The 112,751-nt window shown below is 51.0% G+C and overlaps 3 protein-coding genes across 4 annotated transcripts; 2 read left to right on the top strand and 1 right to left on the bottom strand.

Annotated features, from left to right (window-relative positions):
* Nucleotides 1-3,666: 3,666 nt before the first annotated feature.
* LOC308525499 (cleavage and polyadenylation specificity factor subunit 6-like) lies at nt 3,667-4,905 on the bottom strand (the record flags this gene model as incomplete). Its single annotated transcript, XM_081100309.1, has 1 exon — nt 3,667-4,905. The coding sequence occupies one exon, from the start codon at nt 4,903-4,905 to the stop codon at nt 3,667-3,669; it is 1,239 nt and encodes a 412-aa protein (XP_080956435.1).
* A 3,365-nt stretch (nt 4,906-8,270) lies between these two features.
* Nucleotides 8,271-9,509, top strand: LOC308525498 (cleavage and polyadenylation specificity factor subunit 6-like; the record flags this gene model as incomplete). The annotated part of the gene is made up of 1 exon (XM_081100308.1): nt 8,271-9,509. One exon carries the CDS (start codon nt 8,271-8,273, stop codon nt 9,507-9,509), a length of 1,239 nt encoding a protein of 412 aa, XP_080956434.1.
* Nucleotides 9,510-41,220: 31,711 nt separating this feature from the next.
* On the top strand, nt 41,221-108,989 carry ARRB1 (arrestin beta 1). 2 transcript variants are annotated; one of them, XM_081099157.1, is made up of 16 exons: nt 41,221-41,352; nt 88,246-88,276; nt 90,071-90,131; nt 92,952-92,996; nt 93,648-93,844; nt 94,544-94,603; nt 95,154-95,221; nt 97,253-97,388; nt 98,264-98,348; nt 98,740-98,812; nt 99,841-99,978; nt 100,651-100,734; nt 102,182-102,205; nt 104,177-104,247; nt 105,100-105,151; nt 106,431-108,989. In XM_081099157.1, exons 1-16 carry the CDS (start codon nt 41,333-41,335, stop codon nt 106,540-106,542), a joined length of 1,257 nt encoding a protein of 418 aa, XP_080955283.1. In that variant the 5' UTR covers nt 41,221-41,332; the 3' UTR covers nt 106,543-108,989. The 2 variants fall into 2 exon arrangements, with proteins under 2 accessions (XP_080955283.1, XP_080955284.1); XM_081099158.1 differs by lacking the exon at nt 102,182-102,205 and having other exon boundaries at nt 41,223-41,352; nt 106,431-108,589.
* The last annotated feature ends 3,762 nt before the right edge of the window (nt 108,990-112,751 follow it).

Below are 112,751 nucleotides of genomic sequence, written 5' to 3'. Positions count from 1 at the left end.
ACCCGCCAATGCACCTTTTGATACATTTCAAAGTAAGTTGCAGACATCGGTACACTTCACCCCTAAACATTTCAACAGTTTTACGTTAAATTTGGATAGTTTGCCTGAATTTAAAATCAGGAGATACTAAACTATTTTAGGTTACTCTTTAAAATACAGAAAGATCTAGCAACATATCAGGTCTACATTTCCTTATAACTACGCTCTCCTTCCCTGTTAGATGGCAAAGGGCTTTCCCCTGTGCCACAGTCCCTGGCAGCTTCATTCACTTCTTATCTGATCCTTGAAGGCATTTGTGCTTTTCTCCAGCACTAATACAATTTTTAGGCAAAGACCTGTCTTATAATCATGGAATTAATGGTGTTCTAGGGTGGGGAGAACTGAGCAGAGCGACAAGAGAAGATGAAAAGAAGTGGATGAACCAAAAGGATAGATAGGTTGTGGACCTGATGTGTCTTGATGATGGACTGAGGTTGAAGGCGGAGAACTGAGAATGAGGCCCAGGTTTCTGACTCCAGTGGTGGATGCTTGGTGACAATCCTCACTGAGATGAGGAACCCAGAGACAGGTATTTTTCTTCATGTGTCATCTTCCTCTGCTCTTTACTCTCTTCTTCATCAAGCTCCATGGTCTGTTAACACACTGGTGCCAGGCTGCTAAAATCTCAACCCTGATGACTCTGACTACCTGACTTTGCTATGCCCTCACTTGGGGTATGGGAGAGAGTCTGGCTTTGTGCAGCAACCTTTTGCAGCAAGGATTCAGAATCTGGAGAAGGGATCCACGTGCAAATGGATATACTAGATAAGAAATATAAATTTAGGAAGTATTGGGGGGAGCCAGGCAGAGACCTACTCTCTAGTGGAGTGGCTCCCTGAATCTCTGGACCCATAGCTTTTTATTTACTAGAATACACATTTGCCCTTTAGCAAAGCAAACAGACATTTCAATGGTAAGGTTTGGTAAACAATAAAGGATTATCAGGTTAGGGCCATGGTCAGCAAATTGCAACTCGTGAGCCACATGTGGCTCTTTGGCCCCTTGAGTATGGCTCTTTCTAAGCCTTAGGAGTACCCTAATTAAGTTAATAACAATGTACCTACCTATATAGTTTAAGTTTAAAAAATTTGGCTCTCAAAAGAAATTTCAATCGTTGTACTGTTGATATTTGGTTCTGTTGACTAATGAGTTTGCCGACCACTGGGTTAGGGAATTGCCTTCAGCCGTTCAGCCAGCAGCAAGTAATATAATGCTGATTCTCAGCCCTTGCTGAATATCAAAGTCCATTAGCCTTCTGATGGACCTCTCAAATTTACATGTCAACTACTTTTTGGTCTTTGCCTCCAGCAGCTTTGCATACTGTAGTCAGAATATTTCCTCATTCAGTTATGCCCCTCGTTCTCCCACAGTGCTTACTATAATCTTTGTCAAATCAGAACCTCCTCCTCATTCTCAGCAGTCAACCTCCCTCCTAACTTATTACCCCCCGAATAGGTTGTACAGTCAAGAACTGCTTCTCACCTATCCTGTAGCTGTATGTTTCCTTGGCCAGCCTTCTCTTTTTCCCTCCCTGCTCAAGGAAGAGACCCTCTTCTTGCCCAAGGTAAGTCTCCCCTGTGTGTTTTAGTTTAAGTTTAGTTCTGTTCCTTTGAGACCTTGTTTTAGCAATCAAGCTCTACCTTTCAGGTGATATCCTCCTTCACTGGCTCTTCCTTCCCCATCCCTTGTGTTAAATATGTCCAGGGTTGTGACTCTCCCCGTTGCCCCTAGTTGTAGGACAAATGTTAAAAGATTTCTTTTTACTGCTTTTGTATTATTGCTTTAGGACTCACACTTCCAATATCCCTAATTACAATAAAAATAAGACCCAGAGTATGAAGGATGTGAGAAAACGAGCATCCTCACACTGTAGGTGGAATGCGAACTGGGCTTCCTTTTTGAGGGCAGCTTGATGGTAACCACCATAATTTAAGATATAGATTCCCTTTGGCCCAGCAAATGCATTCCTTTTTATCTACTCCAGAAAAACACCTGCACAAATATACATAGAGTTAGTTGAATGCAAGAATGCGTGTTATAGCACTATTAGGAATAGTGAAAAAATAAATTAAGAATAGCTCCACAGCCCCTCAGTAGAGAAGTGGTTATGGAATATTATGTAGTGATTAAAAAGAATGATGTGACTGTATGTACACACATGAAAAGAGCATCAAGAAATATCACTATGGCCCAACTGGCATGGCTCAGTGGTTGAGCATTGACCTATGACCCAGGAGTCATGGTTCAATTTCTGGTCAGGGTACATGCCTGGCTTGCAGGCTTGATTCCCCAGTGGAGGGCATGCAAGAGGCAGCCAATCAATGATTCTCTCTCATCACTGATGTTTCTATCTCTCTCTCCTCCCTTTCTCTTTGAAATCAATAAAAATATATTTTAAAAAATAAAGAAAGAAATATCACTATGTGACAAAACCTAGTTGCAGAACAATATAAACTGTATAATATTGATGTACAATAAATAAAACATTATGCATGTAAATGCACATAAGGATAAATAGCCAATGGACAGATAACCAATCTTACTTCTGGGAATGGAGTAGTTTGGTGGAGAGGTTAAGGGGCAATCGATTTTATTGCTCAAGTGTTTAAAAAATATATTTTTATTGATTTTTAACAGAGAAGAAGGGAAAGGGATAGAGAGTTAGAAACACCGATGAGGGAGAAACACCAATCAGCTGCCTCCTGCACGCCCCCTACTGGGCATCGAGCCGCAACTAAGATACATGCCCTTGACCAGAACTCTTGGCCGGGGCTGGGGGGTCCAACATTCTATCCACTGAGCCAAACCCATCATCAGGGCTCAACTTTTTTTTTTTTTTTTTAGAATAAAAATATATTCATACATTCCTTGTAAAATTGAAAATGAATAAAAAAAAAATGCAAGGACCTCATTTCTGATTATGTGGCCACTTGTGAAACAATGTGAATTGGCTCAGCCTCTAACACCAAATCCCATAATCCTTGCTTTTGAAAGCTCAGGATAAAGAAAAGCTTATTCTCTTAATCAGACTATAAATCTCTGTCTGATATAGTAGCCACTGGCCTCACAGGGCTACAAAGTACCTGAAAGGTTGCTGCTCTAAGGGGAAAATTGTTCTATGTGTAAACAAACCAGATTCCAATGTGTGAAAAAGGAATATCTCAATAATTTTTGTATTGATTACATGTTAAAACAATAGCATGTTATTTATTTTTTAAAAAATATTTTTATTTATATTTTTACAGAGAGGAAGGGAGAGGGATAGAGAGTTTGAAATATCAATGAGTGAGAAACATCGATCAGCTGCCTCCTGCACACCCCCCACTGGGGATGTGCCTGCAACCAAGGTACAAGCCCTTGACCAGATCGAACCTGGGACCCTTCAGGGTTGGGGTCCAGCCCCAGCAGGTCCAGGGGTTCCCATAGGTGTGGATGGAGTCAGTGAAGAAGGAATTTTTTTTTTTTACCATTTATGCAGATTTGCTTTATTCAGATCTATTCCTGTTCATTTTATCCATGAATCCTTACAGGTTCAGTTCAACCGCAAGAAGCAAACTGCTGGACAAGCGTCATGTTTCCCTCATGAAGACTGTTTTGTCTTGGAAGGTGTTCCTCTTCCTTCAGCTTCTAGCGATGACGATACTCGCGCTCTCGGTCTCGGTCCAAATCTCGGTCACGGTGTCTCTCTCTTCCTCTGCTTCTCTCTCTATAATAATCATCATGACGATCTCTACTGCGGGATTTATGGCGCCGACGCTTTTCTCGTGATCTACTACGGTCCCTCTCTCTTGACTGTTCACGTCTTGATCCAGAACCATAAGACTTAGATTCAATTCCATGAAGGCAACATTGCAAAGAGCTAATAAGAACTTTGCAACGATCATCAGCAGATACTTTGGATTGTTTAATTAAAGAAATTGCAGTTACCAATGCCTCAATTGCACTCCCATAATCACCAGCGCTGGCATCAGACACGGCTCTTGAAATAGCACTGCTTGAGATTGCCCTATTTCTAGTCATGATTTCTTCAAACTCAGCTTCACTCAGTGGAGTTCTTGCTGTATCCATTTCCCTTCCAGGGGGCCCATAGTCACCCCTATCATATGGCAGAACCTGAGCAGGTGGAGGTGGACCTGGTGGACCTGAAGGACCGAAGGGTGGACGTGGTGGAGTCTGTCCAGCTGGGAAAGGTGGGGGTAGCCCTCCTGGCCAAGGAAATCTGTCCCCACCGCGAACAGCCCCTGGAAAACGGCCCCGTCCTCTACCACCTTGTGGAAATGCTGCACGTGAACTGCCTCCTGGAGGACCAGCTTTACCCTCCCCAGACATTTGTCCTGATTGTGTAGCTTTCCTGGTCCGCATGCCAAATTGACTCAGGAACTGTTTATTGCTTGGAGTTACAACAGGATTCTGACCATGAAGTTCTCTTTTAGGCAACAGATCCATTAACTTTTTTGAGGATGCTTCAGATCCAACACCAACAAGGGCAAACCCCTTTGATTGGCCATTTGCTCGGTTTTCCAAAAACTTTATCTCCAAAATATCATTTACTCCCAAAGAATGCACTGCTTCAGTTAAGTCTTCATCTGTTGTCCACCATGTTAGATTTCCAATATATAATGCAATTCTCTTTCCCGTATATGTATAGACAACATTTGGTGCTGCTCCTTTACCCACATCATCACCCACAGCTGGTGGGAGAGTATCCATGTAATCCTGGTCTTCTGGGGCATCTCCATTATTTGCGGATGGAGAGATGACATCATCATACAAATCTATGTGATCATGCCCACCATATTCAGCTTCCTGGTTGAACTCTTCATCTACATCCGCGCAAATGTCTATGTGGTCCACACCGTCTGCCATCTTCCCTCGGCCTTGGCCACTGCCGCTGCGGCCGCCTCCTGCAGGTCTAGAGGTTCCCAAGGGTGTGGAAGGAGTCTGTGAAGAAGGGAGGACACTGCAATAGCATTCAGTTGATCAGCAGCCTAGCCAGGTTCTCTAGCCAGGATCTCCAGCCAAGTTCTGTGGTGATGTTCTCTCGCTAGGTTCTCCAGCCAGATTCTGTTCTTATGTCTCCTGTTACATCTGTATTTATACCAGTTGATTTTAATCCTATCCATTCTATTACAAAGTTTAGGGTGTTTCTTATCTCCATTCCAGGGAGTAAAGATTATGTAGCTTAAGCGTGATTGTTCGTAGTTAAAGTGATTAACTACCCACCTGGCACTTAGTTAAGGGGTTTTACTGATAAAAATCCCCACCTGGGGAAACAACCTTTCTTGGAGAGGTGCCCTTGGTTAAAACACATAGCACTAAGGCAGCCATGGGCAAACTACGGCCCGCGGGCCGGATCCGGCCCGTTTGAAATGAATAAAACTTAAAAAAAAAAAAAAGACCGTACCCTTTCATGTAATGATGTTTACTTTGAATTTATATTAGTTCACACAAACACTCCACCCATCCTTTTGTTCCGGCCCTCCGGTCCGGTTTAAGAACCCATTGTGGCCCTCGAGTCAAAAAGTTTGCCCACCCCTGCACTAAGGGGAGCAAACATATTAAGAACAGTATGCCTTGCCCTAACCAGTTTGGCTCAGTGGATAGAGCGTCAGCCTGCGGACTGAAAGGTCCCAGGTTTGATTCCAGTCAAGGGCATATACCTTGGTTAAGAGCACATCCCCAACAGGGGGTGTGCAGGAGGCAGCTGATTGATGTTTCTCTCTCATCTATGTTTCTAACTCTCTATCCCTCACCCTTCTTCTCTGTAAAAATTTAATAAAATATATATTTTAAAAAAAAGAACAGTATGCCAGATATGCCAGGTCCCTTGAAACATAAGCTGTGCAGAAGTTTCTTCCCTGCAGCGACTGTGTCAAGCAGCAAGGTTGGACTGGCTTCCGGCACATAAGAAATGTCCAAACCTGGAGAGAATTTTTATAAGAGTTTATTTAAGCCAAAATTGACAATTGCCAAGGAGCTGGATCTAAAATGCCCCAGAAAATAAGTTTGCAGTTCCTTTTATGCATTTGGAATGAAGGAGGAAATTTAAGGAAGATCACATGAAGGTGGGGAAAGCAAGACAGGATTGGATAACAGGGCAGTTAACAAGTTAACGTGCTCCGCTGTAGGTGGTGCCTTCCAGGGGTATTATTTCTGGCATTTCAATGGTGTGTTAACCTTGATGCACTAGAACAGTGATGGCAAACCTATGACATGCGTGTCAGAGGTGACACGCGAACTCATTTTTTTGGTTGATTTTTCTTTGTTAAATGGCATTTAAATATATAAAATAAATATCAAAAATATAAATCTTTGTTTTACTATGGTTGCAAATATCAAACAATTTCTATATGTGACACAGCACCAGAGCTGAGTTAGGGTTTTTCAAAATGCTGACACGTCGAGCTCAAAAGGTTCTCCATCACTGCACTAGAACAAGATCAGGGCTGACGTAAAACCTTTCCCTGAAGAAGTTATAGGCCTGGGTGTGCCAACCCGCCATGACTTGCCCAGTTAGGAATTTATGATTTATTCTAACACTTCTTTTTGGTTAATAATTTCTCCACTTCCCAGATGAAGAACCTGAGGCTCAGAAGGCTAAGTGACTTGCTTGAGATCACAAAACTTGTCAGTGGCAGCACTAGGATGTGAGACAGACTGAGCTGGCTCCACATTCCCGCACTGCCCCACCTCTGGCCAAGCTGTCCGCTCCGTCGGCACCCTCCTGGTGCGGCACCAGCACCCTCCATGGCACTCCTTTTGTGGTGACCTCCTTTGTGTGACATTGCAGGTGCACATGTATTCATCACAGGATTTCTTGCTGCCTAAGGAGAGAATTGGGAACATGTGGCCCAATAAATTTACTTGCTTCTTTATCCTTTTCAATATTTCTTATTCATGTATTTTATTTTTTGAATCATTTGAATATATTTTATATTTTTTAATTTTAGATTATGGGGAGGGGTCTTCTTCCTAAAGTGTCCAGCCCATTCAGTCTTTCCCTCTCTCTTCCACTCTCCATAGAAATCAATGGAAAAATATACTCGGGTGAGGATTAACAAAAGGAAAAACAATACAAGAAAAAGAATCAGGTGAACTTAATAGCATATTTTAACTCATTGTATATCTAAAATGCTATTGTTTTGCCCTAACTGGTTTGGCTCAGTAGATAGAGCATCGGCTTGCGGACTGAAGTGCTGAAAGCCGGTCCACCCTTCCTGCTTGACACAGTCGCTGCAGGGAAGAAACATCTGCACAGCTTATGTTTCAAGGGACCTGGATATCTGGCATACTGTTCTTTCTTTTTTTAATATATATTTTATTGATTTTTTACAGAGAAGAAGGGTGAGGGATAGAGAGTTAGAAACATAGATGAGAGAGAAACATCAATCAGCTGCCTCCTGCACACCCCCTGTTGGGGATGTGCTCTTAACCAAGGTATATGCCCTTGACTGGAATCAAACCTGGGACCTTTCAGTCCGCAGGCTGACGCTCTATCCACTGAGCCAAACTGGTTAGGGCAAGGCATACTGTTCTTAATATGTTTGCTCCCCTTAGTGCAGGGGTGGGCAAACTTTTTGACTCGAGGGCCACAATGGGTTCTTAAACCGGACCGGAGGGCCGGAACAAAAGGATGGGTGGAGTGTTTGTGTGAACTAATATAAATTCAAAGTAAACATCATTACATGAAAGGGTACGGTCTTTTTTTTTTTTTTAAGTTTTATTCATTTCAAACGGGCCGGATCCGGCCCGCGGGCCGTAGTTTGCCCATGGCTGCCTTAGTGCTATGTGTTTTAACCAAGGGCACCTCTCCAAGAAAGGTTGTTTCCCCAGGTGGGGATTTTTATCAGTAAAACCCCTTAACTAAGTGCCAGGTGGGTAGTTAATCACTTTAACTACGAACAATCACGCTTAAGCTACATAATCTTTACTCCCTGGAATGGAGATAAGAAACACCCTAAACTTTGTAATAGAATGGATAGGATTAAAATCAACTGGTATAAATACAGATGTAACAGGAGACATAAGAACAGAATCTGGCTGGAGAACCTAGCGAGAGAACATCACCACAGAACTTGGCTGGAGATCCTGGCTAGAGAACCTGGCTAGGCTGCTGATCAACTGAATGCTATTGCAGTGTCCTCCCTTCTTCACAGACTCCTTCCACACCCTTGGGAACCTCTAGACCTGCAGGAGGCGGCCGCAGCGGCAGTGGCCAAGGCCGAGGGAAGATGGCAGACGGTGTGGACCACATAGACATTTGCGCGGATGTAGATGAAGAGTTCAACCAGGAAGCTGAATATGGTGGGCATGATCACATAGATTTGTATGATGATGTCATCTCTCCATCCGCAAATAATGGAGATGCCCCAGAAGACCAGGATTACATGGATACTCTCCCACCAGCTGTGGGTGATGATGTGGGTAAAGGAGCAGCACCAAATGTTGTCTATACATATACGGGAAAGAGAATTGCATTATATATTGGAAATCTAACATGGTGGACAACAGATGAAGACTTAACTGAAGCAGTGCATTCTTTGGGAGTAAATGATATTTTGGAGATAAAGTTTTTGGAAAACCGAGCAAATGGCCAATCAAAGGGGTTTGCCCTTGTTGGTGTTGGATCTGAAGCATCCTCAAAAAAGTTAATGGATCTGTTGCCTAAAAGAGAACTTCATGGTCAGAATCCTGTTGTAACTCCAAGCAATAAACAGTTCCTGAGTCAATTTGGCATGCGGACCAGGAAAGCTACACAATCAGGACAAATGTCTGGGGAGGGTAAAGCTGGTCCTCCAGGAGGCAGTTCACGTGCAGCATTTCCACAAGGTGGTAGAGGACGGGGCCGTTTTCCAGGGGCTGTTCGCGGTGGGGACAGATTTCCTTGGCCAGGAGGGCTACCCCCACCTTTCCCAGCTGGACAGACTCCACCACGTCCACCCTTCGGTCCTTCAGGTCCACCAGGTCCACCTCCACCTGCTCAGGTTCTGCCATATGATAGGGGTGACTATGGGCCCCCTGGAAGGGAAATGGATACAGCAAGAACTCCACTGAGTGAAGCTGAGTTTGAAGAAATCATGACTAGAAATAGGGCAATCTCAAGCAGTGCTATTTCAAGAGCCGTGTCTGATGCCAGCGCTGGTGATTATGGGAGTGCAATTGAGGCATTGGTAACTGCAATTTCTTTAATTAAACAATCCAAAGTATCTGCTGATGATCGTTGCAAAGTTCTTATTAGCTCTTTGCAATGTTGCCTTCATGGAATTGAATCTAAGTCTTATGGTTCTGGATCAAGACGTGAACAGTCAAGAGAGAGGGACCGTAGTAGATCAGGAGAAAAGCGTCAGCGCCATAAATCCCGCAGTAGAGATCGTCATGATGATTATTATAGAGAGAGAAGCAGGGGAAGAGAGAGACACCGTGACCGAGATTGGGACCGAGACCGAGAGCGCGAGTGTCGTCATCGCTAGAAGCTGAAGGAAGAGGAACACCTTCCAAGACAAAACAGTCTTCATGAGGGAAACGTGACGCTTGTCCAGCAGTTTGCTTCTTGCGGTTGAACTGAACCTGTAAGGATTCATGGATAAAATGAACAGGAATAGATCTGAATAAAGCAAATCTGCATAAATGGTTAAAAAAAAAATTCCTTTTTCACCGACTCCGTCCACACCTATGGGAACTGCTGGGGCTGGACCCCAACACTTATGTTGACAACCTCATAGGATTTCTATGATTGAATTAAATGTTATCTTTAAAGCACCCAGCTCAGGGAAAGTATTAGTAAAATGGGACAGATTATCATCACTCTTAGTGCAAATTAACAACTTGGCATTTAGGTTTACATTAATCTTCAGTGTTTTTGGTTAGGGTGAGTTACCTCACCAAGTACTACCCAACACTAACACCTGGGCTCTTACCTCTGCTCTTTACAATGGACACACGCACACATACACAGCACAATTTGACTACAAGCAAAAGAACCATCCTATATAATACAAACCTAATATGCTAAGTGTTTGACCATTCAACTGTTTGACCAGTTGCTATGATGCACACTGACCACCAGGGGGCAGACGCTCCGACCAGTAGGTTAGCTTGCTGCTGGGGTCCCGCCAATCTGGACTGGGCAAGACTGGCCAGACTCACCCTGGAGCCTCCCTGCTCCCTGATCGTGCACCCGGTGGGGTCCCTTGGTCTGGCCTGTGCCCTCTTGCAACCCGGGACTCCTCAGGATGTTGGAGAGCCTGTCCCTCCCGCCCCCATCCCTGCAGGCCAGGCCGAGGGACCCCTCTGGTGCACGAATCCATGCACTGGGCCTCTAGTACTACTATAAAGTATTGGGCAGAGAAAGCTTCCTTAAAGGAATGATGTGGGAATAATTGTGCCAGAGATCCAGCCGCTGAAGCAGAAAGACGTGGCCAAGGGAGAGAAAAAGGCCCAGGGAGTCCCCAAACATCAGGCAGCCCCCGGGAGTGTGGGGTGAGGGTCCGGTTTGGAGAGGTGGGGCCCTGGCACTGAAACAAGGCCCTGCCCAGGGCCAGTGAGGATTAGGTAGGGAGAGCTGAGTCTGTGTGGGACGGTGCAGGTAAGAAACGCCAGCTGGATCTTTCTGGGGAGTCGCTGAGCCCATCTGGAGAGAGGGTGGAAACAGCACAGTACCCAGCCAGTAAGTTTGTCTAGTTTAATTTTAGAACGCGGAAATTCCACCTTTCCTAAACTGGCTCTCCCAAAACGCGGCATGCTTTGCCCTCTGGCGAGCGCCCGCAACTACAGTGCCTTGTTCCTCCTCTTTCCCAGAAAGGGGTGGGACTGCTGCTTTCCCCAGCCAGCACCCCTCAGTGGGTCAGCTAGCCATGTGGGCATCTTTGGTGACTCCATTCAAGAGGCTGCGAACGTGGGACAGACATGGTTGGGGAGGTGGGCGTCTTCCATAGAAACAAGAGGCAGGAGGCGGGAGGCTGGCTTCCCAGGATTTGACAGTGAAACCCACACATGAAGGACAGAATTTACTGTGATTCCACTGAGGTGGCCTCCGGACAGGACAAGCCAGTGCTACCAACTGTCCGGCTTCCTGCCCAGAGCAAGGCCATGTGAACAGGCAGCTGGTTAGCTTGGAGACAAAGGGAATAGGTAAGAGCCAGGCTGGCATGCAGCCAAAGCTGCCCAAGGGGCAGGATCCAGGCCTGGGGTCCTGAGCCGGGAGGACTCTTTCTTAGAGATGAATGCTTCGGGCTTTTGTAGAGAGAAGCCATTAGAACCATCTAACTCAGCGGTTCTCAACCTGTGGGTCACGACCCCTTTGGGGGTCGAATGACCCTTTCACAGGGGTAGCCTAAGACCATCGGGAAACACATATATAAAAACACATATTGTTTTTGTGATTAATCACTATGCTTTAATTATGTTCAATTTGTAACAATAAAATTGGGGGTCACCACAACATGAGGAACTGTATTAAAGGGTCGCAGCATTAGGAAGGTTGAGAACCACTGATCTAACTAGTTCTCCAGACCCTGATCTCACAGGCTCCAGGAACCTCTGCGTATAGCCGTGTGCTTCTGCAGAGAGACATGGCCATGTCTGCCTCATGGAAGGTGTGGGTCCCCACAGCCACTGAGCTTTGGGGGAGGATTCAGAGCAATGGAACTCGCCTCCACTGCTGGGGGGAATGTAAGTTAGCAGAGCGGCTTTGGAAGGTTTGTTATCCTTGAGGGATGTTGATGGTGCGTTCCCCAAACCCAGCGATTCCACTCTTGGGTATACAACCCAGGGCCTGGTCCTCAAAATGTTGTGCTCACATTCTCCCTTCCAAGAACCTGAAGGGTGTGGTCTCCCTTTGTACAGCGTAAGTTATATAGAACTTTAACATCGGTAGGCACTTTTCACCATGTTTAACTAAACTTGCAAAGACTGTATTTTCCAGCATTATCACAATGTCAACACGGTAAAATAAAGCAGTTAGTCACTCTTATAAATGTCTCCGTAAGAATATAAAAGCCACAGTGATTTGATACCCACAATTATCCATTTAAAAAAATACAAAAACGAGTTTTTCTTGAACAGTTGCACATTTTACATTGTTTCATTTTCTCCTTGAGCTTACATTTCCATTCCGCACAAGTCTGGGAATGTCCTCATGCTTCCTGGATAATCCTGAGAACCCCATGGAGTGGATCTGCGGCCTCCTCCCTGTCCACTCTCCTTGCCCCGGCTGGAGTAGCTGGGTGGTTTTCCAGGAAGACCCTGAACCAGCTGGGTGTTTTCCCAGGTCAGTGACCCCTTGAGATTTAATTCTTCCCATTACCCCCTGTTCACTCATCAACAGGGGTCTGAACCACAACACAGTTAAACCCATTTATTTACTATACTATTAACTCGTTTTACCAACAAAAAGAAACTGTCTTATAAGACCAAAAGTCTGACCCCCTAAGTAAAATGACTTATTAACACCCATGAATGTAAAGGATTAGACAATATTGTTTTCCAGATGTTACTGATAATTTTCTACCAACAAGAAGCCACAGTTGGAGAAGTTAAGACAATTGTAAGATGCCTCCTTCTTACTTGTATTGAGACCTGGTGAGACGGCAGTAACCAGGGACCAGGACATTTCTTAAATTCTCTCTGTAAAGGGAATTTGAATGAACTAAAATCAAAGCAAGATGGTGAGTGGGATAAATGGCTGGGGACCACAAAGTGTTCCAGGATACCAAGTCCGGTCCAGTCCGGTATCATCAGGAAGATGGGATGTCGCTGAAGAGCAGGGCAGCTTGGAAGAGCGGCCGCTAGAGGGCGGCAGAGCACAGCGGACCCGGCCGATCATGGGAAACCCAGCCGTGGTCAGATTGTCCATTGGACCCAAATGAAAAAGCCCGGCGGAGAGCACAGCTAACTCACCAGCCTTCACCAGGGCCTGCAGCTCCTCACCGCGGGGAAGGGCGGCAGGTGCCCGGAGGAACGTTATGGATCAGAGTTGTCTACCAGAAATATAAAATGTGAGCCACATACATAAGTTTAAGTTCTCCAGTAGCCACTTATGAAACAAAACACACACACACACACACACACACACACACACACACGCACGCACACACAACAGGTGGCATTCATTTTAATGATTTTTTATTTACCCCATAGATCTGAAATACCTTTTTAACATGTCATTAATACAACAATTATTGAGATGTCTTATTTTTCTGGCATTAAGTCTTTGAAGTCCAATGTGCATTTTCTCCTTACAGCACTTCTCAATGTGGACTAGCCACATTTCAAGGGCTCAGTAGCTGCTTGTGGCTACGGACATTTACTTTCCAGCAGGTAAGTACCTCCTGCAGGAGAAGGGCTTCAGGAAGATTCCACTGTCGTCTCAGGGAGAAAAGTTGGGCCAAGGACTTACGTACAGCACTCCTCCATCAAACTCCGGCAAATGTTTCTGCCAGGGCGCTGCTATCTCTCTCTCCATCTCGCAGCCCCCCTCTTTGCTACACCAGAGCTGCTGTCTAAAATTCCCGGGTTAGGAAGCTGTCATGATTCCTCCTGTTCCCTCTGGTCTGCGGCCAGAACTGTGCAGGCTTGAGGTGGTTCCGGCGTTTTGATACCTTCACTTCGAAAGAGCACAGTGATTGACAAGACGACAACAACTTGAGCATAGATCCAGTTTCCCATGGAGAGAGGCTGAGAGCACCCTTTGATCTCACCAAGCCTGGTTTGGATCCCCTGTGGTGGCCTTGGGCAAATGGTTCAAAGCTCTCTTGGTGCCTCGGTTTCCTGGCCTGTAAAATTTGGATAATATTAGCAGTTATCCAGTAGGCCTGTTGTGAAGACTAAATGATATACTTAAAGTTGTGCTTTGCACATAGTAAGAGCTAAATAAATGTTAACTCATAAAAAAATCTAGATTTGCATAACTGCATTTCAACACTTTTAAAGAATGATAATTTGATAAAATATATAAACTACCAAGAACTGCCAGTTACTATGCTGGGCCTAGCGTTGCTCTGATAAAACTCTTGTCTGTGGTGCTTGGATTGGTCTGTTAGGATATAACCTCCTGTCACCTTCAGCCAAATAATTAATCCCATTATTACAGTCTGCCAACTAAAAATTTTAAACAACATAAAGAAAAAGATTACTGCCTGGCCGGTGTAGCTCAGTGGTTGAGCACCGACCTATGAGCCAGGAGGTCACAGTGCGATTCCGGGTTAGGGCACATGCCCAGGTTGCGGGCTCAATGCCCACTGTAGGGCATGCAGGAGGCAGCCGATTGATGATTCTCTCTCATCCTTGATGTTTCTATCTCTCTCTCCCTCTCCTTTCCTCTATGAAATTATATATATATATATATATATATATATATATATATATATTTTAAAAAATATTACCAATTACAATCAATTTAGTTATTCTCTAATAAATGGCTAAGGCTATTGAATGCTTGCAGTGTCAGGTGCTTTTTTCTTTTTAAAATATGCTTTAACACATTTAATTTCCATAACAGCTTTATGAATTAGATTCTATAATTTTAGATGAGACAGATCACACATCTACGAAGTGGCAGAAGTAAGATTCAATTCCAGACAGTCTGGCTCCTGTGTGAGCGTGGGCCACCCTTTTCTATTTTTCACCAGCAAAATCTATTCGTTCAACCCTAGGCCTCACCCTGAAAGCTCTCACCTTTGTAGTAAAGCCCTTGCCTCCACCCAACCCCACTCCTGCCCATCTTCTGCTTTGGGCCTGTGTTCCCAGGCACTTGGTTCAGGCCTCCTGTCACTTGTCATGTGACATCACCCTGAGATATGCTGGAATCTAGTTCCTCATACCAGGATGTCAGCTTCCTGCCTGGTGACAAGTCCCAGACCCAGGCCTAGGGGAGGGAGCCTGGCAGGCCAAGGTTTGGTTTCTAGCTCTGCCGCCTACTTGGTGGGTGCCTTAAACAAAAGGCTTAATTCACTGTGCCTCAAAGATGCCATGTGTGTTTTTGGCAATATATGTAAAGTTCCTGACACAAACTAGGTGCTTTAAAAGTCATGGTTTCTCTGATTTAAAAATAATTTCTTTATAATCATGAAATTAGTTAATCAGTGAATAATATGGAAGGCAATTTGGGTACAATCTAAAACTCCTTAAGTATACTTGCCTTTTGACCCAGCAGTTCTACTTCTAGGTAATTACCCACAAACATATTCCCATATGTAAGAAATGATCTATGTGTAAGATATTCATTGTAGCATGAGAACCACCAAAATGTCCAACACCACAGAACTATTTAAACAAATTTAAATATACTCATCAGATGGGATGCTATGACATCATGAACAAGAATAGCATGGCTCTATGTACTGTGAGATGAACCACTTTCCATATTTAAAAAAAAAAAAAAGAGCAAAATGCAGAATAGTGTAGAAATATTATGATTTGTGTAAACGCTAAAGAGAAAGGCTATATATGTAAATACTTATGTGTGTACTGAATATCTCTGAAAGGAGACGCCAGCAACTGCTTTCAGAGGCGGATTCTGGCGGGGGGGTGGGGGGGGTGCTGCTGAGCTGTGCTTCAGACATGGGAAAACGGCTGACTTTTCACTGACTACCCTTCCTGAATGCTGCAGGGTGTGCATGTATATTGGTTATTGTTTTAATTAATTTAAAATTAAAAAGAACATCTGAATTTATTCAATCTTAGTCATAACATTTTTTCCAAAGATGGTGTCCAAATGGCCAACAGATACATGAAAAGATGCTCGACATCCCTAATCATCAGGGAAATCCAAATCCAACTGCAATGAGATGGCATTTCACACCGGTTAGGATGACTATCATCCAAGAGACAAGAGATAGTAAGTGTTGTCAGGATGTAGAGAAAATGGAACTCTCTTGCACTGTTGGTGGGAATGCAGATTGGTGTGGCTACAATGGAAAATAATATGGAGGTTCCTCAAAAAATTAAAAATAGAACTATCATACTATCCAGCAATTCCACTTCTGGGTATATATCCAAAGGAAATTAAAACAAAATATAGCTAAGAGATATCTGCACCCCCATGCAGGAATCTAAGACCAGCAAACAAGCCTGGCTGGTGGGGCTCGGTGGTTGAGCATCAGCCTATGAACCAGGAAGTCATGGTTTGATTCTTGGTCAGGGCACATGCCCGGGTTGCAGGCTCGATCCCTAGTGTGGGGCATGCAGAGGCAGCCGATCCGTGCTTCTCTGTCATCACTGATGTTTTTAACCCCTCTCTCCCTCTCCCTTCCTCTCTGAAATCAACACAAAAAACATTTTTAGAAAATATACTTGCCTTATGACAGTGTGATCCCACTTTCCAGTGTCAGTTCAAAGCTAGGGGTAGAGCCAGCTCCCTGCCTTCGCCCAACATCAGCCCCGCAGCAGCAGTGTCTGTGGGAGGCTGGGGCCAGATGGTCAAAGGAGACTGGCCTTGTTGCACTGTTTCTAATTTTTTTAATATAATGAGAACGTATTCATGCATTACTGACATAATTACAAGTTTAAACATTTAAAAATATTTTACAAACATGGTTCTCAGGAAATGTGTGGGACAAGGAAAAAATGAGAGAGGGGAAAACCATTTTCATTGCCTTGACATTTTAGTCATTTTTCCTCCACTGGATTTTTTTATGCATTGTTTACACCCGTGCAGTGTTGAGAAGGCACACAATTTCATATTCTATTTCCCCATTAGCTTCATAACAGCCTTGGTTAACCTCTGGGACAGGCCCATGAATCTCTCTCAATGGCCTGAGGGAAAGCAGGCAGGGGGGTAGGGGGTACGTGGTGGGGGTGGAGTGGGGAGTTCTGCGTGCTCTGGATCACATAGGGCGAGTTTCTCAACCCTGGCACTTTTGACATTTTGGTCTGGGTAATTCTTGGGTGTGGAGCCGTCCTGTGCACTGTAGGATGTTCAGCAGCATCCCTGGCCTTTACCCACTAAATGCCGGCAGCACCTCCCTTCACCTCCACATCATGACAACCAAAAGTATCTGCAGACATTGCTAAAGGTCACTTGGGGGTAGGGTTGCCAGATTTAGCTAAAAAAATAAAAATAAAAAAGAGAGGAAATCCAGTTAAATTTGAATTGGGATTTCAGATAAACAACACATAACTTTTTAGGCAAGTATGCCTCAAAGAAAATACTGGGTAGGGGGACACACTTATACTGAAAATTTACTTGTTTATCTGAAACTCAAACTTACCTGGGTGGCCTGAACTGTATCTAGCAATCTAGAGATGGGGTGGAGAGATAGCCCCGGCCACAGGGCATCAAATACACTGGAAGAGACAGACGGCACCCTCCCTCCATGGGGCTGACCATCTGGGGCTTGCAGTCTTGTCCAGGGAAGCAAGCATAGCAGGGTGTTGTGTGGGCGCTGCTACTGAGGTTCTTCAGGTGCCTGGCTGGTGGGGCCCTTCAACTCCCGGTTCTGCTTCAGCCCCTCCTCCTACTCCAACTGCTCTCCCCCAGGGTTTCCACGATCTATTCACAGTCTGTCCCCTACAGGCAGGAGTCACTGAAACCTCCCTCCAGGGGCCAGGGGTAAAGGGCTGGCAGCCTTCTGGGCCCCAATCTCCCAGGAAGCACACCTCAGCGTCTGGGAGGGTTTCGAAGGGCAGGCTCCTGGGGCTTCTCCACTCAGGTTTGGAGGAGGCAGGGGCTCTGGGGGTGGACCCGTTGGGCCTGGCAGGGGTCCCTGGGAGATGGGGTCAGATTCAGAAGCTGGAGGCAGTGGATGAGACAGCCCAGCCATTTGATCAAGCTTATTGAGAGAGAAACCAAGATGGCGGCATAGGTGAACACGGGAAATTGCTGCCTCGCACAGCCACTTCAAAAATACAACTAAGACAAAGGTTGTGCACCTATGGATGAGGACAGTGGGTGGGGAGTGAGGGCGGAGGGCGGGGCGGGAACTGGGGGGAGGGGAGTTATGGGGGGAAAAAGGGAGGAACAAATGTAATAGTCTGAACAATAAAGATTTAATTAAAAAAAAAAAAAAACAACTAAAAGACAAAACAGACACCATCCAGAACCACAGGAAGCCTGGCTGAGTGGAAATTCTACAACTAGAAGGAAAGAGAAAAGCACACAGATTCAGAGGAGGTGCGGAAGTAAAGTGCAGAGGTACGGAGGCGCATGCGGAAAGGGCTGGCAACTGAGGACATGGTTATCTTTTTCAATCGGGAGGGAGACACAAGCTCCCAGCCCTGAACTACAGTTCCGGGGGAGTCTCTGGGGACCCAGACTCATACAGGGAGAAACTGGACTGTCTGGCAGCGGGTGGAACTTGAGGGCAGCTTTCTCTCAGAGGTGCTGGCAGCGAATACCGAGGAACACTGAGACCCGGGGCCTCTTAAGGCAGAACTGAGGATCAGCCATAGCTGTTTACTCCGCCCTGTTGATTCCCCGAGACCCCGCCCCACCCAAGCTGTGCACAGAGCCTTTTGCATATGAATGACCTGGCCCTCTGCAATCTGAAAATTACCTAACAAACTGCAGCTGGGCCAGACAGACCCAGAACACCCAAGAGAAGGCCCAAGGCCCCACAGCAGCTTGCATTGTTTCACAGCTGGGCCTCATCTGGGACCTCCAAACCCCAAACAAAGAAGATGAATCTGCAGATCTCTCCATAGCTCCTGCTGGGTAGCCTCAGGCAGAGGCTAAATTACCACCTCCTTAGAGATCCAAGAGCCAGTGTACCCAGTGGTCAGAGTGGGACCATCCAGATTGCAATTCCACAGATCCGTAAGGGACACACTCAAGAGGCAGACTCAGTGAGCACCAAAGCCCCACTGAAGCAAGTCTTGCCCCAGAAGGGTGTCTCTAGCACAGAAGTTCTACCACCATAGACACAGCTGATTCTCACAGCCAATTGGCCTGGAGGTCAATTCCTCCCAGTGATACCTACAACAATCAAGGTTTAACTACAACAAGACTGTGCACACAGCCCACATAGGGGTGCACCAAGAGTGTCCACCTCAGGTAATTGGGGAGGCTGAGCTACTGGGCCCTATAGGACACCTAGCACAGAAAGCCACTCTATCAACACAGGGAAGCAGCCCAAATGAGAAGACAAAAAAATGGGTCACAAATGACAGAAATGGAGGAAAGCAAACTACTGGATATAGAGTTCAAAACCATGGTTATAAGGTTACTCAAGAATCTTCTAGAAACCGCCGATAAATTTAGTGAGACCCTCCATAAATCTAGTGAGACTCTCGAGGATATGAAAAAGGACCAACTAGAAATTAAGCATACACTGACTGAAATAAAGGATATTATACAGAGATCCAACAGCAGACTAGAAGATCCCAAGAATCAAGTCAAAGATTTGAAATATGAAGAAGCAAAAAACAACCAACTGGAAAAACAAAAAGAAAAAAGAATAAAAAATATGAAGATAGCGTAAGGAGCCTCTGGGACAACTTGAAGCATACCAACATCCGAATTATGGGGGTGCCAGAAGAAGAGAGAGAGCAAGATATTGAAAACCAATTTGAAGAAATAATGACAGAAATCTTCCCCTACTTGGTGAAAGAAATAGGCTTACAAGTCCAGGAAGCGCAGAGACCCCAAACAAAAGGAATCCAAAGAGGACCACACCAAGACACATCATAATTAAAATGCCAAGAGCAAAAGACAAAGAGAGAATCTTACAAGCAGCAAGAGAAAAACAGTCAGTTACCTACAAGGGAGTACCCATACGACTGTCAGCTGATTTCTCAATAGAAACTATGAAGGCCAGAAGGGAGTGGCAAGAAATATTCAAAGTGATGAATAACAAGAACCTACAACCAAGATTACTTTACCCAGCAAAGCTATCATTCAGAATTGAAAGTCAGATAAAGAGCTTCACAGATAAGAAAAAGCTAAAGGAGTTAATCCCCACCAAACCAGCATTATATGAAATGCTGAAAGGTATCCTTTAAGAAGAGGAAGAAGAAGAAAAAGGTAAAGATATAAGTTATGAACAACAAATACACATCTATCAACAAGTGAATCTAAAAATCAAGTGAATAAATAATCTGATGAACAGAATAAACTGGTGAATATAATAGAATCAGGGGCATAGAAAGGGAGTGGACTGACAGTTCTCAGGGGGAAAGGGTGTGGGGGGTGCGGGAAGAAACTGGACAAAAATCGTACACCAATGGATGAGGACAGTGTGTGTGTGTGTGTGGGGGGGGGGGGGGGGGTAAGGGCAGAGGGTGGGGTGGGAACCGGGTGGAGGGGAGCTATGGGGGGAAAAAATAGGAACAACTGTAATAATCTGAACAATAAATATTTAATTTAAAAAAATTTTAAAAGAAGAAAAAAAAAGTTTATTGAGTGCTCACTGTGCCAGGCCCGCTGCTAGGTGTTGGGGAGGCCTCGGCCACCAGGGGGCGCTGATCCTTGTTCAGGTGGGCAGGTTGGAAGGTGCAGGCCTGGAGCAACAGTGCCATCCAGGAGAGGGCGTCCAGAGGGCCCACATGTCCCGTCTGCAGGGCAGAAGGGCGATCAACAGGCTCTGGACATATGCGGAGTCCAAGGTGCCAGAGACATCTGGGCAGATGTCCAGGGGGCAGAAGAACTTGGGGTCTGGGCTAGGGAGAGACGTGTGGGTAGAGGTCCTGGGGAGGATGGGGCAAGAGCAGGTAAGAGAGGAGAAGAGGGTGAGGACAGAGCCTGAGAGCCTGGTGTGTAGGGCAGCGAGGGAGACTCAGAGGAAATGGTCGGAGGATGGATGTCGGGAGGTCAGTGGAGAAGAGTTCCCTGGAGGGAGCAGTCAACAGCAGCCAGCATCGCTGAGAGGCAGCCCAGCTGGGGACGGCCATGGCAGTGAGGACACCAGCTGGCACAGTTCTGAGCATCGCACTTTAAGATGAACATGCAGAGAAGATTTAGGAGGAGCACCTGGTGTCCTTGGGGGAAATATTTGAAGGCACTGGGGAGGCCATCATGAGAAGGAGGCCTTCCAGGGCCATGAGCCTCTCAAAGGCTGCAGCCCTGTAGACTCCGAGTGCCTGGGGTGGCCACGCTAGCACACCCCCTGCCCCTGGATCACTCTGCTCCCACCCAGCTGGTCCTTGGACATGCCAGGCAGCTCCTACCTCAGGGCCTTTACACCTGCTGTCACCACTGCCTGGGACATTTCCCTAATACATCCTCATCTCCTTCAGGTCGTTACTCAAATGTTATCTTCTCCATTAGGCCTTCCCTGACAAACACTTTAAAACAGGGGTCCTCAAACTACGGCCCGCAGGCCACATGCAGCCCACCGAAAACATTTATCCGGCCCACTGGGTGTTTTTGTCGTCGCTGCCTGTTGCTTAGCAGCCGACTCGTCCCGGCCCGCAGTGCTCATGTGTGGAATGTGCGCCGCACTCTCTGACTCCCCTCCTTCTCTCTGTCTCTTCACTCCTCCTCTCAGTCTCGGGTATGATCCGACGAGTCACGAGCTTGCCTGTGCAGAGCCTGCTGCTGCCTGAGGACCGAGGTAAGAACAAGTTAGGATTTATTTTTTTTTTTTGAAGTTAGGAGAGCCTCTTTTTTTGAAGTTAGGAGAGCCTTTTTCCAGAATGAAACATCTGAAATCTCCAACCAGATCTAGACTAACTGATGCACACTTGCATCACTTGTTATGACTAGCACTGACAAATATGGAACCGGACATTGACCATCTCATTAGCCAAAAGCAGGCCCATAGTTCCCATTGAAATACTGGTAAGTTTGTTGATTTAACTTTACTTGTTATTCATTTTAAATATTGTATTTGTTCCCGTTTTGGTTTTTTACTTCAAAATAAGATATGTGCAGTGTGCATAGGAATTTGTTCATAGTTGTTTTTTTAAACTATAGTCCGGCCCTCCAACGGTCTGAGGGACAGTGAACTGGCCCCCTGTTTAAAAAGTTTGAGGACCCCTGCTTTAAAATAGCAGCAACCGAAGCCTCTGGGCCAAATGGGATACTCATCATTGCATCTCAGAAGTGTGATGCTACTTATTTTGACTCGTACCAATACAATTCATTCTGACTCTTAAAAAAAAAAAAGCAAACCCCCCTCCCAGCATTACCTAGTTCCCTTCCTTGTTTTTCTCCAAAATACATTTATCATTATCTAATAAAATTTATATTAAATATTTTTGTTTTGACTTGAATGGATATGTTCACAGAGTCGACACTGAAAGTTGTGCCCAGTCTTTTGTTATTACAAACAGTACTGCAATCAGTAACCTTACGCCTACATTATTTTACTGTGCAGATGAAGCTCTTGCCTAAAGTCCCAGAAGTGGCATTGCTGGGTCAAGGGTAAATGCATTTGTAATTTTATCTGATTAATTTTTTTCCCTGCTTTGTAAGCTCCTGGAAACGGCAGGACTTTTTTTTTTTAATATATTTTTTAGGATCCTCCATGCTATTTTTAGGTTCTTTTTTTTTTTTTAATATATTTTATTGTTTTTTTACAGAGAGGAAGGGAGAGGGATAGAGAGCCAGAAACATCAATGAGAGAGAAACATCGATCAGCTGCCTCCTGCACACTCCCCACTGGGGACGTGCCCACAACAAAGGTACGTGCCCCTGACTGAAATCGAACCTGGGACCCTTGAGTCCACAGGCCAACGCTCTATCCATTGAGCCAAACTGGTTAGGGCTGGGCAGGACTTTTTAAAAATGTTATTCATTGCTGTATCCCCAGTGCTTCGAACATGGCTTAGCACACAGTAGGCGCTCAATAAATACCTTGTTGAATGAATGAACCCACCCCTGGAAGCCTGAAGGTATGCCCCTGAGGCACTGCAGTCTGCCTCCTTTCCAACCGCAGGGCTCGGGATCCTCAGAGACTCCCGGACACAACGAGTAGTCCCTGCCGGCCCCACAGCCCCTCCAGAAGCCGAAAGCCTCTGTCTACGGGGGTGCTGTTCCAAGGCGGCTGTTCTCTCCCTCCGCTTCCCTGCTTTGCCCAGGAAGGTGTTTAAGAAATGTGTCTACTGGGTGGCATGCCTCATTTCACCTCTCAATTCCCTTCCCTCACCACAGTTTTCTCTTTTTTAAAAATTTACAAAAATCACTAAATGCTTGAAGAACGATCAGGTGGCAGAGAGACTGAGCTAATGTTCAAGACTGAAATTCCTTCACGGAGTGAGGCTTTGTTTTGTGGCTGGCCCTGTGCTGGCGACGAGAACAGACGATGAGAACATGATGAAAATTGCCCCTGCGTCAGGGGTTCACCATTCACAGGAACAGAGCACTCAGGACGTTTCCTTGAGGCAGGGACTCAGTACTCACCTCATCCTGTACCCCCCACAAAAATGAGCTGGTTGAGCCTGGCTGATGTGGCTTAGTGGTTGAGCATCGACCTGTGAACCAGATCACGATTTGATTCCCGGTCCGGGCACATGTCCCGGTTGCAGGCTCCATCCCCAGTGGGGGGTGTGCAGGAGGCAGCCAGTCAATGATTCTCTCTCACCATTGATGTTTCTATCTCTCTCTTCCTCTCTGAAATCAATAAAAATATATTAAGTAAGTAAATAGATATTTTTAAAAAACGAGCCGGTTGATGTTTGAGTCCTCTAGGCCTCTATAGCAACAGCGAAGAGGATGACGCGAGTAATTCTCTGGTTTTTTTCCTCACCTGTCAAAGGACTGTTTTGTTGGTTGCCCTCTTGACTTTTGGCTTCATGTTGCTGGGAGTGTCTGTTGATACTTGTCTGCGTCAATTGTTTAACTGTAGGAAACGTGGTCATTCTGATTCCAGGTGTCCCCCTTGGGGCCCCTCAGGGAGCACCAGGTTGAATGAGGCCTTCTGCCATTGGCTCCCAGTTTTCACCAGGGTGGGGAGGAAGGAGAGGGCTGGCGGGGGGATTGGAGCCAGACTGACCTGGGTTCAAATCCTGGCTTGACAACTTAGTAACTGAGGTCTTGAGCAACTAAGGTCAAAATTCCGTTCATCCTGTGTTCCAGGCACCATCTGTCCTTTCGGCCCCTCCTACAACCGGCCACCACGATAAAGAGGAGTGAAGGGGTAAAGTCCAGAACCTGTGCGTCAGGGATTAGCAAAAGATTCCACGATGGCAATCTGTGTGCCTCGGGCCAGGCCCTCCCCTTCATCCTCAGGGAGCTGCAGATCACCCCTGAGGGTCTATTCTAGCCGCAACTCCAAACATGTTTTGCTCCTAACCTACATTTCTTTTGGATCTGAGCATTGTTTAGATCTCTCTCATCACATCTGGCAGTCAAGCAGTCATAGCCTCGGTAGCCAGGGGCGCTCTTACTAAACTTCATAAACAGAAAGGTCCAGAAGATTCCTAGATGTCAGACACCTGCCTCCATGTTTATACTGGAATGGGGGATCCCAAATTTCCATGTGGACGGGGCTGTAAAGGAAAGGTCGTTCAAGACCGAAAGAAACTGGAGATTCTTTTGACACTAAAGAAACTGAAGATTTGAAAGAGCTCGAAGCAGCCTGAACTTGAAGACTACCCAATGGTTATTTCAGGAGATGATAGTGATTAAGACCGAGGGTTTGGCTTTAAAACAGGAACAAAACTACCCTTGCAGATTTGAGATGGGGACTGGATCAGGAGAGAAAGAAATGCCATTTCAAGTCCTTGACCTGGTGCTGTCGAAAGCGGAATGATCCACTGTAGCCTGGGGGAGATGTAGGAGACCTAGCAACTACATGAAAACAAGCCAACTGTAGCCGAAACCGGTTTGGCTCAGTGGATAGAGCGTCGGCCTGTGGACTGAAAGGTCCCAGGTTCGATTCCGGTCAAGGGCATGTACCTGGGTTGAGGGCATATCCCCAGTAGGAGGTGTGCAGGAGGCAGCTGATCGATGTTTCTAACTCTCTATCTCTCTCCCTTCCTCTCTGTAAAAAATCAATAAAATGTATTTAAAAAATATATATTAAAAAAAAAAAAAAAGAAAACAAGCCAACTGTAAAAAAATGTGAGCTATTCAGGGGAATTTGGAAACTGACTAGATATTCGAGATGGAGATCTTGATCACCACGGAAGCTGAGTGATGGGCACATGAGATTCACTTTGCTATTCTTCTTACCTTTATTACTTTCCCATAATAAAAGTAAAATAAAATAAGCCCCCCCCCGCCAAAGGAATACTTTAAATGTTAAGATCAAATACTTCTCTTTCCTTACATATCATCAATTGCTTAGCTTCATGCCACAATTTTGTTTACCTCATATCTGAATCACAATTTTTTGGTACAGTTTTGTGTTTTTCCTGGAGTTTCTTGGCACCTTTCTCATTAGTTTCTGACTAAGAGCTTCTAGTGTCTTAATCACACTATCTATTGACTAGAATTCACTTTATTCTTTTTTTTTTTTTTTTTTTTTTACTGATGAGAGAAACATTGATTTGTTGTTCCATTTATTTATTTTTTTAAGATTTTAAAAAATTGACCTTTAGAGAGAGGAAGAGGAAGAGAGAGAAACATCGATGTGAGAGTGAAACATTGATTGTCTGCCTCCTGTACATCCCCTACCAGGGATTGAACCTGCAACCTGGGCATATGCCTGGACTGGGAATTGAACCAACAACCTTTCGGTGCATGGGATGATGCCCAACCAACTGAGCCACACCGGTCAGGGCATTGTTCCACTTATTTATGCATTTATTGGTTGCTCCTTTATGCACCCTGATTGAAGATCGAACCTGCAACCTTGTCTTATTGGGATGACGCTCTAACCAAGAGCTACCCAGCCTGGGCCATTTTATTCCTGAAGACATTTTTAAGACACTGTTAATGAGAGCCTTCTGTTTTCCTGTTCGCATTTAAATCAAATACTTGCAGGAAAACAATTACCAACCTGGGCGTTCTGTCCAGTGTGGGGTCTGGATCCGTTCTAGGTTTCTTGTATATTATGTGTCTTAGGCCAGGCTCCCCAGAAGCAGAGCCTGAGACGAGGATTCTGATGAAAGTGAGATCACTCTCAGTTAACCACTGTCCCCTGAATAGAGCGGGGGAGAAAGCTAAGCAAGGACGTATTCTTCGCAGGAGACTAGGTTCAGCCTGGTCCTATGGAGACTCTGGAGTTTGACCCTCTTGAAACGGAGGGCATTTTTGTGTAGCAACTCACAGCAGCTGGGCAATGGGTGCACCAGACTGGTGAAGGGGATTAGAGCACCAATCCATGACTCCAGGGGTTCTCAAACTTGTTAGAACATCCCGCTGGGCCTCACCCCAGAGTTTCTGATTCAATAGATCAAGAGTGAGGCCTGAGACTGTGCATTCTAACATGTTGCCAGATTCAGCTCCTGGAACTATACTTTGAGAATCAAAGCACTGCATTATACCTTCCTTGTTTGTTTTCCTATAGCACAAGTTCAAGTAATTTTTTTGTTCAGCAAGAGTGCATGGGAGGCCCAGTTGGTGTGGCTCCGTGGTTAAGCATCGACCTATGAACCAGGAGGTCACTGTTTGATTCCCAGTCAGGGCACATGCCCAGCTTGATCCCCAGTAGGGGTTGTGCAGGAGGCAGCCAATCAATGATTCTCTCACATCATTGATGTTTCTATCTCTCTCTCCCTCTCCCTTCCTCTCTGAAATCAATAAAAAAATATATATATTAAAAAAAAAAGAGTGCATGGGAAGTAAACTTCATTTGTTCTCACAAGTCTATTTTGTCTCTTCTTTTTCTTTTTTTAAAAAATATATCTTAAATATATCCTGGTTCCTAGGTTGACGCTCAACCACTGAGCCACTGCGTCTGGGCATCTATTAGTGTTTTTCTTTTTAAATTAAAAAAAAAAATTTTTTTTGGCTCTTTCAAAAACATTTCTCCTCAGAACTTTGCAGGTCATTGTTTATAGGCGTCTAGTTTCAGAGAAGCCCGATGCTCATTTGATCTTTATTGCTTTACAGATACCTGCTCGCTTGCTTTCAACTTCCTGAGCCGTTAGGCTTTCTGAAACCTCATGAGATCCTAGGGTGCATGGTTTTTCTTTGATTCTGATTACCATTCAATGAGCACTTTAAATCTGAAGCATATTTTTTCATTGCTCTGGGGAGATTTTTTCTCTGATTTCTCTGATTCTCCTCTTACCTCTTTTTCCTTTCCTCTCTGGAATTATCATTACACAGATACCAGGCTCTTGAATTGATCTTTTACAACTAAATATTTTCCCCTTAATAACATTTTTTGTCTCTATATTCTTGGAGAACTCCATGACTTTTGCTCCTAGACATTATTAAATATATTTTTTTAAATTTTGGAATGCAGAGATAATACAGAGCGTTCCCATGTGCCCTTCACTCAGTTTCCTCTCTTAGCATCTTCCATAACCACAGTACATCAAAACCAAGAAATGAAAATTCACACGTTACTATGACCAAAACTCCAGATTTTATTCGATTTCAACAGTTTTCTCATTAACGTCCATTTTCTGTTCCATGACGCAATCCAGTATTTAGTCATCATGACTCCTGAGTCTACAATGGGACAGTTTCTCATCTTTCCTTATTTTGTGTCTTTTTTTTTTTTTTTTAATGACGTAGACACTTTTGAAGAGTACTAGTCAGGTATTTGGTAGAACATCCCTCAATTTGGATTTTCCCCTCCTGATTAGACGGGGGTGAGGTGTTTTGTGGGAGAATACCCAAACAGTGAAAGGCCCTGCTCATCACAGGACATCAGCTGGTAACCATACCCTTGACTACTTGACTAAAGCAGTTTGTCAGGTTTATCCACGTAAAGTTACTATTTTTCCCCTTTCCCTACTCTATTCTTTGTAAGTGAGTCACTAAATGTAGCACAGATTCCTGTCGGGACAGCCAATTAAGCCCCATCTGGAGAGGAGAGGAGCTACATATGTTACTTGGAATCTGCTGTAAGGAAGAGTTGCCCTTCTCCCATGTATTTATTTATTCAGTCATCTATTTAGATCGGCACGGACTCAGATATTTATTTTGGCCTTTGGGTTATACTCCAATACTACACTATTTATTTTGTTTCTCAAATTGTCCCAGCGTGGCTATGAGAGCTCTTTCAGGTTGGTTTCTGTGTCCCTTCGACACATCCCATCCGGATTTATTTAAGCACTTCCTGACTTTCTGGCACTAGCTTCCAGCTTCTAGTCAAATGATATATACCTTTTATTTTGGCAATCATATGTTTCATTTCCCAGAACATTTTCATGTTTTCTGATGGGTCCTTTTTATTAGCAGTCCTTTCTTGTTTTATGGAGTCAATATCATCCCGAAACTAGAATTTACTTCTGATCATAACGTTGTAAGTGCCGTTTATTGGATTTAAATGATAAGAGTTACTCTCTAGATAAAGCACAAAAGACTTAATTATAGTTATAATATATGTAAATAGGATTATTCTTGGCCACGGAAAAGTAATAGTATGATTGTCAGGGTCTGAAGGTTGGGGTGAAGGACAGGTGACAAAAGAGTATGGGTTCTGATTTTCATTTTACATAGAAATCACGAGATACAGCTAAAGCAGATGGGACTGAAGATAAAGATTTTAAACAATTTTTGAGATTGAAGAAATAATCACTAGAAGAATAACTAACACAACGTGGAAGGAATTGGAAGATGAGCAGTAGTGTGAGTAGACGTCTTCATTTTTCATGAGTGCATAATAAATATTAATTCAGTTAATAAAGAAATAGAGGTATGTACATATTAATTAGATTTGTGGTGAAAGCCACCACCTCTCAAAGCCAGAAAAGATGATGGGTTTCCTTAAGAGAGGCAACCGAGAGCAGGGTAAGACAAGATGGAGCAAGACTGAGTTTTTCCTTAGTAATAATCTGTATTGAAGCATTTTTTAAAAAACCAACAAGTATTAGTTTGATAAAAGTAATATTTCATAAAGATAATTTCAATGTGTGTAACTGTTGAAGGCAGCAACATGCCGGTGCTTGACAGAATGTGCGGGTGGGAAGGGAAATGCCGGGCCGGACGAGGTACAGTGCTCACAGGGTTGTGGCTGCAGAAAACAGTCCACCTTGGGTAGGAGGTCCCCAGAGGCAGGCCCTTCTCCTCTGCTCCTCCAGCATGTCCATTCATCCAGCAGTGTACCTAGTTCTGGCTGAGTTTCAGACCTTGTTTTGGGCAGAGGCTGTGCAGTTACCTTTGCTCTTGACATTTAAACAGATTGCTATAGCCCTAACCGGTTTGGCTCAGTAGATAGAGTGTCCGCCTGGGGACTGGAGGGTCCCAGGTTCGATTCCGGACAAGGGCATGTACCTTGGTTTCGGGCACATCCCCAGTAGGAGGTGTGCAGGAGGCAGCTGACAGATGTTTCTCTCTCATCGATGTTTCTAACTCTCTTTCTCTCCCTTCCTCTCTGTAAAAAAAAAAATCAATAAAATATATTTAAAAATAAAATAAAGAGTACAATATCAACACTGATAAATCATGTTGATATTAAAAAATAAAATAAAATAAAATAAACCAATTGTTACAAAAGACTGCTCACCCACTGCTCACCCTGGAACTGGGCCCCCACCTTGGGAATGGTACAGAGTCCACGTGCACTTTCCTTCCAGGATGAAGGAGGTTGGGGGAGGATTCTGGGAGTTATGGTGACCACCCCTCCCGGATTGCCCACCACTGTCCTGGTTTTAAACTCAAAGTCCTTCCTCTCAGGAAACCTCCTGTCGTGGGCAAACATGGGCACTTGATCACCCTTGCCCAGGGGGCAGGGCTAGCCCTACCTCTCACTTCTTCTTGGTCTTTGTTCTGCTGGAGGAGACCAGGGAATCCACGGCTTGTATCATCTCGAGCTGATGACATAATCTGCTTTCTGGATTTAGTGTGTGTGTGTTGGGGGGCGGCCAGGGAGGGCGGTTCCGGAGTCCTAGGATAGGCAGGTAGCAGATCAGGGAGCTGATGATGCTGATTTCTGGGTGGCCAAGGTGAAGGGAAGAGAGGACTCTAAGGGAACTGGGAGAGATGGGGTGGGATCCCTTAAGGTAGGGTGGTTTTGTTAGGGGTAGAAATAGAATATTGGGGACTAGCTACAATTATAAGAAATATTAATCATGCTCTGTTAACCAGGATTGTTTTATTCAGATTAAAGAAAGCACATTCTAACCTGCCTGGGAGTTGTACAGCCTGGGACGTGGGAGCTAACAGGGGAATGCAGTCCATCCTCCAGTTCTGAGAACTGCCTATTGTTATGGAAAGATTTACAACCTGGTGGCTGAGGCAACCTCTCCTGCTCTTTACAACCCCCAGACCCCGTAGCCTGTAATCTGGCCCCGGGGCTCTGGGAGGCACCAGCCCTCTGTGACCCTCCCCACCAAGCCCACATGACTTGTAATCTGTAAAGTCTACGTGCGTACTTTCCCATGCCTGTAATTCCTAATTTCTCATGTAATCTTTGTCCTTCTACTCAATATAAGCAGCTGGCTTATGGGGAAGGGAGAGCAGATTTTTGTGGATGACCTGCTGCTCTCCCATCCTGCCAAATGCTCATATATGATTCAGCCCTTTCTCTGCTTAGTTGGCTCAAATAGTTACAGTTTCTTTGCCTTCAAAATTGCATGTCTGGGAGCATCCAGTTTGACCTTGGGAGGAGACCAGATTGCTATACTCACCTCATTCCTTAAAATGCAAGTATTTAATAAATATTGAGTTTCTACTATGTACTATGATCTGATTACTAAGTTGCATTAATAATTTGTTAATTGAACCATGTTTTAGACTCTGGAAATGCTGCAAGGAACCAAACTCAGAAACAGAGAAGAGAGTTTAGAGACCGAAAGGGGATGTTCACCGGGAATTGACCAGTGAGTCTATCTATTTTTTAAATCTATTTGTCTGTCCTTACACCAGTGCCATTCTGTCTTCATTATTGTAGCTTGATATTAAGTTTTAAAATTATGTAGTATCGGGGGCTGGGAGCGGGGTGGAGGGGGACACTGGCAAGGAAAAAGGGGCATCTGAAATAATTTCAACAAAAAAGATAAAATTTTTAAAAATCTTGTAGTATGGGTCTTCCAATTTTGTCCTTCTCTACCCACCCAAAATTGACTTAGCTATTTCTATATAAATTTTTACTAAAAAAAGTTTATTGGGGTTTTGATTGGGATTGTGTTGAATTTATAGATTAATTTGTGAAAAATAACAACCTAATATTGTCTTCCAAGCCATGAAATTGGCATACTTCTTTATTTATTTAGATCTCTTTTGATTTCTCTCAACAATGTTTTATAATATTCACTGTGAAAATATAAATTATAAATTGCATATCTTTGGTTAAATTTATTCCTAAGTATTTTATGTTTTCAATGCTCTTGTAAATAGAATTTTAAATTTTATTTTCAATTCCTTCCTGCTGGTATATAGAAACACAGTTAATTTTTATATACTGACTTAATTTATTAATTCTAGTAGTTGTTTGTACATTTCCTTAGTATTTTCTATGTTAACAAAGCATGTCACCTGCAAATAGCTTTACTTTCTTTCCGATCTTTGTGCCTCTGATTTCTTTTTATTCTTTATTACAATGGCTAGGCTTTCTCATATCAAGAAGTGCAGTGAGAACTGAGATCTTTGCCTTGTTCTTTATCTTAAAGGGGAAGCATTCAGAAAGGTGTAGAGATGTCCCATATACCCCCTACCTCCACACAAGTACAGCCTCCTCCACTATTAACGTCCTCCACAGAGCAGTACATTTGTGACAACTGATGAACATACATTGATCCATCATAATCACCTGAAGTCCACAGTTTACATTAGTGTTCACTCTGGATGTTGTACATTCTATGGGTTTGGCCAAACCTATATAATAAAAGGCTAATATGCAAATCGACCGAACGGTGGAATGACCGGTCGCTATGACGTACACTGACCACCAGGGGGCAGACACTCAATGCAGGAGCTGCCCCCTGGTGGTCAATGCACTCCCACAGGGGGAATACCGCTCAGCCAGAAGCCCTGAGCTGGGCTCAAGGCTGAGGAGCACAGTGGCAGTCGACATCCCCTAAGGGCTTCTGGACTGCGAGAGGGCACAGGCCGGGCTGAGGGACCCCCCTGAGTGCACGAATTTCGTGCACTGGGCCTCTAGTTTATAATATGTACCCACCATTATAGTATCATACAGAGTATTTTCACTGTCCTTAAAATCATCTGTGATCACCTCTTCTTCCCTTCCCTTCCTTTCCCTTCCCTTCAATGACTGGCAACCACTGATCTTTTTACTGTCTTCATAGCTTTGCCTTTTCCAGGATGCCATGTACTGTAGTTAGAATCACACAGTATGTAGCCTTCCAGATCAGCCTTTTCCACACAGTTAAGAAACATTTAAGATTCCTCCATATCTGCCTGGCTGGTGTGACTCAGTGGTTGAGCATTGACCCCGGCACCAAGAGGTCACTGGTTTAATTCCTGGTCAGGGCACTTAAAAAAAAAAAAGATTCCTGACTTGATAGCTCATGTGTTTTCAGTACTGAATAATAAACATCCCATTGTTACATGCATCTCAATTTACTCATTCACCTACTGAAAGACATTTTGGTTGCTTCCAAGTTTTGACAATTATGAATAAAGTTGCTATAAACATCTACATGTCGATTCTTGTATGAGCGTAAGTTTTCCATTTATCTGGGTAAATACCACGAAGCATGATTGCTAGGTTATATGTAAGAATATGTTTAATTTTGTAAGAAACCATAAAACTGTCTTCCAAAGTGGCTGTACCATTTTGTATTCCTACCAGCCTTGAATGAAAGTTCCTTTTTGTCCACATCCTTGCCAGCATTTGGTGTAGTCAGTGTTTTAGATTTTATCCATGCTAATAGGTGAATAGTAGTATTTCATTGTTTTAATTTGTATTTCCCTGATGACATATGATGTGGAGTGTCTTCCTAAGCTTATTTGCCATCTGAATATCTTCTTTGGTGAGGTGTCACTTCTTTTTCTGGGACCGAAATTACACGATTTTGTCTACAAGCCAGCGAGGCAATTATTTTTCTTTATTCTTCAAGTTAGGTAATTTAGATCTATCTTCAAGGTCACTCATTCTTCTGCTGCCACCAATTGATAGTAAGCCCAACTAGGGAGTTTTTTCATTTTAAATACTGTATTTTGAACTCTAAAATTTCCATTTGATTTTTTAAAAAAGTTTTTCCATTTCTGTGCTGAAACTTACCCATCTGTTTACTCATTATGAACCTGTTTTCCTTTAAATTCTTGAACATACGTATAATAGCTTGCCGGGGCTGACCAGCAGCCCCTGAATGACGGATGAACAGATTACTCCAACAGTTTCACTGTGAGGGAGAAGGCTAAGGGACGGCCTGGCCTTGATTGCCTGCCTTGTTAGGCTTTTACTGGAATTTTTTTTTTTTTTAAATATATTTTATTGATTTTTCACAGAGAGGAAAGGAGAGAGACAGAGAGTCAGAAACATCGATGAGAGAGAAACACCGACCAGCTGCCTCCTGCACATCTCCCACTGGGGATGTGCCCGCAACCCAGGTACATGCCCTTGACCGGAATCGAACCTGGGACCCTTCAGTCCGCAGGCCGACGCTCTATCCACTGAGCCAAACCGGTTTCGGCTTTACTGGAATTTTTATCTTTATCTTTAGATACAATCAGTAGGGGTAGTAACTTTGGGAGGACACATGTGTTTACATTGTCCTCTAGGTAAGGGCACCCAGGAATTAGGCATAAGGATTCCAGTAAACACCCAGGGGTTTGAACATGCACAGACTTGTTTGGAAAGGTCAAGGAAATTAGGGGCACCACCTTCGACAGCCCCTAAGTCTCCCCTAAGTCGGAATTCTGATAAACAGGGCAGGCAGCCTCCCACACACTTCCCTTTTATCAGAATGTCCTCTTTACAAACCTTCCAACCAAGTCTCGCTTGCTCCTCAACAACAGCTGACTTAAAATTCTTGTCTGGTCATTCCAACAGGCTGTTTCTATTGACTGCTTTTTTTGCTTGACTATGGGTTTCATTTTCCAAGATTTTTGTTAGTTTATTTTTCACATGTCTGGTAATTTTTATCTTTGTACTGAACATTTTAGGTGATATGCTGTGGAGACTCTAGATTTTGTCATCTTCCTATGGAGTGTGTTGACTTTTGTTCTAGTTAAATTACTGGCTGATCATCCTGAACTGTGGAAGCTCAATTATATGCTTTATTAAGGCAGATCCATTTCATTAATATTATTTTTTTATGATTTAGAAAAGTTTATTGTAGCTTAACTATTATTAGTAATGTCACAAAATTTTAAGGTTGTTTTCAAATTTGGTACAAAACTAATGTGTTTTTTTCACGTATGAGCTTTAAGGCCTTTTTATCATTATTTTTGGTATACGGTAACTAATCTTAAATATGTTTTTATTCTTTAACTAGTTTGTCATTGAGGACCTCCCGATAGTGCCCTGGTATCAGTTTTGTGTTATCTTTTTCTTTTATTCTTTTTTTAATTTTTATTTTATTGATTTCAGAGAGGAAGGAAAAGGTAGAGAAAGATAGAAACATCAGTGATGAGAGAGAATCATTGATCGGCTGCCACCTGCATGCCCCCTACTGGGGACTGAGCCCACAACCCAGGCATGTGCCCTTGACCAGAATCAAACCTGGGACCCTTCAGTCCACAGGCTGACACTTTATCCACTGAGCCAAACAGGCCAGGGCTATGTTCTTTTTCAATGTCAATATTTTATGTCAAATCTGGAAAACATTAAACAATTTTTTCAATGTGTTAGTTTGATTATTAAAACTATTCATTAGTTGAATCCCTCCTATTTATTAGTAGGAATTGAATAACTCCTATTCATTAATTAAATTGTCAGTAAACTAAGAAAACATTCATCATTTCTATTTGGAATTTATCTCTTCCTCTTAATTAACTGACCTTTTGGGGATGATCTGAGAAAAAATCGTTACAGTTCATAGCTTAATGTTTAAATAATTTCTGTTAATTTTATCACTTATTTTTTAAAAATATAATCTTATTGAGGCATTTTTTATATAAGCATGCCACATAATTAATAATTTCAAGTTTACAATTTAATGATTCTTTTTAGTAAATGTATCAATTTTTATAGCATTTCCTTCACCCTAGTAAGGTCCCTCTGCCATTTACTGTCAATCCCCATTGCCCCAGGCAGCTATTAATCTACTTTCTATCTCTATATATTTGCCCTTTCTGGGCATTTCATATCAATGAAATTATACAACAATGGTCTTTTGTATCTAACTTTTTTCACAAAACATAATGTTATCCATGTCATAGCACATATTCATATTTTATTTATTTTAATTGCTGAGTAGTATCCCTTTGTATGAATATACTGCATTTGGTCTACCCATTTCATCTATATTGATAGACATTTAGATTGTTTCCAATTGTTGGCTATTGAATCTATTTTTTTATTAATATCAGAGAGAAAGGGAGAGGGAGAGATAGATAAAAACATCAATGAGAGAGAAACATCGATTGGCTGCCTCCTACATGCCCCTCACTGGAGACCGAGCCCACAACCTGGGCATGTGCCCTGACTGGGTCCGACGCTCAACCACTGAACCACTGGGGCCGGGCTATTGGATCTATTTTATTTTGCCTTTAATCTTGGGCCCAAACCCTAGTTTTGGGACTTTTAAAATTTATTAACGCATAGTACTTCTGAGAGTTCAGGGGAAAGCCTGAGGTGTTTACCAAATTGCAATAACTTGGGAAGACTCGAACTTATCTCCCCCATGGTGGGAAACATTAAAATCTTTGCTCAGTTTTTTCAGCTTCCTAAGCTACTACTTTCCACTGAGAGCCATCCCCATGTACGTACAGTTAGGAGTCAACCAAGGACTTGAGATCAGTCTACATGCAGATTTAGAGTCTTAACCCTGCTGTGGCTCCCCCATGTCCAGGATCCTCCCCTTAAATTTCTAGCCATTCTAGCAACCCCACATTCCTTCCTCTAATAGAGTGGTTCTCAACCTTCCTAATGCCGCGACCCTTTAATACAGTTCCTCATGTTGTGGTGACCCCCCAATTTCATTGTTACAAATTGAACATAATTAAAGCATAGTGATTAATCACAAAACAATATGTAATTATATATGTGTTTTCCGATGGTCTTAGGCGGCCCCTGTGAAAGGGTCATTTGACCCCAAAGGGGTCGCGACCCACAGGTTGAGAATCGCTACTCTAATACCTCAAGCAGCCTTCTGCTCCCTTAAGGTTTCTGCTTAAATTCTAGTTTCCCTACACTGCCCAGAATGAGGAGGTCCCCCCGGGGAAATGCATATAAAATTAGATTTCACCCAGTGTGATCCCAATCTTTCAGGAGTGAAATTCCACCCAGTTTTGGCTCTTTTTTGCTTGCTCTCCAGTGCCTTCAAATCTTTGTTGTTATATTTTGTATTGTTAAAGTTTGAATTGTTATCTGCAGGAGGGTTTCTGATACAAGATTCTTTACCATGACTAGAATCAGAACCATTGCCTGTTTTTTTGTTTTGTTTTGTTTTGTTTTAGAAAGCTAGCAATACTAAGGCAACCTGACAAAGGCTTTTCTGTTAACAAGGGTATCTGTCCTTTCCTGTCATCTCCTGGCTCTGAGTTCTTACTGTAGCTCACTTGGCTGCATTTCACAGTAAAATGGATATTTATATTTTTTTGGCTCCTCAGCCTCTAAACTCTCTTCTTATGTTTGGGGAATCCTTCACTCTATGGTTCTTGGAGTAAGTTAAAGCCTGCCTCCCAGTATGGAAATCACAAATGCCAACAACACAATTTCTGGGTCCTTGCAACAAGGACAGGGTCACATGACCTAGGGCAAGGGCACATGACTAGGCACTGCCAATCAAATGCATGGCTTTTGACTTTGACTCAGAGATGAGACCCAGCAAAGAATTCTTTCTGGTGCAGTGGCCACAGGCAGTTTTTAGGGGTAGGCTTAGTGCCGGCAACAGTAGGGGTCTGAGTTGCGGTGTTCTTGATTCATCAGTAGCAGCTACCTGGATATCCTGCCGAGTTCTTCTTATATTAAAGCCAGCCAGAATTGGTTTTGTTGATTACAAATGAGAACCTTGAATTGTCCACTTAGTGATAGTTAAACACCAGTAATCCCATCCTGAAAAAATCTTGATAAATAGATGTAAAACATATTGGAAGCTGACCCATCTGTGAGCTGCTTCCTCAGGATATAGCCCCTCCTTCTTTTCAGCTCCTCCCTTTCCCTCTCTGTCCTCTGGCCACAGATCCATCTGAATTCCTCCAAAATATCTTGCCCTTTCCTTCCTCCCTGGCTTTGCAGCTGTTGAATGTCCTCTCCCTGGAATGCAGTTACCATGCCTGCCCTAAACTGCACACACTGCCTCCTAATTGGTCTCCCCTCTGCATCCCCTCTGGCTCATGCCCAATTCATTCTTCACACGACAGCCAGAGCCATCTTTGCAAAACACATGTCTGAGTGTGTCACTGCTCTGCTTAAAATCTTTTAAAGTTTCACCCTAGCTGGTTTGGCTCAGTGGACAGAGCGTTGGCCTATGGACTGGAGGGTCCCAGGTTCAATTCCAGTCAAGGGCACACACCCGGGTTGTGGGCTCGATCCCTAGTAGGGGCCGTGCAGGAGGCAGCCGATCAATGATTCTCATCATTGATGTTTCTATCTCTCTCTTCTCCCTTCCTCTCTTTGAAATCAATAAAAATATAAAAAACCAATCTTTTAAAGCTTCTTTACTGATCTGTAGATAAAGATCAAATCCTTAAGATGATCCCTAGGTAGGGGGACACGTAGGAGATAGATGTCCAGGACTGGCTAGATAAGGACTGAGGGGATTAAAGGAAGAGTCAATGATCACACCCAGATTTCTGGTTTGGGTGTGGAAGGAGGTAGGGAAGCTCCTTAGTTTATTAACCTTTCACATCTCCAAGGTATGCACCAGTCAGCCTCACATCCTTTGTTGAGCAGGGAGCTGAAAACTCATCCACCCACCTACCCACTCACACTTCAATCTGACATTTAACTACCTGACCAGCTAAGCAGAGGCTTTGGGTTTGAGCTTCAGCTCTACCTTTTATTTGCTATGCCCTTGGCTTAGGCACTTTCCCTCACAGAGCCTTTCTTTTCTCATCTATAAAGCAGGGATAATACTTTATTTCTCTCTCTCTCTTTCAGTTAGGAATTATTATTGTGAGTGGTAAATAGTCAAGCATGTGACTGTCTCAAATTGGGACTTACTTGAAGATAACCATCTCCTACGAGATGTAGCATCTCCTCAGTAGTAGAATCTACTTGCCTTTTAGAAAAATTACTCTAGTTTTCGGGTGGAAGTGTATTACAAATGGGTTGAGACAGGAAAGTAAGAGCCTCTGGGCCTCTCAACCATCAGTGGCCTTGGAGAAATGCATGGGGAGGCGGCCTGCATTGAGGGTGGAACAAACAGACCTGCCCAGCACCTTAGAGTAAGCCTGGATCCTCCCCTGTCTACAGTTGGTCCCTCGGCAGGTGCCGTTGGCTTTACCTCCAAATATAAATGAATCTCTTTATTTCTCTTCATTTCTGCTGCCACCACCCTAGTCCAAACCATTATCCACTCTCTCTTGCCTGCTGCAATAATAGAGTGCACTGCTTCTGTTCTTGTCTTGCTCCAAGAGATCTCTTTCCAACAGCTAGAGTGACCTTTAAAAATGTAAAGTAGTCACTGCTACTCATCTCCCAAGTCCTCCACTGGCTCCGCAAACTCCTTAGTTCCAGCCACAGGCCCTGCATGATCTTCACTATTTCTTCCCGTCACCCAAACCCAGGCACCCTGGTCCTGGGCTTCAGAGGGCCCAGCTTCTGTACCTGCTGCTCCCTCTGCCCCTGGCTCTCCCCACACACCACACAGCACTGGCTTCTCATCTGCAGGTCTCAGCCCACAGGTCATCTCCTTGAAGAGCTTTCTCCTAAGAACACTTGCCGCCCGTATGCTTTGATCATCATTTTATTTCCTTTATAACACTTATCGCTGCCTGAAATTAGATTGTTTATATTTATAGAGGTCTCCTCAAGGTTACTACTTTTACATTTTTATTGATTTTAATTACACTAGGAATACATAACAGATTGTATTCCTGACAGGTAAAGTAAAAATACCCCCTTCCCTCCTCTTCCCCCCTCCTACATCTCTCTCTGGAATGACAGCTCCATCTGTCCTGTTGATCACTGTTTGTAAGTACCTAGAACCACGTATGGCACGTTGAACAGTTACTGAATGAGGAGTAAATCCAGGGCCAAGTTCTGGCTCTACTACATGTTAGCTTCCCTTTGGGAGGGCCTTCGAGGGAAAGTCAGAGACCAAGGTCCACATGAACCTATGGCCTTCGGCAAACTACTTAAGCTTCTCTGAGTGCCAGTTTGCTCTTTTATAAAAAAGGGAAAAGAACATTTATCTCATAGAAGTGTGAGCATCAAGCAGTGTAGGGCACACCTGTACACCCCCTTGGGAAGTTTATGGGCTAGCGGGATGTACTTGAAATCCTGCATGTTGACTCCACAGGCTACCAGTGTGTTGAGCATCCCTAGAAGGTTAGGGCCATGCTTGCCAAACTGGGCTGGGAAAAGCTGTGTGCAGGCAGAGAGTGTCTGAATGGAGATCATGTGGTTTGGTTGAACTTCTGTTTTCTAGGTGGGGAAACTGGCCTCTCCATCTTAGTAAGGATCCTCTCTGGCTCACACAGTGAGCCTCCTCTCATTAGACAAGGCTCTGGTCGATTCCTCTCAAGATCTCTGCCCTTAGTGGAAACAGCAGGTGGCTTCCTCTCCTTCCTCTGTGGGAGTGAGGGTGATGCCCAGAGACCAAGGGCAGGAGGAGAGTTCTAAATCATAACCCACACTCTCCTAGCTCCCAACATTGTCCAGACGCTGGACCACCCTGCCTGCCTATCCGTCCCTCAAACCCCCAATCACTTGCCATCTGGACATAATTATGGTAATTCCACTGGGATATCCTTACCCGACTATATAGTCAGCATAGGTATCTGTTTCTGAGCATAATTACAGGAGATGTTTACAGACCCACAGTCACATCAGAGTAACTGATAGCTTCATTTCCTCCCATTAATATGCCAATATTAGGGACCGATGGGGCCAATGAGCCAAATCCCAGCAGCGAAAGACCTCACACTCAGACAAAGCAGGGTTTCAGCCAGGATTTCAGAGGACACCATGAGGCATGCAGGGGGATGGGTTAACATCTCCTTGGCACCTACTGTGTGTCAGACACTCAGGGGAGACCAGCAAACACCTATGACCAATTCTGCAGGCTGCTACTAGTTTCCCACTTTACATGTTTGGTTCTGAGAGGTCTGATGTGCTGGGTCACCCACAGCAGCCTGTGGAGCTGGGCTAGGGTACTTTACATCCTGCTACCCCACCAGGCCAGACTCCCAGGCAGAGCAGGCCGGCTCTATGCCCGCTTCCTTATCTCCGCTTCTCATGGCTTCCTCTTTTCAGGCAGCCACTACCGCTGCCCTGGCTCCCTCCGGCCCCCCTCCCACCCTCATCAGTGCCCCAGCTTTGTCGCTATCTTCTCCTGCCCCCTCCACCCCTGCTTCCTGTCTCTGTTGGGTTGTTGGGTGTTATCTATCCAGAAGGGTGGGGAGTTGGGTTGAGGGGAGGGTGGAGCAGAGGTCGACTGCCTTGCCAGGCACCCAGAGTCTCCCTCCAACCCCCACACCTACCCCACCAGGGGCGCCGCCAGGAACTCGACCTAGGGGTGGACAGACCCTCAGCTTTCCCCTTCCCGCACACACAAAGGCTGCCCTCGGTGTGCGCGGGGGAGCGCGCCTGCACACATGCACAGCTGCACAAAGGCGTGCACACCGCTCCATCCGCACACATACACTCCTAATCGGCCCGCGCACCAGCACACTCTCGCGTGCACACACGCGCACGATATCTCTACCAGCGTGCGCCCTCACGTACACACCAAATACACCACACACACGCGCGAGCATCTGGACACGCACCCGTGTGGACCCCCAAAGGCCCGGCGGGCCCTGACGCCTCCAGCTGCCCTACCCTGGCGGCTGGCTGGGCGGCGCGCGCACACACAGACACGCGCGCACACACAGACCCACACGCGCACTCCCCGCACCGCTCCACGCCCCTGGCCGCGGCCTGGGTGCTGTGCAGCCCCGCGGGCGGTTCGGCGGGCGGCGGTCCGGGCGGGGGCGGGGGCGGCGGCGGCGGCGGCGGAGGCCGGAGGGCGGAGGAGGCGGAGCAGGGAACCGGGAGCCGGCTGGCCCGCGCTCTTCCTGCCGGCCGGGGATTTTCCAGCCCGGGCGCTTACGCCGTGGACCTGCCTGCAGCTGCCGCGGACCATGGGTGACAAAGGGACACGGTGAGTGCGGGAGGCGGCCGGGCCGGTGCGCGCGGGGCTGACCTGGGCCTGAACGCGGGCAGGGGTTCCAGTCCGCGCCCTGGCTCTGCGATCGCGGTCATGCCAGGACCGCCAACCTCTGGCTCAGCCGCACTCAGTTCTCTATCCCTGAGGGCTCCCGTGTAGTCGCTGGCAGGGCCGTGGGCGGGGGCACCGAGAGGCGAGGACCCGGCTGCCCCATCTGGCTCATGGCTCCTCAGACACACTCACTCGCTGACACCCAGCACTGGCCAGCAGACACAGAGACCCACGGGGCAGGCTGACACACAATGGCACACACGCTCATGTGGACACAGGGACACACTCATCCATGGGCATGCTCATGCTGTCACACACACACACACACACTCGCTGCCACACACTGATCACACACAGTGACACTGTCACACACTCAGTGGTACCACTTGTCAACACATTCTTGCTGACAGTCATGTTGGCATACACAGTCACACTCCAGCACACATCAACTCTCACATACCTCTGTGCTGGCATACATATTGGCCTACACTGTACACACCTACACTGTACACACCTACACTGTACACACCTACACTGTACACACCTACAGTGTCACTCTCGGTCACTGGAACAGACACTCTTCCTGGCATGCACAGGTTGTCACCCTTACTGACATGACTGCTTATGCGGGCACCTGTCTCACTAACATGGTGTTCGCAAGACCACACCAACACTGACCCCAACAGACACAAACCAGACTAATGCCCACACCGACCGGCACCCCATGGTCACAGCTAGAGACCCGGGGCTGCTGACACACTCACTCCAGAGTCCCCACATGGAGAGAAGTGGAAACACACACATCACACAGTGGGAGGCCCCCGGAGCCCGGGAAAACGCATCCTATCCACTTATTTCCTTTCCCCCTGACCTCCCTGAGGCCTGGCTGGCTGGCCAGGATCTGTTTGGAGCTGGAGGTGGGACAGGGGCTCCTATCTGAGGAGCCTGCCCTGACTCAGAAAGGGAGGGGCTATGCCTCTGAAGTGGAAAACTGGGACACAAAGGGGAAGGGGCTGGCGCTGGGGCAGGGTGGCCCTGGGGATAGCCCTGGCCAGGTGCTCAGCTTTGCACCCTAGTTCTGCCCCCTCAGTCTGCCCACTCCCCTAAGTTCTGAAGAAGCTTCTTCCTTACCTCCTCCTCTCACCTCTTCTGCCACCCTTCTTGCATTTTTTTCTTTCTTTCCTCTCTCCTGTCCTTGTGTGCCCCACTCCTTCCTCTTCTCTTCCCTCTCTCCACCCTCCCTCTCTTCTTGCTTCCAATAATTATTTGAGCCCCTGCTGTGTACCAGGCATGGTGCGGGGATCAAAGATGTGTGCTGCAGGAGCTAATGGCCTAGGGAGCAATGACCCGCAGCGGTCATCCTGTTGTGGGGCCACTGACAGGGCAGTTTCACACCCACAGCCACCTGACACACGCTCTCAGCAGCCTGAGAGAGGTCTTGCAGAGATCATGGACATTTTCCAGAAGAAGAAATTGAGGCTCAGAGGTAACTGGTGCTCCTAAGATTTAGAAACTGCTTCCTAGCCATCCTCCTGACAGCTCTTCAAGGGGGTTAATTTTCCTCTTCCTGTTTTCTTGAAGAGGAACCAGAGCAAGAGAGGTTACCTGACTTGCTTAAGCAGGGGCCAGAGGCAGGGTCTAGCCTGGAGCCCACTTGGTCCCGTTTCTCTGTGGCTTGCTCTTGGGCACTGCCAGGCCCCCGGGGGGTCCTGGGTGTGAGGCCAGGTGGGGGTGCCCTGCTCTGTGTGTGGAGGCCCAGGCTGGTGCTGGAGGCTTCAGAGGACTGTGAGGTGTCTGCACGCACCTTAACGGCTAATCCCCTGTGACCCAGGTCTCTGTCCTCAGCGGGAGGATGTGCCTCTTTTCCACATCCATGTCCCCCTGACCATTGAGGTGAGACTTTTCTCCCGGCAGGAAGTCAGGAGCCTCCTCTCCTTCATTCTTCCTGTGCTGCTTCGCCATCAGGGTGACTCAGCCCCTCAGCTCGCCTATCTGTGACTTGGTCCCCTGCGGCCATGGGTTGTCAGCAGGGTGAGGACACCCTGAGCAGCCAGGCATCTATTGGAGACCCTGTTCTTGGAGGCAGGACCTTTTCCGCGACTCCCCCTGCTCTGCATCTAACTCACTGGGGGACCTTGGAGACGTTGGGCAATTGTCTTCACCTTTCAGGACCTTAGTTTCCCCATCTGTAAACTGGAGCTATTAATTCTTAACATTTTCAGGACTCTTCTTGTGTTTACTGAGTTCACTGGGCAGGGTGGGAGGTGTTGCCTGGCTACACTCCACCCAACCATAGCCCTGCTCCCCTGTCAGTTTTTCCTGTAGCCCCAGTTGGCCTGCCTCTCCCTCCCAGGCAGGTTTCCCAAGTAATTTGGAAGAGAAGGGTAAAAATCAGTAATGGGCTGTACCTTGCCTTGTTCCATGAGCAGTGGGACTCTGCTTTATCTCGGACTTGGACGTAGAAATGGCAAATATCCAATACTCTAAGGATTAGGAGTCATCACATCCATCCCTGTGCCTGGATTTGCATCCCCACATGAAAGTGACAATGGGAATTACTCAGAAACTGCCACTCCCCTTTAGGAACTTTGGGGCCAAGGGGGAAAAACAAATACCCGGATAGGACTCATTATAGGCAGGTAGTATGCTGACTGCTCCAACAGGGTGCTCTGGGAGCAAACATAGATCCATTCAACAAATGTTGACTGAATGCCAGGGCTGGGGGTTCAAGATGAATGGCTCCACTCTGTCCCCAAAAGATTTAGAGCAGAGTAGGTGATTATAATGCAGGGTGACATGTGCTGTGAGAGGCTAAGGAGTCCCAACCAGTCCGGGCAGGCGACATGGTGAGGAAACCTTTCCTGGGAAGGAGGTGGCATTGGGGCCAGTGAGTTTCATCTGGAAGGATGAGGAGGCCAAGTGGGTGGGATTGGAGACGTCATTCCTGGCCGAGGGTGCAGAATGTGCAAAGGCTGGGAGGCGTGAAGCAACATGCGGCCTGCGGGTTGGGCAGGGGATGCTGGGTGAGCCTTAAGAGGTAAACACAGGCCAGTCATCAACAGCCTGGAATGTCAAGCTAAGGAGCGAGGCTTTTCTCCTCAGTGGAAAGTGACTCAGGGAGGAGTGTGAGGAGGGGTGAGATGGGAGCATATTTTCATTTCAGAGGGGGGCCTTTGGCCGTGGCAAGGAGAGTGGATGGGAAGAGCAGGCCTGGAAGCAGGGAGACCTGTGAGGAGGTGGAGGAGGAGGAGCCTGAGAGAAGGTGAGCTCTGAAGGAAGTCTGTGGAGAGGATGGAACTGAGAAACATGAATCAGGAGGTGGAGCCATTTAGCTGAGTGGTTGGGTGTCTGGCATGTGTCAGGAGTTACATGTATGATCTCATTTGGTTCTCCCAGTGATCCGATCCTATTAATGTAGGGACTGCTGTTCCCATGTCACAGATGAGAAAACAGACTAGGAAAGATTAAATAATTTGTCCACTGCCATTTAGCCAACAAGCTTCGGAACCCAGGCCTGTCTGCCCACGAAGTCCCTCTGCTGTTCTATGCTCTCACGCAGAGGGAGGGGGCTTGTCTGGCTCACAGTTGGCCTCCCCCAGCTCCCTGGTGACCCCATCCTCAAGTTGTGCCTCCCTTCTGGTTCTTGCTGTTCCTACTAACTCAGTTGGCAACACGGAGGATCAGAGTTAGATAATAGGAGGGACTTCCCGAGAAGCAGTGGGATGGGATGGATTTTCCTTTCCTACAGATGTTTATGAACATTTCTTTTTTGGTGGGGGAGGAGGGTGGGTATGATGGGGACGCATAACCACCAGCTGTCTGTGAGCCTTGGCCCTTGTCTGCCTTGGCTGTTGTCTCTCTTGGCGGTTAAGCTCTGTGGGACCCATCTTGGCTAGAACATGGGGAAATCCTGTGGCTTTGGCCGGGGTCACTTGTGGGGCTGCTGGGAACAGAAGTGTTGAGCCTGACACACCGTCTATGATCCCCGGTTCTAGGCCGGCCTCTGGGCTTCAGACTTCTCTCCTTCCAAGTGGGGGCCTCCTTGCCCAAGATTGAAGCATGGGTTCAGTGGTCCTGAGTTGTGGGCTGGCCACACCTCAGCGCTGCGGCAGTGGAAGAGCACAGGCTGGGGTCAGCGTGCCCTGGGTGGCTTCCTGGAACTGCTGCCAGCAAGACCATATTGACCATCTAATGAGGCCTGCAGGGGGAGGGGGGAGGAAAGGGGGCAGCAGCTTGGCAAGGATCCAGGCTTCAAGTTGAGGAAGACGGTAGACATACTTCTTCTACATGGAAGGGGTGGGGGGAGGGGAGGGATGGAAGTGGGAGGTGGGAATTTGAAAGTCTTCTGTTTAGAGCCGGTAGTTGACTTGGGGAGGGTGGTCTCATGGCACAGGGAGAAGGTGCGGCTTATGAAGAGAGGATGGTTAGGGACAGCTGGGGCCTTGGAGAGCACCGATGGCCATGGCTGAAGGTGGAGAGAGGAGGGAGGACGCAGGGCAGGCTGTGGAGCCAAAGAAACAGGGAAGGACCAGCAGAGGAGCAGGAGGTGGGGAAAAACCCCTTGGATTTAGCTGGCGAGGACAAAGCCAGGGGCAGAGGAGAGGGGGAAGACCCTGTTGTTCCTCGTGCCCGGAGCTGGGCTGAGCCTCTTGGAGGAAGGGTGAGGCCCTGGGTGGTGGGGAGAGCCCAGAAGGGTTTGGGGACCTGGGGCGTGAGGCTCTGCTGAGGGCTGGGAGGGACATTTTGGGAGTGTGAGCTGGTCACAGGGGAGGCATGTCTGTGCTGACTCCTGAAAGAAAGTCTTGGGGAAGGCTTCTTGGAGGAGGTGCCCTCTGAGCTGGGTCCTGGGCGTGAGGAAGGCTTAGGTGTTTTAGACAGAAGGAAGAGCCCATGCCAAGGTGCAGATGGTGGGTGCAGGCACTCGAGTGTGAGGGTCGAGGCTGCCGATGGAGATGGTAGCCCTGGCGCGAGGGCCTTGGGGGCTGGGGTGGTGGGTTTCCAGGCACGTTCTCACTCATTTATTTATACCCAGGTGGCTCTGTTCTCCACTGGGGGAGCTCCTTGTGGTTCGGTGTGATTTCCGTTTCCTGTTTGCTGGTCATTATTCACCTCTGGGTCTGGGCCATAGGAGAAGTCTAACAGGGATTTATTGACTGGACTGCACTCCTTCCTTCCTTCTTGCCTCCGCTATCAGCCTAGGGACTCCCTAATTGCTGAAATTAGGTCTTTCCCATTGGGGAATCCTAAGGATGGAAGCCATGCTTTCCACATTAGCCTGGATGCTGGGGGTCTCCTCCAGCAGATTGGGCAGTCTGGGAGGGGAGGGGATGTACCACTCCTATTAGAATTGGGTTCCTGCGAGTGCAGCCTGTTTCTCCCCCATGAGGCAGACTTCTGCAGGTGGGAGCCCTGTTTCCTCATCAGAATGGGGGCTCCTGAGGGTGCGGCATGTCTCCAGCACCATCCCTGGGGTTAGACCAGGCATTGTCCCTGATGGTTCCTAGGCATCCTCCCTCCTGCCCTCCTATGTGCCGGAGAGATCCTGCCCCAGGGGTGGCTTGTGTCCTAGTAGGGTATGTAGAACAGGGGGTGGGGCAGGACAGGATGGCTGCCTTTGAGAGGGGAACAAAGGACTCTGTTGTCTCAACCCCCCCCCCTCCCCCTCCCCCAAGGAGCTCTGGCAGGGTCATCTCTCTGGAGACAGGCCTCCTCCTTCCTGGGGCTGGCCTTTAGTCCCACTTTAGAGGAACTGCTTGTTCCATCCCAGGAGACCTGGTGCCAAACAAGGCCCCCAGGAGGCCAAGGCCCAGGGACTGGACCAGCTAGGTCCCTGGAGTTCTATATGACTGAAGTCATCACAGCTACCGAGCAGCTTTCCCCCGGCCTATGTCTGGGCTGGGCCTGGCTGAGAACACAGCCAGTCTAGCGGGGTCCACTGTACCTGGAGAGGGCTCTGTCTGCCTGGAGAGGGATCTGTCTGTCGGTCTAAAGAGTGTGGAGCAAGGCGGGTGCTGTGGCTGATGTCAGGCCAGCAGGAGGCAGGACTCTGCACTCAAGGTCTGAGCTGCTCAGTGGCCGTAGTGGCCGTGCAGGGTGTAGCTTCTCTCTCTGGGTGCACCCGGAGGCCCAGAAACTGGATGAGGCAGGAGGCCCCTCCCCTCCTGGCCCTTAGCCTCTAGGTGTGCTCAGAGAGGGAAGGGGCATACATACTGCTTCCTTTTGCAGCTCCCCCCCACCCCCCCGCCGCCCCCCGCCCCTTTTCCTAGCCTGTGCAATCAATGGCCATCCATGTGTTTTGGAAAAGGACGATGGGAGAGGGTAGGGAGGGGACAGCTGGGATGCACATCTCAGGAAGGTCCCAGAGTTATGCCCTAATGCTTACTCATTGCTGTGTGACATTGGGCATGGCATTCATCTTCTCTGGGTCTTGGTATCCCTATGGAAATCATATCAGCCAGCATGCATAAGGCCCCTTTCCTGTGTTCTGTTAGTGTGTTTGGGGGTGACCTTTCTTCTGGAGGACCAGAAGTGGGGGAGTGGGCAGCTCAGGCCTCTGTCACAGACCTGGGGGCTGAGACTGCCAGGTTGCTGGGCCTGGGTGATAAGACCTCACCTCAGCAGCCTCCCACCTCTCTAAGCACCTGCATTCTCTCTGCCCAGGCTGTTCGCTCCTCAGGGACACCCTCCCATGGGTGTCCGCAGGCTCCTCTGTGATCTGATTAGCATAGATTAGAGGCTGATTAGAATACGGGGTAGGCTCTAGCAAAAACCAGATTTCCTGGTTTCAAATGCCAGCCCTGCCACTTACCAACTGGCTGACCTGCCCTGATGACTTAACTCTTTCTCTGCTGCAGCTCCCTGGTCTGCAAAATGGGGTAGTAATAGTGCCTGTACAGTTGCTGAGAGGAATAAATGAGTTAAATAACATTTTGTGCCGCCCCCCCCCCCCACACACACACACACCTTTCTGGCACTGGCCCACCTCTCTGTGTGGGTCTGGGTTATTTGCACACGTGTGGATGTCCTCTCTGTGAGGCCAAGGGCACCTCGCCTGGGTCTGTTGTCCCTAGCACCTGTGCGGACCTGGCAGGGCACTGAGCTCCATAAATATTTGTTTAGTGAACGAAGGAGGCTGAATGTAGGTATTTCACTGGGAAAAGATATACTTGGCGGGCGGGCCGAGGGGGTAGGCAATATTGTTGGTGAAAACAATGGGACATCATTGATGACGCTGAAATGTCTAAAGGTGGCCCTGAGCCACAGGCATTAGGTTATTCTTTGTGACCCAAAAGGTAAAGGTCAGTAGATGAAGGGCTTTCCCTTGCTGGGAGAAGGTGTTTTCTGAAAGCCAGAGCTACCTGGAAAGGGGATTGCTGGCTCAGCCTCAGTGCCTTTGTTCCTGCTGCTCCCCCCTCCCACCTAGAGTGCCATCCTCACTTCTCTCTGCTTGTCCAAATCCTATTTCCTAAATAAGTGCCCTATCCATGGAGCGTCCTTTCCTGGCTCTCAGAGGGTGGGCTAAATTCACCACACCGTCCCCATCCTCAGACATTACTGAGCCTTTTCTGGGTCTGGGCAGTGGTACGGGAGAATGGGTAGTTCCTGGTTAGGATGGACATCTGGATCTGGCTACAGTCTATCCAGTGTGGTTTGACCTGGCATGAGGAGGGGACCATGGCTTCCGATGACCCACTGTTGATCAAGGAGCTCTTTATGCAGCTGGAGAGCACAGAATTCCCATTGGCTTCCACTGGGCAAGTACCCAGACCCACCTAATTACTGGGGGCAGAGTTCTGGGCATTGCATCCAGCAGGCTGAGGTCATAATCAGCTAATTAAACCACCCAAGAATTGCTCCTTGGCCAGAGGAGTGGAGGGAAAGGGGGTGGGGGACGGTGAGGCTCAGAACAGATGTGAGAATGAGAGGGAAGCTATGCAAGGGGGGTTCAGACCCTGGGCCTGCTGTGCACAGCTGGAAGGGAAGCAGGAAGGGGAGCAAGGAGAGAGATAAATGGGCAGATGAGAGAAGGTCCCATATAGAGACATCACCAAAGTGACATGACTCAGCGGTAGGGGTTCTGACCTGGGAGACAGGACCCCATTTCTCCACTGTCCCTGTGATACCATGGAAGAGCTGCTTTTCTCCTTTGGGCCTCAGTTTCTCCATGTATCAATCTGGAGAAGGGGAGACACTGGCCCAGAAGGTGTCTAGGAACTTTCCTTTTTTTTTTTCCTTTTTAACACAATATATTTTTATTGATTTCAGAGAGGGAGGGAAGGAGAGAGAGAGAGAGAGAGAGAGAGAGAGAGAGAGAGAGAGAGAGAGAAACATCAATGATGAGAGAGAGAGTCATTGGTTGGCTGCCTTCTGCATACCCCACACTGGGGATCGAGCCCACAACTCAGTCATGTGCCCTGACAGGGAATCAAACCATAACCTTCTGGTTCATAGGTCGACGCTCAACCACTGAGGTATGCTGGCCGGGAAGAACTTTCCTTCTTGATTCTAGAGCTAGAAGGGGAGAGGGCGTTAATAGCAGCTGTGCTCTAGCATGGCCTCTAGCATCCCTGTCCTCTGGAAGGAGCAGACTGTATACCGGTCTGATCCAGCCTGAAATTGAGTTGCTGTAGGTTCATCAGAAGGCAAGACTGTGGTGGCAGCAGGCAAGCCCTCGGCCTCTGTCATACCCTTTTCCCTGCCCTGTCCTCATGATTGTCCTAGCAAATTAGTGTTCTCAGTGAGCGACTATTTGAGCCTGCACAGTGTCTTTTCCAACAGTCCAGTAATTTCCCAAGTAGCACCCCCAGGTGTGTGGAGATGGGGCTCCCTGAAGTTAGAGCCACGAGGTTTGGAGTATGGATTTTAGTCAGACAGACTTGGCTTTGCTGTCCAGCAGTATTGCTCGCTATCTCCAGGACCTTGGGTGAAGGTATTAAAGTGTCTGGGCGTCAGTTCAGTGGTGGCTGGGGGCAGAGAGGGTAAGGACTTGATCAAAAGTCATTGTTATTATTCAAGACTGGGAGTGGATCTCAGCTTTTCTGTCTCTGCCCCCCTCTCTCCAGCCCGTCCTGGACTGTGCGCACAGCTGGGTGTGTGGGGGCGGGGAGGGGGTTGATCTGGGCCAGAGGAGCCGCTCACGTGACAGCAGGAAAGGGAAGTGAGATTGCCCAGGGTGGGAGGGGTGGAGCAGAGTGGTGCTGGGGCAGCCCGGGTCGCCGCCCTTTCGGCCCCTCACCCATGGCTGATTCTCTAGGAGGAAGTGGGGAGAACTTAGGGTGCAGGAAGCTAGGAGCATGGGTGGGCGTTGTGGAGGGCCTGAGGCCTCTCTCCCTTAGCTCCTGCCCCCAGGTGCCAGTGAGGAGCCCAGATCCTGGTTTTCTTCCAGGGAAACTAGCACACACTCAGACAACAAGCCTTCCTGCTTCCCAGCCCCTAGCGGGAAGTGCCTCTTGGACCTGGGGCATTTGGGAAGCATCGCGCCTGCCTGCCCAGGTCTGAGGTCTGCCCAGGTCTGCCCAGGTCTGCGGAGGTCAGGAGGAGAGGCAGCAAAGGCAGGGACGAAAGCCACCTTCCCTCCCCCAACTTCTCCCCAAAGCTCTGGGCTGTGACAGCCAGGGCCTCTGACTCTGAGGAAGCTGGTTACATAACTCAGCATGACTCCCAGCTTCCCTCTTTCATTTCTCCCCAGAGGGGCCACGGAGGAGGTGCAGCTCTGCTGGGAATTCCTGGGCCTGAGAAGTCCCTGTGACCATCCCCCTGCTTGGGGTGGTGGTAGGTGCTGCCCGTACCGTTTCGGGAGGAAAGCTGTGTGTGCTACCTTGGTGCAGGCCACTGGCATTGTCTCCTCGCACTGCCCCGGTTCCCACACTCCTGGGAGCAGGGCCGCAAAGGGGAGAAGCCTCAGCGGAGGAAACAGGCAGAGTCCTGAGATAATTTGCCTGCAAAGTACCCCCAGAGGGGCGCTTCTCTGAAGCTAGAGGAAGAAATAGCCAGCATTTTTCAGTTTGTTCCATTCAAGTGCACAAGTATTTCTCAGTGTTTGTTGGGTGCCAGGCCTGTCCCTGAAGCCGCCTGTGGCATCCAGTGAGTGTTTGGGCCCGGACAGAGGAACTGGGGGCAGGTTCACGAGGAGACACTGGGCTCAGCAAACTCACCATTGGAAACCTGGGTCCGTCCCCAGCAGCATGCCTCTCTTAGTGGGAAGCTGATTGAAGGAGCAGTCTGCTCCTGTCCCCACCTAAGACCATGCCCTTTCTCGTAGGGTGGGGTTTGGCCCTCCTGGGTCCTGGGGTTGGCAGGGAACATCTAACAAAGAACACCCGCACCCCACCCTACAGGCCAGGGGTTTCAGGGTTGGCTTATACCAGGGGTGGGCAAACTTTTTGACTCGAGGGCCACAATGGGTTCTTAAACTGGACCGCAGGGCCGGAACAAAGGTATGGATGGAGTGTTTGTGTGAACTAATATAAATTCAAAGTAAACATCATTACATAAACGGGTACGGTCTTTTTTTTTTTCAATAGTTTTATTCATTTCAAATGGGCTGGATCCGGCCCGCAGGCCGTAGTTTGCCCACAGCTGGCTTATACCCTTTCTGTTCAGCCACCGCTGCCCTCCCAGGGAGGTGCCCGTGAACAAATACTCCTGTGAGTGTCTGCCACACTACAGGCCCTGGGTTGGGCACCTGAGGTACGAAGAGGAAATTGACAAGTCTTGGCCCCCGGCTGCTCATGTCTTTTGGGGGAGAAGAACTGGATCATCACCGCACACTCTACGAAGTGGGGCAATGGGAATCAGTGTATACCAGACAGAGCAAGCCCAGTGGGTAAGGGTCAGAGGCAGTCCCACAGGAGGGAGCCCGCTTTGGAGGTGAGCCAGAGCAGACACTTGTCTTGGTGGGGTTTGTGGCGATGCTTTCAGCCAGGACTGACTTGCTTCATCAGATACCTGAGCACCTACTAAGTGCCAGGCAGCGTCAGGCACTTGCTTCACCTGCTGTTAGTAAGCGGCGTCCTGGATCTGCAGACTTCTTGAGGCCACAACGTGTAGGGCAGCGGTTCTCAACCTGTGGGTCGCGACCCCTTTGGGGGTCGAACGACCCTTTCACAGGGGTCGCCTAAGACCATCGGAAAACACATATATAATTACATATTGTTTTTGTGATTAATCACTATGCTTTAATTATGTTCAATTTGTAACAATGAAATTGGGGGTCACCACAACATGAGGAACTGTATTAAAGGGTCGCGGCGTTAGGAAGGTTGAGAACCACTGGTCTAGGGTGAAAGTGAAAGTTCTTCCATTGGGCATCCAGTGCGTGTTTGGACGCGGACGGAGGAACTGGGGGCAGGTTTATGAGGAGACACTGGGCTCAGCAAACTCACCGTTGGAAACCTGGGTCCGTCCAGGTCCCCTCTGGTTGGTGGAGGGCAGGGCAGCAAAGGCTTCTCACTGGCCCCAGAGACCCTGCGGAGGTCTGATGACTACTCCCAGGTGAGAAGTGACGTGAAATAGCCGGGAAACCATGAGTATGAGAGACAGCTCCAGGCTTTGGGGCTGTGGGGACATGTGTGCTGTCTCTGCACCTTGGAGGGCCCAGGGCGGTGCAGATAAGCATAGATGGCCTTCTCTCCATCCCCCCCTCCCCCCCATTAGTAGCTTTGTGTCTGTGGTGAGTTTCAGCCTCTGGGCATACATTTCCATGCTTTCTCTGTTCTGTCTGTGCTAATAAAAGCGCCCAGCACATTAGTAGGCTGATTTTATTATGGGTCTATTTAGCCCCAGGGCAGTGGAAGAAATCTGGAAGCGTTTTAAAATTCAGTAAGAATAATTTTTTGCAATCATTTTTTTTAATATCCCAAAAATGACAAAGATGATCACATGGCATAACCAAGTGGTTAATATGCACATACTCATTTCTCATATTATTTAGAGTGCTGACTTCAGCAACAGCCACTCAGCACGGGTACTTGAAACAAACCAGCCATCTCTGGTGGTCACCATTTTGCAGAGTCGATTTTGCAAAAGGAAAAAAAAAAAAGTAAACGATTTTAATAGGAAGAACTTTCAAACACAGAACCATGACCCAGTCCCAGACTGAGCCCTGACCCTGAAGGCGGACTGACCTGGCTCCCTCCAGCCTCAGCTTCCTGTGGAGTGTAGAGCTGGGGGAGGGGAGTATGTGCAGGGAGCTCTGTGCAGAAGAGAAATCCCCACCCTCACCCTTGGGGTACCCACCCTGATGTGATGGATACATGTCCCCATCACCGAAGTGTGTTTCTTCTCTCCATCCCATGGCTACCAGCGCAGTCCAACCCCCGCTTCCGGCCTGGACTATCGCAGTCATGCATTCTGGCTGCTGTCCTTCTGCTCAGTCTAAACCAGTGATGGCGAACCTTTTGAGCTCGGCGTGTCAGCATTTTGAAAAACCCTAACTTAACTCTGGTGCCGTGTCACATATAGACATTTTTTGATCTTTGCAACCATAGTAAAACAAAGACTTATATTTTTGATACTTATTTTATATATTTAAATGCCATTTATCAAAGAAAAATCAACCAAAAAAATGAGTTCGCGTGTCACCTCTGACACGCGTGTCATAGGTTCGCCATCACTGGTCTAAACCCTTCAAACCCTCCTCTTGTTCTGAAATTCACATCTGACCCTGTTCTTCCCCAGCTTAAAACCCGATTAACTGCTCCCCATTTCCTATAGGACAGTCCACATTCTTCAGGTGGCCCTGGGGGCCCTTCATGGTCTGTGCCAAACTCCTTCCCACACTCCTTTCCCAGCTCTTCCAACCACACGGCCAACCCTCTGGCTACACGGGCTTTTTGGATGTTCCTCCACAGTCTCTGCACTTTCCACACTTCTGTGCCTTTGTGTGAGCCAGTCTCTTTGTCTGGCATGCCTTCCTCTCCGACTGATGAAATCTCCCTTATATTTTAAGGTTCAACTTTATGTCAACACCGTTCAATTGGACATGGTGTACTGGGCACCTGCTGTGTGCTTGGGCATGGCGCCTTCCCTTGGCTCCTCCCTCCCTGTCCGGGCACCCCTCCTCCATGCTCCTTCGCCGCCTTGCAGGCTTCCATGATGGTCCCTTGTATTGTAGCTGGCTGTTAACATCCCAGTTTCCTGTGCCAGAGGGCAGATGTGTGTTTGATGCCTCCTGGACCCCAGCAACTGATAGGGGCCTCAGATCAGCGGGGGCCAGAATTGGGTGGGGACGTGAGTCAGAGAAGATTCCCTGGAGGAAGTAGCCCTGAGCTGCTGACCCAAAGGAGAAGCGCCCTATCTCTCTTTTCACTTCCTTCCTGGCCTTGGTGCTGAAAGAGAACAGGCTGAAACTTGGAAAGGGAAATGCATACATTTTCAATTAGGGGTTGGGAATGCCTAGCCTGGAGATGATTCCATGAGGTGTATCCCCCCTCCCCGCCTCCCTCCCTCTTTCCTTCCACACACATTTTCTGGATGCTAGGAAGAGAAGAAGGAATGTCCTCGGGAGCCTCGTCTGTCTGTTGGGCTGGAGGCAGGGCCTTTGTGAAGGCGGGTTGTGCTCAGATCGCCTCTGGGCCCTTCCTCCAGCCCAGAGGCGGGTTCGCCATGAGGCTGGTGCAGCTGCAGCTTCAGGCCCTTCACGGTCCAGGGCCCTTTCCAAGGCCCAGCAATGCGTCTGCATGCCCAGGGGTTTTGTGAAATGTGCAAAAGGGAGATTTTTTTTTAAAGCCTTTTTAAAAAAGGGGGCTTCCAAACTCTATGAGCTTCAGGCCCATTCAAGCCTGGACCTGTGCCTGCTCTGGCTGGGTGGAGCTTTGTGCCAGGATGTTGGTGCCATGTTGTTGCATGAGAGGTCTCATCCCACCGAGTGGACCTGGTCATCCGTTGGCGCCCTCCCTGCTGAGCCAGTTCGGGGTCAGGCCCAGCTCAGAGCTCCTGCTTGCTGTGCAAATAAGAGCCCGACCGGAAAAGGCCTCTCTGCCCTCAATCTTACTCATCTGCTAAGTGGACATAATACCTACCCAAAAGGGCTGTGGGAAGGTTTAGATAACCGATCAGAGATAAAGCTGCCTGGGACAGCCCCAGGCTTGTTGTGGGAGCTCAGTAAATGGTGGGAGCTCGATGGAGATGGCTCAGGGGAGCCCACCCCTTCCACTGGTACGGAGCCGGTTCGCCTGTGGATTCACTTGTGCTGTGCCTGATGCTGGCGGCTGGGGATCCAGCTGGGGGTGGGTGGTGGTGGTAAGATGTGCTAAGAGGGTAAAAGTGTTTATAAGCTGTGAAGTTCAGCTCCCTGGGAAGGCACAGGCCCTCTCGTGGGAGAAGGGCAGGATGGAAGTCCGGACTGACCTTCCTGCTCCTGGGTTGGGGTTGGGTGTTGGGGGTGAGTGAGGAGCCTGACCTGTTAGTGAAGTCCAGGGGTGGCTGGAGTGGGGGATGGGGTGGGGAGGATGGGTGGTAGACTGAGCTGACCTTTTCTGCTTCCCCCACCAGTGTTGGGGAAGGTTACTGAGTGGTGGTTGCCTCCTGTCCCTCCCAACCTAAGTGCCCCCTTCATGGTGGGGAGGGAGGAGACTGGAGTGGGGGGCTACGAGGAAAGAACTTGGGCTTTGGGGTCAGGCCAAATTTCAGATCCCACGCCCATTACTTGTTATGCCTGTGAACACGAGACAGCTATGCAATCTCCCTGAAACTCAGCTTTCTCATCTGTAGAATGGGGATGATAGCATTCTCTCTCTACCCCAGGGTTGTAATAAGGCTCAAAGGAGATAATGTAGGGCTTAGCACAGTGCCTGGCACAAAAAGTTGCTCAATAAATGTTGATTGTCCTTTTTTTTTTTTCTGTCCCAGGACCCTCATCAACCTGTCTTGCACTTCACCCTTTACCCACATTTGGACTGTGGGCTCCCTGGGGGCAGGGGTTATGTCTTGTTCTTCCATCATTATGCCCCCAGCTCTGGCGCAGTACCTTTGAAACACTTTGAATTGGTTGGTGAGAAATTGCACTGGCCCAAAGAAAAGACAGAAACTCACTGTGCACCTACTGTGTGCTCCTGCTGAGGCCTACTGTGTGGTCTCTGCACTGCAGAACTCAGATGGCCCTTGTGACCTCCTGCAGAAGGGACTTTGTTTTCTTTTTTCTTACCACCCCTGAATGAATCATTATTTAGTCAGCATCGTCCCCACTGGAATGCACGTGGCTCTGGAGCTGTGTTTCCCGGTCTCGGTGCCTGGTACAGGAGGCCTGTATACATTTTTGTTGAACGAATGGCTGTCCTTTCCTTTCCTTTCCCTTCTCTGAAGTCAGGCCTGGTGTCCCGTCCAGCCCAGCCATTTTCTAGTTGAGGCAAATCATCCGGCCCCTTTCAGCTTCAGTGTCTCCTTCTTTAAAATGAGGAAAATAATGGTCCCAGACAATCAAGTGCTCAGCTGTGCCTGGAACAAGGTAGGCGCCCAGTCACGTCAGCTGCTATTTTCCCAAAGATCTCGGAAGTGTCCTTCCAGTTCTGACCTTCAGTGACCTCACCGCCTCTGGCTAGGAGGAGACTGGGAAGAACATTCCTTTCCTCGGACCCTATCTGCCGGCCTCACAATGGATTTGGAGCTCTGTGCAAACTGTTTATGTTTCCCCAGCAGAGTTTATTACCCAGCCCTGCCTTCTGCAATTAATTACAAGCAGAGCAAATAACTTGTCCCTGGGAGGCTGGGCTTGGCATAAACAGTTACATCTAGCCAGGGGCCAGCCCAGGGGCGAGGCTCTTCCCTCCAGCTCTTGGAACAGACTGGGATTGGAGGGTTAAGGCAGGGAGGGTTGGATGGGGTGGAGGGCCAAAGAGAAGTGCTTTTCCTGGACTCCTCCTTAGCCCTTGAGGGGCTGGTACACGAGTTCTCTTTGAATCTTCCTAATTGCCCTATAAGTAGTCCCTGTTTGCAGATGAGGAAATCAAGGATCAGCTAAAGGAAACAATTTGCTCCAAGCCACAGAGCTTGCAGGGGATGCAGGAGGGAAGGTTCACATGGTGGCTGTGCCGAAAAACAGACTAAAGAAGATAGCTAGAAATTGGGAAATCAGTTCGTTCATTCATTCCTTTTGCTGTGGGCCGTGGGCAGGGCACCAGGTGTTCCGCTGGTGGGGTCAGACTGGACCTGGGTTCAGCAACCTCAGTACGTATTTGGGTTCTGGCTAGGAAAAAATTCAGAGCCAAGATTCAAACTATAAGAGAACATTTATTTGGAAAATCACAGAGGTAGAAGGAACAATTTATAGGGGGAAAAATGGGCTTAGAAAACAAGTTATAGAGGTAAAGGAAGAGCTCAAGTAGCTTGGGAGGAAGCTAATGTAACTCGCCTGGGGGAAGGAGAGGAGGAAGGCAAAAGGCCTGTGCTCCCAGAAGGACAGTGCGGGGCAGTGTGCTGGGTCCTCTGTCCTAAGAATTTTAGGGGTGGAGGTTTTAGGGGAGCTCCCCGGGGAAGATCTCAATAGAACATGCAGCAGCTTTCCAGGTGTGTCCTTTCAGGGTCAGGTCTCCACTGATTGATTGGCCAGCACCAAGGCAGGGGGTCATTATCCAATGCAGCTGGTCCTGAGGTCAGCCGTGGCCTCGCTGGTCTGGTTTCCTGCTTTTCTGGGCCCGGAGCTGAAATATAACTGAGGCCTAAATGTTATCTCTAGGGAGGAAAGGTGAGGGGTTCCCAACTGTGACCATGCCCTGGCTGGTTTTGCTCAGTGGGTAGAACATTGGCCTGTAGACTGAAGGGTCCCAGGTTCGATTCCAGTCAAGGCCACATGCCCGGGTTGCGGACTTGATCCCCATTGGGGGGCATGCAGGAGGCAGCCGATCAATGATGCTCTCTCATCGTTGATGTTTCTATCTCTCTCTCCCTCCCTCGCCCTCTCCCTCTCCCTTCCTCTCTGAAATCAATCCTCTAAAATAAAAGGCTAATATGCAAATTGACTGAACAGCAGAACAACCGGTTGCTATGATACACACTGATCATCAGGGGGCAGATGCTCAATGCAGGAGCTGCCCCCTGGTGGTCAGTGCGCTCCCACAGGGGGAGTGCTGGCGAGCGCAGCGGCGGTGGCGGGAGCCTCTCCCACCTCCGCAGCAGCACTAAGGTTGTCTGACTGCCAGCTTAGGCCTGCTCTCTGTGGGGAGTGGGCCTAAACCACCAGTCAGACATCTCCCAGGGGCTCCTGGACTGCAAGAGGCCATAGGCTGGGCTGAGGGACACCCCCCTCTGAATGCAAATATTTTGTGCACAGGGCCTCTAATAAAAATATATTTTAAAAAACAAAACAAAAACAAAGAAGACTGTGTTACCAGTGATATGCTAGCGAGGAAAGGTCACCCTGGGGGCAAGATCCCACCCTGCAATTGTCCTTTGCTAGGCCCTGGGCTTTCCACCCTGATGACCTTCTGTACCTGGCCCATTGTCCTCACTCTGTTCATGTCTGTCTAACTGCACACCGTAGTCTGTTCATGCATTTATTTATTCATCACATATTTGCTGGGCGCTGTCATGTGTGAAGGGGGCTGAGGAGGCAGTGGTGGCTGAGATTCTTTGCCAGATACTCCCTTAGGATGGTCCCAGAAACAGGCTAATGTGTAGCAGAAGGCAGGTTCTTGGAGGCCTAGGAAGGGGTGGCCTCTGTGGGTCGCTAGTGTCATCGTCACACCATCCCACGCAAAGGGATGGCTGGGGAGTAGTCTTCAACGGGAAGGGCCCCTCCTCTAAGGCCAGCCCATTCCTTCCAACCTAGAACCTGGGATTCTCAATCCTTGAGCCCCTGCCTTTGGGCAGAGAAGGCTCAGAGAAGGTTTGGCTCCAGATTACACAGCAGGAAGGCTTAGCGGGGCTTTCTGGCAAGGGGCTTTTCCCAGTGCCTCTGTGTCTGAGAGGGGAAACGACTGGCAGGGGGAACCCTCACTGCCTGTCCTGATCCCATGTGCCCTCTCCCCTCCAGGGTTGAGAGTTCTGTGTTTCCTGAAGGCCCTTCGATTCTAGCAATTCCTGCTCCACTGTACAGTCTGTGTAGACCTCTGGAGCCTTCTGCTGGGGCCATCTTCCCTCTTTGCAGGGAAGAAAGCTGAGCCCAGAGAGGAAAAGGAGCAGGGAACTCCTGCCTCTGCACTCATTTTGGATATGACGTGCTTGGAGCCTGGAGCCCATCCCTGTGGCTTCAGGCCATGGTGGAGATTGTGGCTCAGCCCGAGCCATTCACTCCGTGTCACCAGCCCCTGGCCCAGAGCCTGGCATGTAACAGTCACTGATGCCCAGGAAAGGTGTGACTCAGGGGATGAGTGACTGGCTGGTTGGAGACCAGGACACAGGGAAGGACTCTCTAGTCCAGGAGGCGGTGGGCTCCAGTCCAAGTCACCATCTCTACCACAAACGAACCTCAGTGCTGCCTTCTGGGAAACAAGACAGAGTAACAGTCCTCACTCACAGGGTCATGGTGATGATGAAAAGGCAGCAGTGTAGCTGCCTGGCTAGGGTGGCTCATTGGTTGAGCATCGACCTATGAACTAGGACAGTGATGGTGAACCTATGACAAGCGTGTCAGAGGTGACACGCGAACTCATTTTTTTGGTTTATTTTTCTTTGTTAAATGGCATTTAAATATATAAAATAAATATCAAAAAATATAAGTCTTTGTTTTACTATGGTTGCGAATATCAAAAAATTTCTATATGTGACATAGTACCAGAGTTAAGTTAGGGCTTTTCAAAATACTGACATGCCGAGCTCGAAAGGTTTGCCATCACTGAACTAGGAGGTCGCGGTTGGATTCCTGCCCTGGGTTACAGGCTCAATCCCCAGTGTGGGGCATGCAGGAGGCAGCCAATCAATGATTCTCTCTCGTCATTGATGTTTCTATCTCTCTCTCCCTCTCCCTTCCTCTCTAAATCAATACAAAAATATTTTTTTAAAAAAGCAACAGTGACTCTTCACAGTTGCCAAAAAGTGGAAACAGATGGCCCAAAAATCCATCAGTGGTTGGACCCATGCCATGGAATAGTATTCAGTCATCACAAAGAATGAAATACTGATCCATGCTACACCAATGAACCTTGAAAACCTTGTGCTAAGTGAAAGAAGCCAGCCACAAAGGCCACATATTGTATGATTCCATTTGTATAAAATGTCCAGGATAGATACGTCCATTGACACAGAAAACCAACATTGGTGGTCGCCAGGAACTGGGGGAAAGGCAGGATGAGGAAAGAAGCTACTCAAGGGGGAGGGATTTTACTGTAGATGATAGAAATGTTTTGGAACTAGATAGAGGTGGTGGCTTTGCACAGCACTGTGAATGTACTAAGTGCCACTAATTATTCACTTTAAAATGGTAAATTTTATGTCATGTGGATTTCACCCCAATAAATTATTTTTAAAATTTTGCTAATTAAAAAAAGGCAACATCTGTGAGAAAGGGATATTGGAGATGAGATATGGGTGTTGGCATGAGGCTACTGGGGAAAGGATGGCATGGGAGTGACCAGCTGTGACAGGGTCAAGGTGTTGAGTGGGTGGCAGCTTGGCAGGCTTGTGAACTCCAAGGGCTTTAGAATAAGACTGCCAGGGCTCATCGCTGCATGGTCTTGGACAGGTTATTTAACCCTTCTTTGTTTCAGTTTCCCGGTCTCTAAGAAGGCAATAATGAAGTTTTTATTATGGGAATCTTTATCTTTTATTATGGAAACCTGAAAGTTTTTCTGAGGATTAAATGGGTTAATCTCTGTAAAGTGCACTATTAAGCCTTAGCTACTGTTATTAACACCCATTCACATTTTTATTTATTTGTCCATTTACGGAGCGCCCTGCGGAGGCAGGCCCTGGGCTGCGTTCTGGGGACACAGCTGTGAGCATGACTCAGGGCCTGCTCTCTGAAGCTCCCTCACATCCTGGTACTGGAGTCACACCCGCAGCACCGCCTGCTGGAGCTGCAGTCTGCAGCTTCAGCTGTTAATGACAATTGTTCCTCACCTCCTGCTTCTCCAGAGAGCTGCCTGAACAGGCACTGACGCCCCCAGGACTGGGCAGGCCTCTGGCATGGTGTTTGAAAGTGCCTTGGGCTTGTGGGGACCTTGGCAAGTCCCTGGGCCTTTGTTCCCTGTGTGTCACTGGAGAGGTCAGTCGGCGCTTTCAGACCTCCAGGCCTCTGAACCATGTAGTTCACTAGCCCATGCATGGGAGAGACCTTAGTTGTGTCATGTCTGCTGAGATTTAATTTGTAAAAAAGCTGGACAATCTTTGGGGGCTGGCCAGCCAGGATAGGGGTGGGGGCGGTAATCGGGGCATCCTGCCTGAGCTTCAGCCTTCAGGGACTGGGCTTCTGCCTCCCTTTGGGGTAGCCACCCCCACTGGCATATTCATACACACTTGTGCTTAATCCACGTGACACTTGATTACTGCTTCTCTTCCTTCAGCATTTCCCGTGCCATTAACTCATCTAATTTCCGTATTTGTTAATGACACGCAAGAGTCCCTCGTGTGAACACTCCACAGTGTATTGAACCATCCCCTTATTTGGCATTTACATGATTTCCAGTTTTTGGCTCTTGTAATTGTGCTTAAATGATTAGCTTTGAAGTTACCCAATCACTTCCTGAGGACGGGATCCTGGAAGTTGCAGAGATCCCAGGTTTGGCTGCCACCCTCCTCCTCATCCCTGCATGCCTTTCTTGCTCCTTAGGTGAGCTTGCTTGTGGGGGCGAGGAGGCTCCCTCCGGCTGACTCTCACTATGAGTTGTTCCCTTTATCTTTTGCCTCAGAATCAATCACTCAGCAGTGCAGTAGCCCAAAACTACCACAGTCATCTTCTCGTCTCTGGCTTCTGCTCAGCTGGGCAGCTCTGGCTCAGGGGCTGGAGCCGCTGGGCGCTACAGCAGGACCTGGTGGTATTATCCCTGGACCCTGGCCTCCGTTCTCGCTCTTGTCTCTCTCAGTGCTGCCTCTCTAATCTGGGCTCCCTTCATTTCTGACCTGGATGAATTATATCAGCTAAACCCTCAGCACTCTCTGTGTGTTCCGAGTTCTTTACATATGTGAAGTTGTTCATGGAATCCTCACAACAGCCCAAGGAAGCCGGTGCTGTGGGGAACTCTATTCCAGCTAACGAATGGCAGACGGGGAATTTGAACCCAGAGCAGTCTTGTTATTGATCCTGCTCCTTCACTGGTGTCCCTGTGTCCACTCTAGCCTCTCGGCCCTTCCATTCTCCATTCAGCGGCCAAAGTGAGCATGTGAACGTGTAACTACATCATGTCTTTTCCCTGCTGCAGCCCCCTGAACATCTTCACACAAGTGATAGTAAAATCCCGACTCCTGACTGAGGCTGCCTGGCGACCAGGCCCTGCTGCCCTGCCCTGCTGGCTCCCGCTACCCACCTCCCTCGGGGCCTTCAGTGAGTCTTATCCCCCAGAGCCTTCCCATGGCAGGTTTTGTTCCACTCGCCATAATGTAACATCCCCGCCTTTTTCCCCTTTCAGAGTTCACGCTGCTGCTTCTTTAGCTTCTAGTTCGGATGGCACTTCTTTGGGAAGCCTTCCCGACTCCCATCCCCATCCCCACCCTGGCCTCTCGCAGCACGAACTCAACAACACTGATCAAACCACCTTGGACTGTTTGTTTGATGCCTGTCTTGCAGGCTGTTGCATTGCACACTTGCAGGGGATACTATTGGCATTGTGATCTGTGCCACGGCAACCGCTCTCGAGTTGCACGGGGCCCTCTCGTCTTCCTGGCCAGAAGGGAAACTTCACGTAGACAGGTTCCATTGCACGAATCTGCCCTAGTCACTCTATGTCTCTGGTGGCCCGCAGTATCTGGCACACACAGTAGGTGCTCAATAAATATTTGTTGAATATTATTAGCAATAATAGAGCTAATATGTATTACTAGCTGCCAGGCACTCTGCTCCTTTAATCCTCAGAACAACCCTTTGGGCTGTCCCTTCTACAGAAAGTCAGAAACAGGCTGAGGGCGGGGGAGTCACCTGACTGGCAGCCTCTAGAGAGCAAGGGTTTCAGCCAAGGCAGACTGGTTCGCTGTGATAAGAAAGTGAGTGAAAGAAGGGCCCCTGCGTTCTAGCAGCTGAGAGCCAGTCAGATGAGGGTTGTGAGGGAAAGCCCAGACACAACGCATCACAATGAAGCCTCTGATCGGCAGTAAGGACACATGTGGGGAGGGAGAGCGGAAGGAGAGAGAAGGCCCTGGACAGGAAGTGGATTTGCTTTGGGGCCACCCCCCCCCCCCCGTGTGTGTGTGTGTGTGTGTGTGTGTGTGTGTGTGTGTGTGGTCCTGCAGCTGCTCCTGAGTCCTCACCCTCGCAGTGTGTTCTGCCGGAGAAAAGGCCCCTATTAAGGCTCCGGGGACTGGTCTGAAGGGACCGTCAGTCCCTGGTTGTCTGGGAGTCCAGAGTGGCTTCAGTGCCCACACTCCCTCCTCTGAATTCCAGGGTTTCCCACTGGACTGTGGGCTCTCTGAGGGCTGGGCCCAGACTCCCCCATCAGGCCAATTTTGTTTTATTTTTCTTCAGACCCTTGTGGCTCTGACTTTCAATAGATTGCAGCGAGGGAGCTGCTCTGCTACGTACGAAAATTTTGCTCCCCAATATTTTCTGAGTTTGCACCATCTCCTGTGTGGAGTCCAGCCCAGCCCAGAGGCCGGGTCCGGGGCTTTGGGAAGAGTTGGTACCTGAGCAGGTCTTGAAGGAGCAGCAGGAGTGACCAGGTGGAGCCCACATCCCCTTCCCCCTGAGCCTTTGCACCTGTGGGTACAGAGCTGGGCAGGCCCTGGTGACTGATGAGGCCTCCCCACCTCTGTCACTCCCCCCAGGTCGCCCTAAGGCTTCCAGAGCCTCCAGTCCCAGCACCTTCCCAGCCTGCCCCCCGCCCCCCACCCCCTCCGCCACAGTTCTCCCTCCCCCCAATGTCTCTGTTTCTATCCCCGTCTCCTTCCTCACAAGTTCAGGCTGCTGGGGATTCTGTTTTGGTTGGAGAGAGGAGGCGGAGGTGTTTGCGTGTCTGGCTCTTTCCTCCTTTCTCATTCCTCCTCCCTTCCTCACGCTTGCCTCTCAGGATGTTTCCTCTGTCAGCCTGGCTCTGCTCCAGCCTCTCCCCTCCTGGGCAGGCAGCAGCCGTCCTCTCCCACACGGGCTCCTGTGGGCTGTGGCTTTCCAGAGTGTCCGTTAATACCTCTGCCCCAGAGGAGGGGTCTGCAGGGCACAGCCCTCAGGGTGGGGGCACATCGCCTCCTCCTTCCTCCATTGTTTAAACCCACATCTCCTGGGAAATGAGGCCCACTCACAGCTGCCTCCTGTTCTGCATGGGACCGTGGGACCTCCCCACTCTGGGCCTCGGTTTCTGGGGGGCGGGGAGCCCACGGCCAATGCGGCCCCTTGGCACAGTGTCCATTTGGTAGTACTTCTGTGCTTCTTTGCCAAGGATCTCTACCTCTGGCACGAGGGCATTGGGGAGCTGCCCCCACAACTTGGCAGTGGCTTAGAATGTAGAATTGGCATTGCTTTCCCCCTACCCCTGCCCCCACTTCTCCACATCACCCGTTGGGGACCCTCACTGACCCCCTCTCTTTCTGCCCTCCTTGGCAGAGGTTCCCAGGGTGAAGCAGACCCATACCCTGTGGGCTTGACAGATTTCAGCCTGGGCCTTAGATCCCCAGCACCATGCACTGTGCCTGGAGCGGGGTCGCGGGAACAGCCAGGGCAGTGGAGAGGGGTGTGAGAGCGGTGAGGACGGATAAGGTGTTGAGGGAGTGCTTCTCAGAGGAGGTAGAGCTGACCCGGGGTTTTGAAAGGTGGGTAAGAGTTGCACAAATAGGCAGGTGGGAAGGGCATTCCAGGCAAAAGGAACTGCTGGTAGAAACTCTGAAACAGGGGTGTGTGATCAGGGGCGTGGGGTATGTTGGGGAAGTGTCTAGAGGGGAGGCTGGAGAGAAGGATGTGGAAGGCACCTCTGATCAGGGGCGGGCACCTTGGCCTGCTGCAGTGATGCCAGCTGTTAGTCCCTTCAGCTGGGTCCCAGGCCTCTGTGCTGCAGGCCTGGGCTAGGAGGGCAGGCAGGCAGTGCAGGGGTGGGCGCTGGGGCCTGGCCAGGCCTTGGGACTGTGTAACTGGGCTGCTCCCCTGGGCCGAGCAGGTGGTGGGATTAGAACCTGTCAAGGCCAGCTGGTTACAGCAGGCTTTATCACAACATGTAAAATAGAACCAGGTTCAATGGTGGTCTCCATCATTTCCTGGCTGTGACCCTGGGCAAATTATTGACTTCTTTATACTGCAGTTTCTTCTACAATAAAGGTAATAGAAGGTACCTCTCAAGATTGTTACATAAATTAAATAAGGTGACTTGTGTAACGTTTTCCTTTTTCCTTTTCCCCTTCCTCCCTCACACTCCTCTCCTTCTTAGCAGGGCTGGCCCTGTAGACTGAGGCCTGAGTGTAATTTAAGGACTCCTGGCATCCTCAGCCCTGATAGCTTACCCCTAAATCTCTCCTCCCACAAGGCCCTGGATTGGGAATGCTCTGGTCAATATGTTTTCCTAGGGCGATGGGTCTCAGGGTCTCAGGGCCCCAGCATCAGCATCACCTTTAGAAATGCAACAGTGAGAAATGCAAACTCCCAGGCCCGCCTCATACCTGCTGAATGGGGACTTCTGTTGGGCCCCCAGAAAGCTGGGTTTAACAAGCCTCCCACGTGATTCTGACGCAGGTTCAAATGTAAGACAGGTGCCCAAGGGCATCTCAGTGGGAGGAGCCTGGCCTTGGGCCTGGAGTCAGAAGACATGGATGCCCAGGGGATGGACTTCATGGTCCTGTGAGTCACACAGCGCCCTGCGCTCAGAAGGGCCTCACGATGGGTCTAAGGCTGTTCTGTCTCCATCTGGAAATCTCAACAAGGGGCCCTGCCTTTTCATTTTGCCCTGGGCCCACAAATTACGTGACGGGTCCTGGGTGCAGGTCAGCTGGGTATCCTCGGGGAAGTCACTTTCTCTCTCCCAGTCTCACTGCCCTTATCTCTATGGGGGTGGTAGTCCCCATGTTCTAGAGTAACTGTGAGGATTAAACGTGATGCCTACGTTCAGCAGTTGGCGTGGTGCCTGGCCCAGGCAGTGGAGAGTGGCTTCCTGAGGCGGTGTGCCAGCCCTGAGCACACCTCTGGGGAAACCATGGCTTAATGGGGCTTACGGCCTGGAGCAGGGAGACGGCCGGCCAGAGGTGCACGCTGTGAGACGTGCTCTCGGAGTGCCTAAAGGGGGGCCCTGACCTAGTTGGGGGGGGCGGGTCACTGAAGATCTCCCTGAGGAAGTGCCTAATGAGTAAAAACCTGCGATGAAGTGAAACCCAGTGGATGTGAACTCGGGTCCGAGTGGACAGGGTTGTGCCGATGGAGGCAACGGCATTACGATGTGCTGTTCTCCTAGTTATTAATGACCGATCTTCGGGGCAGGCTGAGGTGAGATGAGTAGTCCTCGAGGGAGGAGACGGGTCACAGGGACTAAGGCGGGTCGGGAAGCAGCCTTGGTCTCGGGGCCTCACGGCCTGGTCTTCCCGTCAGAAAGACAGCTGGAGTAGGAGGGGGCCTTGCCCAGACGCCTCCTGCAGCAGGGCAGGATTGTGGCTTTGCCAGCTGGTGCCTCAGGCAGGCACGTTATTAATCCTCCGGAAACCTCGGCTTCCTCTTTAGCAAAATGGGCCTCAGAACCCCCTCTCAGCGGCTGTGGTGAGGTTGACGGGAGGTGATTGCACGGAAGCCCCAGTGCAGCGCCGCCCGCAGGGAGTGCTCAGGGCACCGTCTGCTGCTCTTACCCTCATGCATGTGGAAGCCGGAGCCCGGGTTTGCGCCAGGAGCCCCTCGCCCAGGCTTGCTTCTTGGCGGTGGTGGAGGGGTGGTGGAGGGTTTTTTTTTTTTTTTTTTTTTTTTAACTCCAAGGAAAATTAGGCTGATAATCCCTTTCCTAGAGGTGATCAGATGAGATTAAGGACTAACCAGCTTTGGGGGCCCAGAAGCAGAGGCTAAGTGGCCATTTTTCCCGTGGGGGTCCAGCTTGGGGGCTGGCCCACCAGCTATAGAGCAGAGACGGGCGAGCTGCCCCATCTGGAGTCCTCAGTGCAGGCCTGGCTCTCAGTGGTGACAGCAGCTTTCATGTACCACAGGCTGCCCTGCGCCAGGCACTTCCCATGCCTTCGTCAAGAAAGGCGTGAGCATTGCTCTCCTTTCAGAGGTGAACCAGAGTGATCCCCTATTTGCCCAAGGTCACCCAGCTAGTGAGTGGCAGACCCCAAAGCCTTAACCACTACCCCAAACTGACTCACACTGTGGGGCCGGGGCAAGTCCTGTATTGCTCTGGGCCTCAGGGTGGAACCTGATGTTCTCTGCGGTCCCCTAGCCCCAGTGTCCTGGGGCCTGCGCCTCTGGGAGGGACTTCGCTCCCCCCCCACCCCACCCCTGTCCCCCCGGGTGTTGATACCACACACCCTGTCCTGCACCCAGGCTGCTGTTGCCTGTACTGTGCAGGAAATGGCCAGCTTACTCCGGCCCGCTCAGCTCCAGCCTCCCAGGCCTCCTGCCATCCTGGGCTGGCCCTGGGCCCTGCTCCCGCTCCCTTACCCACAAGGAGGAGCAGGCGTGGCCAGAACCCATGGTTTCTCCACCGCAAGTGCATGTGGCCCAGGGCTGGTGGGGCTGGAGCCCTGTGGGAGATTCCAAAGTTAGAAAGCGTTTGGTGGCTCTGGGGAGCTGACCAAGGTCAGTGTGGCTGGAGGGTGTGGGGGGGAGGAGCAGAGGAACATGGGAGAGGAGGTTGAGAGGGAGGGCAGGGGCCAAATGGCAAAAGGGTTTGTGGGGAGCGGTTAAGGGCTTTTAGGTAGAGGAGGGACTTGATCAGGTTTGCATCTGGAATGACTGACATGTCAGGGACGGAGCACGTGTAGCCGTTAGTCATGGTTGTGATGCTTCTCGTTGAGTTAGTCATTTATGGTTACCCAGATACCACTTCTTATGAGCTGTGAGACCGTGGGCCAGTCACTACCCCCGAGACCTTATTTTCATCACCAGCAAAGTGAGAAGGTTAAGGAGCCTTCCTCCCAGGGATTATATCAGGATTAAAGAGAGATCATGACGGGATTTCACAGAATCCCCGTTAATCCTGCAAACTGACCCACCCAGCCCAACTGTGCAGCCAGGGCCCTTCTCACCTTCCTCCCTGGTTCGCCATTTGGAGCAGGACAGGACTCCATCACCGGTTCCGGAAGGGCCCAGCCATACGGGAACCCCTTGCAGGCAGAGCTTTACTTTCCCCGGATCCCTTCCTGTCCTCAGCCTTAGCCCTGCACTGGCCGACCCCTGCCTCCTCCTCAGACTCTCCTCAGCCCGGAAACCCTGCCCCAGGGGCTCCGGCCTTAAGAACCTCGGAGATTCCCAATTAGCCAGCGTGGTGTGGAGTGGAGGGTGCAGGACCTGAGGAAGTCACGTGCCTTCCCCGAGACTCGGTTTCCCCTTCTGCAAAATGGGGTTGGAACTGCCCACCACATTAGTCTCCTACAGTTTGTAACAGGTGACCACCGATATAGTGGCCTAAACAACACACATTTATGCTTTTGCAGTTCCAGAGATCAGAAGTCCTGAAGTGGGTCAGCAGGGCTGTGTTCCTTGCAGAGCTCTAGGGAAGACTCATTCCTTTGCCTTTCCTAGCGTCTAGAACAGTGGTTCTCAACCTTCCTAACGCCGCGACCCTTTAATACAGTTCCTCATGTTGTGGTGACCCCCAATTTCATTGTTACAAATTGAACATAGTTAAAGCATAGTGATTAATCACAAAAACAATATGTAATTATATATGTGTTTTCTGATGGTCTTAGGTGACCCCTGTGAAAGGGTTGCTCGACCCCCAAAGGGGTCGGGACCCACAGGTTGAGAACCGCTGGTCTAGATAGAAGCTGCCTGCATTCCTTGGCTTCTGGCTCCATCCTCCGTCTTAAAGCCGCAGCGTAGCACCTTCCAGTCTCTCAAAGCTTCTGTCGTCACCTCGAATTTCTCTCTCTGACCCTCCTGCCTCCCTCTTATATGGACCGCTGGGCCCACCCAGATGATGCAGGGTAGTCTCCCCATTTCCAGATCCTTAACGAAACCCCATCTGCGAAGCCCCTTTTACCGTGTGAAGCAACATTCACAATTTGGGGGATTAGGACGCAGGCATGTTCAGTATTCAGCCTGCAGGGTAGTTGTGAGGAGTGAATGGGACGAGACGTGTGGAAGGCTCAAACGGTGCCGGGGACATGGCACTCGGTCCCTCAACACACTTTCTTTTCCTGCTTCCTCTGGGCCTGTCTCCCCCGCACAACACGAGGCCCTGCCCATGTTCGGCAGTGGGATCTCACCTTATCTAGAGCATGCGGTACCCTTGGTCCCACTGGGGATCCCGGGGAAGCAGCAGAACTGAGCCCTGCCCCTAGGATGCCCCCAGCGGCCCTCAAAACACATCTCCTCTGAGCCAAAAAGAAAAGAAAAAGCGAGAGAAAACCCAGGGACATGGACAACAGTGGTGATGGTGGATGGGTGGTCGGTGGAGATTGAAGAGGGCAGAGAGGGGATTAAAGGTGATGGAAAAAATAATATAAAACAATTAAATGGGGGGGAAGCGCCCTCCCCCCTTCTCCTCCTCTCTCACTAGGACAGACCTCCTCTCAGTTCCTGGCCTGCGGAGCATTTCCCATCATTCCCAGGGATGGCTGATGGGAAAGGCTGAGCTCACCGATCCCTGGGGAGGGCAGGGGGTGGAGGGAGGAGAGGGAGAGGCTGGCAGCAGCCTGTGAGAGGAGGGAGGAGAGGCCAGGAGAGGAGATTTACAGGGGGAGAGGTCGAAGTTATCAGTGCTCAGGATGAGTGGGAGAGGGTGGGGCGGGGCCTCCAAGCTGGGCCCTAAACAATGGTCAGCTCTTTCTCTACCTCCTGGGCCTGGCCCTTGGCCACGCTGCTCTGTCCCTCTGCCAGCCACCCCTTCTGAGAGGCCCTGGGACCAGAGGAGTGTGTATGTACGTTGGGGGTAGGAGGAGGGTGTCAGAGACCAGCAGGGGCCGGAAGTGAGGGATTGCTGCCTGGCACAAATGGCCTTTGTGAGGAGGGGGCCATCTCAGCCAGCGTCCATCCCCACCCCTCCCTCTGCTCAGAAGTCAGTCCCCGTTTGCCCTTGGGCTCATCATCCGCCTTTACTGCGCCTCACTTTTCTTATTTGTCTGTGTGTGTGAAGGGGGCAGAGGCAGGTAATGACTCCATTGTGGGATCGGAGAGAATTAAGTGAGATAGTGATTTTGAAACGTACACTCTGCTGGATAAGGCTGTGTAATTCTGTGCAAATGCATGTCACTTTAATGTTCTCTCTTCCACACCTTGACAACCCGGCCAGCTCTTAAGCATCCTTCAAGTCTCGGCTCAGATGTCCCCTGCTCTCTGCAACGTCCCCAGCAGCCAGCACCTGTTCATCTGGAAAGAACTGAGCCACCCCCCACCCCACCCCCAAGTTACTGTCCCTCTCTTAACTCCCTCTGGTGGTGCCTTGTGCAGGATGGTGGGTGGCACATCCACCATGTGTGGGCAGTGCGTTCCCCACAGACCCCTCTGCTTCTCAAGGTCACTGTAGTTGCGGCAGGACAGAGGCAGGATGGTGAAGGCACCGGGGGAGCTGGCCTCCCGGGGTCTGACCTGGGCAAGGTCCCCACGTGGCAGTTCAGCCCTTAGACTTGAACAGGCCCCCGTGACTGACACAGAAGGGACCCAGCTGAAAGCTGATGCCAAGTCATCCAGGTACAAGGGCCCTTCCCTTTGTGTGATGTGAATGCTCATGCCCGTGCCTGGGACCTCCTGCTGGTAATCAGTACATCAAGGGGGGAATGTTGGTCGTAAGGTTCCCTGATGAGGGTGAAAGCTGAGGGGGGCTGCCCAGGCCTTAAGGAACATATTTCATCATCTCATCCATCACACTCGAAGCACTCCCCGGAGGCCCATGTCCCAGTGCCTGTGGCCCACTAAATACAGAGAGCGTGCCAAGTCAATGCTGGGAGACGCGGCATGGTGGTCAAAGGCTCCTCCGCGCCCTGGCTGTGCCTTCTTGCATGTGATGACTTAAGCCCTTTTCCCCACTAGACCTTAAGCCGCATGAAGGTGGGGCCCTGGATAGCCCTGCTCACCCTGGTGCCTCTCGGCGCACTAATCCTACCACATATCGAACCTGGACTGTGTGCCAGGCCGAGGCAGATGTCGGCTTGTTCATTCCCCTCAACACCCTGAAGTAGGTTGTTACCCCACTATCCAGGTGAGGACAGGTGAGGTGAAGGACCACTAAGTGCCAGGATAGGGATCCAGACCCCGTTCCCAATTGCTCGTCCCACGTCTGTCAGCATTTGCGTGGCCTCCGTGGGCTCAGGAAAGCATGAGCATCTAGGTCGGGGCAGGTGCAGCTGGTTCCGAAGCTGTCGCTTCAGACAGGTTGGTGGACAAGGAAGAGGCCGCCATCACCCCCCCTGGCAGGTTCTCCACAACCTCCCAGGAAAAAGAGAGGTCACCGGTGTGAGGGGCAGGGGCAGGGTTTGGGTGGGTCTGGGGGTATTTATTACTAAGTCCCAGGTGTGGTTTGGGGAGAGGTTTGGAGGGGCCCCAGGGTGCTCCTCCCTGCTCGCTGCCTCGCGTTCAGCTGCTCTTGGCTGACTTCACTGTGACCACTTCACCAGCAGGCCTGTGTGTTCTTGGAAGTAATGGAAATGCATTTCTTAAAAATGCTTGATAATTCAGCCTTGTCCTGAGAACAGGCCTTTGTCTCTGCCCAGCACTCTGGCCTCCCAGGAACTCCTCATACCCATTATCTCTTCCCAGCTGCCCAGGCCCCTGTGAGGTAACATGACCCCCGCTGAGAGCCGGTGAGCCAGCGAAGGCCACGCTGGACAGGGACCTGCCCAAGGCCACCCAGCCCGTCTGCTTCTTGTGGTGGTTGTGGTGGTTGGTATTTTCACCACTTACAGAGCCCTATGTGCCAGTGCCCCATGTAACACTCCAGACCCTGAAATGCAGGCTGACGGAGAGGCAGGCCTGCCCAACCCCCAGCCCTTTATGCTTTGATGATGCACTTTCTCTGTGCCCAGCACAGTCCCTGCCCGGGAGCAGCTCCCATCCTGGGAGTGCCGGGAGGTATCCAGGAGATTGGCACCCGCAGCGGGGAGGCACAATAAATCCTCCCTCGAGGGAATGGTGCCTTTTTTTTTTCTGTGTTTCTCCATAGTAAACATGATATAAAGTACCTAGCCCATGACAAGTAAATGATAAATCTTAAAATAATTTTTTGTTTTCTAAATTTTAATAAAACGACTCAGTTAAAAGTTTCAAAGGGAGGATAACTAGGATGTCTAGTTGACGGATGAGCAGATGTCTTACATTGTAATGCTGCTCTTTTAGAGAACGAACCTCTTACCTCCCAAACTATACCGTCTAGGTTGGGGCGGGTGGAGCTGGTTCCGAAGCTGTCACTCAGACAGGTTGGTGGACAAGGAAGAGGCCGGCACCGCCCGTTCAGCCAGCCTTCACCGAGTCCTGGTTTGTCTGGGCTCCGTCTTGGGGCTCAGCTGCTCTCTCGCTCTGCCCGGTGGCCTGGGTTCGCTCATTTCCACCTCTTGCTCCCAGCCCCTGAGGCTGAGCTCATAAAACGTGTAGGCAAAGCACTTTGTGGATCGATGCTAACTAATAGCAGTTCCCTGGAGCTGACACGTGTGTAGGGAAGAAGATGGTGGAGGCAACTTAGACCAGGCTCAGGGCCGCCTCCTGGGGAAGACTGGTGGTGTCCTCAAGGTGGGACCTGGGCAGGGCTGTGCTTTTCCTCCCCCGTCGCTTTAGCCGGAATGGGCGTTCCGAGTTGGGAGATTGGGGAGTGGGGGGTTAGTGGGAAGAGTTTTGCCCAGTTAGTGGCAGAGCCAGGAGCAGAGACCCATTCAGCCTACATATTTGGACACATCCAGGCTAGATCTAGGTACGCAGCCTGTCCTGGGCCTCCTCTTGTCAGGGCTCTCCCAGTGGCCCACTCCACTATCTCTTGAGAAGCTGATGGCCCTGGCCAGGACAGACAGCCGCTGGCCCCTGCTCAGACACATGGCTGTCTCAAGGATGGCAAGGAAGCTTCCGTTTAGCTGAGGGCATGAATGGGAAGTTGGCATGGGGCCTTGTGCAAGGGATGATATGGGCAAGTCTGCCCCCAGTGCTGCCCCAGGGGGAAGCCCTTCTCTGTATCTTAGACCAGTGGTCGCCAACCGCTGGTCTGTGGACCACTGGTGGTCCGCGAGGTCGGAAAGGTTGGCGACCGCTGTGACTCAGACTGAGCAGAAGTCTAACAGGGAACTGTTGAGGGGATAACAGATGGGGATTGTCCCTCTGGGAGTTCCTGGTCTGAGGGAGGAGGCATGGTCTTGTCCTGCAGGAGAGAGGCTCCTATCTGATGGGGGAAGGTGGCTCCTGGTCCCTGGAATTTTCCTATATAACGGACAGGACATGGTCCTTGTCTGAGGAAGGAGGTGTGACCTTTATCCTCAGAAGCCTCCTAGCTGATAGAGGAGTCATGGCCGCCTCCCTCCGGGAAATCCTTATCTGATAGAAGAGATCGGACCTCTGTCCTTGGGAAGGCCCCCTCTGATGGGGAGACTCATCTCTCAAACTCTTACTCAGGAAGTCCCATCTGCCCAGCCGGTTTGGCTCAGTGGATAGAGCATTGTCCCGAGGACCGAAGGGTCCCGGGTTTGGTTCACATCAAGGGCATGTACCTTGGTTGCAGGCTTGACCACTGGCCCTAGTTGGGCCATGTGGGGAAGGCAATCCATCAATGTGTCTCATCCACAATGTGTCTCTCTACCTCTCCCTCTCCCTCGCCCTTTTGCTCTCTTTAAAAATCAACGAAAAAAATTTCCTCAGCTGAGGATTAACAAAAAATAAATGACTAAATAATAATTTAAAAAAGAAGAAGACGCTCTATTTGATGGCTTCTGCTGTTGCCTCCCTCCCCACTCTCTCACTCCCAGTTCTTGGGGAACCCATGTCTATAGGTAATGGCCACAGAAAGCTGGGCAGAGCAATGTGCAGGGCAGGCAGGAAGGGAAGAAGAGCGGCTGTAGAGGAGCCCCTATAAAAGTAAGGGTGACATGGAAGATTCCCAGTGGAGGTGCCTTTATGGGACAGTCTGATGGACAGGAGTCGCCTAGCTGTGCCGAGTATCTGCTGGGGATAAAGGGTGGAGGCCTTCCAGGCTGGGAAGGGAGACATAAGTGCTCACTCCAGGGAGCCCTGTCTCCATGCAGGATGGACTGCTGTGGGGTGAAGGGCCCCAGAGACCCTCACCCTCAGCGGGTCCACGCACAGGCCGAGTGCTGCCAGCCCAAAGACATCCGCCCTCCGAGGCCGGAGAAGCCCAGAGGAGGAGAGGAAACAGGACGCGTATCAGGAACGCCTTTTCCTTTTCTTTGTAACTAACCCCTCACTTGGGGCTGGGGAGAGCCGCTCCTGCAGTGCCTGCCCTGGCCTGGTCGCTACTGCCTGCAGCCCCGGCTCCAGCTCCAGCTCCTGCTCTTCCAGGACCTCCCTCCATCCCGCACAGCCCCCTGCCTGCCTGCAGGGGCTGCTGCTCCTGGGCTGGGCCCGTAACACCTGTAAGATGGGGTAAGACTTCCTATCTGCCTCATAAGGAAGCTGGTTTTTCTCTTTATAAAAGAGTGACATAATTGAGATGTGCACTGAGTGCTTCCTGTGTGCGGACCTCTGGGATGGTCAGTGGTGGAGAGTGTGGGTAGGAACAGGTGTGGGCATGCAGGAAGTCTGGGACTTGTCTGAGAAGTCAGGGGGCATCCGAGTAGAGACGTCCCAAGGCTGGTGGTGTGGAGTCAGAGAGGGTGTGGCTGGAGGTGGAGGTGTGGGCTTACCAGCATCTGGTAAAGTGGCCCAGTGGGTGGAGTCACTCAGAGATCTGCTTGTCACGGGGTCTGGGAAGGGGTGGAGGCCAGGCTCTGGAGGCCACAGCCAGCGGGCTCAGCAGCGGAGCCTGTGGAGAGCTGGGCACACAGCAGGATGGGGGCCCTCAGCTAGGGCTCCAGGGGCCAAGAGGACTGGGCACTGAGATGGGGTTACTGGATGGTGCTCCCAGGGGATGTTGAGGCCTTCACCTCAGCAGGCTGGTGTGGTATGTGGGGAAGGATGGGCCACAGATGAGGAGGTGGTAAAGGTGAAGTTGCTCGGACATCCAAGAATGTGGTCAGACAGACTGGCATTCTTTTATTTTCTCATTATTTGAGTTCATTCTCTGCTAGCTATCGGGCTACTGCATTTATGTGGTATGTATATGGTGTAGGTGTGTGGGGTTGTACGTGAGATGGTGTGGGGTGTGGTATGCAGGTGTACATGTGGGGTGTGCTTAGTATTTGTGTGCGTGGTGTCTGTGTATGTGTGTGGTGTGTATGTGGCATGTATGTGTATGGTGTACATTACTGTGAGGTGTGAAGTATATATGGTAGTTGTGTGGTATATATGTGACAAGTGTGCACAATGTGTTTGTGATGTCGTGTGTGTGATATGTGGTGTGTTGTGTATAGGTGTGGTGGGTGTGGTTCTGTAAGTATGTGCGGGGTGCATGTCTGTGGGTGTATGTGTGGGGTGGGTATGGTGTGCATGGAGTGTGTGTGGATGAGATGTATAGCGTTTGTACATGGGGCCATGCTCATATCCTGGTTTCACAAGGCATAGAGCAGGCTGGTGCTGAGCTGTCCGCCAGGGCTGGACCTTAGAAACATCCACTAGGCTTGTGTATTTCTCTTCTCTACTTAGGGTTACACCCAATGGTGCACTGGTAACAATTTGGCCTTCCGGAAAAAAGGGGGCTGGGGTTGTGGTATTTTCCAATTTCTGTGGTGTAAATTCTCACAGTACTAACATGATGTCATTGAACATGGAGCTGGGAAGAAGTACACGGTAGGACACCATCATATAGAATTCCCACCATATTGATTAGTAGACAGAAGTAGGTCATTGTATATGAGATTAGGATCATCATAGTAAAATTTAGTAAAATAATTAGTGATACATTTTGAGTATGAATTCCCTTTGTTTTTATTTCTTTATTATTTTTAATTTTTTTAAACATAAAGTCTTTGTTTATTATTGCTATAATCAAGACAAAATCTCTTAAAACAATTAGCCTTGATAATGGAAATATAATTGGAACCATTATTCATGACTTTACAGTTTGATCTTCTCTGCTGCTCAGACTTCACTCCTTGTTCTTTAATATAATTTATTTCATTACGAGTTTAGATCAGGATTTCTCACCATCAGCACTATTAGCACTTGAACTGGGGATTCTCTGTTGGGGTGGGGAGAGGGCTAACCTGTGTATTGTGCAGGCAGCACTAGATGCCAGTAGTCCCTTCGTACCTCCCCCCCTCCCAAGTTGTGACAACCCAAAATTTCTCCACAGTTGCCAAATGCCCCCAGTATAGAGCCACTGGCAAGGGCTGTGTTAACAACTAGCTCGCCAAATTCCTAAGAATGTGACAGTTGGCTCTTATGAGCCAGCTCCAGCACATCGAAGGCACCTTATCTGGCCAAATGTAAGGCATAGATTCCCCACCTCCTTCCCCAAATTCTTTCTTTGGAAAGAGCTGCCGCTTAGGCCACAGCTGTCAGTCCTCATAGAGCCCCGGGCCACAGAGGGCTCTCAGTCCCAATAGGCCCCATAGTGGTTGATAAGTGGAGTCCCCAATGTACCACCATACCGATCTGTTCTGATGTTTTATGAAATGGGAAAATGAGAAACATATAATGCTTCTGAATTAATATCTCATTTTAATATAGTATACTAGAGGCCTGGTGCATGAAATTCGTGCACTCCAGGGTCCCTCAGCCCGGCCTGTGCTCTCACAGTCTGGGAGCCCTCAGGGGATATCCGACTGATGGCTTAGGCCCACTCCCTGCATCCTTAGCACCACTGCTGCACTCACCAGCTGTGAGCCCGGCTTCTGGCTGAGCAGTGCTCCCCCTGTGGGAATGCACTGACCATCAGGAGGCAGTTCCTGCATTGAGCGTCTGCCCTCTGGTGGTCAGTGCATGTCACAGCGATCGGTCATTCCACTGTTTGGTTGATTTGCATATTAGCTTTTTATTATATAGGATAATTCTATATTCCTAAAAGTTTATGTGTTCAAATTGGCAAACAAAACAAATACAACTTTGAATATAATCTTCCCGCTGGCGAAATAATGGACCATGTGTGTCTGGGGCCAGCTTGTATCTAACAGGCTACTGCTGAGGCCATACCCGTCCACCCGTGTCTCATCCTGGTGGCAAGGCTGTGCCCGCTTCAGATTCGCCACTTGGCCCAGGCCCTATTTTTCCAAGTTGTGGGCTCAGAGTTTGGCCTTTGTTTATTCGTTTATTCAAAATAAGCACCGACTGTGTACCAAGGAAAATGAATCCCTGAAGGAAGAGGGTTCCTGCTCTCCAGAGTGTGTCAGGGTTTCAGTTCCAAGGCCATCCACTGATGGATGGCCGCGTGTGGATGCTGCAGGGATGCAGAGCATGATAGAGGAGAGGGAGGGGGTGGTGCAGCTGTGTCAGTGGCCTGGAGCTGAACTGGGCAGATATACATCATCTCATTCCACCCTCCCACGCTGCTTTTGAGGGATGGTTCGTTTATTTGTGGAGCACCTGTCTCCCTACTTCAGAGTGCAGGTAAGAACAGTGCCAAGGCCAGAGATGGGAAAAATAAAAGGAGGAAGAGAAAGAAGGGAAGAATGAAAGATGGAAGGAAAGAGGAAAGAAGGGAAGGAGGTGTGGGGGAGGGAGCAAGCAGAGCCTCCCCCATAAGAGGAGTCAGGGCAAAGACACTTTAAGCTGAAGCAAGCAGGGAAGGCTTCCTGGATGAGGTGACATTGGGAAGGAAGGATGGAAAGGCTTGCCCAAGGGAGAATTGATGGAAAGGCTAGTGCAGAAAGAGAGAATAGCAGGGTTTGTCCCTGGAGATTTCTGGGATGTGAGGGACTAAACTGGAGTTTAGTTTAGTCCTAAACTGTTGTGTTTCATCTGAGAATGGGAGGGAGACAGGCAACTGAAAAAACCCTCCCTGTCTCCAGCAGGGGCAACATCACCACCTCCTGCAACCCCAAGGCCTTCCTACCTGAGCGACATCTGGCAGGAGCTCTCCCCTGGGCCCTGGAGGGGAGGGCATTGTGATGCCAGGGGACTGATGATAAAAATAGTAATAATTATAGTACCACTGATGTTGGCTTCTCCCTATCAATTCCCTACTAGGTACCAAGTCTTTTTTTTTGGTACTGATTCCTTATAAATACCTTGAACCTATGGGGTAGATATCACCCCATATTCCAGACCAGGGAGAGTATTCCTCAGAGAGGATGCTAAACTCACCCAAGGTCACACCAGACTCGGGCAGGGTCTGCTTGCTCCAGCGCCACACTCTCTCTTCTGCCAGCAGCCTCCCCTTCCTGCCTCTCGCCCCTAGAGAAGGCTGGAGAGCCTCCAGGTGCCGTCTGTGGGCTCTTTGGGGTCCAGCTGCCAGCCCACGTGGTGAAATTTTCGTTAGCCTTCGACTTTCAGATCTCCAGTTTCTTGGGCGACCAGAAAACAGGTTATGCTCCTCTAAGAAACGCTCCCCTTTGTCATGGCCACCTGGTGGCTCCCCTCCTTCCTCACTCTGCACCCCCTGAACATCTCCACAAATATGGATCACGGGTAGAAAAGTGAAGCCGTGAAGGCAGCAGGAGGCTGGAGGAGTTGCTGTCTGCCTAGAAGCAGGGACCGGAAGCTTGATTTGGCCAGACCTCCCTTCCTGCCAGACACCACTGTGTGCTCTGCGAGCCTGCAGAGGCCAAGGGAGCCCCGAGGGATTGTGAGCCAGGACGTGATAGGGGCACCAGAAGCCTGGGGCTCAGCTCCGTGTCTGTGGCCCTGAGCACACCAGCGCGTCTCTGAGCCTGAGTTTCCTGGCCCCAGAGCAAGACTCCTTCCTCCCTTGGGTTTTGGTCTCTCCATCTGGGAAATGCAGCAGACTGCACTGTGACTCCCCAGGCTCCAAAAATCTGTGAAATGGGGGTGGCGTTCCCCGCCTTCCTGCTTCCTCCCCCTCCCGGGCTGCCCTGAGAAGCAGGTGCACTAATGGTGGGTAAACAGGCAGGCAGTGTTCTGACACAGGCCGGCTGTTTGGTTCTGGTGGAGCAGACAAGCCCGTCCACAAATAACTCTGCTACCAGGGAGAGTGTGATAAGGGCCCTAGAAACCTCTTTGCTGCCACAGCCACCTGCTCCTCACGCCTTCCTGCTCCCTGACGGCTGTTCCCACACCCAGAAAAGTGGGTCAGAATGTAGGGCGGCTGTACCTGAGCATGAATGCCCCCTGCATCTCCCCACACTGCCCAGCTAAGCCGTAGTGGCTGTCAGAGGCAGCGGTGGGGGCAAGTTACGGGGCCCGGAGCATCTCTGAGTCCAAAATACAGTCCCAGCCAATCATTCGTCCTTCCCCCAAAGGCCCATGACTCCCCATTGCTTCTATGTGGTCCAAGATCCTTAGCTGGGTTTCAAGACCCTTCACACCCAGCCCAGGGCCCAGCGCGTGGAGGTGCTCCGGGACTACCTGGCAGTGAATGGACCCCTCTCTGGCCCATCCTCCTCCCTGGAGCTCCTCTCAGGTACTCGGGACACACTTCAGCCGTATCAGTCTGCGTGCTATCTCCCAAGCACCCAGGGGACTCGGTTGCTCTCTTCAGACCTCTGCCTGCAGTGTTGTCGCTTCCCCACTGAGTGTTCTTCACAATCTCCCTTCTGGCTACGTCCTCCCTAGAAACCTTGCTTGGCTTCCCAGACAGAACCACACATCTGCACCCAAAAGATGATACTGTGAGTGGCTAAAGGTGTGACCTCTGGAGCCAGGCTGCCTGGGCTCTAAAGTCTAGCTCTCCTCCTCACTAGCTGTGTGGCCTTGGGCAAATGTGACCTCTGATGCTCTTTGCCTCCGTTTTCTCATCTGTGAAATGGGGATGACAGTAATACCTCCTTATAAGGTTGTTGGAGGAACAAACGCGTTGCTATTTACGACCTCCTTAGAGCAGGGCCTGGGGGAGTTTTCTGATGTTGACTGAAGACTGAGTAATATTTGAAGGTCTTCCCACATTCACTGTTGGACAATATATAACGTTTTCCTCCAATAGGAATTTTCCAGTGCTCACAGAGGAATGAATGGTTAGCAGTGCCCTCTCAAGTCGCATTCACGGATAGCTGCCCCAGGATGAGTCTTCTGCTATTCAGACATGTTTTGTCTAAATGATTTCCCGTACGTGGCCCGTTCATGGGGTTGCTCTCCTGATGCTGGCTTGATGACTTTGTTGAGTTATTTAGGATCGTCGAGTCTCAGGTTTCTCCTCTGAAAAAATGGGAATATTTAGGTGGAATAATGTAAGATCCTAACGTGTGTGACGTGCATACGTAACGGCACCTCACTCACAGGGAGAACTTAATGCACGGGGGATGTGGAGCTTGGTGGGTGTCTCTAACTTGGTCTGTTGTCAGCGGGGACCATGATTGCTTACCTTAATGCCCCCCACCAGAGCCTGGCCGTGCACAGTAGGGCCAGTGTGACTGTGGATAAGCAAATAGTAAGTGGGAGAGCCTTTGGTCAAAGCTGAGCCGACGCCTGTGCTGGGTGTGTCAGTTATATTCCTGCCTCAGCTGATGGTGTCTGGGACCCTGTCCCTATGAAGCATTTTCTGAGCCCAGTGTTTATTGATCCTGAGAGCCAACGGGAACCATAGACAGATGAGCTCCCTGGAGTCCACTCACCTAGAGAAAAGGATCATTACCAACCGCCATCTATTTAAACTTCATCCATACTCACTTTTGACTGATTCTCTCTTAGACCATTCATTCAACAACATTCAACCTGTATTTATGTATTGAGTACCTAGTGTGCCCCAGGCACGGTGCTATACCCCAGGGGTCAGTGTCAATAATGCAAATAAAACCTCTGTTCGCATTGAGGTGATATAAGTGAAGCAGAGGGTGAGTAAACAGACCATTACAAAGTGTGGGAAATGCTGTGACCCGGGGGCACCTGGGTGTGGGAGTTGGGGGATCTAACCCAGTCTTGAGGGGAGTCAGGGAAGGCTGCCTGGAAAAGGAGATAGCTGAGCAGATGTCACAGCACAGGAGTTCTAATCACTGGCACTGCCGGCCTGGGGAGGGATCAGAGGGATGTGAACTCTGGATTGTAAAATTGTAGAACCACAGAGTCTAACTTCAAAGGATTCGGAGTCATAGGGTCCATGTCTCTACTTTACTTACAATATTTTTTCCAGACTCTCTTTTCTCCAGCACTGGAGATCTATCTTGTTAGGGAAGCCCTGGCAACTTTATAAAGTAATTTATGTTTATGGTACAAAGTGGAAAAATAAGAGATATAAAGAAGTAGGTGGGTGGGTAGAGGGAGTCTCAACCTCTGTTAATATTTAAGCATATGCCCTTTCCTTTCACTTTTTTTTTTTTGGTGGGGGGATTGTTTTTAGTTTTATTTTTGAAATTTAGATATGCCCTGGCTGGTTTGGCTCAATGGATAAAGCGGCCTGTGGACTGAAGGGTACTGGGTTCTATCTGTCAAGGGCACATGCCCAGGTTGCACACTGGATCCCAGTAGGGGGTGTGCAGGAGGCAGCTGATCAATGATTCTCTCTCATCATTGATGTTTCCATCTCTCCCGCTCTCTTCCTCTCTGAAATCAATAAAAATATATTTAAAAAATAAAATAAAATTGAGATATAGTTTACATACCGTAATAGTCACAATTTTAGTGCAAAATATCATAATAGTCCCAGTTTTAGCTTGTTCACAGGTTGTACAGCCATCACACTATCTAATCCAGAACATTTTCATCACCCCGGAGAGGAACTCCTCTCCTTCAGCAATCACTTCTCATTTCCCCCTCGCGCCATCCCCTGGCAAGCACTAATCTACTTTTTGTCTCTATGTACTTTCCTATTCTGGACATTTCAGATAAATGGAATCAAACAGTGTATGGTCTTTCGTGACGAGCTTCTTTCACTTAAAATTTTCAAGGTTCATCCATGTTGTTGCATGAATCAGCACTTCATATCTTTTTGTGGCTGAATATGATTGTATGTATATATCACATTTAAAAATACATTCATCAACTGATATTTGTTTTATCTTTTATGACTATTATGGATAATGCTGCTAAGAACATTTATGTACACATTTTTGTGTGAACATCTGTTTTCAGTTCTCTTGGGTGTATACCAGGAATGGAATTGCTGGGTCATAGGTTAACTCTATGCCTAACTTTTAGAGGAAATGCCAGACTGTTTTCCAAAGTGACTCCACCACATTACATTACCACCAGCAATATATGAGGGTTCCAGTTTCTCCACATCCTTGACAACACTTGATATTATCCTTTAAAAATATATATATATATATTTTATTGACTTCAGAGAGGAAGGGAGAAGGGAAAGAGAGAAACATCAATGATGAAAGAGAATCATTCATTGGCTGCCTCCTGCATGCCCCCAACTGGGGATCCAGTGCACACCCCAGGCATGTGCCCTTGACTGGAATCGAACCCAGGACCCTTCAGTCCATAAGCCAACGCTCTATCCACTGAGCCAAATCAGCTAGGGCTATCCTTCTTTTAATTATAGCTATTCTAGTGGATATGAAGTATCTCACTGTGGCTTTGATTTGCATTTCCTCCATGACTAATGATGTTGAACAACATTTCAGGTGCTTATTGGCCACATGTATATCTTCTTTGGAGAGATGTCTATTCAAATCCATTGTCCATTTCTAATTGGGTTATTTGCTTGTTATTATTGAATTGAAATAAGGTCTTTATATATCCTGGATACTAGACTCTGATCAGATACGTGATTTGAAAACATTTTCTCCATTCTGTGGGTTGTCTTTTCACTTTCTTGACAGTAACCTCTGGAGCTCAAAAGTGTTTAATTTTGATGAAGTCAGTTTTATATATTTTTTCTTTAATTGCCTGTGATTTTGGTGTGAGATCTAAGAAAGCATTGCCTAATTCAAGGTCATGTTTTCTTCTAAGAGTTTTATAATTGTCACTCTTACATTGGGTCTTTGATCCATTTTTAATTCATTTTTGTACACCATGTGAGCTAGTGAGTCTAACTTCATTCTTTTGCCTGTGGATAGCCAGTTGTCCCAGCATCACTTATTGAAGAGACTGTTTTTTCCCCGTTGATTTGTCTTGGCTCCCTTGTCAAAAATCAATTGACTATAAATACATGGTTTATTTCTGGTCTCTCAATTCTGTTCCATTGATCTATGTCTATCTTTATGGAAATAACACAAAGTCTTGATTACTATAGCCTTGTAGTAAACTGTGACTTCAGGAGTGAGAATCCTACCACTTTGTTCTATTTTTCTTTTTCAAAATTTTCTTTTCTTTTGGCTATTCTGGGTCATTTGCATTTCCACAAGAATTTGAGGATCAGCCTGTCACTTTCTGCAGAAAAGCCAGTGGGGATTTTGATAGGGATTGCATTAACTCTGTAGATCAATTTGAGAAGTGTTGCCATCTTATCTCTTTTTTTTTTTTGTATTTATTGAGTACAAATTGAGCTCATTACAAATGTATTATTTTGAATCTTGATTTATTATGCTTAATATTCTATCCTAGGCATTTCCCTGTGTTATGGAAGATGCAAGCACAATTTCAGTGCAATGTAACATTCCATTGTCTGATTGTACCACACGGGATTATAAACTCTCAGTTGTTGGGTAATCTATCACGGAAGGTACTTTGTTCTGGGTCCCTCATGGTGCAGGTCTCTTTCTACAGGCACAAATGAACAGTGGGAGGACTGGTGGTTCACTGAACAACAGCAGAATATTAGTGTAAAGTTGATCAACAGGTGGGCAATGGGGCTATCTGGAGAAGCCAACATCCTGGTTCATGGAGAGGTGACCTGCCTCCAAGAAAAACCAATACAGTGGGCATGCACCAGCCCTTAATGCTCTGCCTAGGAGTGAGATGTGACACTTCTACTCCTGTTTCATTAGCTAGAACAAGCCACACGGGCATGCCTGACTTCATAGGACTGGAGAAATTTGCCTGGATTTGGAGGGGGTTGGAGTATTGGTAAATATAGTAATATCTACTATACCCTTGCTACCTGTACCTCATGCTTATATATTCTATTCCATTAAACCAACAATAGCAAAGTGCTGGTGGCAGTTCTTTAAGTTGACTTCATTATCATCTAATGGGTTGTGATCCTTGGTTTGAAAAACATCGCCCTATCGACTTTCTTCTGCCCATGTCTCACGGACCATATGGCACACCCTAGGAAGAGCTGATTGGCCCGGGCATGGGGCACCTGACCAAAGTTGGCCAATGAAATTTCTCTCCTGGGAATTGGAATTGGGCCATTCAGCAGTTAACAGTGGGAAGTGAGTGAGAGGCAGAGTAGGAAGAGGGTCAGAGTGAGAGCCAGATGCAAGCCAAAATGATGGAAAAGCAGAAAAGCCCCGAGTAAGCAGAGAGAGTTGGTGCACAGAGACAATGGAGCAGCCGCACAGAGAGCAGTGCAGCCGGGAGCACATGCAGCCCCAGAGGGAGCGGTGGAGAGGGAGAGCAACCGTCTGAGAGGCCGATGGCTTCCCTGATCCCGGCTCCAGCACCAGTGCATCCTGCCGGCGCGTTCTTCCCGTGAGATTTTTTGTCTCCTTATCGTACCCCCTCCTCCTTTTCCAGAGCTGCCCTTGGTGGGTTTCTGTTCCTTGTCTCCAGTGAGCCTTAATCAGCTAGAGCACCCCTGGTGCGTTCTGTATGGGACCTGGCTTGGACTCTGAGAACCAGGCTTGTGGGGCATAGACGGGACTCGGGTGGGGGTCGGGGGGCGGGTAAACTAACCCAGCCATCCCACAGTCTGGAAGTTTGGCTTGGACCACTGTCTTGTGGGTTTGTGTTTGCTCTTCAAAGTGGACGGGCAGAAGCCTTCTGTGTGGTGCTGCACACATGGGGGTCCCGGGACCTGGAAGCGCCCCACGGGGCCCGTTTGCTGACAGCATTGGGGTCAGGAAGCTGGTGGAGTTGCTTCAGGGAGGGTTTGATTGTGTGACAGGTGGAAACGTAGCCGCAGTTCGCCTGTCTGACCCTTGGTTTTTTCATCTCGGAAATGGGATGGTGGAGGGCTCAGCAGTGTTTCTGGAAGAATACTTCGAGACGTGACTAGCCCTTAACATGCTCTCAGGTCACGGGCAGCTGCTGCTGTTGTTTGAGGAAACCATCAGCAGCCCAGCTCCCTGAGGAGGTGGCCTCAGGGGCTGACTGAGTCAGTGACAGAGCATTCCCCACCCCTGGCCATGCTTCCTGCTTCTGGTCACCCTCCTTCTCCCCCTCACCTTGACTGGCCCTTTCATTTCTCCCCTCCCCTCTCCTGCCCTCATTTCCCCTCTTTTCTGCTTCTGATCTGGATAAAAGCACCTGCTGTAGAAAGCAGCAGGGCTGATAGAAAGCACCCGCTTCTAGAGGCAGAACTGGGTCTGGATCCTGACATAGCCCCTGGCTTGCTCTGCGTTCCTGGGCGAGTTACGACATCTCTCTGCACCCCTCGTTTATTATCTATAAAACAGAGGTTATAATGCTCATTTTACAGCGCTGTTAGGAGAAACAATTAACTAGGCACTTAGCAAATGCGAGTTCCTTCCTAACTCCCTTCCTCCCTTTTTATTATCTCAGCCTGGCCCTCAGCCCCCTTCTGTGCCCAGGATGTCACTGTCCCTCTCGGGGATCTCCGGTCCCCTCTTCAGGTCCAGCCCAACTTGGGAGCTGCTAGTTCAAACCATGTGATCTGAATTTCTTTCTTTTCTTTTCTTTTTCTTTTTTTATTTTATCACTTTAGCAGTTATTACGCTCCAGCTGACTGTGGCATCTTCACACTCCAAATACTGATAAATATTTATGAGGAGGAGAAAAGCTCAGAACTCCGAGGGGAGGTGGGGGAGGAGTGTGCCAGGCCCTTCCTTGCAAGCCAAGCTCAGACTCAGCTGTGGTCCCTTGAGCCCCAGAATAAGGGGTAGGTGTGGGGGGCGGGGCTATGGAGGCAACACAGAGCCCCTTCCACTCCCCTTTTCGGAGGAATGACTGTTGCTGAGACATGGTGGCCTCACCCTGCCTGGCCCTGGATTCCTGATGGGCCTCCTGCTCCTGGGGAAGGATTTGGGCTGCGCGATCCCTCTTGGCTGCGTGTGGGCCTGCTCCACGGCCCTGAGTCTGCTCCATCTCTCTCTGCTTCTGACTGTTTCTTTCTCCCTCTTTCTGTTTTTTGTTTGTTTTTTCATTTCTAATTCTATCCTTTAAAAAAAATCCTCATCCAAGAATAATTTTCCATTGACTTTCATAAATAGTGGAAGAGAGAGGGGAAGAGAGAGAGAAACATTGATGTGAGAGAGACACATCGATTGGTTGCCTCCTGCATGTGCCAGGGCCAGGGATCGAGGTTGCAACTGAGGTCTGTGCCCTTGACTGGAATCGAACCTGGGACCCTTCAGTCAATAGGCTGATGCTCTATCTACTGAACCAAATCGGCTAGGGCTCTAATTTCATCTTTTATTTTCACACCTGCCAGGCCATGTCTCTCTCCTGCCCTCTCCCTCCTCCAACATGTTCTCTTATCCCCTGGGCCTCTGTCTCTCTCTTTCACTTTTCTTCTCTCCCTCCCAACATTACTCTGATGGGGCATAGGCGAGGGGGTCTCAGGCTCCCACACCCAGCTGCGGGGCAGCGGGCAGGGGCGCTGCCGCAGACTGCAGTGTGCTTCGGAAGGCAGAGTGAGCACTTGGCTGAGTCCAGGACCAGGCCCCCGCCTGACTGTATCCAGTGCTCTTCTGTGTGGCCATGGGCACATCCCTTCCCTTTCTGGGGCCTCAGTTTCTCAGCTAATTCCTTCACTCGTTCGTTCACTCACCCACTCAACTAATATTTACTGGGTCCTTGCTACCTGCCATTCATTAACACATTTACTCAACACCTACCAGGCGCACTCTTCTAGGCACTTGGGACGCATCAGTGAAGAAGAGAGAGAGACAAAGATGCCAGCCCTGGTGGAGCTGACACGTTAGCAGAGCAGACGGGCAGACGTGTCATCAGCAGTTACGGAGTAGATTAAAGAGAGTGCTGTGGAGAAAGGAAAAGCAGAGTGAGAAAAGGAGCGGGAGTGTGGGGGGCACAGGGCGAAGGCCGGGGCCTTAAGGCTGGGCACAGATCGATGGGGGGAGAGTGCCCCAGGGGAGGGGACTGCTAGAGCGAAGGCCCTGAGGCAGGAGCCACCCTGGTGAGTTGGAGGAACAGCCAGGAGGCCCTGTGGCTGGAGGAGTGAGGGAGGGGAGTGGGAGTTGATGCTGGGAGGTGAAGGGGGCAGGGCAGGCTTTCAGACAAGACTTGTCCTCTGCGTGACCCGGGCGGAGTTTGAGCGTTTGAGCGGGCGAGCGGCCTGGTCTGACTTACACCTGCTGGTTGAAGAACAGACTGCGGGGCCCTGGCCAGAGCCCCGGAGAGCTGTCATGGCAGCAACAGTGGCTCGGGTGGGGGTGGGGGTGGGGGTGGGGGTGGTGAGACCTGGCTATGCTGGGCACTGCTCTGGCTCTCAAGGTTAGACGGCGCCTGAAAACCGCTCCAGCCCCTTGTCCTCGGCCCTGCAGGAGCCTTCCCCGGGTGCGGGTGCGACGTGCTAACCCTCTGTCTCTCCGCAGGGTGTTCAAGAAGGCGAGCCCAAATGGGAAGGTGAGTCTGCAACAGCTGCACCCCAGCTCCTCCCTGACCCCGAACTCTTGTCCTCTCTTGGGCCCCGAACTCTTGTCCTCCCTTGGGCATGTCCACTGACCATGCAGGACCCCCCACACCCTCATCGGAGGCCCTTAGGAGCCTTCGCCACAGCGGGAGGGGTCTCCTCAGGCGTCTCCCCAGGACTCTCAGGAGCCCCTGCTCTGGGGTGGGGAGACACAGCCAACCACAGAGAGAGTTCAGCGTGAGTGCAGTCACTGGAGTAAGTCCCAGGGCCTCAGGGCGCTGCCCCCCCCTGCCCCCCTCCTCCCCCGTGTGAGAGGCCCTGGAGCCGCTCTGCTGAACCGTGGTGTCATCTCGTTCACAGGGGCAGCTCCCGCGCCTGCCCTGCTTCCTTTCTTCGCACAGGCCTCCGGCTCTGTCCTGCGTTCCTCTCAGTTCAGCAAACAGAATTACTGACATCATTCATGTCAGGTCCCAGCGAGTGGGTGGGGGCTGGGGAGGGTATATGGAGATAAATAAGGCACAGCCCGAGCCACCCACAGCCAGATGGGGTAGGCAGACATGACGAGTGATCCTTTCCATTTAAAGTGGCAGATGGGAGATAAAGGGCCGTCCAGGGGCTGCGGGACCCAGCCCTGTGGTCAGGGCCGGCTGCCCCCAGGAGGTGTGTTTCCAGGCAAGGCAGGGTGCAGAGAGCATCTGGGCACCCACATACATCATAGGGCGTGTGGGGGGACCGTGGCGGTTGCATCTGAGTGCCCAGAGGGAGGCCAAGGGAGCCGGAGCTGAGGTGGGGGAGGCTGCAGGGCTGGGTCCTGGGAGTCTGGGGCAGGCTTAGTGGCTGGGACTCCGCCTGGGCTGGCGAATGGCACCTGGTGTGCTAGCGCAGCAGACACCACCAGCCACCTTTCCTGCTGAGCCAGGATTCCATCCTAGATTCCGTCTCAGCCCAGGGCCCCAGGCGCTCCTACCCATCGATCAGAGTTGGCATTTGGATGAAACCCATTTGTCATCTTACCTCTGGGCACTGAGGAGCCATTAAAGGGTTTTCAGAGGGGAATAGCATCGTTAGATTAGCATTTTAGGAGGGCCAGGCTGGCTAAGCAGGGGGTGTGAGGCTGCAGGCGGCAGACCACGGAGCGGCTGGTGCGCAGTCCCGGCAGGAGTGGCTGTCGGAACAGAGAGGAGAGGGTGCACTGTGAGGGTTTAGGGGTCGTGGAGGAGCAGGAAGTGTCTAGGGTGACCCTCTGGATTCTAGCCCGGGGTCTGCCCTGAAGGATGGCTGCCGAGGGGGGCACCAGCTGCGGATTCCTCGCTGCTCCAACTCCTTGCCTGGGTGGGTTTCTGCCAGACCGTGCGGAACTCAGTGCTCAGAGCTTCACACCGGCATCCCTGCTCCGGGTTCCCCTGGCCTCTCGGAGCTGCGCCCAGGACTCCCGCCTAGCAGACCTCTGCCGCTGCGGCGGCTCCACCCTCAGGGGGGGTGGGCCAGAGAGATCTCCAGAGCTCAGTGTCCTCATCTGTAAAATGGAACAACAGCAACTGCTTTATAGGAGTTTGGGATGAACAGGTGCTTTCAAAACGGCACCAGGGTTTGCTATTCTTAGTATTGGGGCCGGAGCTCACGCCCAAGGCCAATCAGGATTTCAGTGCGGGTCAGGGATGGGTCTAGGGCTCTAGGCGTTTCAAGGGCAGCTCCCAAGGTTTTCTCCAGGGCAGGGCCAGTGGCTTTTCAGGAGTGTGTTCGCGGGCCCACAGCTGCTAACGCAACCTTGTGCCTCTCCTCCCCAGCTCACCGTCTACCTGGGGAAGCGGGACTTTGTGGACCACGTCGACCTCGTGGACCCTGTGGGTGAGTCCCTGGAGGCCAGGGAGGAAGGCAGTGGGGGAAGTGGGCCTGGCCAGGCCCCTTCCAGAGAAGTGTGTGTTCACGCAGCCGAATAGCAGCCCTCAGACCTCTGGTGCCAAGAATGGGGCGTGAGAAGCTTCCTGCATCCGTCGGAAAACACTTGCTGAGCAGCTGCTTTCCCCTTAGCTGAGGGCCGTGTGGGAAGGACTGAGGTGAGAAGCAGGAAGGCATCCTGATGATAAGGCAGGATGAGGATGAGGAGGACAGCAGCCTCCCTGTTCTGCAAGGCTTCTGCCAAACACCACGGTAGCTCCTGCTATTATCCCTGCTTTACAGACAAGGGGACAAGGCCCAGAGAGGTTAAGTGATTTGCTCCAGGTCACAGAGCTTGTAGGTCAAGGACCCTGGGCTCAAACCCCACAGACTGGCTCTATGGAACCTTTGCTCTGCTGCCTCCTGGTGGCGAGGGCTGGGGGCCGGAGGGAAAACCATGGGGCTTCTGAAAGGGAGACGGTTCTCACCGACACACTCGCAGGTCCTCCCCGAGCCTGAGACGCCTTCCGAAGTCTCATTCTAGTTCAGGGTTTCTCAGCCTCTGCACTCGTGGCATTTTAGGTTGGATGATACTCGGTTGCCGAGGCTGCCCGGTGCATGGTGGGACATTTAGCAGTATCCCTGGCCTCTCCCCATGAGACCCCAGGAGTGCCCCGGCCCAGGATGACAGAACGGGTTTGTAGATATTGCTGAGTGTCCCCTGGGAAGGCACAGTGACCCCCTGGTTAGGACTCTAAGAGCCAGAGCTTTTACCTCGTTGCCTTCCCATAACTGTTGGCGGGAGGGAGGCCCCAAATTACCCCTATTGTCCATATGGGGACAGTGAGGCCCAGAGAGGTTAAATGATATTTTTGAAGAAAAACATGAACCAACGAAAGTGAGGCAGGTGGCGGTGACAGGTTGGAAGGATGGCACTGGGAAATGCACGAGACCAAGTCCAGGTGAGGAAACGGGGTGTGTTGTTGGGGGGATTCGGAGGCTGAGGCCTGTCTTCACGTCCCTGGAGGCTGTCCTGGGCCAGGAGGGCCGGAGCGAGCTGACTAGTGCCGGAGCCCAGATGGGAGCCAAGCACAGAGCAGGCCTCAGCTCTCTGAGGGGAAGACCCTGTGATGTGGGGACAGGAGATCTGGGGGTCCCTGGGTCGGAAGGGGTGTGAGCAGAGCCTCCAGGCTGCAGGGAGGTCAGCTCCGGTCCAGGCCCCCCCACTTCCTGCCCAGAGCAGGATGCCCCCGTTCTTCTTCCCCACCCTGTCTGGGGACACTGTTTATGTCCTGCGAAGCTCAGTGTCCCCCCTGCCATTGCATCTCCTTCCTTAACTGGTCTCTTGGAGGCCGGGGGCAAGCACCCCAGTGTCCACCTGTGTCCTGCTTCAAGGCGCAGCCTCCAACCCAGTGGCCGATTAGGGAGGGCAGCAGAGGTGGCACAGAGCCTGGGGGAGGGGCGGCAGCAGGAGGGACCAGCTGCGCAGCACGCCGGGCACCCCGAGAGCCGTGTAGCAAGTGTTCGCGAGGGCACCGGCTTCATGCAGGCCCTGTGCTGGGCCCTGGGGACCCAGAGAACTGCCTGGCAGTGCCCCGTGACCATCTCTTGCTGACCCTTACTTGCCCTTTAAGACCTGGTTACAGCTTTTGTCCCCTGACGCCTGGCTGGAAGGAGTGCCCTCACTGGGATGCCCTCTGCACTGATGGGCCACTGAGGCCCTGGTGCCTGGGCACCTAGGAACGCCCTCAGTAAAAGGAGGGAAGGTGCAGGGCAGGCTCTGGGAAGGGGTGGGCACTTCCAGGCCAGCTGTCCCTTGGACCTGCCCAGCATTGGGATAGGCCCTCTGGACACTCACTTCCAGATGTGGGCACTCACTCTCAGAGGCCCTGAGAGGCCACTGTCGGGGCAGCGGGAGGTGGGGGTGGGGGTGGGGCAGGTTAGGGTGTGGGCAGAACGAGACTTTTGCTTGTTCAATGCCTATAGCTGGGTCGTGTTTGGCCAGAGGTGACTCGGGGATGTGAGGCAAGGGGGTGGCCCTGAACCAGTGTCCTGGCCTCTAGGGATTCAGGACAGAGACGATGTCCTCTGTGTCTGGCTGGGCTCTACACTCGCAAGGCCAGGCCTTGGGACATTCTCCGCGGTGTCACCCATGCCAGGCCCCGGTCAGTGCTCTCTGCGTATTAACTCATCAGTTCCTACAGGAGCCCTAGGGGGCAGGTGCAACAGGATCACAAGCCTGGTCTGCAAATCCCAGACCCCAGAAGCTCCGAAAGCCTAAAATTGTTCATAAGTTTGATGCAGGATTCGTTTCATGGCAAAGCCTGACCGGAACGAATAGGAGGCCATTTTTGCCTCATTTGGCTGCTCAGTGAGACTATTCACGCTTCCCAGCCGAGGTAGCCATGGGTTTGATCATGGGGCTGCCCAGAGCCTGCGGAGGGAGGGATTCAGAATACAGGGAAGATGTATCCACGGCCTTCCTGCAACCCACAACTTCTAAATCCCCAATGACACCCAGGAACAGGGGCTCCGGACCAGGTGGTTATTACAGCAGATGAAGAAACAGACAGGCTGACTGGCAGAGCCCCCACCGGGGTCTGTAGCGCCAGCCTGGGCGGGAGGCGGGCAGGGCGGTGCCATCCCTCGGCGCTGGCGTCCCTTTCTCTCATGCTGCTTTTGGACAGACTGATGCTTGGGTCTGGGTTTGGGTTTGGCTTGGTGTTGGCGGCTTAGGAGTTGGAGAGGTCATATTGGGAGGGTCTGCTCAACTCGCTGTCCTTCCTGCAGATGGTGTGGTCCTGGTGGATCCCGAGTACCTCAAGGAGCGGAGAGGTGAGGGTCCCCCCACCCCAGCCTGTCCAGTGGCCTCCTCTCCCCCATCCCCGCAGCCTCCAGTCAGGGCCTCCCTGACTCCCAGGCGGGACAGCAGCCAATGATACTGCCTCTCCCCGCCCATCCCCGCCCTCCTTCCCTCAACTGCCCTGCCCCATGCCCACGTGGGAGAACCACTTCAATGCCCTGAGCACTTGCACATCAATACCCCACGAGGAACTTGGGAACAGGGCAGCAGTTAGAGTCATTTTACAGGAGAGCAAGCTGATGGCTAGGGAGGTGAAGGGGTGTCCAAGGTGAGCAGGAAGACAGGAGGCGGAGGTTAGGCTGGGAGACCCCATGCCTTCTGGATACCACCTCCCACTTGTTTTCCCTCCTCTGCCCTCCCCACCTGTGCCCATCACACGCCCTGGGCTGGCGTCGGGTGGGGGTGGAGGACAGAACCGATCCAGCCGTCGGCCCCCACCTCCTCCAGGTGCCCCATTTCCAGGCCCCCAGTGCCCCTGTCCCCAGGGCAGTGCGGCCCTCCCCACGGGAACTTGAGGACAGACCTGTGGCCTTCAGTTGTCTCGGTCTCAGGGCGACAGCTGCTGCCGTGGGGCCTGTTTGCTGCCCTCCCGGCTGCCTTCTCAGTGCCCCCTGCTCCCACAGTCTACGTGACCCTGACCTGCGCCTTCCGCTATGGCCGGGAGGACCTGGATGTCCTGGGCCTGACCTTTCGCAAGGACCTGTTTGTGGCCAACGTGCAGTCCTTCCCGCCGGCCCCCGAGGACGAGAAGCCCCTGACCCGGCTGCAGGAGCGCCTCATCAAGAAGCTGGGCGAGCACGCCTACCCGTTCACCTTCGAGGTCAGGGACTGCCAGCCCCTGGGGCCCGTTCAGAAGCACCACCTATAGGGAACCCTCTGGGCGGTGCCCGGGGCAGCTGGGGCAGCAGCTCCACAGCAGTAGTTTCCCAGGGTAGGTTGGGACCCGGTGCACTGTGACGCCTCTTCTCTGCCGGGCGTCACCCCTACCTCCGAGCCACTTCCCAGACCCCCCCCCCCGCCCCCAGTCTCACATCCCATCACTGATGCTGACCGACTCTTCTGCTTCCTGCTTTCACCGTTAAGGACTCCGGCCCCAGATCCTTAACTTAACCTTATCCTTAAAGGCCCTTTTGCCGCGTAAGGTACCAAAGGCACAGGTCTGGGGGATTGGGATGTAGGCATCTTCGGGGCCATTATTCTGCCCACCACAGCGACATCATGGAAAAGAGTCTTTCTCTGCAGTTCTGTGAAGACCGGGCTAGGCTGAACCCTTTAGAACAAACCAAACACTGAAGTCCTTGGCTTTGCTGGAGGGGCCTTTGGCCCCCTTGGGGTGTGGCTTGGGGAGGCGGAGGTCTGATGGGGGAGACGCGGTCTGTCCCCTGGAGCCCCTGGTCTGATGGAAGAGACATGCCTGTCCGTAGGGGCCCCTGGTCCGATGCATGTGGGTGGGGTGGGGCACCTGGGGAGGGAAGTGGGGACTGTGACAGGAGGCTCATTCTGTCTGTCCTCTTAACAGATCCCTCCGAACCTCCCATGCTCGGTGACGTTGCAGCCGGGGCCTGAAGACACAGGGAAGGTGGGCCACCCCCGAGGGAGCATCTCCCTGAGAGGGAAGTGACACCAGAAGTGTCCCAGGCCCCAGATCTCTGAGCCCCCATTTCCTCATCTGCAAAAGGAAGATAACAGGATGTGCCTCTCGTGTGGCTGGGAGGGTGGAGTGAGACGCGGAAGCACGGCACCCAGTGCCCAGCCTGCAGCCAGGAGGCGCTCCCACACCGGGCAGCTGGGGCGCCTGTTGTGTGTCTGGGCAGCTGCCCTGGTGAGGATGGCCACCCAGGCGAGGCAGGAGTCTGCAGAACAGAGCCCAGTGAGGGCGCTTGGGGATGCCCTGTACTGGGGGACCTGGGGAACAGCTCCGTGAGAAGGTCAGATGGCAGCCACAGAAGGAGGCAGCACAGCCCTGGGGCTGAGCACAGGGCTCTCGAGTCAGACCAAGGGGCTGTGGGGCTGCGGGAGCTTGGGCTTCCGTCCCAGCATCCTCCTTTGTAAAACGAGAGGGTGGCTGGCCATGCTCTTGGGACCCCGCACGCTCCAAGGCCCTGTGGTCAGTGACCCCTTCCCCACAGGCCTGTGGTGTGGACTATGAAGTCAAAGCCTTCTGTGCAGAGAACCTGGAGGAAAAGATCCACAAGCGGTGAGCAGGGCGCAGCTCCCAGCGCGGGTGTGGGCTGCCTGCCGGCAGAGCGAGGGAGGCCGGCTGGGGAGTCAGAAGAGATAAGTCACAATACCTGGAAGTGTTGGGAGGGGCCACACATTCCAGCTTTGGGAGCTCCCAGAAGGGCACTCTGGAAAGGCCGGCAGGTCATGGAGGGCTTCCTGGAGGAGGTGTCTCCATTGCCCTGGCTCAGGCCTTGGCATTTTTTCTTTACACCATTGTACCTGCTTCCTCCATCTCCCTGCCTCTAGCCTCGTCCCCTCCAGATTTTATTTATTTATTATTTTTACTTTGTTTTGGAAAACCCCTGACATCCAGACTGTTTTAAATAGTGAGCTTAGTTATTCCCAGGCCATCCTAGGCCCCATTCCCAATTCTCCTCCTGGGAGGCCACCAGCAGCAGGTGGTGGTGGTGGTGGTGGGTGTCCACGGAGGCGTCTAAGCAAGGGAGGGAAGTGGAGAAAGTGAATGCACCCAGGGGAAAAGGCAGGGGAGGGCAGCTCATGTCTCAGAGAGGGGACCTATTCTCCTGGAGAGGCACAACCTGGGCAGACAGAGAGCCCAGGCTGGCAGCCCCAAGCAGCTGGCCCTGACTCAGGTGCACCCTGCCTGGGACATTTCCTACAGGAGGCGGGCTGAAGGCACTGCAACCTCTCAGGGAGTGGGCTGAGTGCGCCACCTGGTGGCTGTAGGTGTATTGCAGGCACCTCCTGCCTGGGCAGCTTGTGTGTGTATGTTGGGGGGAAGAAAGGGGAATTTCTTCCTTGCTGTTCTGCCCCCAGAGAAAAGGAGGGGGGGGGGGTGTGGATTTTGGGGTGGAGCCTGATCAGAGCAAGAAAGAGGAGCAGCATTGAGAGCCACCGCCCTCGCCTCACCATCAATGGGGCATGTTAAGTCCTGGCCAGAGGTACTACTGATAATGATATAGCAGCTATCATTTGTGGAAGATTTATTAAGTGCTGGACAGTATTCACAGTGATGGGCATGCACGAACTAATTTAAGCCTCATAGCTACCCTAAGAGGCTGGTCCTGCTACTGTTACTGTTTTACAGATGAGGAACTGAGACACAGAGGTTAGTTTACTAAGGTCATAGCTAGCAAGGGGAGAGCGAGGACTTTAACGCTGGCTGTCTGGCTCCAGGGAATGGAGGTGGCTTATCTGAGAAATGGGGAGGCCAACATACCTAACATGTCATGGAGACTGCCTCACCGAGCCCTGTCCTCCCTGTCCTTGTTCCACCCTGAGCCCCAGTCACCTTCATCGAGGCCCATCGTGTCTCTGGGCCTCCCCTCCCTCACTGAGTCTTTATCCTCTTCCCTGGCCTGCACCCCTGACTGAGCCCATGACCCGTCACTGACCCCACCTCCTATTCAAGGCCCCGTTTCTTCACAGGGTCCATGTTCCCGGCATATTTTTATTTAATAGATAGTTAGCAGGCATTTGTTAGATGGCAGACACTGTTACCGGTGCTGAGAATACAGCAGTGAGCGATTTAGACAAACATTTCTGTCTTTAAGGAGCTTACAGTATCAGATGACATAGGGATGCAGGAGGTGCTACCAAGACACAGACCCACATGACATGCTGCCGTGGGGTGGTTCGGCTCCGATGTTGTGGGAGTTCAGACCACGAGAAAAATCCAAGTGGGTAGATCCAGGAAGGCTTCCTGGAAGAGGAGGCATTTAGCTGGGCCTTGAAGAAGAAAGCAAACAAGGGCAGAAGCAGTGGAAAGAGGGTATTATAGGTGGGGCCCCGGTGCAAGTGAAGCTTCAGAGAAAGGACTAGATAGAGCATCCAGGATGACAGTGAGGAGGTGGGGGTGGCTGGGACAGATGGAGGAGGGCCAGGTGGTGACAAGGCTCCCATGCCAATCTCTGCAGTTTGGACTGGAGTCTAAGGCCGTGGGGAGCGATGGCAGTCTCTTGGCAGGAGAAGGGTGTGAGGATGGCAAGGAAAGGGGCTGGAGGCAGGGGACTCTGGTCATCATTCGCTCTGCCATCTCCACTAGGAATTCTGTGCGCCTGGTTATCAGGAAGGTTCAGTATGCCCCGGAGAGGCCTGGCCCCCAGCCCACAGCCGAGACCACCAGGCAGTTCCTCATGTCGGACAAGCCCCTGCATCTAGAGGCCTCTCTGGACAAGGAGGTAGGTGGCTCAGACTTGGGGGTGGGGGGCGGGCAGGGAAGAGAGCTGCTCAGCCACCTGGAGCCTCAGATCCCAGCTCTTTCATGGCCGCAGGACTCCCCTGTAGGAGCTTCTACCCCCAACTCCAGGAGCACAGGGCCCAGGGGGCCTGAGATTTCCGTTGGGGGTTTGGGGAAACCTCTTGGGACCTAAGGGGTGGCAGAGAGGGCATGAGCCTGAAGGGTGTGATTGACTTCAGGAATCAGGGTACCTCCCAAAGGGTCCTGGGTCCTGGTCATCTCCCCACACCCCCATCCACCCTTGAGCTGTGAGCATCCCTCCTCCTGTCTGAGAACAGCTGAAGGCAAGTTCCTGGGGCAAGATTCAAGTTGAGGTCCTTCCCTAAGGATTCAGAGCTGGTTCCTCGGGGCTCCCAACCCTTCCCCACCTCATTCCTGCTTCTTCTAGACACTCCTGTGTCTAAAATTCCAGGCAGCCAGAGCTGGCAGGGACTTGGTACGCCATCACCTAGTCCAGCTCCCCCATTGCCCAGAGGGGTAAGCGGAGGCTTATGCAGCCGGTCCAAGTCCACCGCTCTCATTCTGATTGTCGTTATTGTTTCTGGAGCGAAGCCAGGATTGGAGCTCAGGAATATCACCTTCCAACGTAATTGTCTTTCAAGGTCCCATAAAGGAACAGAAATCTAGCATGCCTGGTGGCTTAGCATCAGCGGGAAGTGGCTGATGGAGTAGGGGCCAGTGTCAGAGAGGCCAAGGTCTGGGGAGCCCCAGGAGATGTGTGTGAGGCCTCTTCCCCTCCTCCCCCCCCCCCCGCCCCCCCCGACCAGAGCTTTGGTGTCCTCCCATCCAACCCGTCTCCCTTCTTACGCCTCCCAGATCTATTACCACGGAGAACCCATCAGCGTCAATGTCCATGTCACCAACAACACCAACAAGACGGTGAAGAAGATCAAGATCTCAGGTACCCCAGGCAGAGGGCCAGCCCGGGGGGTGGGCAAGGGGCACTCCTCCCAAGGATAGGGGTAACACCTGGCTGCAGGGGAGCCCAGGGCTTCTCTCAGCCAAAGGGTAAGGCTTCTGAGGCTGCTGGTTGGCCAGGGAATGAGTTTACTGTTTCAGCCGCCTCCTCTCAGGTTCCCTGGGTCCGGGGCAAAGCTGTCCTCGAGGGGAATGGAAGGGAATGGGTGTGTTTGGGCTGCCCTTTGGGCGTGGGAGGGGGATGGTCTCCTTTGGAAGACCCCAGTGGGCTCTGGCCATTGCCCGGGGCTGAACATCCCCAACTCAGGGGCGCCTAGGATGCCTGGGAGCTGCACCCCTGACTCACACCACCTTGTTTCCCTCTTCCTCCCCAGTGCGCCAGTATGCAGACATCTGCCTTTTCAACACAGCCCAGTACAAGTGCCCGGTGGCCATGGAGGAGGCCGAGTGAGTGAGCAGAAGGCCAGGCTTGGACAATGGGATTGGGTGGGGATTGGGTGGGGAAGAGAAACCCTGGGTCCACTTACAGGTCCAGAGGCCTCTGGCAGAGGGTAGGGCCTCAGACTTCCTCGCCACTCCTGGTAGATGAGCCTGAACGGCCTCTAAAAAACATTCACTCGGTTTAGCTGCAAGAAAATGCATGCTACAGTCAAGGAGAACACCCCCTAGAACTAGAATGACAGCCAGCTGGTGTGGCTCAGTGGTTGAGCATCAACCTATGAACCAGGAGATCACGGTTTGATTCCTGGTCAGGGCACATGGCTGGGTTGTGGGCTCGGTCCCCAGTGGGGGGCGTGCAGGAGGCAGCCAATCAATGATTTTCTCTCATCATTGATGTTTCTATCTCTCTTTCCCTTTCCCTTCCTCTCTGAAGTCAATAAAAAATAAATTAAAAAAAACTAGAATAACAAAAACAAGAGCTAATAAAGATAAGGGAACTGCGGTCATAATTATATTGTAACTGAAACACATATTGAAGGGAGATACTTGTTCTGAGTTTCCTGACAGCCAAAGCAAAGCGGTTAAGGCACTTGGTACACAGTTTTTCTAATCTGTAAAGGAATAATCCAGCTCATTGGGTAAAAGGTGGGAGGGTAGAGAATAATTATTTTTTAAAAAATCTAGGTTTGAGGAGAGCTATTATGCTTGAGCATGGAACTTTGTTCCAAGCTTGTTAGCAGCTAAGGAAAGAAGAAAGATCTAAAGTGGAACATTCTTTTCTCACCTGAAGGAAGTAGATGCTCCTATTAGAAGACACACTGTTTTTTTCTCCTGACCGTGCATGTAGATTTTTGAGTAGTTGCATTTTGTTTAATTTTTCCTGTATGTGTGTGTTTATTTACATGTAATAGCAGTCAGTATGTTTGCAACTACCAAAACATTTTAAAAATGTTACTCTGTGGTCTCGGAGACGTCCCGGCTAGGCTGGGGTTGGCTCTGGGGGACATTTCTACACCTGCCCCCCTCCTTCCCAGTGACACAGTGGCACCCAGCTCAACCTTCTGCAAGGTCTACACGCTCACCCCCTTCCTGGCCAACAATCGGGAGAAGAGGGGCCTCGCCCTGGACGGGAAGCTCAAGCATGAAGACACGAACCTGGCCTCCAGCACCCTGTGAGGACCCGCCTCCCTAGCTCCAGGCTCTGAAATGCTCCCCCCCCACCCCACCCCCACCCCACCCCCTGCACCCAGGGGGCCCACACCCGCCTTGGCCCCACCCATGCCAGCACCAGGCCTGGGTTAACCTCTTCCCAAGCGTGGTCCAGGGACCATCCTCGGGAGCTGAAGCTGCCAGGGAAGCTGTCCCTTTGCTCCGCCCCCCCCCTGTCCAGGAGTGACCCAGAGAGCAGGATGGGCCCCAGACCAAGGCCCTGAGGGCTGCGCTCTTGCCTGGGGGAGAGCGTCCTGGGGAGGATCCTGCAAAGGGCCACAAACCCTAGCCTAGTGCCTTCAGTCTATGGGGTTTGTCCCTGAGGCTGCAAGGGAGGGAGTAGCGCTCCCAGCAAGAGAGGACAGGAATCAGGAGGGGTTGGGAAGGCTGGAGGGCTGAGGGCAGGTGTGGGGGTGCTCCTCAAAGGCAGGGATTCCAGGGCCCCGCGGTCATTCCCTTCCAAGCTCCCACACCCCCAGGCAGAGCTCGCCTTTCTCACACTTTGCTCCTCGTGCCCCTGGCGGCTGAGTGGCCCAGAAGAGGGACAGGTGGCTTCTCCCCGCCACCCCCCACCCCGGCCCTGTCTTGCCCGCCCAGTGACGCCCGTGAACCTGCTTCCCTGTGTTGCCTTGCAGGTTGAGGGAAGGAGCCAACAGAGAGATCCTGGGCATCATTGTTTCCTACAAAGTGAAAGTGAAGCTGGTGGTGTCCCGGGGCGGGTGAGTGCTCCTTCCCGCCAGGACCCCGGGTGCAGAGGGGCGTGCCCCTGGCCCCCTGCAGCTGCTGCCCGTCCTGCCTGTTTGCTGGACTTTGTAGCTGCAGCCCCTGTGAGGGCGAACCACGCTCTGGGGCTTCCTGCTCCCTTTCTTCTTCCTCACTGCTCCCCTTCTCTCTCCCCTGCCCCCTGACTCTCTCTCTTTTTTTAAATAGCTCAACTTCTGATTTTATTTAGCATTTCTTATTTTTAAATTCTTTTTATTGTTTAAGTTATTACTTGTGTCCTTATCCCCACGTTACCCCCTAACCACCCCCCCCACTCATGCCCTCACACCCCAGTTGTCTGTGTCCACCCCTGACTCTTGCTTCAGAGGCCTTCAGCCCCTTCCTTGCCCCTCCCATCTATCCCTCCTTCTCCTCCCCCCTCCTTTCTTATCCCCCCCCCCTCCTGTCTCCCCCACCCCCACCCCCATGCTCATGGGCAGGGGGAGGCTTCCCAGAGTCTATGCTGTGGGTATCCAGGGGGTTCTATGCCTCTCATCCTACCTGAGGGCACAGCACCCACCCCCACTCATGCCCATGCTGATCTGCTGGGGAAATGGCTAAAGGAGCTGAGACTCCCACAGCTGGATTGGGGTGTTCTGACGTCCCATTTTACAGATGGAGAAACGGAGGCCCAAACAGTTCCCCAAGCATGTCCTGCCGTCTCCCCGCCTAAGCTCTGGTCATGGGGGTGGAAGGGGTGGGGTCATGGCCGTGGGCCAGAGTACTCCCCGCCCTGGAGCACGGTCTGGGGCAGGGGGCGCTCAGAAGGAACTACCTCCCCCCACATGTTGGACCTGCGTGTGGTTATAAACCTAGGTTTCTGATTTGGATTTAGAGAGCTGCCACAGGGATATTTTTCTAATTCACGCATTTCTACAAAAAGGATGGAAAGCGAATACCATTAGATGTCCGACCCCTTGACTATGAGAAGAATGCCTCATGCAGGTGGCAGCGTGTAACACTGACAGCAAATTACAGCCCCTCTCAGAATCGCAAACCCAGGTCCCGCGTCCTGTGACTGTTGCAGGACCCGGGCTGCCTCGAGCTGCTTCCCGGAGAAATCCTGGGTGAACCCCAAATGCTTCCTTCACTGGAGAGGCCTCCCAGGAGAGGCAACTCTGGTTAATTTTCATGTCTCCGCTGCAGACATGGATCCTGGGGCTCAGCGCGGCCTTGGAGGGGGTGTGGCTGAGCCTGACCGCGTCTCAGCCCCCGGGGAAGGGCGAGTGCCGTCCGGTCCGTGTGTCCCCGAAAGAGCAGCCACAGCCACGCAGGGGTGGGTGGGAGTGTGTCCCAGGGTCTTCGCTACGGACGGGCAGCAGAGGTGGTGAATGAACATGCTTTCTGTTTTCTTCCTCTGAACTCTCTCCTGACCACTCCTCCCGCCTCCTCTGACCCACCCAGCCTGTTGGGAGACCTTGCGTCCAGGTAAAGCCCCTCCCTTGGACCTGACTGACCCACCTTTCACAGCGGCAGGGCACGCGGTCGGAAGGACTCTTCCAGCCGCCGGGCCCAGGCCTGCATTGGGACTGGAGCCCTCTCCCGGGAGTCCAGGGGGTGCGGTCCTTCCTTTGAAAACCTCACGCTGCCCTTGCATTACGCCCAAGTGACCAGGACCTTTGCAGACTGGCAAAGGCCGGCTTTACCGATGGAGGGAGTAGCCCCCAATTAATCTGAATGATAGGATGCTGTGAGGAGACGCCAGCGTCATGGCTTTCAACTCCTGCACTCAGGAGAAAGAACTGCTGGCCGAGTGTGGCTAAGGAGAGGCCCTGTGGAGATCTGCTTCTGGGGACAAGACTCCCTGGTCCCCAGCTGGGTCCACTAACCTTCCAGAAACGCACACGTCCCAGACGCCGTGGTTTCGCCTCCTTCTGCCACAAGATGGCAGTATTACTCGCCCCCAAGAAATCAGTCCATTTTTTGCAGAAGTGACGTTCAATTCAGTTCAGTTCCATTCAATGCATTTCAGGCAAGATTTCCGAACCCAGCCTTGTGCCCCGCCTCGTGCTGGGTGCTGAGGTTCCAGAGAGGGGTCATCACACCCCCTGCCCTCGATCACTCAGGGTCAGGTGGGAGGTTAAGGTCCGGAATCTTCATCTGTGTCCTGTACGGCTTTAGTGAAGGCTGCCGACTAGGTCTTCCACCAGCTTCCATTCCGAGATCTCCCAAGTGCACCTGGAAAAGCAATCTCCTTTGGAAGGAGAGAGAGAGAGAGAGAGAGAGAGAGAGAGAGAGAGAGAGAGAAAGCCAATTTATTTATTTATTTAAAAAATATTTTTATTGATTTCAGAGAGGAGAGGGAGAGGGAGAAAGAGATAGAAACATCAATGATGAGAGAGAATCATTGATTGGCTGCGTCCTGCACGCCCCACACTGGGGATTGAACCCGCAGCCCGGGCATGTGCCCTGACTGGGAATCAACCGTGACCTTCCAGTTCATAGGTTGACGTTCAGCCACTGAGCCATGCCAGCCAGGCATGAGAGGCGCGTTGTGTCAACGGCCTTATGAAACCTCCATGCTCTTACTGAGGGGAAGCCATGATTTGGACAGGCGCACACTTCACTGTGTCACCGAGCCTGTTACCTGCACCGTCCCCTGGGAGTTCTAGAGGTTCTGGAACGTAGGTGTTGCTGTCCCATTTTCCAGATGAGCTCAGTGAGACTTAAAGGTGTAAAGTGCTGCCAACTGAGTGGTGGGGCTGGCGGAACAGACCTTTCTGGCCGTCTGTCCCCTCTGTCTCCCTGTCCCTTCTCCCTCCCCGCAGGGCCCTAGGCAGCAAGGTCAGTGAGATGAGATGTGCCTGGCAGCACTCACAGTTGGCAGGGCCTCCTAGGTGACCCCCCGCCGCCCCCCCCCCCCCCCCGCCCCTCAACCTGAGAGGAGGAGCCTCAGGGGGTGAGGGCCACCTGAGCACTTTTAGTGGAGCCTCCTGGAGATGCTGAGAGGTGGGACGGAGTGAGGGTCAGGGGAGTTCCAACCAGGAAGTTGGGAAGGGCGGGGTCAAGATGGCTATGGTGACTTGAGTTTGGCAGGACCCCTTGCCACCTCTGGAACCACCAGTGACCAAGATGCACACACTGTCCTCAGCCATCCTCTTCCCACCCCCGTGTCTCTGCCCAGCTTGTGGGCATCCAGGGACCCTCCTCAGGGAAGGGAAGGTTTCCATTCCTTTTGGAGCCAGGAGAAGAGGCCTCCCAGTTCAACTTCCAGAGAGACTGAGGCTCAGAGAACCAGGGTCTGAGGCCAGATTTCCTACCTCTCAGCCCAGAGCTACCTCTTCTGGCCATAAAACCCTCCCCCCCCACCCCCCGCCCCCGTCCTCAAACTGACAGGGCGTTGAGTCTCGCAACCAAAGACTGGGATCGAGGCTCACCGGGTCTGAATCTCTGTTTCAGTGACGTGTCCGTGGAACTGCCCTTCACCCTAATGCACCCCAAGCCCAAAGAGGAGCCCCCACATCGGGAAGGTGAGCAGGATCTGTGGGTCACCGGGGTGGGGGTTCCCAGATAGCCGACCCCTTTCTCCATCAGCTGCCATGTTTCCCCATCACCCCACTTCCCTCTGGGTCAGCCTTTAGCCCAGGGTCACGCCTCTTCCCCAGCTCCCCAGGATCTTTTGTGAGGCCCACACTCCTATTTACATTTAACTCCCCAGGAGACAGAGAGGTCTGGCTCTGCTCTCTATGGGCAGGGGGTGGGGGGCAGGGGTGGAGAGGGGGTAGGCTGGGAGTAGAGGGGGCCCACTGGCCATGCTTGGAACCCTCATCTTGCATCCAGATGTAGGAGAAAGGGCTCCATGGGTAAGGCGGCCCCTGGACACCATTCCCATAATTTTCCCAAGAGATTCCAGATTGGTCCTACTTCATGAAGACTATTTCAGCCAAAAGAGACATTACATAGTACCAGTATGTACCACGAAGAAAGAAGAATGTTCCCACAATGAGAACATGCAATGCTGTTGATTATAAAAACACCCCAAATTCAGAGATGTGGAAATGTGAGGAAAACGGTTGTTTTAGAGCAGGTGAAAGTGACGCCTGGAGGAAATGAACCTCCGTCACATTGGAAATAAACCTGCAGGAGCAGGGTCCGGAGGCTTTTCCTTCTCTGGGGCTGCAGGGGGCCTCTGGGACCCACCCTGAGCCTCTAATCTGCCTCTAGGAAGTTTTGGTGTATTTCTGAGACCAGGGACCAGCCTTCCTTCCCCGCTCCCTTCTTCCATTATCCTCCTCATCTTAGCTTGGTTGTTCTGGGGTGGGGACCTGTGCCCCCATACCCACTCACAGTAACCCATGGGTGCCTGCCCATCCTGTGTTTAGTTCCAGAGAACGAGGCGCCAGTAGATACCAACCTCATAGAACTTGACACAAAGTAAGCCAAACCTTGCTTGCAGATGCCTGGGGAGCAGGAGGTTGGGTGGTGGGTGGGGCAACAGGGTCATTTGCATATATGCTAATTAACCCCTGAGGAGCAGCTGGGCTAACCCCCGTCTGCTGAGAGCCACCTCTGCTGCCTCTTGAGCAAGCCGCTTGCCTGCATGTGACTTGAAGGACCCTCCATGCCTGTTCCTCTTCCTCCTGCCTCAGTGGGGTTTGTCTTCTTCCCTCATCCTTTGCATGTCCATCCGTCTGTCCACAGCACCTGCTTGGCTCACACAGGGCTGGTTCATGGCCCTGGGCTGAGGCTCTCATGTCCCACCCACGCGCGACCGGTGACATCAGGCTATGAGGTGGGGGAGGGTCTTACTGCTTCTGACTCCTGAGGCCTGATGTGGATTTCCCTGCGGCCAAAGGCCACCGGCTCACCGGACAGTTGCCAGAGGGGCAGGACCTGGGCCAGCATCAGGAACCACCTCCAGGGCAAACCAGCTCTCTCGTTCCAGCTCCAAATCCGCTCTTCCCCTTGTCTCCCAGGAGATATTTGGGATGTGGGATTTCAAGTCACCCCAGGAGAACACCCCACACTGCTGGCTGGATCCTGGGGGACAGAGGACTCGGGTGGGCCCAAGTGGACATGTGTCATAGTAGAAGGGAACTCATTGTTGGAAGCAGTGCTTAGTCCTGAAACCCACTCGGGCACCCCCTTTCTCCACCCACCCTTCCTCTGCCCCCCTGTTTAGATTTTCTACCCCCCAAACCCCTCCTCTCCAAGACCCCTCAGGGTAGAATGTGAGCGGGCACTTTCCTGGAGAAAGGGCCTTGGCGGTTTTCTCTCCCAGTAAGTCAAGCCGCTCCTTCCTGTGCAGAAACCAAAAGGCTTCCTGAGGGAATTCTTTGGGGGCGGGTTCCTTGGGCCTGTTCTTGGGGAACCCAGAGTGTGCTGCGGACCTGCTGGTGGCCTGGACTCACAGTGGGAATGAGTGCTTCCTCTGGTCCCAGCCCAGCTACACCCGCCCCCAGCGCCTCAAGAACCCGTCACTTTTCAGCCCGTAGGCGTGCACGGCAAACGTACACCTTCCTCCGGTATTTCCACAACTGGCTGGAGGCCAGGTGTGACCAGGTGTGTCAGCCTGGCAGGCCGTTCTGCCCGCGGTCAGCCCGCCGGCTCAGTATCTAAGTCCCGCCGGCGTGCTGGCCCTCTGACCCCTCTGAGGACGCCTACGCTCGCTGCCCTGCAAACACCTCCCCGTTTTCCTTGTCTTTCCCACCAGCGACGACGACATTGTGTTTGAGGACTTTGCCCGGCAGAGACTGAAAGGCATGAAGGACGACAAGGAGGAGGAGGAGGAGGGTACTGGCTCTCCACAGCTCAACGACAGATAGACCGGGCCGGCCCCGCCGGGCAGCCCCGTCCGCCCTCCTGCCCTAGGCTGCTTCCTTGTCTTCTTCCTGTTCTGGCGCCCCCTCCCCTTCGTTCTTCCAGTTTCTACCAGGGGCCCAGTGGTCTTCCAGGTTGTGGTGGTGAACCTCTGGCCTCAGGATGGGCCCCGCGTCACCACGCCAACAGGGCCGCGTGCACCACCATAACCCTGTCACCGCAGTCACCTCTCCATCCTCTCCCTGCTGACCCCCAGAAAGGCCACCATGGCTCTGGCCTTGGAATTTCACTTGGGGTGGGGAGCAGGGGGGACGATAGGACACAGGACTTGGAAGGGTGGGGTTGAGGGGTCCAAATGTGTGAGGGAATGCCCACAGTCCCGGGTGGTTAACACAGTCTGGCAGCTAAAAGATGCCCATGGTGAGGGCCACGCTCTTCTGGCCGGGAGGACAGACTGTGGATAGATGCTCAATGCCTTTTTGCAGTCCTGACCCACTAAACACCTCCTCCCTCCTACCCCTGTCCCGCTGTGTCTGACAGTGACCTTAGTGTAGACCCCAGGAGTGGACAAGAGCAACTGGACCGACTTCTTACCAGCAGTTAGCTAGTCTAAGGCCAGCTGTAGTCTATTTCAGTATTGTCAGGATATAACCTCCTAGCTACCCTGTATCTTACGTGTGTGTCCTACCTAGAAATATGCACATAGAGAGAGAAAAGGAGGGGGTCTTCAGAAAGCACCCCCCCGCCCCTGCTCCAGGCAGAGTGAGCCGAAGCTACAGAGATTTCCTGAAGGGTGGCTCTGAGAGATGGGTACAGGGGCAGAAAAGGGAGAATCTGTCCTGTTTCTTTTCTTTGTGGACCTGTGACTGGCGATGCCATGGGAAGCAAGCCTGGCAGTCTAAAGGGGTCCGGGGACACCGGTGTCCTCCTGCCTCCACCTTGCAGTTCTCCAGGGCTGGGCTGGGCTGGGCCTGTAGGCTGGGAGGCAGCACCTGTGGCCACCATACCCACAGGCAAAAGGTGTCCTTCCCCAGAAGGGGGCAGGGTCCATCGGGGTGCCCTCACCTAAAAGGGAGGGGCTGCTGCATAGCAAGGAACCTTTTGTTTCCATGGGGAGTTGATGATCCCTCCCCCTGCCCCCCCCCCTCCCCAGTGTCATGGGGACCCAGTACCCATTGGCTGGTGTGATGGAGACCTGGGGTGTTTCCAGGGCAACAGGACAGGCAAATAATGAGGTAGAAAGTGTTCAAAGGTCTCTGTTGTCTGGCCTTTGCTGCTCACTTACTGTGTGACCTTGGGCAAGTGTCTTTCCCTTTCTGGACCTCAGTTCTTCACCTGGAAAACCGTGGGGTTTGACCCATGATCACAAAGGGTCCTCCCAGCTCTGGCCTCCTAAGAATTTGTGAACATTGTAGTTTCTGGTTCAGTGGGTGGAGCCAGAGCCCCTGACCCTGTTCTGGCTGCCTCCTCAGGGGACTCATTAGACCCCCGAGGTGGCAGGACCTTGGAGAGCTCCCACTTCCCCACCCGGGGCCTGGGCAGGGCTGGTTCTTCCTGGGCCTCTGGAGGGTTGCCTGATGTCAAGGTGTGGCCATAGCTAGCATGAGCTGCTCAGCCCTGGGGCCCGATTATTACAAAAGGACAGAGCTTGTATTTGCTGAGCCTTGGCGGGGTGGGGGGAGGAGAGCTTGTGATAGGACTTCCAGTAACTCACAGCCCCTGTGAATGCCGATACCTGAGGTTTACCTTAAACCCAAGCAAGTATATTGATTTATGGAGCAAGATGCTCTCTCCTCAATTCCTGTTTCCTTCTGTTTCTATCCCATACTTGTCTGGAAGGAGACAGCAACATTTTATGATATAAGTTGCATCTCAATCCTTTTCCATCCAGTGCCCCCTGGGGTGGACTGGGCAACCATTTACCATGATGAGATTACCCCGTTCCCATGCTTGGCATTGTACTAGCCCTTCACTTCTGAATCTCATGAAGATTCAACCCTAGGGACCCCTCCCCAGGTGAGGATCAAGTCAGCTCAGGGCAGTCACACCCCATGGCCAGACCCTGGGTCCTAGCTGCAGGGGCCATAGGCATCGAGCCCCTACCAGAGCTTGCCGGGCTGTGTGCACCTCCCCGGGCAGCTGTAGCGCTGGTGAAATGCTGGCACAACACACCACAAGCCTATGGTCTCCAGCGTCTTCCTCTGGAATCTTTGGAGCTGGCATAAGACCCTTTAGGACAGTGGTTCTCAACCTGTGGGTCGCGACCCCTTTGGGGGTTGAACGACCCTTTCACAGGGGTCGCCTAAGACCATCGGAAAACACATATATCATTACATATTGTTTTTGTGATTAATCACTATGCTTTAATTATGTTCAGTTTGTCACAATGAAAGTGGGGGTCACCACAACATGAGGAACTGTATTAAAGGGTCACGGCATTAGGAAGGTTGAGAACCACTGCTTTAGGATTTGGGATGATCACTCCCGACACACCTTCCCCTCCATCTCTAACCTGTGCGCACAAAAGACTTGCCACTGGTTTCTTGAGCTTCTACCCCAACATCTCACTCACCCTTTTGTGTTTACCCCAGTGTTTCCCTGAAATTTCTCCAGCTGCAGGAAGCATCAAAGCCCCACCTAGCTTTCCACTCTTTGGGTGCAGGACTGCAGAAGGGCAGTGGTCAAGTTCATTGGAATTTCTCTTAACCATCCTTGGCTGATAACTTCATTGCTCTGTGCCGAGCACTGGCGATCCTGTCCTCAGGGAGCTCATGGTCAGGGGAAAGTCATGGGGGAGGAACGGGGCTGTTGCATTCAGAGCTCCATGGCTGCTGCTAGTCCATTTAGTGCCTTGATGTGAATTAGACATGGTGCCCCTTCCAGGGGGCCTCAGCCCAGGTGAGAAAGTACAGTTTTGTGACTGGTGCACAGGCTGGAGTTTAGCCCTACCTGCCCCTGGGCTGGTGCCCACCTGCATAGTCATATGCTGCAGCTCCGGGGACTCTCAGACCAGTGTTTCCTCTGGCCTCGTCCTGAGAGAAGGGCCCATGTCATCTCTCCACGCTTCTGGTCAGCTCCACTCCCCCTGCAGCCCAAACATGACTGAGTCCTCTGCAGGCCCCTCTCCATCTGAGTCATGAAACGGGGGGTTGGGGAGCCCCACTGGGCCCAGGCACCAGCCCACAGTGTCCGCTCTTTCTGTGCACACATTTGGGGCCTGTGCTGACCAGGTAGTGCCACACGGGGACTTCCCAGTAGGCCATGCGGGTGGCATTTAGGTGGCAGTCTAGGCCGGAAGGAAGACCATGGCTCTGAGTGAAAATCCCCAGGCAGAGGGCCCGCTGGATCAGCATTCCCGCTGTGAGAAGAGTCAGTCCCAGGGAAACTAAGGACTGAGTTATCTGGTGAGACTCCACAGGCCTCCTCAGCCTCAGAGCCCAGACAGGCGAGAGCGGGCTCACCTGGGGTATTGCTTCAGCTGGGGGGGTCGCTGACAAGCTGGTTCCCACAGGGCGCAGTGGAAAGCACGCCGGCCAGCCAGTCCGCAGTGCCTCTCAGCTCCGACCGTCATCAGCCGGCTGCGTAGCCTTGAGCAAGTCACTCAACCTCTTGGGGCTCAGCTTCCCTAACTATACAATGGGACAGCAGTGCCTTCCCACTGGACTCAAGGAACTGTGAGGTCCAGATGGGTGGGAGTCAGTGGAGATGAAAGCCAACCCTATGCCAGGTACATTGCAAATGGATGCACTGATCGTGTCCCTGCCACCGCAGGGGCGTGGCCCCAGGTCACACAGGAAGTGGGCTGTGGGGTGGGCCTTCCTCCCACTGGTCATCTCTTGCCCCCTTCTCACTGCGGCAGATGTCAACCAGAATGCGGTGTAGCCAGGTCGGCTTTGGGACCCAGCTGAGGGGGAAACCGAGGCACTAGTCAGGAATTCCATGCCCACATGGTCTCAGCATCAGGACAGAGAGACAAGACATGGATATTGTCAGTGACTGGGACTGGGGCACCGTTGCCCCTCCCAGGCTTGGTGTCACCCACCTCTTCCATCTCTCAGACCCCACAGAGGCCAGGAAGCCTTGGCTCTGGTCCCAGGTGATGAGAACCCCCAGCCCCAGGCCCAAATCAGTGCTCCATCGAAGAACCCAGGAGGGAGGCGGAATGGAAATTGCCTGCCCTTTCCCTCAAAGTACAAGGTCCCCTCCAGGGTCAAACAGGACGGCCAGTGCTTCTTAATGATACTCGGGAGGTATTTGGGCTCAGGGAATACCCAGGCCTCAGGCACTGAGAGCTGCCCCCAGCTGACCTGCCCCAGTGGTTCCAGCAAAGGCCGGCTCTCTCCTGACAGTGACTGGTGACTGGACATCCTCTCCCTATCCCGGAACAAGGCATTAGGCCCCAATCTTGAACTCTTATAGGGTCTCATGGACATAGGCCTCTACCTGTTCTGATGTTTTTCTTTTTAAAGTCAACAAGGACCAAAACAGACTCCCTCCACCCTTGTGCATAAGCCTACTTTGGGCCTGCAACTCAGCCCAGGCAATTCCATCACCCTGTCCTCCCTCCAGGACTGAAATGGCCTACCTGTGGGGGCAGGATTTTCACCTCGGATACTCCGCTGCAGGGTCACTGCCCAGTGGCTTCAAAGAGAGGTCTCTTGAAGGGGGAGCATCCTCCCCCCATCGCTCTCTCCCAACTCTTCACCCTGAAAGGGAAGTCAAAGCACAGGTCCCCAGGACCCATGATCCGTAGACATGCTGACACAGGGGTTTTCAAACCAGGTGCTGTGGAACCCCTGGTGTTCCACAGAGATTTGCCAGGGGCTGCTAAAGTGGGAAGGGAGGGTGGAGGCGTAGGATAGGTCTCCAGCCCTCCGCCATTCCCACTTCCACCAGAACAACTCTGCTTTTTATCTGACTTGCCTATGGAGGTTTCACCTTCAAATTTTCTTTTGAAGAAAAAAATTCTTCAAACCACCATTCTGAGGTTTGATCTTCGACCAGCAAGCACGGGTTCTATTCTTGCTTTTCATGTTGGAATGGCTCTAGCATCCCAATACAGATTTGTATTGGAACTTGGGTCACACACCCAGGCCCAAGCATTTGCCTATTCTCAATCTCACACACACACACACACACACACACACACACACACACACACACACACGATGATTTTGTAGCCCCCCCTCCCTGTGGCTGGGGCTTAGGTTTCATTTGGGCCGAGCCTGGAGCTCCGTGAGGGTGGGTCCTGACCCTGACAGTGGCCCCTGCAACATGGGGGACTGCGGAGCAAGGAAACAGGCCCAGCTCTCACCCCAGTATGATACCCAGCTCTCCTGGCCCAGGCACGTGGGATGACAGAGGGGACAGGGTGATGGGAGAAGAAACTACAGTCAGGTTCCTCTTTACATACAGCCAGAGAGAGGGAAGTCCAGGTTTCCTAAAAGAAATGCTGAGTCAGGACTTGATAGCAAAATCTCTCCTGTGAGAGCAGCATCTGTCCAGAGACTTTTTAGGCAGCAAGTCACCCTTGAGCAATTCTAATAGGATCCCACACCCACATCTGTGAGCAATCAGGTGTGTGGGCCACAGGAGGGTGCCGGAAGGGAGGCTGGTCCCCTACCTGCAGTCTCCCAAGTCCTCTCCCTGCCAGCCTGTCCCGTTACCCAGGCCCCTCATCAGGGCTGAGGGTGGGCCCTTTGGTGAGACCTAGACCAGCCCCTGGCACAGAATCCTGTCTCCCCTGCCCAGGGCATTCTAGGTGAAAGGGTGAGGCTTAGGGCACTGCCGGCCATGCGGTCCTCCACGTTCAGTTGCATGTGCTCTTGGAACCCGACCTCAGTTTCTCCTTGTGTAACGCGGGGTTGGTGCCAGGCTCCGCCCACCTCATGGAATTACAGACTCATAGGAGGTATGGGAGGTGGGGTCACATGAGAGTGGGAGCCTCACGAACTCGGGTGCGATCGCGGTTTGTGCTGCAGATGAGCAGAGCCCTCAGGGGAACGAGTGCAGGATGCAGGGTCTCCCTGGAACATCTGCTCAGTGTTAAGGGCCGGCCACAGACCCGGGACGGGGGATGGGGGGGGGGGAGGGGGTCTTCCTACTTTCCTACTGAATGGGAGCCAGTGCTCAGCCTGATACAGCGACTGCGTGGGTCCTGGGTGCAGGGAGTGACAGGTGACTGGGACGGGTCCCCAGGTGTGTAGCCCTTCTG

Source organism: Myotis nattereri (assembly GCF_964212035.1).
Source record: "Myotis nattereri genome assembly, chromosome: 9".
In the NCBI taxonomy this organism is placed as follows: domain Eukaryota; kingdom Metazoa; phylum Chordata; class Mammalia; order Chiroptera; family Vespertilionidae; genus Myotis; species Myotis nattereri.
This window is presented reverse-complemented; position numbering and strand designations above follow the sequence as displayed.

Bases quoted from the DNA above. Each gene is read 5' to 3' on its own strand.
- ARRB1 (XM_081099157.1), top strand. From the start codon at position 41,333: ATGGGTGACAAAGGGACACG. The intron at 92,997-93,647 runs GTGAGGGTCCCC...CTGCTCCCACAG, and splicing joins GTACCTCAAGGAGCGGAGAG to TCTACGTGACCCTGACCTGC. The intron at 93,845-94,543 runs GTCAGGGACTGC...TCCTCTTAACAG, and splicing joins CCTACCCGTTCACCTTCGAG to ATCCCTCCGAACCTCCCATG.